Source organism: Netta rufina (assembly GCF_964035555.1).
Source record: "Netta rufina genome assembly, chromosome: 17".
NCBI lineage: Eukaryota > Metazoa > Chordata > Aves > Anseriformes > Anatidae > Netta > Netta rufina.
In genome coordinates, this window is record NC_140141.1 from 2,919,685 (window position 1) to 3,063,863 (window position 144,179).

At 39.8% G+C, this 144,179-nt stretch overlaps 1 protein-coding gene across 4 annotated transcripts; it reads left to right on the top strand.

Moving 5' to 3' along the window:
• Positions 1 to 57,048: 57,048 nt before the first annotated feature.
• SFSWAP (splicing factor SWAP) lies at positions 57,049 to 105,493 on the top strand. 4 transcript variants are annotated; one of them, XM_084297412.1, is made up of 19 exons: positions 57,049 to 57,435; positions 59,843 to 60,012; positions 60,565 to 60,702; positions 61,533 to 61,618; positions 65,592 to 65,817; positions 66,276 to 66,391; positions 67,069 to 67,204; positions 72,556 to 72,793; positions 73,168 to 73,299; positions 73,633 to 73,726; positions 75,947 to 76,124; positions 78,183 to 78,416; positions 79,910 to 80,100; positions 91,237 to 91,502; positions 97,785 to 97,940; positions 99,266 to 99,391; positions 103,210 to 103,380; positions 104,163 to 104,235; positions 105,076 to 105,493. In XM_084297412.1, the coding sequence occupies exons 1-19, from the start codon at positions 57,173 to 57,175 to the stop codon at positions 105,139 to 105,141; spliced, it is 3,060 nt and encodes a 1,019-aa protein (XP_084153538.1). In that variant the 5' UTR covers positions 57,049 to 57,172; the 3' UTR covers positions 105,142 to 105,493. The 4 variants fall into 4 exon arrangements, with proteins under 4 accessions (XP_084153538.1, XP_084153535.1, XP_084153536.1 ...); XM_084297410.1 differs by lacking the exon at positions 97,785 to 97,940 and adding an exon at positions 59,327 to 59,463 and having other exon boundaries at positions 57,394 to 57,435; positions 59,843 to 59,965; XM_084297409.1 differs by lacking the exon at positions 97,785 to 97,940.
• The last annotated feature ends 38,686 nt before the right edge of the window (positions 105,494 to 144,179 follow it).

A 144,179-nucleotide genomic window follows, 5' to 3' on the forward strand; every position in this document is an offset into this window, starting at 1 on the left:
CACGGTTTATAAGCAGAGCAGATGTAACAAGACTCCCCTTTAAGGCAGCCCACCTACTGACTAATGTGAGTTATATCTTACATATTCACTGTTACTACTTCTAAATGTACATTGACAAGGTCTCTCCATCCTGCCAGAAGAAAAGTCACCGGCCACGTCCTCCATCACAGTGGAAATGTGATAACTGCTGCCTCATCACACATGCAATGGCTAGTCCTGTCCCCAAACAGCACAGCTGCAGTCTGACAAGTGGATCTGGACAAGCAAAAGGCATTTGGATTATTGATTTGTATTAACAATGTCACTGATAAATTATCCATCACAATTGCACACTATGGAAACTGAAAGAGACGGTTGAAGTGTGGTTACCAAATCAGATATTTCCAGTATGCTTGGATTGAATTATCCCATGCAACTTCCAATACCTTTGTCTCAGCACAAGTTGTGGTTCTGAAAAGTGTTTATTCTTCCACAGAAGAATGTTAAAAGATATTTTTCCATCTTCTTGTTAGAAATGTGGGACTGATCCTCATGAAATCCAGTTTCTGTTCTAAAGATATGAGAAATCTGTCACGAGCCTTTCTCCCAGCATGTGCTGTAAGCTTTGGGTTATTCTCTCTGCCTCAGACTTGTAGATAACCCCTTCCAACTAATCAGGACCACAATGACCCCTTCCACTTCCAATTTGCTACATAACTTTACATGTTTTTAACTTTTTCAGCTCAGCTTGTTTCACTGTTTCATCTTCAACACTTGTGAAAGATGAAGGTAAAATCAAAGCGAGGTGGAGGAAGGGAACCCTGGTGTCACTGTTCAGGAGTTCAGCCCTGCCAGATACCAACCACTCAGGAGCTGCTCCGCATCTTGAGGAGACACAGCTCCATGTTCTTTGACTTTGCCCATACATTGTTATTTTTAGACTTGTTACAGCCTGTCTGCTGTACTGTCACAATGATGCAGTCTCTGAAGGCTCTCTCATCTCTTCCTACCTTAACACAATAGCACTATCAAGAAAAGAATCATTTTTAATCATCCTTTGATTCTAAGCTGTCTTTACCATTGCTAACAATGTTTCTTATTTCTCTGACTAGAGCAAAAGGAAAGTGTATATATATTCACATATTAACAACCACAAAGACAACTGTTTGCACAGCCAATCATTCCTGTTCCTTATTCTTCATTGACAAGAATTTTAACTTGGTAATCTCCAGTTTTATCAAAATACTAAATTACAACTGCAATGACCTCATTGATTTTCAAGGTGTTTGTTTGTTTGTTTTTCCCCTGAAGAGTTGCTTTGCTTTCAATAAACCACAAAAATTCATGTATTTCAGAACCAAATCTAACGATTGATATCTTCCTTGCAATTGGAGCTCTGTAGTTTACTCTATGCCATTTGAATAGTGATTAACATAATAATTAGATTTTTCATAAAGCCTTGATTATCCCAAAGGAACTGCAGATATTCAACTGAATATAAACTATTCAATTCTCTCTTAAACAAAGGGCAGAGCTTGCAAATAGCTGTATTTGGCCAGCTGATTTGATTGGACAAATTAAAAAGCTTATAGTTATACAACTTTTTTTTAAAACTTCCCTTCCTCAGACAAGTTCCTGTGTACATAAGACTCATTTTTCCCACTTTGTCATTTGATCTATTAAAAGATTTTACCTCTGCTTAGCACTTTTTTTTCCTTCCTGTATTCTTAAACAAACAAGATGTCTAATACCATCTCCAAATAAAAGCCTAAACTGAAAACTAGACTCCAGAGTCTTCAAAGTGGATTTGCTACGTATTTATTCCACGTGATCACTCTGTCTTTAGAAAGACTTCTAAAAAATGCATGATGATGTAAGGAATTGTAGAGAAACTATTAACAACATAAAGCCAGATCGCAGAGGAGCAACGTGACTGCTAGTGTGCACAGCTCTTGAAAGGGAGAGGTTTACTCAGTTCTATGAGGAGTTCCGGAAATCCAGGATTTCAGAGAGATTACAGAAATCCTCCCCAGACAGATTTTAGGGGATAAGGGCAGACAGCCTCCCCAGAGCCTCATCATTTGCAGTGATGTAATCCTCACAGAGGATTTGGAACTGTACTCATCTTCATTGTTTGATAGACAGGGTGAAAGTTAAACACCTAAAACAAAAACATTGGGGGAAAAAAGGTCTTGTGCACATATTGAAATTGCAGCTTTAAAGACATGACAAGTGAGAAGGCTGCCATGTTGATCTAACTAATCATAAACAACTATTCAATAGCCACTATAACGATGTAGACATCTGCTGTTAATTTATGTTTCAAGAGTCAAAGAAACAAAAATGATATCCCTGGAATAAAATACACAGGAAATCCTTGTATTGCAAGTAGAAAAACAACCTAAGCTCATGTGTTATGGAGAAAATTAATTAGAAGAACAGCTCTATTTGGGAATGGGAAGTTTAGTGTTTTATTGCTATATTTTTGCAATACTTTAAGTGGCAAATTTTAGCCATCGCTGCTGATACTGCAACCAATCAGTATTGTTCATGACACAGTATGGACTGGAAAATAAAACATAATTCTAATGAAATTGATGGTGTCCCAGTGAGGCCAAGAGCAAAGCCCTCCAAGGTGTACTTTCATTTCTTATCCTAACATGGAAAACTGGAGAAAAAAAGAGAAAAAAAAAAGAGTACACTGAAGAAGCTGAAGAAGCATGGCTGATACAGGTGGAAACACAGGAAAGAGATTAAGTCAAAAAAAAAAAAACTAACTATGATTCATCATACAGCAAACCATGTCAAATATAAAGCTCTTTGGAATAGATGCAGAGGAAACTACACCAGTGAAAGAAATGCAAGAGCATAAAAAGACAGTAAATCAGATGCAAAGCTCAGCTGCACAGCAGCAGAAAATATTGAAAGAATTTAGGACTATTTAGTGGTTTTCCAATCGCATAACTCCCCCCTCTCTCTAGCCTGCTGTAAGCACTCAGTTTTATTATCATCGTTACCATTATTTGTTATCACAAATGTGCTGAAAGATTGTAAGCACTTCAGGAAAGAAAAAAATATCAGGGACCTGAAGGAATTGATTCATGTGCAATAAAGTAACATTGATAGAAAGAAAGTTTTTAATGATTGAAAGCAAACACCAGAGAACAAATCATTTACTATGAAGCACAAAGCAATATGAACAGGTTAATGTATGGAAAGTCTACAGTGAACCTCCACCACCTTCATTGTGTCTATTCCTCTTAAGAGTTTGTATAAACTATTATTTGGAATACCTGAAAGGCAGACTAGGGGGCTGGCATGGTGTACTGCAGGATGCAACCAGAGCAGAAACATGCGACATTTAAAAAAATTTAAAAGAGGATTTTAATTTTTTCCATGTTTCTTTCTTACATTCCTCTTTTCTTAGTTTTCCTCTAATGTGGTATTAACTCTATTTCTTTTTCTATTGAGATTTAATAAAATGCTAGTTTAAGACCCCATCTAATTATCAACTCCTACATCTCTTAATCTGTGCAACCATAGAAAGTTTTTTGCCTAACAGTGTGTATAAAATGATGACTGGTTGCTGTTTGATTCATTGATTTCTGCTTCTGCTGGAGCTTTAAGTTAAATGCTTACAAAAAAAATAAATGTGTCTGAAGTTACACCAACAGCAGTTTGGTATTCCTATACCCTAACAAATTAGAGAAGAGCTGCAGAAAGATATTTTGAAGAACAGTTTCCAGCTCTGTTCCTTTTCATTTCTTATAAAGTTGGCTTAATCTCTTACTCAAAAATTAATGTCTTTGGACTATAAATTAACAATTAATAAAATAATTTATTTATTTATTTTAATGGCTAGAATATACTGGCTTCTTTCCAGCAGCAGGTTTATTTTCATTTATTTGAAGGTCTCTTCCATGTGTTTTTCATACTAACCATAGAACTGTCCTCCAGTACATTACTTTTGGTAAATTCATTTGAGCTCCTTATTTGACCGGAGTTTTGATGATGGCACATCTCTGTGTAGTTAGACATGCTTTCATGCCAGAAGACCCAAGAGTAATTTCTTAGGTTCCCTTCAGCTTTCTCTTGCAGCTCTAGTCCGGGGTAGTCCATGCTCTATATTGCACTCCCACTGACAGCAGCAAGGAGATGCAATAAATGCCACATTGCCTAAATCAGAGGTGGCTGAGCTACTGGCTTGGGCTGACCATTAAATACATCGGGAGAGCAGAGACAGTGCAATAAGCAATCCATTCCATTAACAAAACACCAAGCCATGGGAGCATTAAGGGGAGACCCCCAAAAGTCAGGCAGGAAGGCATGAGATGCTTCCCTGCCTCAGCCACTCCCTGTCAGCAAATTGCAGCAAGCAAGCAGAGGGGGCTGCACTACAGGCTCAGGCTGCTCCAGCCAGTAGCCATAAGCCAAACGTGTGACCAGAGGCTGCCACACATCCCCTGGGAACACAGTGCCACTTGCCCTTACCAAGTGGGTGGCCAAGCACTGAGCTTCACTGTCCCCTTGATGCTGCAAGACGGGGCTGCTGGCACACCTCACTCAGTGCTCTGCACCACATTTTGTGGCAGTTTGACCCTGAACACAGAGCAAAAGAGCCATTGGCAGCTCTCCTGGAGAGAGAAAGAAAACAAACAAACAAAAAAAAAGATACCACCTCCTTGGAGGTGAATGTGGCATTTTCTATTGTCTGCAGCTATAGGCTATTTGGAAGGTGTACAAAGCACTGACTGGTGTTTTTGTACTGGTTCCTCTTCACTGCTTTGCAAAATCAGACAGATGGTATTTAAATTGATTTTTTAAAAACATAAATAGAAGAGACTCACTCAGTTTCTGGTTGCTGTTCAGTGTTTATGTTTTAAAGAGATTAGGATTTTAGGTTTGATGTAGCTTTCACTTGAAACTGAATCTTATTTCTATATATGATTAAGCTACTTAATAACTTTTCCACAGAACCCAGACCTCTCTGCTTAGTTCTAAAACACTCTCAACTCCGTTACAAAAATTAGCTCAATCTCCTGCCCTGCCATCTATTGTCCTCACACTTTCATTAAAATTGAATTTGGTTTTAAAGCCAAAAAGAATTTGGTTTGTCTCTCATCTTGTTAATACAAAAAAAAAATTAAAAAATAAATAAATAAATAAATAAAAGGCCTTGTGATAACTTGGGAATCCCTGCCCAAAAAACTAGCTTCAATGAGCTGGAAAAGCTGATGCTGTAGTAATTTCTAGCAGCCAAGTCTTGCCAGCTCCCACTTCAGAGCCATCGGCTGTGACGAAGCATGTGATTTCGGTTAATTCTCTGTTATGCCTGGGACTTGTGACTAGCAATAGCTGTCATTCAAACATTACAGATAAGGAGCAGGGATTTTCCTGAAGAAGCTTCAGGACATGTTTGTCTCTCCTGCCTTTTGCTTGTTGTTTTGTGGTGTACCCTCCATCCATGAATCCTTGAGGAAGAATTAGCAGAGGAAAAAGAGAATGCACGAAGACAGGAGAGAACAGCTGGACTACAGCGTGCTTTCAGAGCACAGAGGATAAATGAGAAACCTTCTTCCCTACAGGCTCCAGTAGGAAACAACACACACTAGTGGAGCCTGAAGTAGCTGGATTACAGGTAAGACTTCATGGGCTAAACAATACTTGTAACAAGCACATATCTTTAAGAAGAGGCAGAAACAAGCTACCCTTTTATCCCTTCTTCAGGAACTAGACTGAGAGCCACAAGAGAGCTTTCTTCACTGTGAAACTAAATGGGATGCTATGTGGAGTAAATCATTAATGTAATGCAAAGAAAAAAACTATTCTACAATTAACTCAAATTAAAAGCCCAGTGGTATCTCCTGAAGAAAAATACAAAAATAATAATCATAATAATAAAAATAAAATTATATATCCTTGCCTTTTGATGCTTGCTTTTAAATACAGTCATGACATCTTTCTACTTCATATAGAAGTAATTAAGCATTTGTTTTCCTGATGAGCCTAGAGCTACTCAACTTCCTGTCATTCTTCTATTGACACAAGTTGGTTGTTGGTTTTTTTTTTTTGAAAGATCAGAAACAGCTAAGTGCAGCAAAATATTCCAGAGAAATTAAAATGGCTACAATGATGTTTGTTTAGGGGCCACAGTCAAAGTAAATCAAATATCCGATGTGCACAGTTGCCTGAGTCAGACTGAGGACAGAATTGAGAAGTTCTCATGCTTATGCAGTTGTCCAAAACCCCCTTGTCTCTCCTTGAGGTGTTTTGTTATTTTGACATGATATTCACTGCAAAAATAGAACAAGAGCTGGTGATCCATATTACAGTTGTGATCATAATCTTTCTGATAAATTGACATATGCCTTATAGTTCTCAGCCAGCTGTGTTCCCACTTGCATACTTGGAGTCCTCAAAACTGACCACTACAGTCTAGATTCTGTATGGGCTGGTACTCAGGGGATAGGATGAATTTTGCTCTCCTGTTTAGCCTCCCATGGTTTACCAGGTATTGCAGTCATCAGCGATTCCCCCATCCACAGCAGGGGCTTGAAGGGAGAACAGAAGTGGCAACCCTCACTTGCCAGTCGAGGAAAAGAACATTCCCAGCACTGAATTGCACAGACAAGCCCCTTCATTTCTGGCTGAAGGAAGCTTCCTTTTTCTTCTCCTTCATCTGCATCTCTACATTCAAGAACCTGGATGATGGAGGCCTGAAAATATGTCCACAGATGGACCTTGCAACTGCATTTGAAAGAGCTTGAGAAGATTAATGTGAGAGATTGCATAACAATAAATAAATAAATAAAAGCAAACATGTCAGAGAAGATTCATTGAACTGATCTTTGCTTTATTTTCAAGGAATTATTCACATTGTCCTTGTCAAACTCATGGTATAGTTTACTTTTCGTAAGTAATGGTTCTACTAATACTATAATTTGTATCACAGCAGTTCAAGCCCTCACTCCCATTAAACTGAATAAAAATGGTCCCAGCCCCTAACATCCCACTGTCAAAACATTTATTTCTATCACCAAGCCCTTAGGAGCCTTGTTAGCTCTTTATCATAGGAAGCACTGTCATAGAAAAGCAATCTTTCCAAGTTTGCTACTAGCTCCTTCCTCTCCTCCAGTGCTACTATTTTTAAGCTATTATTTTGCAAAAAGAACTTACAGTTTGATAAATTTTTGGAAGCTATTCAAAAACGGTCATGAGCCTGTGCAGGCACATTTCTCACCTAACACTCTTCTGAGAAAGGTCTTCTTTTCATCTTTTTATTGTTTGGAGGAGCCAGAATGAGCAGTAATCTCAGTCCTTGTCACTAGCATCTTATGCTTACAGAAACCTAATATCAACCATCCCATACCTTCCTGTGGAGGAATGGTTAAGCGAAATAAGACACGTGGATGTTGGGCAGTTAAGAGGCAATGGGCTAGTGAAGTACCGTACTCAACTCACATGAGTCTGGCACATACACAGCTGGCTGAGAGCCAATCAGGCTCAAGGACACGATGCCCTTGAGCGATGGGGACAGTCCCTAAGGCGGGATGGTGGCTAAAAGAAGGAGGAACTACCTGAAAAGAGCGGGAAATGTTAGCCAATCCTGAGCTTAGTTTTTGCAATATGTATGAGTTGATTATGTTCGAACTAGATAAAAGGCGACTGAGCTATCCATTAAAGTTGAAGTTCATTGTTCACTCATATTGAGCGTCTGTGTCTTCCTTCAGTCGACAACAAATTGGCGCCCGAACAGGGACCAGTCTGAACAGGATTTGGACACTGCTGGCAGTGATCCTGGGCCACGTGTTCGACGGAATAAGGGAGGAACTGGTCCTGCAACGCAGCCCAGGAGGTGGAAGGGACAAGAATCCCCGCACCCGCGTCGGGAAGGTGAAAGGGACGTGGAGTCCCCGCACCCGGGAGAGGATCCCGCCGGTCACGCGTCGCCGAGGTCTGAAAGATGAAAGGGACAGGAGTCCCCGCACCCGCAGCTCAGAAGGTGGAAGGGAGTCCCCGCACTCGGGATGAGCCTATAAAGGGTCCCGCCGGAAAAGCGCCGCCGAGGTCTTTGGAAAGGCTGTAACTGTATATATAAAGGTATGAAAGACAAGCGGCGTATAATTTGCTCAGATGCTTTTTAGAAAAGCGGAGTATTTTAGATATAGATTGTAGAAAAAGATTTGCCAGGGTTATTAGCATATGCAGTAGTGCAGGGTTGTTTTACAAATCCTGATACAGTTTTTTGAACAAAGAGTGGCATAAATTTGGAGATAAATTGTTTGGTGATGTTATTAATGATATTAAGTCTGCTAAAAAAATTATTGAAGCCTTGGAGAACAGTCACTAGCGCTTTAGCTACACATCAAGCTGAGCAGAGAGTCGCTGTTGCCGCTACAGAGCGACTGGGATTGCCGGGAAGTGCTGGAGCTGGGCATTGCCCACTGCCGCCTTCAGAGAGAATGATAACGCTGCCTTGGGGCTACGGGGCAATGGGAGCCTCCCCACCCTCCTCAGTCACCGCCACGAGCAGCGCTGCACTTGGAGCTCACCGTGTGGCGAGTCGGCACAGAGCAGAGGGACGGACATCAGGACCCTGCAGCCTGTCTGACGTAACCATGGAAGCAGTGGCGGCTGTGCTGCTTCTCTCTGGCATGTTTTTGATCTGTGGAGACCGTGCATGGCAAGGAGTACCAGCCAATGCTTTTGGAGGACCGTGTTACCTAGGGCGACTCACACTTTTCACTCCAGATTTACACTCGTGGCAGAACTCGACAAGGAGCAGAAGAATTAAACGAGAACTAAAAACTTTGGGTTCTGACTGTAATGATGATGTAGAATTGTGGGGTCCAGCAGAAAGATTCTTTGCTTCTTTGGTGCCTGGTGTGGGAACTGCACACGCTTTGACTAACATTAATAAGCTTGCTTGTTGGTCTGTTAAACAATCAAATGTAACAACACAAGTTCTTTCTGAAATGTCACAAGATACGGAGAGTCTAAGACATGCTGTATTGCAAAATAGGGCCGCTATTGATTTCTTATTGCTGGCTCAGGGACATGGGTGTGAAGATGTAGAAGGAATGTGTTGCTTTTATCTTTCTGACCATGGTTAGTCAATTCACGACCAGTTGAAATGGTTAAGGGATCATACACAAAAAATTGTAGTACAAGATAGTTGGTTTGAAGGTTGGCTTAAATCTGTTTTTGGGAACATGGGTGGATGGGTTTTGTTAGTTAAAGAGGGACTTCGCTTTCTACTTATAATTATATTGATTATAGTTGCTGCACGTATAATCTTTAACTGCCTAACTAAGAAACTAGAGCAACTCACAGAGAAGGTATTTGTAGCGCAAAATAAAAACGGGGGAATTGTGGAGGAATGGTTAAGCGAAATAGGACACGTGGATGTTGGGCAGTTAAGAGGCAATGGGCTAGTGAAGTACCGTACTCAACTCACATGAGTCTGGCACATACACAGCTGGCTGAGAGCCAATCAGGCTCAAGGACACGATGCCCTTGAGCGATGGGGACAGTCCCTAAGGCGGGATGGTGGCTAAAAGAAGGAGGAACTACCTGAAAAGAGCGGGAAATGTTAGCCAATCCTGAGCTTAGTTTTTGCAATATGTATGAGTTGATTATGTTCGAACTAGATAAAAGGCGACTGAGCTATCCATTAAAGTTGAAGTTCATTGTTCACTCATATTGAGCGTCTGTGTCTTCCTTCCGTCGACAACACCTTCCAATGCCCACAAGGAAGCCATCAAGACAACAGAGCCAGGTTCTTCACAGTGTTCCATGACAGGAGGACAAGAAATAATAGATATAAGTCGAAACAAGCCAGGTTTAAACAGAATATAAAAAAAAGGTTTTCCATGATCAAGACAGTCAGGCAGTTGAACAAGTTGCTCAGAGAGAAAGTGTGATCTCCATCTTTCAAGGTTTTTCAAGATGCTATAAAACCTTGAGTAACCAGGTCTGACCTCATAGCAGACCCTGCTCAGAGCAAGATTTTGGAATAGAGACTACCTGAAGTCTCTCCTATCATGAATTATCCTGTGATCCTACTGCTTATTCACCACACACCTTTTTAACTGGAGTTTTTGCCAAACTTTCTTACCTCCAGACACATGAGATCCTAAATACGTTTTCAGCATTTTGATTAAAGGTTCCAAGACCTTTTCAAATAGTTACTGAAATAACATTTCAAAACAAATAGAAATAACTTATTGTATAATGATTTGGAATGCAGGTGTTTTTGTTTTCTGTTATCATTCTTAGATGGAAAAAAATGGCCCTCAACGGCTAATGTTTTCCTGAATTAAATTATGGTACTTTGGGAGTTAAATATATCTACTCACAGCTATTTGATACATAAATGGACTAAATTATAGGCAGAATTTTTAAAATAGAGAGGATCACTTACTGCCAAATGAAATTTAGGAGCATAAAGTGAAGCAAAACAGAAAATCAAGAGCAATAATAGTCCAGGCTTTTTTCATGTACAGCTAGAAGAAGCACTACCCATCACTAGGCAACACTTTCAATAATTTGCTTCAAGGAGAGTGAGGAAGACAGCCAGGGAGAGTCATATTATGCAAAATGTTTTTTTCAGCAAGGTTGGTTGCCATCTGTTTGTTCAGCACGTTCCAGTCTGGCTCAAGATACATGGTGTAAAAGCATTCTCTAAGGCAGGATTTGTATATAACATACAAACATCTCCTCCCATGGGACTACATGATCAGACGTCTCCTCCCGAGCTACATGATCAGACATTTTCCTAACCAACATTAAAAGATCAGAGAAAAAAATCCACTCTGGAAGCAAGCAAAAGTTGCAGTGTGAACGCATAGCTCAGAAAAATTATACTATCATTAATTTAAAAAGAAATAGTTTCCCATAAACTAAAGTTAGAGCTAACCTCTCAATAAAACAGAGCACCTTTTATCAGAAAAATTACAGCACAAAATACACAAAATCAGTAGAGTGCTAATTCTATGCATTAACCAGAGTTTCTTATAAACATACTTTAACACTATCCCCTTTCCATTCCCACAATGAGAAATTATACCTAATTATACCTAACTCCAGTCATAATGTCTAATTACTGGTTTATTCAGTCTGAGTGGTTTATAACACGATGAGAAATTACTGAGATGAAATTAGATCAAGGGGTAACATAAATGTTATTTGCATTCCAAACTGCCTTCGTAGGCAGAGGTGGAGCTGGAGGGGTTGGGGAAGGGAAACAGCAGCATGACGGCACAGCTACATTTCCACAAGCATCCAGAATCTCTTCCCTTCAGTCTCCTTCTTCCTCCACACCCACGTATGTGTGTGCTGCGTATCTCTGAGAAACATGCCAGACCAAAGTGGTAAGAGTGTTTACCAGGGTTTCATAATGTGCCAAAAGATGGATGCAATTATCCTCATTGCCTTTGGAAGATCACAAGATGAGACCTGAAGTAAAAGTCTGCAACTCCATTAAACCAAGCCAGTCCTGCAGTTTTCAAGGGCCTCTGTAGTGTAACCATAATAAAAATTTGCTCTTTGAAATGTGTGTACAACAGATGGATAATAAGTTTTACCTCATTATCTCACAGCAAAATGATGTGGGATCTTTATTTATTTATTTTTCCTATAAAAATAGGAAAGGAACAATTAGCAGTCCTATAAACTTAAATTGTTTCTCAGTCTATATGGTACCTGATGTCAGGATAACATTGGAATAGTACGGAAATATCAGAATATGTCAGAATATTGGTGGAGAAGAGGACTCTAATAGGGCACTGAAGTAAGAAGTCTCAGGAGCCTTGATATAAAATAGGGTGGCAACGAGGGAAAATGTTCCTAAGAAAGCTCTCTCCCATCAATACTTTTTCACACTCTCTCATCTGCGGTCATAAAGAATGAGTGACAAATTTTCCTTTTTACACTTACCAAAGTAAAAACAAAAAGCATCTTGAAGTAACTTCAATGCAAATTTATTATTTTTCTGTCTTAGTTGAAAGGATAACACAAACATAGCTAGGTTGTTCATTATTTCTGAGTGGGATGCAGTATTCATCCCACATCTTCATGTCACTGAGAAGATTTCAGCAAAATTCTGTGATTTTTTTTTTTTTTTAAAGCCAGGTAAGTGAAAAAGTGGTTTACCTTAGCTCAGAAAGACAACACTCAGTCTTTCACAAATACATCTATCTCCTTCAGCAACAGGATGTTTAATGCAAACGCTCGTTAGATCAGATTGCACTTACATACAAAGACTGACTCGAGGACCAACTCCATTCTAATCAAGACTGATAACATCTTCAGGACAATTGCTTATACAAGCAGTATCTCTTTTGCTCATGATTTAAAACTGGGGAGACATTAGACTACAGTTTAAGAACATTTTGATCATTGCATTCTTTAAGAGAGTTTACAACACCCTCTTCCTTTGTGTCTGTCGTTTCAGAGATGCAGAAGTATAAACAATTTTTCAGTGACTGGTTCGAAGCAGGGGAGTTGAACTTCATGCATCACAGCATCAAATTAACAGATGCAGGTCATGAATTATACAGATAGTTTGTCATTCACTTCCTGTAGACTGTACAGCTAATTAAGAGCTGTACTTTTCATACAAATTCTGTAATCACCCTGACATATGCTAACCAAGCATCCCATCTCTGGCTAGTATTATGCTCCATTATAGAGTGAAAGTTAATTGTGGTCTGTGGTTCTGACATTACTCTGAACCATAAAAACTAATAGGTGATATTCCTTGTTCTTGGTGACCCTCTTCTGCGACCTCCTGTTTACCTTTGTTAAAAACATACAGCCTCCTTCACTGGAAAGAATGAGCCCATCTGAAAGACTGTCCCACCTTATCATCTCATGAAAAAGAATCCCTCTGCTTATTAAAAAAAAAAAAAAAAAAAAAAAGCGGGGAAATAACAGAAACAAATCTGAGGCTTTGGACCTTCCTTCATGTCTGAGCATCTTACAGGTATGCAGACAGGAGGGGCACGGAGCAGTTACAAACACAGACAGAACTTCTTTACAGAGTGACCCATTGCACCGTACCAGCATCAATCATTGATTATCGCTAACCCTCTCTTGCACAAACACAGCCACCCTCTTAAGACCGAAACACTGAAGTACCCATAGAACATCGGAGAAGCAGCATTTAGGGCTGGACTACTTCTTGCAGAACACATGCCTCATCAGTAACACACATCAGGACAACTTTTGCTTTAATTTTTCAGAACTGATTACATTAGCTACTGAAGAATGAGAAATTTACATTCCCTCTTCTACAGTCATTACCTCTCTGTTAAAAAGATCATTATTACTATATCAAAACCAAATTTAACTTTGTTCTATGCATGAATGACGCACTTCAGGATCCCATCTGCGAAACATCACATGGGACTAGATTTCATATTAATTCATGAGCTATAAGCACAGATACCCACCTTATGATATAATCAATTACAATACAGTAATTGAGGAAAAAAATGTGTGTGTGTGTGTGTGTGTGTGTTCATCGTTTCTGGGATCTCTACATACTAGTATTATATGAATGTTAAAAGAGCACAAAACCAAGTTACCCAACAAGATTTTACTGGGCTGCTGCTGAATGTAGGACAAAAAAAAAAAAAAAAAAGGCAGAAACAACATCTAAAACTGGGTATTATTTTTTGCCCAGTTGTCTTTAGCATAAAACCATTGAATTGATTCTCTGTAATTGTACCCGTTCCTCCTACTGAACTGTGACCACCCACATAGAAGAGGGGTAGATATAAAGAACTCACACTCTCATGACCTCTACTTATCCAAATAAATGAGTCAGCCTGGAAAAAAAAATTATAGACAAAAACTGGAACTGGTTTTTGCTAGCACATACTGTACATTTTTCATATCTACAACTCAGAAAAAGAAACCAAGGCATCTAAGCACATAAATTACACCAGTTACATCTTAATCTCCCTTTTTAAAACTTACTTCAAAGTCAGTTATATCTCAGTATCTTCTTTTCCCCCTTTAGCATGAATCAGTCACTTTAATAGAACACAGAAGAAGAAAAAGAGAAAAAGGCAAGGTGAGGAGACGGAGATGTATGTATCTCATTTGACCTTCTTGACAAAGACAAGGCAGAATCCATTAAGCATTTATATAAAATATTCCTTATTCTTTTTACAGTTCTTTCCCATCTCTCTCACTTTTGTGAGAAAGAAGATTTGCTGCTCTCTCATAAATCATTATCTCTCCTTGACATGCTATGACCTATGCTCCACTGTGACTTTCAATAACGATTTCCATTCTACTGGAACAGAGACTTGGGGACAGAGGGAAGGAAGCACACATTTTTGCCACATAATCTCCAAAGCAACATCAATTGATTCTAATGATTTTAAATTTTCATGATTCTTCACCGTTTTCTGGCTTTCCTTTGGTGTGGCCACCAAATCCTCCTTCTCTTTGAAGTATTATGACTATGAGCTTGATTTCTTACACAAAGGTATAAAAACCAGATCCACAAATATTTTGCTAAACACTGCACACACCACTGTATTGGTATCAGAGTGTATTAGAGATATCACCTTGGCACATCATTACTACTGAATTTACATAAAAACATTCTACCACAAATGTAAATATCTCTTGTATGTAGGAAAGATGGGATGAATATCAAAAGATCTCCATATTCTGGCATTTCTGGTTGTTTACTGTCACTTCTGCCTGCACGATTTTCCCACAGATGCATGGAAAGATGCCAAAGAAGGTGTCAGGTGTCAAAGGAAGATGAAGGCTGTTACATACCTAGCATTATTTACAAGCTGAAAGACAGACATTAAATAATTGTCATATGACAGAGCAATTAGGATTTTCAAAGAAGCCTAAGGGAACTGATGTCCACCATCCACTGAACTTCAAATGAAACTGGACTTATCTTTTTTCATTTTTTTTAATTGGTTGAAGAAAAAAGGTGAAGTCTTCAATAAATGGTTTAAGCACAAAAAGAAACAAATATGTTTCTGTAGTCATTGACTAGCACTGAGTGCTATGGTTAAGCAAAAAAATGTAAGCATTTTTTATTTATTTATATTAGAGGGACTGGTTCAAACAGAACAGCCAAAAGGTTCTGCATTATTTAGGATCTACCAATATTTAATAAGAGAATTTCTTAAATACAAAATTTCCAAATTTGGGGAGCTGACTGTAGTCTTTTTTCTCCTTTATATATCATGAAGGATACTAACAGTCTCAGCTGTATGTGCATAATTTATCTTAGACAAGTCCTTGTACAATATAGAAGCAACAACAACTCTGATTAATGCCTCTGTCACCCCATGCATTGATTGGTATTCCTCTAGTTGTTGGCGTCCCTAGGAAAACTCTTCAGAAGATGCAATTAGTTCCAAGTGCTATGTCCCATGTAGCAATTACAGCTACAGGGCATACATACCTCACTTTTCTGTATTTGAAGAGAGCTCTGCCTATCACAGTTACACAGCTAATCGAATAGGCAAATCCTAACCACTCAGCAGCCAGTGTGAAAATCCACATCTAAGCAAAGATGCCAGTTTGTGGCAATGTACATGTATGACACAGCCCCTTGGTAAAATGAAGGTATTGCTTCTGTTTTCAGATCATACACACAAGAGCTTTAGGACAAGCAGCCAACTTTTATTGTGTTCGTAAAACTTTCCATTGTGTGATTTCAAGTAATGTTTAAAACTCCAGTCCTTACTGTAATGCAAGCAACAGCCCATGATGAATACTAGTAGTGAAAGAAAGCACCTTGGGTGTGCATTTATGAGACTGACAATCAACTTTACATGCTGCATTGCCATACAGTCAGAGCTAGCCCTCCTGCCCAAAAGGTGTCAGTGCTGATTTGTGTTCTGCCAAGTCATTTAGAGACATTAGCTAAAGGCCCATCCCCATGCTAGGGAGAGTCTTATTCTGTGACCTTAAACAAATCACCTGCTCTCACTCCTCTGTGCCCTAGTTCTCAAGTGTAACATGGAGATAAAGCTCATTCCAGTTCACAGAAACACCATGCAAGTTTATCTTTCCAAAATTCGGTGAAAGCTTCCAACACATTGCTAGGTTTCTTTAGAAATGCAGTCTCATAGCTGTTGCTGTTTAGGAATGGGTGAGGTTTCTTTTGGCTGTTTTCTTGCTCATAAGGAGGAAAAAAAAGTCTTGGTGAATTATAAACACTGCTATTCACCTCAGTTACTACCTTGTCTCTCTTCTGTTGACCACTCCTCATTACTCAACTTCCATCAGCAAACAATCACCTATCGCTGCTCCTTGGCACTGTGACAAGCCACCTATCCCTTCAATTCATTTTTACAGGCTGTCAGTTTTGATTCCTTGCCTCAAAATGTCATCTTTATCTTTGGTGTTATGCCATTCTTACTTCACAGGGAACTTAAACACACCATTCTGGAAAGCATGCTTCATTGCGAAATAAACAGCCTTTATTTTATGTCAGTCTTACTCTCACAGGAGCGCTGATTAATCCAGACTCCAACTTAAGAAGTCTTAGTGGTGAGTATCAGCCAGTTTATCAACAGAACCAGCTCACAAGGCACATAGCATGATGCACCTAGGGCTGAAAAAAAATTGGCACACAACACATATTGTCCCAGAGCCCATAGCCTTCATGTTTACACATGGCTGTGCAAACTGCTGTTGTAGTTGGTTTGCCATACTTCCAGGAGCCTGACTTTTGATGAAGCAGAAGTTTAATCAAAACACTGGTCATAACACATCCCAGGTCTCTGAAGGATAATTTTTTTCCATGTATTTCTTTTGTGCACTTAAGAAGCACAGATAGACAGAGAATCACCAGAGAGGAAAAAACAGCTGTTGTACCTACAGCCTAATGTGAAGAGGGATCACCAGTTTGGGGGACCTACATGGGCTTCTAATCGGCAACAGAAATGGCCATCTGTTTTAGAAACAAAAGTGGCAAAGTGTTTGAGGCACTTATGAGACAGCAGCAACGTGGTCATGATTCATGTGCCTGGTATAGGACAAGCAAGTTGGCTGATGACCTGACCTTTCTTCACAAAGAGCTTACAGACACTGCCGCTTCATTTGAAATAATGCCCTGGAAAGACAGAAGTGATGGCATCTTTAACTAGATACTGTTTCTTATCTAGGAGCTGCACCTTTTACTCTTACAAAGATTACAAAAACAAAGGAGATGCTCTTTCAGTAATGAGAACAGAAGGCTCTTAAGGTGTCTACACCCCCTCTTTCCCCCATTAATAAAAGCTTTAGTTAATAACTTAACCTATTGTTTCAAGGGCAAAACAGTAGTCATTTTCAGATGTGTAGACAATGATGAATTTTGGAAAACCCCAAACTTTTTTTCAGCCTTCACAATATTCTGCTTTTTAGATTAACTTCATATCATTTCTATTCTCTTTTTTTAAGATAAAAGCTTTTGCTAGAAAACAGCAGAGCACAGTGACTTCCAGGGTGTCTGTTCAGTTCTAGATACCAGCTTAGCAACAGCACAGAAAGACAATTTTTAGAGATTAGATGGCCTATGCCTTTAAAGTATCTGCATTTGAGCACCAAAGAGTCTGCAGTCATGCTTGAAGATCTTGTCTAAAGTACCTAATTTCCTACTGTTTTGTCTCTTTATGTTGCCATTTACTTCTCTGGGGATTGCACTGTGCATGACATGATGTTAAAATATCCATGGCTTGAAACACTCCGACATCTTGGTGCATGCATTCATTCAAAACAGAATAGAGACATTTGCACACGGACTTGAACAAAGGAAGAACTAAAGCAACAGCCAAGGCCTGTTTCAGCACAATCCAAATAAACAGTCCCCATGAGACAGATGCATTCCTTGTAATGGAAGAGAGCAGCTATACTGAATCTTTAGAATAGTTTTTTTCTCATCTTAGATTCGTACCACCTATCATCTCATCTGAAAGGTTTCAACCAGTATGCTCTGTCTGATCTCTGTAGAAAACAGTTACAGGTTTTTACAAGCATATGTTGTCATGCATTTTCTGCTTCACAATCCATCCAGGCCTCAGCCACAGATGAGTTATTTGATTTGCAAGACCGAAATTCTGCATTTGCAACATACCCTCATTGCATGTCAACTGCACCCAATGAGGGCAGGAGCACAAGAACTCCTTTCTGTGTCAGACCTGTACATTATTTATCATTCCTTTCATGGCAAGCTGATCTCCAAAACTCAGGTTTAAAAAGTTGATGATGCTTACTAGCCCCAGGGAGATCTAAGCTCTCATGGAAGACTAGACACATTTGGTAGCACTCCAGATACACTGAGGAATTGTAGAGTAAGTTTTCAGGATGACGTGCCATTTGTCAAAGTCAGTAAGGGGAACGCTTCTTTCACTGCATTTTGGAGTTGTCTCATGATTTGAGCAAACTGCTGACATAAAAGAAGCTGGGTAGGATATTGAGTTATTCATTCCCAAAAGCCATGATCTGTGTAGTTAAAACAACATATACAGAGCAGCTCTGTATCTGTGGCATGCAGTTTCTCAGATATTTCTCCTCAATGCAGTGTACAATCACTTCCAACAAAGACATGCAAATGAATTGCACACAGCTTCTCCTTCCTGTGTGTTGGGTATAAAGAAGACTGGTGGTGATCCTGGCACTCTTGCAAAGAGTTTTCCAAAATTTCACCGGAACAATTACAGTTTTGGAACTGCTTTATGGACAGGTAGATATTTCACAGGCTGACTAAACTAATTCCATTTTTCTTTCTACTGTTGATCACCTGGATTGAGAGGGTTTTGCCTGATGTAGGTCAGGCTGTTTTTTAAAGGCAGGGCTCTTGGTGTGATAGGATAACTGTATCCTGCTAGGTGTTCAGTAGAAAAGGCCACTGTACTGGGTCTGGCTGGGATGTTAACTTTCCCTGCAGCAGCCCATACAGTGCTGTGCTCTGCACTTGTAGCTAGAACAGCAGTGTTATCACACCAGTGTTGTGTCTGCTGCTGAGCAGTGCTGGCATAGCATCAGAACTCTCTCTAACCTTCCTGGGGGGTGGGCAAAAAAGTGAGAAAGAAACATCACCAGAGCAGCTGACCTAACCCAACCAAAGAGATATTCCACACCATATGATGTCACACTCAGCAGTAAAAGATGGAAAAAAGAAGAAGAGGGGCGGGGTGGGCTCTCATTACGAAAACGTCGGTCCTCCTGAACACCAGTTACATGCATTGAGGCCCTGCTGCAAGGATGTGGTCAAGCATCGCTCATTAGTGGGAATTAGAGTAATTTCTTTCCTCTGCACTTCCACATAATGTAGAGCTTAGGGATATGGCTTAGTGGAGAACTTGCTAGTGTTAGGTTAGACGTTGGACTCGATCTTGAGGTCTCTTCTAATCTAGACAATTCTGTGAATCTGTTTAGTTAATAATAATCTTTCCTTAATAATTTGTTTTTCCTTTAATTATTCTTATCTCAACCCATGAGTTGTTCTTTCCTTCACTTCTTCCCCTCCTCATCTAAGGAAGGGGAGTGAGAGAGTGGTTGTGGTGTTTAGCTGCCTAGCATGGTAAAACCACCACAGTCACTTCCTGGAAGACTAAAACATAGAAAATCACTGAAAAAAAAATCACTGTATATTACACAGAGAATCACTGAAAAAATTCAAATCACAGTATGTGTTAACTTCATGCAGAAGAGGAATTAATATGGAGGCTAAAAAAGAGAGAAATGGAAATGTTAACTAAAATTGAATAATTTCTGCTGACCTTCTGCGTTACCCAGATCATGTCCCCATATTTGCTGTGCAGACAGGTAATTCTGTAAGGGAGGAAGAAATTAGCTGGTATACAGACATGCATGCAAAGACACTTGAAAGCATTAAAGTTTAGGAAAAAAAAGCATTGAGGGCACTGAGGCATCAGGAAATGCTAGAACTAGTGTTATTTATACAACCTCAGCTAAACCACCTTGTAAGAATGCATTATGTCAGTGTCTTTAGTTAAATGAACACACACTGTTCCTCCCCCTGTAGGCTCCGGCCTCATTCAGTGCACAGAACTGGCAGCTTCCAGTTTGATGGACATGTAATCTTTTGTTTTATTGCCTAGCATTTGACCCTTCTTCCTGCACCACAGGTAAATTCTAGTTTGCAAACAAAATTCCTTTTCCTTGTCAGCTTTTCAGGAGCATTTCTTACAGGATTTTTGTGAAGTTAAATCTACTGTATTGACAGGAGGTAAGAGGTTGGGCTATTCCCATTGCACAGAAGAGGAATGCCAGCAGAGAGGCAATCCTAAATTCAGCAAAATATAAGTTGCTTAAGATAGATACTTTCAGTATATGTATTATTCATACTCCACTTAACCATGCACAAAGACTAAGGCATTACATTGAAGTTTCTGCAATTTATTCGAAGTTTACTTCGAATGACTTCCCATTAAATGTTTCAAAACTGCAAGGTTTTGATGGAAAGCTGTGTCTGGTTTCCCTCAGGAAATGAAACGTATACAGCTGTGCCATCTGCCTCTCCATGTGCTGTTAATGCTCCTTCCACCTCATTTCTGAGCCCATTGGCTGGTTTCAGACAAAATTGGCAGAGAAAAAGGTCTCTAAGTGAATGCCTCTAAGCCTAATAAAAACTGGCAGCTAAGTAAGGAGCAAGACCTAAATTACAGCCTCTGCTGAGAGAAAGGAGGCGAAACCTCTCATGCTCCCATTCTGAGAGGCAGCAACAGAACCTGGCCAGCACAGGCAGCTTTGAACCAGCCGCTTGTGAGAGGGCACCGAGCACACACAGCTAAAATCCACGTTCTCCTTTGAGAAGCTGTGTTCTCATCTGGTGAGATGAAGCCGGAAAGCAGAAGAGTAAAATCAGCTCAAAGACACGCAGCAGTGAGCACATGCCTGCAATGATCGCTTACCACAGGGCTGTGCTGTGCTGCCAGCCCAACACCTCCCTCTTCTATTGCTGCCAGAAGAGGCACTTGGAAGCAGAACAGTCCTTGCTGTCTGAAGTGCCAGCATGCTTTCCAAAGGATGCTCTGGTGCTCAGATGACAGGACACTAGCACAAAGATCTTTCCAAGAATAAAATGGACTCATCCCAGCCTTTTCCAAAAGCTAACCAAATATACCATAGCTCAGAGGAGGCAAAAGAAACTGCTGTTGGGAAATCAGCTTCCAAGCACAGCAAAGCTTTCAAATAAACAGAAAGCAGTGCCATTTCTATTAGAATTTCTATTTCCAAATTTCCTGGGTTCAGCCCTTGCGTGAGGAACTGGCACTCACCCATATCCCCTTCCCTCCAGTCTGCCTTGACCTCGAGGCAGTCAGCACTACAACACACCCTTGCCCTCTGTATGACAGCCAGAAAATCCCCCACACCTGCCAGCCCCTTCTTGGGGACCCTGCCTGCAGGGAACTGCAGCTGTGGCCTCTGTGCTGCTCCTTTCATCAGCACTAAACTAGTGAGACTGTAGGGGAATAACAAGGTGACACAAATGGTGCTGTGCTTTTCCCTGCGTAGGGACTACAGGGAACTTTTACCAAGGCTGCTCTAGTGTTTACAAAGCAGGCAGTGAAAGATGTACCATTTTCCTCAGTCTAGAGGTATTTAAGTCATACTAAATAGACTTATAAAGAAAATATAACTGTAATCACAGTAAGATTTGGCTGCTTTTACCATAAAAATTATGCTTAGATATGGTGATGCAAGTGCTTTAGGCACAGAAAATTAAGGAAAGATGCATCCAAAAAATAAATGTTAATGGCACCATGGCAGTAAATTCACACACTCATGTATAGGTAGCCTCACAAATCTCTAGCTACTGTACAGAAAGTGGAACCTACAGAACAGCCAAGGAGGTGCCAGCCACAAACAGTGCCATGCTGACTGCTGCTGCTGAGCTGCAATGAGGGCAGGTCTCTACTTGACAATCCCCACCTAGAACCTGCAAATTAAACAAGATCCAAGGCTGGTGTGCCTTACAGCTCTGCCTGTCTCCAACACCATAGGACTGGGATTAAGAGGATCAAGTCCACTGCTTGCTTCAGCTGTTTCTTCCACACAGACTGATTACTGTGAGTGAATGCACCCCACAAGTAGAGGCATTTTGTAGAGCCAGTATTCCCATTTGCTGAAGTTGATGAAAGTCATGCTATTGATGATAGAAATGCAAGTGCAAGCACAACAAAGGAAAACTTGGGCAAGTGAAGGCATAAGAAAAAAGTCAGAATGCCTTGGTTTATGAAAAGCGAAGATACTTCAGAAGAATGGGTTTTCCTTTCCAACAATTTCCTCAGGTGACAGACGCTTTCAGCTGTACAGCTCTGCAAAATGCCTGTCGGTGAATTCATCTGAAAGGTCCAAGTCAAGAGAGGGCTGTCTGTCAGATAAATCTAGTAAAAAAAAAAAAAAAGCGGAAACCTGCTTTGAACAGTAGAGCAGAGATACCAGCCAGGCCATTCATCTCTCAGGACAGGTCTCCAAACAAAGAAATACCACCAGTCCCAAGAGGTTATAGCTGCAGGTATTATCATGATCTCCTCTACTCTACGCCTTCTTGTGATTGGAGTTAGAAGCAAAACAAAAAGCACTTAAAATGGGGTTCACAGATAACAGAAACCCACTGTAACTGCCTCTCCTAGAGAAGCTTTCTAATTACCAAGTTGTTCATGACGGATGCCAGAGCAGCTGGCTCTGTTCTGGAGCAATAGGAAGAAGTTAACTAAGATTCAGTTCCACATGACAGTCAACTGGAAGGCACAAGACAGTGTTTTATAGGATAAACACACTTTGCAAATGGAGTGGGAAGGAGAAACAACACAAACCAAAAAAGTCAAATGCAGATGAGAACCTGAGTTCCCTATACTCAGCAATCCAGTTTGGTTCACAAAAACTCTGGCACAAACCCTGTAATGCAGATCATGTGGCCCATCAGGAAAAGGTCCAGTAATAAGTAATCTCACCCCATCTTACAACGATAGTGTAGGCTAGAAAGTCACACTGAAAAAAATCCATGCTTCTAGATTTCCATTTGATTTCCTTCACAAATTCAGTTTAAATGTGGCAAAATGCCTTCTGACCTGTAAGCTATGTGACAGTCAAACTCAGACAATAGCCTGGCTTGAACAGCAGTTTTGTTGCCTAATGTTGGTGGGATTCTTGAAATAAATAAATAAATGAAATCCATCACACTACTTTTACCCCAACAGTTAGTGAGAAATTCAAGGAGATCACAGAGCAGAATTTACTTAGTGAACAGTCTGCTGCCGTTAGACACACGGAGCAGGTAACCCACAGCGACTCCCCCATCGTAAGGAGAACATTGTAAGGCAGGCAGTGAGAAAAAGATGCAGTTATAGATGGTTTATTTGAAGTCATCTTTCAAGTGAAACTGTATTCTATATTCTAACTCTATGCTTACTTTTTGTGTTGAAGAGATGAGAGAAATCTCATTTTACAAGAACAGATTTTGATGGCAGCTTCTGAAACAACTGAGAGGTGGACACCAAGATCTGCTGGAATACATACTTTCTTCTGCAGTGAGCACCAGTACACATTTTGACTTGAATAACTGAAGTATGCCTCAGTAGCAGATACCCATTTGGACTCTAATCTGAAATATCATTACTATAACACTTCTAAATATACCGGTACACATGTTATCCTATGTTCTGTTGCATTATATCTCACCATAGCAGTTGAGATAAATACAATAGAGAATGGCTATTTTATTGAAGTACTGAGATCATGAAATATGTTTTTATATATATAATATATATATGTTCTTGATTCATAGATCTGATGATCCTTAATAGAAACTGAAGTTAGCTGATTATCCAGTAATCTGAGAACATGATCCTCTCAGTTTTATTTTCCATGTTTTTCAGCTTCCTAACTCTTTTCTCTTTCCTTCCTTTCTGCTACTACCTATTTCATTAGAAGGCAAAGATTGTGGTCAGGTCCTCGAAGAACTTAGTGCTCAAACAATGGAAATCTTGTCAATCATCTTAGAAAAACATATACACACCAAAAAGTGCCCCTGCAGAAATAGCCATTATTGAAGATGACAGAAAGCTGGGTATTTTAAGGCGTTAATTTAATTGCTAGTACCCATTTTAATTATCAAGAGCTCTATTTCTACCATAATGAGCAATAACACAGAATAACAATGTTAAAAATTTGCAGATTTTTTTCCCCAAACACACACTTCGTTGAAACCACTGAAGATATCTCACTTTAACAGCTACAGACTTGGCCCAGGAACATGACAACAAATTATAGCATGGCACTAAACCCAATGTCCCATCGTTAATTCCCCTGCTTCTAGCCTCTGCCATGACAGTAAGTTCTCTGGGATAGGAACAGCCTCTGCAATTGCCTTTCATGACACAGTTTTGATCTGAAGTATATATACTTTTATTATAGGGCCAAATACATAACAATAATACATCTGCAACTTCTCTGAAGAAGTTTTCCCATACTGACATTAGGCTTGACACACTGGTGCAGGATTCAAAAAGAAAGAAAAGTACAAGAAATTGTGGAGAGAATGAAAGCAACCTAATCAGTTGTTATTAAACAGTGCTTTAGTGCACACACACAGTATGCAAGCACCAGCAACAAGCACTTCAAAATGAACTACAGCAGAGAGAAGCTGAATTTTTATGTAATGGTGTTCTTACTGCTTTATACATCAAAGTCCATTCATGTTAAATTTTAGGTTTCATGCAGACATGAAACAGACTAATCTTCACCATTTTCTAGCTCTTTTCTGAAATTGTAAGCATGGATTCAGACAGTCTGCGTAGGCACTGGGGATATCCCATCCAAGAGTCCAGCAGGGTCAGTTCCTCAGGGCTGTGGCTGCAAGGACACTGCTTGTACTGGACCCAAACCCGGCTAGTGTGACACAGATCATTACAGGGTCATCCCTTTGGGTTCTAGCAATTATCAAATCTCTGGAGGGCTTCCTCTACATGCCTGCTCCTCTTCCCATCCTCAAACTTTTAGCCTGCTCTTTATGGACATTACTAGTTCACATTCACTCAATAGACCGGTATGGCAACTATGGAGGACTAAGTAAGGGGAAACAGGGTTGTTTTCATTAAGATGGGCAGATGGGGAAAGCTCCAAGGAGGAGCTGATGCGCTCCACCACAGACCTATAGGTCCTATATGCATCAGCATCTAATACACCTGCTAGATATAGCCAGACTACTCTCCAGTCTCATGTCTAGACCTGGAAAAACATTCAACAAAAATGGTCTGTCCATGTAAGCAAGGTGGTGCATCAAAAAATAAAGGCTGGACATACTGGATTTTACTTTACAGAAAAAGCTCTCCACTGATTAAAGCAGCTTGCACCTGTGATAAAGGGGAATATATTTATTTTCTCCTACCCACAGTGATTAAAAATTACTTTCCACCACTTAAAACATACAAGATAGATCAAGATAAACTGCATGGACCAACAAATGCAACTCTTCCTGCCCCCGTGACAAGGAGCTCTCCTTAGAAACATTTCTATCTCTCCACAGGAAAGTGTCTCCATTGTGCACAAGGAAAAACATCTGCTTCTGACAGCACATAAACAGCGATATCTGTATCTCTGATGACTGAAGACCAATAAGAGCAGACCAGATTCTGTTTAGAACTTTAATTATGCCAGGAAAAAAAATGTCTGTGCAAGCTGTTTTGGCATGCATGTCCAGAGCCCAGCCGGACTGTGACTAGGCAGACAATAGTTCACACCAGGTTTGTATTGAAGTGCTGTTTTTCTGTTTTGCAGCGCTCCCTGCATACAAATTGTTCCACACAAAGTCAAAGAAAACAAGATTTAGGAGTATGCCCCAAAAGCAGAATTTTGCTTTGATTGCAAGGAAAAAGTGTAGTGAATGACCACCACACTCTCCCTTGCTATCATTATTGACCAGCACAATACGAAGTGGACACTCTGGTCAACCATATTTGACCATCATTTTCTTTTTTAGGTTATACCACGTCTGTTTAGGGATCTTGGATAAACAAGACCTGGCTTTAAAATGCAATATATTGCTTCTTTATCAACATCACACTTTTTTCCTTACCTCCACCCAGGTCTAGTTAGGGTGTGCTCTTTAGTTCTGTTTTTGGAACTCTATTTCAAGGGCTTTTACAAGTCTTCTGAAAATGCTGAGGACAAGGATATGGGCTGCACAGGCCAGATTGGCAAACTGCAAAGAGTTGATGTCACTGTCCTCTGGTCCCTCAAATGATGGAAATAGTCCCAAACTGGAAAAACTTCATTCAAGTCAATATTAAAAACATTCAGACTGCTGCAATGCAACTGTAATGCAAACTGAAATGCCATGTACCTTCTTTCATGCCAGCTTTCTTCTGTAGCCAGCATAATGGGCAAGGATTTGGCCCTTTGTAGTACAGGAAGAAAGCACTAATTACTTTAAAAGTAATTATATATATACATTTATATATGTGTGTGTGTGTATCCTTTATGTTACATAACCCACATTAGTGCTGTCCTCCAGAACTACCGGGAACTAAACATAATTGAATGAAAGCTGCAACACTGGGCTAAGAAACTTTCCTGAAATAATTAATACTACCGGTCAATGATATTGACTTATACATTCAGTATTCCAGGCAGAGCTGGCCACTGTAGGTTATTATCATCGGGAGTCAATGTATTCAACTGCTATGCAAAAACAAGGGAAAAAGTCAAATAAAATTTGTAACATTTGCAGCTGAAAAAAAAAAAAAAAGAGATACTGAATGCAGTGTGCACTGCATAAGGAAAAGTTGCACTGAAAAATGAATGGAGAAAGAGAATCAGACATAAAGGATTGCTCAGCATATGGCCAGAAGTATAATGCAACACTAACTCTTTGAGTACATTGTTATTTGCAGTCCTTTTGTTTTGCCTCTCCAGTATTATTAAAAATCCAAAGGTAGAACTTCATCTCTATATGATTGTAGATGCATATAAAAAACACACACATGCATATATAAAACAACTTTAGAAGAATTATTACTTGTCTCAGAAGACTACAAAGTATGAACTGATACAATTTCCTATCTGTATGTAAAGTCATCAGGGTAATGATATTGTCAGTTAAGGATAAAACAACAATTTGCATTATTATCCACTATAACATAAATTGTTATTTTTACCAGTAAATATACGGCTGGCTTTAGCCTCAGTGGCAGGATGAATGTTAAAGCAGAGATGATGAATAATTCATAGATCTTATATAATACAACTGCTCATTCTGGGATTCGTGTTTGAAGAACGACTTCTCCTGGTTAGATGTTTTGTTGCTGGCTCAGAATCTATCTGGCATGACCTGCCTGCAATGAGATAATGATCTGAAAGGGTTGGTTTTTGTGTTTTAGTGTTTGTTTGGTTTTTAAACCATTAAAATTTCATTGAGTTTCATTACACAAGCATATCTACAGAAGACTGAAATAAGCAAATACACAAATTCAGCAAGCGTGTTCCATCCACTAAGTGGATTGCAGAGTTAACATCTGTGAAAAGTAAACCAAAAGCTAGTTCACATCATGTCCTATGCAGAATGTAGCATAGTGGGGAGAACACTGCACTTGGCATTAGGAAATCCGGGTCCCTTCCCAGCTCTGGCAACTGCTGGGGACACAACAGAAGCATAGGGGGGTGTTTTCCCTTGATGCCCTTTCATGTCTTTCCCATGCAAGGAGTGAAGGCTGTACCCATCAGGGGACAAGGACTGAGTCTTGGTGGTCTTACAGATAGATCATATGCTTGATTCAGACTTTTTCTCCAAAAGCAGCTAAAACAAAGGTACCTGGTGTATTGGGGGGAGAGTCATGCAGATAAAGAGTGGGGCTCTTCACCTACATCACTAAAACATGATGATAATATTATTCACGAATATAACAGAGCAGGAATCCCAACAGCTTTGGGAAATTTAGCATACCTGCTTCTACATTTTTGCAAGTGTCAGGGGAGCTTGTTTGAAGATTTCATTTTAAAACAAATCTTGCAAGAACATATTTTTCTCTACTACACACTGCTTCCCCCACCCCACTCTTTAAAACAGTCCTTTCCCACATGTTCTAAGGAACTCTGTTAATTAGAAAGGTCAAAGAAAAGAACGCAGGAAGAGCTTAACAGGATTGTAAAATGCTGCTCTGGATGTTCTTGTAACTAAATACTTGCTCAGACAACATTGTGCATTACAAAAGATAACCAAATTAAACTCACCTCCTCCTCAAAGGAAATTTGAAGGAGAGTTGGTTCATGGGTCTCAGCAGAGATGAAACAAAGATGAAACAAATGTAACTGATAGGGCTGAAGGGATGCATACTTCTTGACGCAGGCTATTCCATACTGAGCTGTTATATTTATTTATTTTTTAAGCCATCCTTCCCTACCACCCAATAATAAACCATATATTGATCTAGAGGTCTAAACAACATAATTCCAACAACCTTATTTATGTATGGGCTATAAGGCCAATATATCAATGGGATGCATGGACAGAAAGAATACTATATGGCAATCTGTACATTCTCCATGCAGGCAAAAGTGCAGTTCAGAGTCCTTGCTCTAGTTTAATACAGGCTCTCTCAGGAACATCTAGCCCAATTTTTTCACATCTTCAAAACAGCTTATTTCCAATCTTTGTTCCACAACGCATGGTTTAGGGGCCACTGTTCCAATGATTATGTTCCTCATTTGAGGGGATTACTCTTAACTGGAAGAGAAGGGATTTCTCTAAACTTCTTGAAGACCATGAAAATATACGTAATTCCTTAGAATTCTTTCATTTCTCCAACTCAAAAGAATTAGGAGGAAACACAGCAAAGAACTAATTTACACATACCTCATACCTTTGGGAACTGACTTGTAACAGTGATTGACTTCAATAAATTCCTTGTAGATGTTGGATCCCAAGTACTTGATAAAAGCCAACCTGACAACAGGAAGGCTAGCATACAGCTCCTAAAAAGTGAGAATTGTTCTGCTAAATTTAAAACTCCTTTGTCACTCAGATTTTAAAAAAAAGCTCAGTTCCTCCAAGATCCACACCAGTCTGGTCTCAGAAGCTTCCAGCCTGTTCGTGTTACCTCTATTTCATTTCTCCAGCAATGCTCTATGCTTTATATTGCCCAGACCAGGTAAGCTATAGGTATGCTAGGTAAGCCCAGGTACGCTACATGTTTCACTGCAGTCTGATCAGCGCTTTGTGAGGTTGGAGCTCTAGTAATTCAGTTCAAAATAGGAACCAACCTAGAAATATTTGGGTAGATAAGTTATCCTATTTAGTGAAAGTCCGTTAGCTATGAATGCAGTGTTGCCTCCAGTTATGCAAAAGACTGCAGCACACATTCAGTCCAAGGAACCCTTCACTCTGTAAGATTCACAATTTGAATACAAGTGAGATGCCTTACAGTGTGCACTCCACATGCAATCAGGCAGCTGCCCTGCTGCTGTTGCTCTAGAGACAAGGGAGGAAGGGAAGATTACAGATAGATATGGTTATGAGATGAAGAGCATACTGTTCAGGTTCAGCAATACCGAAGCATGCATAGTGCTGTCATTTTTGTACAATGATCCTTTCAATTCAACTACAATGACAAAATGATAATTGCCTGGATACAAGTGTGTCCATTAAAAAGAGGTATATAAACTGACAACCACAGAGGGGAAAGAAAAAGAACACTCCCCTCTAAAAATCAGAGACTATTTCTCTAAACCATACAGCTTACTACTGAGGGTAAGAAATCACTCAGACCTCTCCACTAAGCAGATTTAAACAATGCCCCTGGATAGATAGGAGACTCCTACAGTACTCCTGAAGCACTTTCTAGAACTGATCATTCATGATAGCCAGCACATTTACTAGATGCCCAAGTCTGGTTATTCTGTATGTTGTGCTAATGATACTATTCCCCATTGAACAGGATACTTGGGATGCTCATTAAGAATTTAAATTTACTTTTACCAATAGTAGATCCATCAAGGCAAGTACTCCATAAAGAGGTTTATACAGATGTATGCAGTAGCTCATACAGTGGCATTTAAAATCATAGAACATCCAGAGAGCATTGTCCAAACCCTTCTTGTACTCCGGCAGGCTCAGTGCCATGACCACATCCCTGGGGAGCCTGTCCCAGTGCCCAACCACCCTCTTGGTGGTTTATCATGATACACAACCTCCTTCTAGCATGATCTTTAACTTCTAATTGAGAGATTTACCTGCTACTTATTTATACACTTCTTCCATATATAAGCAGCTGTGCTAGCTGCTATAAGGCACTTTTATAGCACTGTTTATAGCAGCTAAGTAGCTGTCAGGCTTCTCTTGAAAAGTGACAGCAGTTTGGTAGCAAAGTCATCACCTCTATATTCTTAAAGTGCAGAAAGTGCTTTGAGAATCTCTAAGAAGAAAGACTAGCATAGACCACTGTGAGAGCAAAAATCCATGAATGATTAACTCACTCAACCAGTGACACAGAAGGGTGATATTTATGTCTGTCCTACCCCATTTGCAAGCTTTGTAGGTATCAACACAGTCCCAGCACAACACAAGCTCTCTGGCTGCAGAGCCATACTGTAACAACTGAAGTTTGTCCACATGTGATTGCATGAATTTAGTTACAATCACTTCAGCAAAGAAGTGGTTAAACCAAGGTGAATTATCTGTAGATAAAGCTAAAGGTCTTACCAGACAGGAGCACCCTCACCTTGGTTACCATGAAGGTGATTTATTCTGCCAGAAATAATGCAGCGTGGTGCCAACTCCTCAGCCTTGCTGGATAAACCAGCTTTGGAGCTGGTAGTGGTACACCTCTACTGCTTTTGAATTAATTCAACCAGGGTTACTTGGGCACAGCATGTTTGCTTCCCCTGTTTTTGAGATCCAAGCTATACAGCATTATACCACACCAGCCTGCCTACAGTTACTTTAGTAATATCTGTCAACACTGCATTGCAGCACACAAGTTTGTCCTTAGCTGTGCTTATACCAGCAAGCCAGCGTGGCCCTCAAGCCTACACCTTTCTACCAGCTACATCCCAAAAGCCTCAAAGCTCCCCAGCTACTTGCAGGTTGACCCTTCTCAGAAGCATTATTGAATATTAGAATGTCAAGCCAAGCCCAGTTACAGTGATCTCCAGCTTCTGTACTTTCTGGAATGTTTTTACATGCCCATTAATTTTTATTTTTTAAAGAAACATTACCCTAGTGTAGGTCATAAAGGCTTAGTCATCAAAACCAAACCATAGTGATTATAGCACAAATGCTGCTCCAAATCTGAAAGCATTAATCACTCCTGCAAATAGAGGACTATTTACTAACACTTTTATCTGAGCTCAAACAAAACACTTGTAAAATAGCCTTTTGTTTGCACATCATACTAAAGGGCAAAATATTACTACAGACCTGCAATTTGTCATCTAGAAACATACAGTGAGGGGACAGACGTTCCTGATTCTGTGGCTCTTATTACAAAAGGCACTCCACGACATCAATCAACTCACCTGCTCTTGACTTTTTGAACAGTGGCTTTTAAAGTTTCTCTTGTAGTAGGAAGCAGAAGGTAAGTTAACACAGTTGCAACATACCAACATGAGCACTTTGCTGTTTAGCAAAAACAGGCTAGCAAGGAGGAGTATAAATTGACAGCAGACAAAAGGATAAATCCAACTGACCTCTTTCATATATACAAGATTCAAGAAAAACAGGCTTTGGAAAAAAAAAAAAAAAAAAAAAAAAGGATTCCAGCTATAGGAATTATAGTATTCTTTTGTTGATCTTGCCTTGCTTTTGCTGTTCACTTATTCACCAATTCCAACTATATTTCCTAGGATGTTATTCAAGTGGGGTTGTTTTTTGGTGTCAGAGAAATTTGTTTCTGGTGTACTCAAATATGACATCCTTCCTCTCATTTTTGAATATCACCCTGTACTTTGCACAAGGGCAAGCTACAAAGTCAAAAGGGTAACAAGAGGGGAAGACTTCAAAGAAAGAAAGCTACAGCAGTTAATGTTGCAAACTGATGTGATGTTTGATGCCACTTTTTTAGGTCTTTTTCATTTGAATGCTGTATCCAGATGCAAACAGCTCAGCCAACAAATTCTCAGGCACATAATACAGGTGCTTAAAAGTAGAGTGTGTCTTCCATTGATTCTGGAGGATCTGTGCAGTTTAAGTGCCTTAATGATATTTCAGTTTTGTTTATATTTGCATTAATGTGTCACTCTATGTGCCTGTTCAATAATTTTCCCCTCTGCAACTAGTAATAGGCTTGGTGCAAATCTGTTCCAGCTAAATCAAGTTACTATAATGCACGGAAGTTAATAGTTTTAAAATACAATTCATTTCTGTCTATATGTTAAGATTTTGCTGCCAGGTTTTAACATACTTTTTTCCTGAATGCTGCCAAGCAGAACAACTTGTATTGACCCACAATATTCATCCTCCATATGATATCACCGACAGCTTCATTACATCGGATGCTATTTTTTTTTTCTTCCTGATGTGGTCACACTTAATGAGATTAAATATACTTTGTATTTTCAAGCTATTTACTTGGAAGGAACTGTGATTGGATTGTCATCACACCAAGGTTATCTAACCTAATATACAGTAGAAAGAAAAAATCACTTCTGAAAGAGATTATCATCTGATGTTGAGAAAGTATATTACTCAAGTAATTTCTGACATATTAAAGAGGTATTTTATTTGTAATCCTATGCCATTTGAGTCTTCCTTATGTGCTTTGCGTATTTATAGCCCATGCACTTTGGACAATTTCCTCTTTGGAATCAGAATTCAGGTCCCTCTTAAGTCAAGGGGATTTTTGCCATCAGCTTTAATGAAATCAGGATTTGATTTGTACTATACATAATTCAGATAGCTTCAGATTGCTCTGAAATACTGGAACGAATTATCACCAACTTCTGCCCCTATAGAAGAATTGCTAATTCAATAATCAGGCTAGAGGTGGTACAGTAGCAACAGAGAAAGACTACAGTTATGAAAGAGGGTTACAGTAATAGTGCACCACATAAATACAGTATCATCCATGTTATGGTGTTAATCTGCATGAGTTTCTTGAATAATCTATCTCCTCTAATTTAAGTCATTTAATATGTAACCCACAGGCACAGAATAATATTTTGCTGCAGATAAGCATGCTGCTGCTACGATCAGCATATTTTCAGGCTATTCATACATAAGAAATGTCAAGTTATATGAATGTATAATGTATACAAAGAAACAGATTACACTATCTCAAAGGCATTTCTTTAACAGACGTTCTGCAACTCAACTGATACTTCAAATAACAAAATATTTTCTTGATCCACTGCATAAAAATTATGCTAATTTCTACTAGCCCTCTAGTTTTATAGGGCTTATAACAGAGTTCAACACAATCATAATTTGGCTGACTGGGTGACTGGAAAAGAGGCACAAATAAAGGGTCATGACAAACAAAATCCATGGCTAGTAAGGAATACAATACGCATTAACAGCCACTTCCCAGAGGACTCCCACAAGCTGGGAGAATCTCATACTCATTTCAAGGAGGTTGGTGCCTGGTTGATGCAGACACGAACAGACTCCCAGTTAATTGTTTCGCATTACTCGAACATTTCAATGGTTAAGATTTGCTAACTATTCTCCTTCAACTCATCCTCTTACAGGCATGGAACACTGACCAAACAAGCCTTTATCAGGCATCTCTAACAAATATCATGCAAACCTAATAGACGCTGTTGGCCTAAGCAGCAAAGCACACTGCAAACCACATGCAGCAATTTTCAAGAAATTTCCATTTACAGCACTTTTGTAAATGGGGGCTGGACTTGGTCCTCTGAAAACTTAATTGTGTCACTGTGAAAATTTCTTTACACAAGTGTAGAATGAAAGTAGGACTCAGAATTTTTAAGGAGATTCTATTCTGGCTAGCATTAACATATTTTTTACTATCCAGCTGCCAGTAGTTCTAAATAATCATCTGCTTCCAGCCTTCTAGCTCAAATTTTGTGTTTCATTCTCTGGTATTCACTGAAAAAGAAGAGGTTATAAACAATGTAAAACTCAGGCTTGGAAGGGCTTCCTTTTTAGGGATCCAGAAGAAAGGACAGATACCACATCATTAATGAAGACAGCCATAACAATTGTGGGAAATACTTAAAAGTCATCAGAGTACACTTGTGTATCAAGGACCTACAAGCACTTTCATGGAGCTAAGGCTCCTCCTCTGCTTTACACAGCCCAGGTAGGTCAGCGCTGATACTAATTTGGCCAAACAACCTTGCATAATACAAGCAGTGCTTATTAACTTTGATTGCTTAACTTATCTAGTAATCTGCACAATCAGTGATATCCAGGTAGCATAGATGCTCCTCTAAAAAAATATATACAGTTCAGAAGCCAGCTACCTATGCCAAAGAGTCAATAGTATATAAATAACAATATCAATAAACTAAAGGCTTGAACAGAACCACTTATCTAAAAGCCAACTCTCTGAATCGACCATAGATAGCACCCCAACAGTATGACAAGCAGAAGACCAATGGAAAGTCTTTGACTGGCAGCAGTCCTTACATTGCTGTGAACAGGTGTAGCTGATCCTCTCTTTTAACAATCATTAACATTCACAGCAAGTCTGTGGATGACTTCTCACCTTCTCTACAAAACCTGGCCATCCCTCCTAACTACTTCCTCAGTTACTCAAATGATTAGAACCTTTCTCTGCCAAAATCAGAGAAATGGCATATTCCTCAGCCTCCTCTCAGTTTATGAAGTCTAATTGCTAATTACATCCACAAGGGCTAGGGAATGGAAGAAAGGGAAATAATGCATATCAGTGACAAAATATATATGTATATGTATTCTATTAGATGCACTGTATTTTTTTTTTATATATACTTGCACTGCATAATAATAGCTGCATAATAAGGAGTGGTCCTAGCACACTGTTATTGGAAAACAAAAGACAAATGTAATGTAAGTTCTTTAGGGAGTTTGAACTGATCAATGCTAAAATTGTCCCAGCAGTCTCTCCCTTTTCTCCCTGTGTTTCCCAGCTTCCCTGATAGTTCTCTTCTTGGGTCTTCTCAGGTCTCTAGGACAGAGCTTGCTTACTTTGGCCTCTGTTCCTCCACAAGCAATTAAAGTAATATAATTATGGAAAATCAATGGCATATTTTCTATTCTGTTCTAGTTAGTGGATCAGAAACAGGATTCCGAACTGTTACTGGGGGCAGGGAAATCTCATAAAGCACACATGAACTCGTTGTTTAGGTATTAACTGAAAGCATAGGAGAGAGGGGAAAAGGATGCCATCAATGGGCTGAAAGTCCCAGATAGTTTGGTTAACATTCCCAATAAGCAAAGCTACAGATGCACTGCAAAACAATCTCTGCTGAAACCGTGCAAAGCCACAAGTATTCCTTGAGAGATCCTATAAAGCTAGTCTCATCCAGCTGCTTATGTACCTGCAGAAGCCACCATACTGTGCTGCAAGATTGCGAGTAGCAAAGTGATGGCCCAACCAAGTGGGGTCATTAGACTTCTGACCCCCAGTACTAATTATATCATCCTTTGCATTGAGATATGCAAGTACCTATGTAGTTTTTCAATAGCACAGATTAACGGAGGTGGATACCTGCATCTATGCACACAGCAAAAGAGATTATGTATTATTCAGCCCCTAAAAGGAGCCTTATAAAGGCAGTCCTCCAGACCACTGAGTGAGATGGACATATTATTTTCAGTAAATTCACAATAATGTCAAGCATGTATGATGTTCATATGTGTGTATTGCATGATGAAGGAGAGCAAAGTGAGTAGATTAGTTTTCAGATTTACTTGCTTATGACAGTACCCCAAAACTGGACAATTTAAAGAGAAAAGTAGGCTTTCCTACTTTTGTATGAAAGCGTGCAAGGTTCATACGTGTTATTAGAAGCAGCTTTACCTTACTTAATATTCTTCTGCCCTTCAAAGATCAAGCAGAAATCTCTCATAGACCCTGGTATGCCTGCTCTTCCACTGGTGCATTAAAAACAATATACACAGCTGAACTGAAGGCTTTTCATTTCTTTCCCTAATTACCAAGCACAGCAGCTGCCTGGTAGGAGAATAATGAGCTTTTTTTTATTTTTTTTTTTAACTAATTTGAGTAAAATTTCAGACTTCTTTGGTCATATTGGGATTTTTTTTATTTTTTTTCTTAAGATATTACTATTTGCTGTTGTTGAGATTTTATTATTATTATTATTGTTTTAGTTAAGGACCCTCTATTTAAGTATAATTAAATACATCTGTCCTGCATTCACTAGTTACTGCTGACATGCCCAAGAACAGGCCTCCTGTCCTGCACCTTGGTGCTGTTAGGCTGGAAGTTGTACAGCATCTACTGCTTTTGACCTGAAGGATCAGACCAGAATGACTGCACAACACTTTTGTGTATAATTCAGTTTTGACCAGGATCCAAGTTTTATTACTCAGCTTCAGCTCAGTTGTGTTAAAAATTTGTGCAGGTTTTCTTCAGCAAATTAGGTGTTTGACAGATTCTTAAATGTGGTAGTAAGCATGTAGCTCAGTTTTTTTCCCTGCTTACTATGAAAGAAAACAGCAATGTTTCATGAGCTCCAGACCCCAATTAACTGTAATGTACATATTTTATAATAAAGTTTAGAAAAAGATCAAACAATTCCTGAGGCAAAACCTTTATATGGACTCCAGTCAGGGACAGCTAATTTTAAGGAGTCAAAAAAGCTGTGCCTCTGCTCAAATCACTGGACTAGGATTGAAAATCTGGAGCAAGTTGTCAGTTTTGCTACACTCCTTGTGCATTGTTGAGCATCTTCTGAACAAGAAAGACAACAAAATATCTTTTCTTCTGGCTAGACCCTACCCCATTTCTGCATGGAGCTGACCTGTTTTAGTTCGCACATCACTAATACTGATTAGTTTGAAGTTACCCACAATAATATATTTGTATTTTTGTATTTTCAGGGTACAATCAGATTTCACTGTACAAATTATCTGCACATCTTTTTACAAGAGCTTAATCCTCACAAGTTGTTCTGGATTGATGAAACAAACTTGAAAAGAAACAATATGCATCAGCTATTGTGAAATTAGGTTTGTATAACAGACTACAACACATTCATAGAGAGCCTCAAACCATACACTATTCCTATATGAAGAGCAAAACAGCATACGGCCAAAGATGCATCCAGCCATGCAGCAAGACCACTACTATCTATCACTGAAATAGATGAGAAAAGTTGCCAGCAAGTGCTGCCAACTGCTGTTCTAATAAACAATATTTCTCTCAACAGAAAGGCAGAACCATGCACTGATTTATAGTAAATGTGCCATTCTTTCCCTGTGCTATCAGAACCGAAGACAATAACAAGTAGCTCAGAGCACAAGAATACATTTTTATAAAAACAAACCAACGGGTGTTGGCGTGGCAGCTTATCTCCTATATGTGAGCACAGAAACATTTGAATTGCCCCAGTGGACACCCTAAGATCCTTTATTACATTTATGCTGCTGATTTCTTGAGTACTGCTTTGAGAATGAGGATCCATAAATTGTCAGTGAGCAGTGTTCAGTGATATATTTGACACAGTCAGGCCTGTGGATAGAAAGTCAAATCGAAGGCTGTGAGGAGGCAGCAGAGGTTATGCCCTGCTGCAGAGGTGAGTCGTACATTCAGCTCGACCATGTGACCAGCAAGTTAAGAGCCAAGCAGACGCCCTGGTTAAGATTAATCTGTAAAAACCCTTTATGTGTTTTCCAAATGCCTGCTATTCAATTACCACTACTCATAAATGGAAAAGGAGTCTCCAGAACAGTGTGTTCCCTCTTCATCATTAGCAGCTGATGGGGAAACATCCTGTTTAGCAGAGTGCATTAGCTTACATGAGTGTGAAGCTGTAATGTTCCCATTTCCCATTGTGTTCAAGATGTTTTCACAGTAGGCTATTAGCCCAGAAGCTGTACTAATGCTCTTACTTCATGGTGTAGCATGTAGCTTGCTCGGTCTCCCCAGAATGTTCTTCACTTAGTTGTTTCCACAAACACAATATCCTCCTGGGGCCCACCACAATTTTTCATTCCATTTTACTCAAGGCTAGCATGAATCATGCAATTCCAAAATATTGGAAGTCAGGCAGGTGGGGCAGAAGGCCGGCCTGGCTGACCAGTGAAAAAAGAAAGTGTACGGCTGCTGGAAGGAGGGTCAGGCGGCAAGGAAGGAATACAGGGATGCTGTTCATGTTTGTAGGGAGAAAATTCGTGGGGCCAAAGCCCAACTAGAGTTGAAGCTGGCCATGTCTGTGGGAGTCAATAAAAACATTTTTTTTAGATATGTTAACAGAAAAAGGAGAACCAAAGAAAACATAGGTCCACTACTTGACAGGGAAGGTCTCCTCACAATGACATAGGCAAAGCAGAGACGTTTAATGCATTCTTCACCTCTGTCTTCATTGGTGATGATGGGCTTCAGGACCCCGGGTGCCCTGAGCTGGACGACCATGATGGTGGGAATGATCAACTCCCAACTGACCCTGAACGTGTGCGGAATTTGCTGCTCCACCTGGATCCATACAAGTCCATGGGTCCGGATGGGATTCATCCCAGGGTGCTTAAAGAGCTGGCTGATGTCATCGCGGGACCTCTCTCAAGTATTCTTCAACGATCTTGGGAATCTGGAGAGGTCCCAGTAGACTGGAAGCTGGCAAATGTTGTGCCAAGTTTCAAGAACGGTAAGAAAGAAGACCCTAGCAATTACAGGCCTGTCAGTCTCACGTCAGTGCCTGGTAAAATTATGGAGAAGATCCTTGAAGCACACCTGGGGGACAATGCAGTCATTGGTCCCAGCCAACATGGGTTCATGAGGGGTAGGTGCTGCCTAACAAATTTGATTTCCTTTTATGATAAGATCACCCACCTAGTCGATCAAGGGAAAACAGGTGATGTGATCTTTTTGGACTTCAGCAAAGCTTTCAACATGTTTTCCCATAGGATCCTACTGGACAAAATGTCCAGCATACAACTTAACAAAAACATCATCCAATGGGTGAGCAATTGGCTGACGAGCAGGGCCCAAAGGGTTGTGGTAAATGGGGCCACATCTGTCTGGTGGATGGTCACTAGTGGGGTCCCTCAAGGCTTCATTTTAGGGCCAGTCCTCTTCAATGTTTTTATAAATGATTTGGATGTAGGACTAGAAGGTGTTCTGAGCAAATTTGCCGACGACACCAAACTTGGAGGAGTTGTGGACCTTGCAGAGAGACCTGGACAGATTGGAGAGCTGGGTGATCACCAGCCGCATGAAGTTTAACAAAAGCAAGTACTGAGTCCTGCACCTGGGACGGGGCAACCCTGGCTATACGTACAGACTGGGCGATGAGACACTGGAGAGCAGCCCTCCAGAGAGGGATCTGGGGGTTGTGGTTGACAGCAAGTTGAATATGAGCCAGCAGTGTGCCCTGGCAGCCAGGAGGGCCAACTGTATCCTGGGGTGCATCAGGCACGGCATTGCTAGTCAGTCGAGGGAAGTGATTGTCCCACTCTACTCTGCGCTGTTCCGGCCTCACTTTGAGCACTGTGTGCAGTTCTGGGCACCACAGTACAAGAAGGACATTACACTGTTGGAGAGTGTCCAGAGGAGGGCGACAAAGATGGTGAAGGGACTAGAGGGGAAGACATATGAGGAGTGGCTGAGGTCACTGGGCCTGTTCAGAAGAAGAGGCTGAGGGGGGACCTCATCGCAGTCTACAACTTCCTCGCGAAGGGGAGTGGAGAGGCAGGTGACCTATTCTCTGTAAACACCAGTGATAGGGCTCACGGGAACGGTGTTAAGCTGAGGCAGGGGACGTTTAGGCTTGACATCAGGAGGGGGTTCTTCACCGAGAGGGTGGCTGCACACCGGAACAGGCTCCCCAGTGAAGTAGTCACTGTACCAAGCCTGTCTGAATTTAAGAAGAGATTGGACTGTGCACTTAGTCACATGCTCTAAACTTTTGGGTAGACCTGTGTGGTGCCAGGAGTTGTACTTGATGATCCTTATGGGTCCCTTCCAACTCGGGATATTCTATGATTCCATGATTCTATGAAACACAAACACCACAGCTCCTCAGCTCTGCTCCAAGCCCCTTGGAGGCAGGTACATTCCACCCTCAGGCAGCCTCCCAGAAGGTCAAATCAAATGGCTTTCTGGAAAAGTATCGCTCTTCAACCTAGAGCAATTATTTACATTTGACTAAAGTTAACTCATATTCTGCTAGAGTTAATCTTCCAAAAATATATTTAATATTACTTCAAAGATGTCTGAGGTCAGAGAACTATGGATTTATTGTAGTATTTGCAATCTATGTCTGATCTTTTTAACTGTCATATGTCTGGCTTCCGTTTCCATCTTCTGATTCTTACAAAAACATTACATAGGACTTAACACATTTTTTCCCATGAAAACACTACTTCATTGTAATTGAAACATCTGTGAATCTCTTGAATAACTACATACACTAAAAATTGAAAAGCTCATCCCACTTCCAGTTAAACTTGCAGTCTTGGCCATACACATTTCCAAGCCATCCTCCTACCTCAAACTGGGATTTTACAAATACTTTTTTGTTTTGTTTTGTTTTGTTTTAATTTCCCCAAACAAGGTTTCAGCTGGTGCTAGGAAGCACTGCAACCTTCCAACAGTTACTCTTGTGACTGGAGATAAAAGGGTACTAACTGGGGAGAGTTTGATTGACGAGATGCTGCTTAGAGCTGATAGTTATCTTCACAGATCGTGAATCTAAAATTTTAATTAACCATGCTTGCAGGAAAAGAAAATAGGGATGGTACCACTTTGCAGCAATTACTGCTCAGGCAGACAATGGCGAAATTTCAAGGAAACCTTCAATTCTTTTCGCACGCTTAAAGCCGCCCAGAGACAAAGACAGAGTGCTTTCAAAATAACCACTGATTAGTCCTCCCTCTTCCATTGACAAGCATCAGGGGTGAGTAAAAGCACAATTAATGTATTTTGAGTGGAAAGATTTTGTCCTACAAATTCCCACATAGGGAAGGGGGCTGAGCACTGCAGAGCCCTCGGCAGACCTGGCCATGCTCTTACCAGCCTGCCAGAGGCCAGGTGCCCACTGCAAGTAGCAGCAGCCAGTGGTGGGACAAGCAAACCCTTGTGGTTCTCAGAGCTCGGCAGAGCAATGAACACTGCTTTCAAAGCTCACTGACACTGAAACGGAGGCTTTTAGAAACATAGGCGAGAATAATTTTCACATATTGCAGTTAAAAGAGAGTATTGCTCAACAGCAGAATCTTTTTATAACACGTTGTCAAAAGAGAGGTTCTGCCTTTTTAATTAAGGTTTTTATATTGCTCAAACACAAGCATTTAATTACAGAGCAACTCCAAAATAGCATGTTAAGAAGAAACTTAGACAAAATTCAGTTTTATTCATCTGAAATCAAAAGAGGTCACAACTGGTTAATAAGCTACTTCTTGTTCCTTGTTGGGAATTGTAAGCAATTTGCTCAAGAGTAAACTTCTACTTGGTGTTTGAAGACTTTTAAGCAGAAAATTAACTGTACAATATGCATACATTGAAGCATAATCATGAAAATATTTCCTGTACAAATGTTAATTTATTCAAAATTGCAGTTGATTCTGTCCTTCTATTTACTTCTAATGGAAAACACATCAAAGAACAAAGTAACTAATTACAGAAACTCATGTTTGTTTGAGACCAACTCAAACAGCTAACAGAACTGCGCAGAGAAAAAACACAAGATCCTTTAATTAAAGATTAAAATTCTGTAAAGTAAATTCTTTTATTGTATTTTCTGTGCATTTCTTTGGTGTTGTTTGTTTGCTTTTGTGTTTTGTTGGTGTTAGTGGGATTTTTTTATTTTTTTTTAAGCTATGTCCTGATCAATGCTGTCCATAATCTCAGAGTTGATTGCTAGAAAGGTTTTAAAAACAGCTGCATGCTCCAGGGACTGGAAAGTTGCAGCAAACTGGTGCATTTCCTGCCTCCTTAGGAATTAAAGGTCAGCCAACAGGCCAGGCAGACTAATCTGCCCAACATAGCTGGTTTCTCCATATCTAAAAACAGCTGGTGATTTCAGAATGAAAAGCTTTAGGACATCTCTGGATATCTAGGGTTTGGAGACGGGAATATAAAGAACCTACATTGCCCAGAAATCAAGCAGGCTGCTCAGAACTCCACCAAAATTGAAAAACACTGGCAAGCTGTTACATGCTTAACCTTGTGGCACTGAAGAAAATGTTTAATAGCTTTCCTTATTCTGCAGGAAAAGATGCAATCACATTCTAGAATAGTGAATAGGTGTTGCTTAAGAGTTTTATTATTTTAAATGGTTAAAAAGAAATCCAAGTGGTGGTAACTGCCTCCCTGATGCAAAGAAAACATTCTGCTAGCAGTATTTTCTTTATACTGAGTACTACAACATTACCCCTTGTTACACACAAACTGTTTTTCTTATAAAAGTTGAATAACTTGCACCTCAGAAACAAATAAGAACAAGAGGGAGGAAGTAAAACCCTAATCTTTAATTTCATTTAGGGCTTTTGCCTTTATTCTGACATTATTTGAGAAAAACTATTCCTGTATTGAAGCTGACAAAATACTTTTCAGACCTTGGTTCTTGGCAAAGGCAACTGAGGGGCTTGGACAATCAGGTGTAACATGGAAAGTTATCAGAAAAGAACAATAGGTTGAGTATTATCTTTAATGATAGTATTTAGTAAAGAAATTTGCCTTTGTGCTGTTAAGTTGAAAGAAAAATGGCATGTCTTTTCAATGGCCTTTTTGACCAAGGCTAAAATGAAAAAAATACTGACTTCTGTAAATAATCCTCTGTAAATAATAAAGTACTAGTAAATTACAGCAGCATTTCTTTAACATCATGGTTAAAGAAAAAAATCATTGTTAACAGTTGGCATCTACTGTACATGGCTTCCCCTTTCTCCTGAAATCCAGCTAAATTCTCCTCCTGCCACCCAGGGGATTAAAGCCATCACACTACAAAGCAGGGATTACCAAACACGCAGGAACAAACGACCATTCTTAGGATTTCTGTGCTATACACAGAACCCTTACTGAAGCAGAGTATTTGTTTCAAGTGGGAAATGCAGATAATCAACATGAAACTATAAGCTGGATTTTTTTTTTTTAACACTGATTACTAGGTAGTTTCCCAGTGAACTTTAAAAAGGACAAGATGTCACTGTGTAAAATATTGAGAGGTATCTCAAAGATTCAACCTTAAAGGTTAGTTTTCAAATTCCATAAACTTTTTCATCTTCACAAATATCTACCTTTTGCTATTCTGTACTTAAGAAAGACGAGTGAAAATCCCACTATCCAGTGTGCAATGTATGTGTCAATTCTGCTTTGCTGCTGACAAGCCATTTGCATAAATAAAGTCTCAGGAAGATTTCAGCCTGCTGTCCAAAAGACCCAGAACTTCCCTGGCACAGAGCATGTGAAAAATAGCACAGGAGAACTAAATTGTACCTTTGAACTCATAGGAAACTATGATCAAGGATAATCCCTTTTCAGTAATCTTAGAAGACAGATTTTTCCTTCTGCCTTCACTGCATAGAACATGAAAGCATCAGTGGCTGATCTCCTCATTAGCCTGCATTGCTAGCCCTTTTGTGTCCAGTATCAAATTATTCTGTAATAGCTCTGAATGTGCAATATATTCCAATAACATGACTTCACTGAGCTAGTCAGTCCTTCGGACATCACTGAGCACTGCTGCTCTTTTCTTACCATCAGCTGGAAGGAATATATTTTTGGACTGTATTTTCCCTTTAGCCTGGAACTGGCCATTGGCATACAGCAGAGGCTCCCAGGATATACAGGCAGTTGCACGCTTCTCGAAGGCTTCTGACAGCAAGAATGACATAAATACTGCAAAACATTTTGCCATTTTCAACACCACTGACAAATTCTAAGCTGTGCTTCTTCCAACATGTAGAGGTAGAAAAATAGTTTTATATATATATGTGTATGTTAAAAAATTGCCACAAAATGCCACTGTCCCTATCAGTTTTAACTTCCAAACCACTTTTCTCAGGAAAAAAATAAAGTCAGGCTGAAAATTTATGCATGAGTGGAAAATACCATGGCCAACACTTCAAGCATGATAGTGTTACAGTTTTGGGAAGCCGAAAATTATTTTCAGGATACATTTTCAGGCAGCCTTGGAAAAAAAGCTTCAAGGCCAATTTAACACTCTTTTTCTTTGTTTGTTTTTTGATGTTTTGGCTGGCCAGATCTGAAGTTATTTATACTCATATTTCACTCAGCCTTCTCTCAGCAATACCTCAATAACATCAGAGATGATTGCCTAAGGAGGGAACCAGGTAAAAATGCCAGAATAATTGCACAGAAAATAATTAAGCTCCATGCTGCAGTCTCATGCTAGGAAGTCACACTTCGCTGGCTAAGTACACAGAATCATTTGGGAATTTTATTTTTATTTATTGTGAGCTTCATTATATCCGAGCAAGATACACTCTCAGGATAGGAAGTGGGTCGTACTGGATTTATTGTAGAACAATACATAGACCATCAAAAGAAAGATGTATTGCAGAATTTTTAAGACTTTTTTGTTGTTAATATACTGTTTATAAAGAAAAACTAAGATCAGATGCAATGTGGAATTGAAGTTGGAGGGATGAAAAGATTATCATTTCCTTGTCTTGTGAGTTGACCAGGTCTCAGAGGAAGAATGAACTTACCAGACTTCAATAAAGCAGCTAGAGCAGATTACCACACAGGAGAAAGGCCCAGAGTGGAGGCATTTGTGGCGTTACTCTTCTGACAGTCTGAATTTTAAGACTCATTATAGAAAAAGGTCATCCTTTGGTATAACTGAATGTATTTTTTGCTCAGCATAAACCTTTGAAAAGGCTTGATAAAAACAAGAAAAGTGAATGTTGGGGAAATAGCGTCAGGAACCAGTTGTGGGGAGAAAGGAAAATGCTTCTTCAGAAGCCTGCCAAGACAGAAGCATCCTAGGAGAAAGTCAGCTTTAAATAATCCTGCACGAAGTGCACGTTTGGGAAACGGTTGTGTAGTCAGATCCTGTCTAGCGACAAAACTGCCTGCAGTGGTTTCTTAGATAACGTATTTCTGCAGACAGCTATCCATGTGGGAACACGGGAACACAATGGTATTTGCTTCTTGCAACTGTTAGCCCTCTTCAACTATATTGCAGTTACCATGTCCACGTAAAACAACAAGAAAAAAAAAAAAAAAAAAAAAAAGTGCTCCAAGTAGGTATCTTTGATGTGGTTAGAAGTCTGAGTTTCTTACATGTTTGTTTTTTTTTTTTTTTTTTCCAAACACCCAGCCCTGGCACTAATTAGGCAGGAACAAATGAGCCATTTTTATTTTTCCCCCCAAAGATGAATGATCAGCCAAAATCCTTCACTGTGAGTTTCTCCAAGTTTTTGAATCAGAGAGAAGTGGGAATTTTCTCTTAAGCATTAGTGCTTCTGTAAATCTTTGCAGGGCAGATTGCAAACCAGCTCATTCTACTGAAGGTCAAAAAGTGTGGCACAGAACTGGCAAAACACAAACATCTCTAAATTGTGTTAATTACATGTAATGTAATTTCAGATTCCTTGGGGGAAAAAGAAAAAAAAAAAAAAGTTGAAAAATGTCCATTCTGTGAAATGTAGGTTTTGAAATCCTGTTTTAGTTGTATGTTTCATTGCAACAGATTTCCCCTTTCCCCTTAAAAAACAGAGTGAAATGGCAAATACAACACACCAGACTGGCAACCACCCAAGGCTTACTGCCTTTTCTGAGGAGGATTTCATTCCCTGCTCAGAGCCGGACAAAGCTAAGCCTTGGTCTCCAATGTTTCTACTGTCCACTGTATCTACAGATTTTTCTGCTCTAAAATTGTTCATGTCCCATTTTCTATTTGTCCTTTATGCACTCTGTTGCTTATGTTCAAAACTACTGATAGAAGAACAAAGTCACAGACTGCTTTGTGAGCATAGCTGTGAAGTCCAGCACTGCAAACAGACTATTCCATTGCTCAAACACATTCCAAAACCATATTGACCTTTTGCAGATACCATTAGGTGCATAATTAATTAACAGAATATGATCCAGAAACAAATCTTATAAAGACAGCAGGTTGTGAGGAGGCACCAACATAATAAGCAACCAAAAAAGCAAGAAGTGTCTGTGCCCTGCTGCAGTATAAAGATGATCCCATTCTGTCCCTGTTAAATCATGGAACTTTTTGAGCACAGTAAATTTGGGTTCCTTCAGATTTTCTGAGAAGATGCTCGGTCTGGCAGCAGCTTTCTGTTAAGGTATTTTTTCCATTGTGGCTTCACTGGTGTCTGAGCTCAACGCAGATTGTCCCTTTTGCAGAGTTTCAGGATTTTTCTAATCCTGATGTCCTGTTTACACAAATATAGTTATGCTTGAGACATTTATTCTGCTGTCAAAGTTCTCCCACAAAGGCATTAAAAGCTTTTTAGTCAGCCTCTGTGTTTTAAAAGAAAATATTTTCTAAATATTCAGCTTAATGTCTGTATCCTGGGTAAAGTTTGCATCTGGGCCTGGTTTGCACCTCAGACTCTCGGTTCAGTGATCGCGGCTGACTGATGTTCATTCAGCTTCACAGCCCAAACTCAGTCCATTCCCCTGTCTCCACATTGGCACAGAAGTTCAGTGATTAATGTTCATAAGTCAAACGCAGCCAATTATTAATACGCTGTAATCCTTGTAATCACTTCCTTTAGTGTTCCTTGTCAAGGCCCTTTAAATCTGTGCTCAGGTCAAGAGACAAGAGCAGAAATTCAAGGAAGTAAGTGCTCTTCATTCTCCTCTTGCTAGCAAAACAGTCACACCCTCACGTACACATAGGTTACACACACATATATGCCATTTAGCGTTAAGAGCTTTCCATTGATCCAAGTCTTGGCAGAAGTGTAGAGAAATGATTCACGTGGCTGTATTTTTGTCCTTGCTCAGTGAAATACTAGTCTGCTGGCAACTGTTAGCTCTCAAGAAATGCAACAGGGAAAGAGTAACAAACTGCTCTAAAAAGATAGGGGGGTAAAAATCAGGACCCTTCAGCAGCAGATGCTAGCTTCCTGCATGGCACATCTGTTATTTAAGAAGGCTTAATAATAAAGAATAATGTAACCTCAGCCAAAATGCTGGAGAACAAGTGGAACAGTCTGTCTGCAGGCTCAAGGCTTAAGCCAAATCCTCATGCTGGATATTCTGTGTCTTTCAGATTTTTTTTTTATCTTTTGTAATTTTCTCAAGATAGTTCCCTTTGCAGAAACTGAATTTATGGAGTCTGCATAAAGCTTCCAGAAATCAACTTACCTTCAAAACACCCTGGAAAATAAGAGGTTTGCTGTGAAATACTACCTCAGAGCCTCAGGGGGAGTTTCATTGCTCCAGACTTTAGGGATCACTCTGTGTGGATGATATTTTTTGATGTGCTTTTATCAATAGGACAAAGAGATAAAGTGCTTTTACAATATAGTCTGTTACATGCATAATTAACGTTCTTATTTCAGTGTGCATGTTACTGTTGTCCATCCTGAGCTCCTGTACCAAAATACTGCTGCTTTGGCCACAAATTAGATCTCTAAGACATTAATTTTATTTCCCAAGACATATCAAACACCTACTTTATGTTATTGCTTTATTTTCCTTTGAAACATGAACCAGCTGTCTGATCCAATATTTCAAACTCTTAAGTTCTTAACCAGAAGCCACCAAGGTATTGAATGTAAATTACTTCTACTGGAAGGAATCAGGAATGACTGACTGCTGAGCAGCATTTATTTCCTTTCTATGTTAACAACATTTAGGTGTGCTCTCCTTCACTCTGACAACTACTTAACATGATATGGCCAGGCTTATGCAGATCAGAACAGAAGCAATACAGCACTAATTATCAAGTCCTTCTGCCTTAGGTCTATAGCAGCAGAAGCCCTTGGGCTTACTGAAGAAGTTAGCAGAGAGTGACCTTTAACACACCTTTTGCTTGTAGTTTTTCTCTAGTCCATCAGATTATTCAAGAAACAGAATGACAGAGTAATTGAGTAATTCTGAGATAAGACTGAATGTCTTCAGTATGAGGACATTTGCATTCAAACTGTGAATGAATAAAGATTTAGGATTGCAAACACAAAAAAGCCATGAAGAAAACTTTACTGAAAGTGTCACGCTACAACTGGATCAGCACAGGTGCACAGATGCGCCTGGGCATCCATACTGACACACAGATCATTCTGGCTGCACAGAGGCAGGTATTAGGCTGGGATCTTCCTCATTTAAGTTTTCGTATAGTACAAAGCATACCAAAATAAGAAAAATATCTTGAGGCTTGGATTGCTTATGTGGTGAGACTTGAGCTTACCATGCTGATCAACATTGTCTTTTTATGGTGTGTGCACTCCTTATACGCTAAAACTGCATACAGTATGGAGATGCAAATACATCTTGTCTGTCTGTAGTAAGATAACACATCGCAAATGTGCTCACAGCAGGTTTTATTAACTTATCCAGCACGATTAAGCATGTTTTTGTTTTCCCTGTACAAGCAAGACATATTAACTTGAATGTCTTCAGCAGTTCAGACTTCCAAGCCAGGAAAACCATAACAACTGCATAAAGCAGAGGGGCATCTTTGTGAAGCATCAAAAGAGTCTGGAACAGTTTGCTTCCAGAGTCAGTAGCTCAGTTTTTTCCCCTCAGAGCATTAATGCCCTGAGCCTTGCTCATAGAATTATGTATTATGAAGAGCTGCAGTCAAAAATGGGAGAAAGAAGCTGTGGAAAACAACATCAATAGAGGAAGACAGCAGGACAGGCACCACTTTGAACTAGTATGTGCTGAGAGGTTTCTGAGCAGAAAATGTTGATTAGGTGATGAAAGAGACATTCTATATTAGAATTTATTTTTCTAAAATTTATAAACCTTTTTCAGATTGAAGTATTTGAAATAAATCATTGGATCCAAATGCATACCTCTAAGTACTGGTATTTTTTTCCATCTTCATCAACCTTCAGAAATGGATCTTATCTCCATCAAACGTAGCAGAGGATAAAGCATTTAAGCACACTTCAAAGTCCAGTGGCTCTGAGCTTTTCTTTTTTTATTATTTTGTACTTGAGTCTCAGATTTTGCCACCATGGAAACACTAACAATTTATACCCAGCAGATACAATGTCAAGGTGTGACAGCTACATTGGCCTCCCATGTTCGTCACTTGATCCCAGCCTATGTGTGAATGGGAAAGGCAAAAGTTGTGTACAAGGGATGATGGCAAATTGCACTAAAAGAAAAAAGAAAAAAAAAATGAAGAAAGTGGCAAATTACATATGGTTTCACACCGACTGATTTGCAGCCACAGTGTGTAGCACTCTGAAAGCACCAGCTGTTCAGCATGAAACATTTGACACTGCTGAGACATTTGGAAGCCAAACATTTAATGCTGAAAGAGAAATCTAAGGGTTTTTCATCCAAGAAAATTTGAAGCATTAGAGGGAAGAAGTATCTGAATTTGATTACGCAAACTGGCAATACTAATATGAAGGCCCTTCAGCCTTCCTATTTGATAATTCTGCAAATCATACAGCCGTACAGAAGACAGTGCTGCTGGAGGTCTACTTTGCACAATAGGCAACTTCAAGATGCAGGAAGCAACAGCATGCAGCATGTTGTCCAACTGTGCCATCTGGCACTAGCTAATGTGTCTATCAGTGACTGCTTTTACACTCCCACCTAAGAAACTTTTCATCATGTTATACTGAATGGTAAGTCCTTCAGAAAATATTTAAATATTAGGTTCAAATAAAATGAAAACCTTCAAAAAAGTGTCCACAGAACAGACAATCAACGACCATTAAAGAAGCAAATAAACAAGACAAACTGCTGCTGCCTTATCCTTTTCCTCTAGGAATGAATAGCAGGCCTAAATCTTTAGTAATTATTTCCACATAGGAATTCAGCACTGATTTTTCTAAAGCACGCAAAGGGCCAGGAGTGCTTCAGCATCATTTGAGAGAGAAGCTTCAATAAGCAGTGGCAGCTTAGAAACAACATTTACTTCATTTGCAAAAGGAAGAATTTCAAGAACCATAAAGTTTTCAAGTAGTTAGCTTCTATGTTTATTTTATAATACAAAATGACAGCCATTTATAATCTGTATTCCCTTGTTGTTATTAGTAATAAATATGGCCTCACAATCCATTAAAGCTAATGAATATGTCTTGGGTTCTTTAACCATGCAATTATAAATAAATAATATCAGTTTTAACACAGGGTTACACAAGGCAGACTGATCTTTTGATATCTATATATTCCCAATGATACAAAGTTTAAAAATAATAAAGGAAGTAAATGTTCTCTGATTATGTATGAAGTGGGGTTCTCTTCAAGTAGCAGATCAATGATTGTCAAGGTTTAGTTAGGAATGCTATCACACCATGACTAATGTTACTGCTCATAGGAAAAATAAGTTTATTTTCCATATGCAAAAACCTATTCAGCTATGACCTTCTGCAAAAGAAGAGAGAATTCCTCTTAATGGCTAAGAGGAGATTAAATACAATTGGACAGACTGTAACACAGAGTTGGCTGCTTTGTTGCACAAAGAATGTGGTGTAAAACCTCCTTGCAGTAAGAAAGATAAGCTATCAAATTTGAAGGTTGCTCTTAAACGCATCAGTTCTATCTAAAAAGTAGCAGTCCATTTTCATTAATTTATCTGCAAGACGTTATATTACTTAAAAACAAACAAATAAAATAAACCAGAACATAAGTTACTATCCAGTGATATTATGCTTTGCAAACAAAACCACAACACATTCCTTATGGAACTTACGTCATGGGCTTCCACAGTAACAACAAAAGCAAATTTATGATGAAAGCTGAATGTAAGGAATTTGGTTAATTGTAAGCTGAATACATTTCAAAACTATTTAATTTGCTCTACATTTTGTGTACAGTAACAGAAACTGCTTGTTACACATTTTAACTGAAATGTGTCATACATAATCATTTTTCTGGGGAAAAGCTGTAAGAAAACAAAGCTACTGCTGCTATATGAGAGAATTCAGGAGCAAATCTAACATTGATTGTTAGCAGTACTCATAAACTTTAATTTACTCTTTCCAAGCACATAGTAATAAAATGCTTTATATAATACAACTGCAAAGATATTTTTGAATAAAGAAAAGAGAAAGCAAATGGAAGGAAAAAGAGGACAAGCTTATTTAATTTTATTGTATTTTGCAATCAGCTGCACATTAAGCTGTACTGCATCAAAGCAACAGGAACTGAAATTTCTTCAACCAAACGATGGCACCTACAAGCTGATCTATATCATTTAGTCTCTTGAGGACTGTCTGATAGAACCTGCTGGGCCTTTTCAAGGCAAATATCATGGGGGAAAAAATACAATCTTTTTCTGAATAATCCCCTCCCTCCTTTTTATTTTCATTTGTTTAATGCTTTCTGTTTATATTTAAGTGCATCTTTGCTTCTTAAACACACCCTCAAGAAAGGAGACCAAAAGTAAGTAACCAAATTAGTCATAGAAATTGGCAGGCTGTGAAATACACACACACTCACAGAGGAAACAACCTACCAGAGGAAACATCGCGTATCTGTGTAACTTGTTAGAGTAAGAAAGGTGGTCAATAGACAAAAGCACTGTGTTAAAAAGAAGAGAGCTTTTTACCTCATGTTTTTAGACAGATAGGTAAATATAATCTTCATTCAAGAAGTAACTCTCTGGAAATAAAGCAAGCAACTAAGCTATGAATTACAGTAAGCTTGTAATTAAAAAGAGCTGGAAATCCTCAACCACTACTCTGTTACTCTGCACCTAGTCATTAATGCAGCCAGTTACATACTGCAGACATTAACATACCCATAAATTGTTTACCTACCTACTGTTTTATAGCAATTCTGTGTTTAAAAGGTGATTCCAATTCAATTGGACTGGAATTACCGTATGTTTTATATGTAGATGCTACAGTAATGGCAGAAGTAACAATAAAATCTGCTCAAAAAGTCATGATAATTTAGAGAATATCTTCTTTAAGAGAATAATTATGTATAATTTTAGTGTTCAAGTAAACCACTCTGGTTCTGTGCAAACATCCCTAAAGAACATGGCAGCTCTTCTGTTACAAGATATCACTGAGGCAGAATAAAGTCTGATGGCCATGCAGGTTCATGCCAAGTTCCTTAATAAACAAATGATGACCCAGAAAAACCTTAGATCTTGGCTCCAACCTAAGCACAGCATTTTCTACAAAAATAACAGGCCCACTTTGAACGTCAGTGTCAATAGTAATATCATGATAACGCAAGCTTTCAATTTTTACTACAAAGAACAGTGTGCTGTGTTCATCAATAAATCCTGTATGGACTCATATAGAGTCTCATCTCCCTATAACCAATAGGAAAGAATGTAACATCTTAGAATTTATATGACTACCCACTCCTAAGTTACAACTACTTAATTACTGAAATTTTGCACTCTTCTTTGCAGAACCGTTTACCCCTCCCTTTGCTAATATCTTCAGTAGGGATTCCAGCAGCTGAGATTTCTTTTCTCCTCTACAACTGGGATAATATTTGATGCGTTCTTCGGGTATGCTTGAAAATCCCTTTATATTGCTGAAGGACAAAATGTGAGGAAAATGGTATTTTTCTTTCAAATCAGCCCAACATGCTTTTCTTTGAAACCTACTTCAGAACTGAGAAATAATGTGTTTTCTACACTTTTAGCTGAAGGTAAGCCACAAAGCAATACTAGATGACTACAGTTCTATTAAAATAGAGAAGACGAAAAAAAAAGTTTGTTTTTACTTGCTTTATTCTTGCTTTCCTATCTGCAATGGAATGAAAATATAAACAGCAAGAGGGAGAGAGATTCATTTTGTTATTTTTTTCCTGTTAAAGTTAACTACTCTTCCTCCCAGCCAGTTCAGCTAGGACTAATTGAGTGTCGAAATATGAAATAATATGGACATTCTACCATATAAAAACATTAAAAGAGAAGCCTAGAGTCATTTCAGAGTATATTTTCTTATTAGCTGATATTAAAGCTGGATGTGTCTTTAAATGTAATTAAAAAAAAATATAATATGACTGGCACCAAGTTTCCTTCCTGATACATTAGAACAAAAATTAAAATGGAATAGTTTACTGATACATATTGGGGGGAAAAAAAAAGAAAAAAAAAATAAAGATATTTTTATTATTATTATTATAATGCAAATTCATAAGGTACTACTATGTGCTTCCTTAAATACATGAAGGATCCCTGTGTGCAGTCTGCTCATGTTCCTACTACCTTTCCTTGAGTATTTAATAATTTGAAAATAACTGTTGTGCAGTAGTCCCATTCTTGCAGAAGCCTCTCTGAATCTCTCTTCTGTTTACAGGCTAATTACATGTGAACAAACAGCCACAAATATCACATGCTACAATAAGCAGTGAGATGCTGCTCAAGGCCTCAGGTTTCACTTTGTCCCTCTTCTCAGAAATAAGCATGCAGCTCCCCTTTTCCATTTCTTTACATTAATTTCAAATCACCAAACCAGCACCAATTAGTTTTAAAGTCTTACAGTTAGCATACCCCCTCCTGTTCTTAATAATTCAGGGGGAAAAAATATCAACACCTGGTGCTTTATTGTTCCTGGGTGTTCTGATTGCCTCTTGGTTCTTCTACAAATGGCTCAGGTGGCTGGAAAATTGCTGTTTGTTCGCCTTTATCCATTTCACCGTTAAAGAGCTCATTAAAATACTCCCTCCATCTTTCTCTAATTGCATTCTTTGTAACTAAGATTTCCATTTTTGTCCTTTATCTGACTCACGTACAGTTCACACCCTTGTCTCAAATGCTGATATCCTGGTAAAATATTCTTTAGTTATCTCATCTCATTACACTTAACTGCACAAAGCCATTTTTGTGGCACGTTGCTGAATCATTTGTACTACCAGAAGATTTATGGAAGTCACAAAATCCTCACCAAATATTAGTATTTAATTGCGTTTTTACACTGCCCTCAAAATCAATTTGTTTGTTTGTTTGTCTTCCTTAATCTTTTTATTGTTTTCTCCTGCACTTTTCTTTACTCCAGGCGTTTCCTAAATGGTACAAAATTGTGGAATGATGATCAGGCCTGTTCCCCCGTCTCCTTGGTATTCAGGTCTGTATTCCATGTTTCTCAAAGGTGAGTGTTATACTAAGGACTACTCTCTACATTAAAACATCTCAGCCATTACTTTTGCGTGACAGCAAGATATATCCAAAGCAGCTACCTTTAGCAGATTTCTTCACCGATGGCTCTGAAGCAATCAGTTACTAATAACTTCCACATGAAATATGCTCCAGGGTTACAGATTTGTTAACTTCAAGAACTTCATTTTTTAACCATCTTTTATAGCACAAGGAATTCCAGATATATGTGTACGTGCATCATAATTACTTAAAAGTATCATTATATAAAGTTTACTGAGATTTTGCAGTTCACTTTCACATATATTGTGGTAACCCCATGGATAACGTCTCAGTTTTATGACTAAAACTGGAAGAACTGCTCAAGGAAAAGTTTTACATTTCTTCACCGAATTTATGAAGTAGCAGGTATTTCTAGATGCAGATACAAGCTATCCATTTCTTTTCCAGTGTTTGTGCATTGCTTTTCTCACACTATTTTACATATTTCATTCCCTTGGGTGCGGTGACATTGGTAAATTGTTTGTACTGGAAAAGCCCAGCAGCTCTGTCGGTGTTTATTGGTGTCCAAAATTCCTCATAACAAAAGCTATGGTTTAAGTCCCGTTTTGAATTGCAAAACATGATGCATTTAATTACAAAACATATCGTAAATTAGGCAAAGCAACTTGATCCTTCATATTAAGTTCCTGAGGAGCTTAGTTGTTACTCCTTTTTTTGCTTGTTTGTTTTGTAATTTGTGTTGTTGTTATTGTTACTGTTTTTGTTTGTTTGGTTGGGTTTTGTTTGTTTTTCACAGAATCAGAGTGGTTGAGGCTGGAAGGGACCTCCAGAGATCATTTAGTCCAACCCTGATGCTCAAGCAGGGTCACCTTGGCCACTGTTATAAATGAAGTCTCAACTCAATCTGAATTTTGTGATATTTATAAAACAAATATTTCTAAAAGGTATAAAAGCTATAAAAGGTATAAAAGGCAAGTAAACAGTGCTGGGTGTGCAGGGAGTCTATGCTCCACCAACACGCACACACAAACATCAAACATTCTAAATATACAGAACATTGCTTTACATACTAAACCCGAGTATGCCTATACATACGTACAATCTGGAAAGGTAACAAATAATCCTTTAAGTTCCATGACTTAACAGTCTCCATTTTCCATTCCTTTTCTTGATTACTAACAAGTCTCCATTTTCCATTCCTTTTGAACAATGTGTCTCGCTTTAAGTTGTCAAGCAACTCGGTCTTCAGGCCTTATGTATCCTGTTCTTCCCGGATCGAAGAAAAGCATATCCATCTCCTTTTCAAGGCCAATAGGCCTGGGTCAAAAGGCACGTTCAGGTCATCAGGGGGCGTAACAGCAAAATCCTTCGATGGCTGTGGCAGCAGAGGGGCCGATGGCTTAGCAGTCGGATCAGTAAAGGAGCCCGCAGCTCCCTCACTATCTGACAAGCCACATGTTTGTAATTGTGGCTCCACACGGCTCTTTAAGGCCTCAGAGATTGCTCGCCAGGTGCCGAGCGATCCCACTGCAATCTTGTCGGTTTTAGTTGCAGAGTCCCACACCTTGACCTCAGTTTGGTCCCATATTTTAGGCTCATAAACTGTCCGATTGTTAAGGAGGAGAATAAGCTGTAAGGTTACCAGGACAGTCTTTGTTCCTAAGGACGTATGATTCCCCATAATGCGCAGCTGCTTACCAGAGAGGGACAGTTGTGTGCACAGGTCTGCTTCTCTCAGCTCGAGCTTCTCTCCAGCTCCAGTGCGCCCATTTCCAGCGACTTTCAGTACGAGCTTCTCTGAGCGGTTTGCTGAGTTTGGTGAACCTATCTTCATGAGGCAAAGTGCCTGCTCCCGTCGCCGTCGTGGTCTCCATTCTGCCAGCCTGTTCCTCTTCACTTCTTTTTCCTGCTTCTTTATTGATGATGTAACTTCATCGTGTTGCCTTTTTCTTTTTCTTCTTTTATCTTGAGGGCAGTTTCCCCTCTTATACCCTTCTCTCCACAGCAGTTCTTTTCAAAACAACTTTTCATTGGTCAAGCAACTTTGAATATAACGACAGCAAACACCCAGAAACATCCACGCTTTAACGACTGGAGAACAAGAAACCAGCTGGAGAACAAGAAACCGGAGACTGCATGGAGTCTCCTGAACCACCCTTTTTTGTTCCCTCTAAACTCTTTTATATTCCTGATGGCCTCGTCGTTAAGAGTCTGATGTTATCTCAACCGTGGGGCTTTCCAACCCCCATGGCCACATTCCCAAATCTCTCCCTTCTTTATTAATATCAACCATTTTCTTGACACGAATTACCACTCCATATATAACAGCCACGTTACACAGGTTTTCACCAAAAACAGGAAAATAATATCACACTGAGGGAAACATCATTAGAAAATTTGACCCAGACTATATATATGTTTTAGCAAATATTGTGTTTTATCAACTACAAGAGAAATCTTCCTCAGCCACCAGCCCCTCCCCCACGGCTCCCAGACCCCTTTTCCCTTGAGCCACCCCTCCCCCGGGGTTCCGCACTTTCGTCACACCCCCGCGTCACTGCGGCCACCACGCCACCGGCCGCTGTCGCCTCAGAGCGTTCCGCCCGCCCCACCCCGCCGCCGCCGATAGCACGGAGCTTCACCGCGCCTCGGGGGCTGCGGGTTCCCCGTCCCGAAAGCTGAGGCGAATCTGCCGAGCTCCGGCAGCCGGGCCGCCCTCTGCTCGGCCAGCGGAAGAGGAAGCGTCGCCATTTTGTTTCGGGTGATGGCGACCGTGGTGCTGTGGAGCTGGAGAGTTTAGCGCGGGCCCGGCCTCCTGGGGGACTCGCTTCTCGGACAGTCGCTGTTGCTGCGAGTTTCCTCCTCCCCGCTGCGTCCCCCGGTGATGTACGGAGGGGTCGGGGGCTCTCGCCGGAGCGCAGAAGAGGCAGGCCCGCCGCCCCTCATGTTGTTGTCAGGCGGGGCAGCGGTCCCCGGGCCCCCCGGAGGAGGTGGAGGAGGAGGAGGTGGAGGTGGGAATAGCCGTGTGGAGCTGCTGGTGTTCGGCTATGCCTGCAAGCTGTTTCGAGATGATGAGAAGGCTCAGTACCAGGAGCAGGGGCGACACCTTATTCCTTGGATGGGAGACCCCAAGATCATGATCGATAGGTCGGTGTACCACAACCCCCAGACTCTGCTGCGAGATCTCCTGTTATAGCCTCTTTCTGTTCCTCCCCTTGTGCTGTGGGCAAGCGAGGGCGGGGGATGAGCAATGGAGGGCTCGCTCTGGCCGATCGATGTGTGGGAATCTTCGCTGGCAGGCTTGGAGGGCTGCTCCTCCTGCTAGGGTGCTTTGAGCGCTGCTGTTGTAAGGCTGACATCCCCCAGGCAACGGGAACTTGGGGTTCCCCTCTCTGGCAGCGTGGGGAGGTCCTAAGACACAAGTGCATTGTGTCTTCCTCTTCCACTTGCTAGGATAGGGTTTGTGGAGTGGAGAACGTGAAGGTTTTGCACCTTTTCAGTGCAAACCCCTACTATTGTCTATCCTCACATGGAAACCAAGGAAGCCTTATTGCACTGGAATGCTGATAGGTAGCTTTCTGCATTCTCTAAGCAGCCAGAGCGTAGGGCATGGAGCAAAAAGGCATTTACCCATTTATCCTTAGCGAAAGTGGGGCTTCCATACTTATCCTGTGTAATCTGACTGCAAGTTGTTGACGTGATACCCCAAGAGCAATTCATGGTCTAAATACATTTTCCTCGTGCCATGCGTTAATCTACGTTAGTGGCAGAGTGGGTCTCATTAGGGGTGTTTGCTCTTCACATTTTATGGCAGAGGTGGCTTTTTAGGTTGTTTTGCAGTACATACAGGTTCATGGCCAGAAAGTATAACAGAATTTAGTGGTTTGGTTTTTCTTCTGGTCTCTTAAGAAGTCTCACTGGTTCAGGATGGGATTTAGAAATAATTTATTCAGAATGAATCTTTTGAATATACATCTGGAGAAAGAAAATCAGAAGTCAGGTTGGGTATATGTCAGTGGAGCAATGAAAGTACTATTTAAGAGGAGTTCTGGCTGATCCTGAAAAATTCAGTGGAAAGATGGAAGAGTTTTGGGTTGAAAAGGATCACATGACATACTATACATATTTGTTCCCCCAATTTCATCATTGGTGTGATGCTAAGCATGATTTTTCTTGTTCCGATTCAACAACAACAAAAAAAAAAAGCTTGAAAAAAAAATCCGTAAGAATGCAGGGAAAGGAGATGTTCTTGCACTATTTTGGATTCTTACAGTTTAATTAGTTAAGTTGCAATAAATACAAAAACATGGGTAAAAAAAATAAGTTATTTTATATTTTACTTACATGAGAAGTGTTATAATGCACACTTATAAGGGCAGCTCACTTGTATGGCGTATTTCATTAGGAGGTAGAGGCCATTTTAGTGGTTCTGTACAGCAGTAACCCAGTTTATTGTAATTACAGAAATTGTTGGGAGCAAAAATGAAGTATGTGCATGTACATCCATACATACAATACTAAAAAGTTCAAATAACATACATTTGTAAGTTAAGGAAGCTTGCATTTACTAATCCTATAAACTCCTTCGGAAGCTTAGATTCTTTTTATCTCCAGCAGCAGTCTTCATTTTCACCATTTTGAGAAAAGCACATTGCTATGAGAAGACATGGGTTGAAGTTTGCCTGTGGACAGAGCTTGATTAACCAGACCTACGTGTTTCATTAACTTTGCTATTAGAATATTTACTTTCTTTGTTTTTGGTCTAGCAAGTTGGCACAAGTCAAGAGTTGTGTGTGGGAAGACACCTCAGCGGAGTGGAGTTTACTGTCACTTTTCAATCAGTTTCTTTTACTGATGCATAAACATTATCCTGATGCAACGCTTTTCTTGCAAATAAAATTTTCTGCTTAGTAGAAAGGAAGTGTACGTCATTGATCTTAGCCGTTTTTACGGTGAACCTCCTTGAATTGCATGTATATGTTACTGTTCCTATGTATGTGTGTCTCTCTATCACATAACCCAGAACTTATTTCCTCAGCCAAATGGCTAGGGGCCGAGCCTAGCCATGATTTTACCTCCAATGGACGCAAGTTTCTATGGTGAAGATATCTCCTGAGAGTTCGGGACTAGCAGAAAGAAGCGAGGAAATTTCGACCGTTTGGTTCTTACGGATAGGTATTTATGTATTCGGGTTTGTGTGAATGTAAGCTATTTGACTTTCCAGAAAAACATATTTTGCAAGTGACATTGATTGGTTGGTTGAACCACGTACGGTAAGAGCTGTTAAGGAAATGGATCCCACTTAAACTATTAAAGGATACCTTTGCCTTTAATTGTAATAATTTATTAGTTTCTTTGAGAGGAATCTAGCCTATTAAACAAATTTTCAATAGTTGGTGACAAATGATTAGCAAAATTAAACGTAACTTCTAAAAGGAAATATGCTTTAACGTATAAGTATTTTTTTTTTTCATTTTTAATGGGTAAGTATTTAAGTAGTCGCATAAACTCAAGCCCTAAGTTTTTTTCATTGACCAGCTTTTTCATCTTGCAGGTATGATGGGCGTGGTCACCTGCATGACCTTTCTGAATATGATGCTGAATATTCCACGTGGAACAGAGATTATCAGTTGTCTGAAGAGGAAGCTAGAATAGAAGCCCTCTGTGATGAAGAGAGGTATTTAGCCTTGCATACGGACTTGCTTGAGGAGGAGGCGAGGCAAGGTATTGCTCAAGGAAACTTCCTGAGTTAGCACGTTTAAATAAATAATTTTGAAATTAATTAAATTTGCTCCTACTTATTTTATACTCTCTTTTTTTTCTGATGTTATCTTGACAGTATCCAGTGGATTCGAAAAGCGGGAGTCTTTGCGTATGTGAGAGGACCACAGGATAGTTTAAATATAGATCCACACAGAAACTGCCCTGATTCTGAGGGCAGACTGGGATTTCAGACACCCACCCCACCCCCCAAAAAAAACCAACAGAATAAACACACCCTGCTTCTTTTTCAGTGTTGTATGACTGAAAGTCAGTGTTCTTCTGTGAATAATCATGTTAGAATGTCTTAACCCTCAGCCTTTATCTCTTTAGGGAGACGTAAATGGTCAGCATATTTACATGCTGTCTTTTTCTATTCAGTTTTAAATGAAAGTTAAAACAGGTGAAAACGTCTCTTCTAAAAACTTAAGTAAGAATCATTATTTTTTTCTTTTTTTTTAAAAGCATTAGCTTTAATATATCTTGTATTAATTGATAATTGTATTTTTGTTCAAGAGGAGGAATATAAAAGACTGAGTGAAGCTTTGGCAGAAGATGGTACCTATAATGCAGTGGGATTCCGTTATGGCAGTGATTATTATGACCCTTCAGAACCCACTGAGGAGGAAGAACATCAGCCCACAAAACAAAGAGGTAAGGAGTTAAAAACGGTGAGGGTTAATTAAGAGGAAGCACCTCTGTCTCCCATGTAGTTCAAGATTGAAAATCTTTGACGTTTTTACACGCATTTTAATGCAAAAGTACTTCAGGTTAAATAGAGGTTACATTTTTATGGAAGTTTGTTACTAAGTTTTTGTGAAAACTTTCTCTTGACATGTTAAAATATTTTCCTGATAAACCATAGTCAATACTGCAGTAATCAGGATCAGAAGTTTAATTCTGCTGTCCTGCAGGTTCTTAATCATAAAAATTCTTGTATTTCATCACATGACAATATTTTACCACTATGTTTCTTGGTCAAGAAGGAAAAGATCACTAGAAACAAACAAACAAAACAATAATTAACCGTAGTAGAATTTTTAGATTTAGATTTCGCCACCTTAGTAATTACAAACAAGATCGTTCTCAGTGTAGTATGCTTCTCTTTGTGATCTTAAATGCACAGTTCAGGTTCTCATGCTCCCATCTTTAATTATGATAACTGTATTTTTAATGGGAAGTCTTACGGAAGCTTTCAAGTGTTATTGAACTATGTCTTAGTTATGTTAGGATTGTTAAATTAATTATTAAACTACATATTATTTAAATACACTTACTACTACTTATTTAACTACTAGGGTTATTAAACAACCTATTGCTGGGTTACTGTGATATGAGATATGCTTAACTTACCTAGGTGTAAAGATAAATACTTTTAGATAAGCTTTTTTTTTTTTTTTTTTTTTTTTAATAATTTTTTGTTAACATTTGAATAGTTAGTCGTGTTTTGTGCTCTGGTGTTTTAACCTTGCCATTTATTGTAGAAGCAGCACAGACAGAAAACGTAGAAGAAAATGAAGAACCTTTTGTTGCCCCTCCAGGATTGAATGTACCTTCTGATGTGGAACTGGTATGTGTGTACATTTTATGCAGCCTACATTTCTGTCAATTTTCAAGACATTTATAGTGTTGTGCTGATTTTTCTCCATTAACTTCAGTTTGGTAGACTTTAACTTATTCTCAAATAGCAGCTTAATTCCAAATGTACAGCCTTGAATTTTTGAGTTCTTTTAACTCTGTTTAATCTTCCTATTCACACTGAAATTACTACTGTGTTTATGCTAAGTGCATTTAGTATCACTTGTGATATTTTAGAGAATGTGAAGAAAATAAAAAGTGGAAACGACTGTTAAACCAGAAGAACGCTTCTGTTGACTTTTTGAGATTTGTTTTAATTTGGCCGAATCTGAACTGGGTAGGAAGTGACCAATGTAAAGAAGTAACTAATGGAAAGGCTACATTTAAGGCTAGCCTATTCCAGGAGGAAAGTAATAATTTATTTCTAGAAAATTCTGAAATAACTTGAAAGTATTAGCATTATAGAAGCTCTTTCCTTCATGTGATCTTACCAGAGTGTGCTACATTGTAAGCTGTAAGCTTAACGACAACTTGCATGTTTTCCCTAAAGGGAGTTGAACAGTGTCTTCCTTCAAGATCCTTGACTGAAGTGAAGTGTAATGTTGGTGTTTCAGTACAGTTGTAAACATGATGAATTTAAATTTATTTCAAGTTTCAGAAGAGATGCTGAGAAGTGCAGTAATAATCTTTCTTCTACACCGTGTTTGTGGAAATGTTAATTTACCTTTGGGCTGCCTTCTCAACTTGATAATCTTAGCTAGTAAAGATTCAAAGCAATTTGTTAGAGTGACTATTCATTCACACAGTATTTGTGTAAGACTGTTCTTCTACTTCATTAGCCATTAATTGAAAATTTTTATCCTGTTCTGTTTTTTTAACGTATCTATTGTGTTCACTTACTTTTCTATACAGTCATACAATATGTTTCAGTAGTAAAGTGCTTACAAACCCACTACTGAATTCAGATATTTACATTGTTGCCTTTATATTGACAGTTATACTTTATTCTTAGAATAGGAACGTCAATTTCACAGTCAGAAACTGCTTATTTACAATTGTATGTTGTTTGCAAAAAGTGAAAGAAATTTCACTGTTTTAGAAAGCTGTTTTGCTGAGTTTTGTTCTGAAATTTAAGATGCATTTTTACATGTAGTTGCAGAATGCAGTGTGGGGCTTACTGAAGTGATTTCTAATTATAAGTCAGCTATTGAACTCCAATAGCTTCAAACAAACAAAAAAGTGAATGGGGATATTTTTAGTTTGGGTTTTAAAACAAACAAACAAAGCCAGAAATGTCTAGACAGCAGCTCTGAAAGGAACATATATTTAACCCTGGATTGGAAATTGTGAAAATGTTTTTTGTAAGCCGTGATGTTGTTGTTGTTCCAACCTAGTGATTCAGATTTCCTGTCGAAAGTGCATATTCTGTTGGTTTTGTGGTTTGTTTTTTTGTTTTTTTAAAGGCAAACAAAACCCTCTGTAAATTACTTTGCCATTTTGTTGATCCCCAGGTGATTGGAAGACATGTACAGGTACATTACTGTCCTGGTTTCGGTTAGGACAGAGTTATATTTTGTAGAAATGACAGTGGTGTTCTAGGCTTCTCCCGAGGCTGTTGCTAATCAACATTTAAGCTAAAGGACATATGATGTGTAATTATGGCAAGGAGTTAATGGTCAAGGAGTGGGGTGGTACTTACAAGCTTTGTGAATTGTTTTGTGGAAGAAACTGTAGTGCTTGGAAGTTGGATAAGATCTGAGAATTGACTTGCTAACTTGGAGACTTTGTTCACTATCTGCAAGGTGCAGGTCAATAAAAGTATCAAATAGCTCCTGCAATAAAGAGCAATCCAGTGTGCAAATGTTAAATGAAGACTAGTTAGGCAGCACTACTGTAAAATTAAAAAATAAATACATTAAAAATCCAGAGGCTATAGTGAGCTGTTGCATGTTGAGTGTATGAAAACTGCAATTGCAGCAGTGATGTCATTGTCAAATTTAAAATACAAGAGTTGTATTAAGCACACAGGATGTCTTCTACTGCTTGAACTGTTCATGGTCTGGGTTAATGGGCAAAGATGATTGTTTTTAACCACTGCATTTTAAGAACTCTGGATGCCACAGACGTGTGCAATAAGAGGATATTATCAGCTAAATTTATGAGGAGAGATTGAAAATTGCTTTATTTTCTCTAGATGAATACATTTGAGAGGCAATGTAAGACTTTGTAAATTATTTTTCAGGCTCACTGAAGAATGGAAGATAGTTGTTTAACTTGCAGTAAGGAAAGCTTGCTCAGGAAAAAAAATTAATTACAATAATAATTGAAGTTTAGAACAGAATATCTGACTAGATTATAGCACTTACATAATGTCAGCTCTGGACTGTTTTCAAAGGGTTTTTCCCCTGTTCTCATGAAAGAGTACCACCAATTTTAACAAACAGTCCTTATCAGTTTTATTTTGTCTATTTATTAAATGTAGTAGCAAACTAGAATATCTATGACATCTAGGATATCTATGACATCCACATCTCTACTTGATGGAGATTTAATGGTTTCCTACTTTGTAAAGTTTCAAAGTTTTGCAGATCACTGGTGCTGCTAGTCTTCCAGAGCTTATAAAGTGGTGTCAGTTTCAGATTCAATGCCAGATCACAGTTTTGGGTACAATCTTCCTCGAGATTCCTTTCTGATTTGTAGCTTTGTTCATGAGTCTCCAGGTCTTGAAATGTAATTTATATTCCTGCACAAGAATCACAGAAATAGATAAATTTGATATATGACTAAATTATGAAACTGGCAGTGAACATAATAATGTCAGTTTATTGAGAACCTAATTATCTCTAATTAAAACAATCTTTATTAGTGTTCTAGAGGGACAAGTAAAACTTGAAACAACTAATTATTTTTCCAGATTGAACATGTTGTTCTAATGAAGAATCCAACTGGCTGAAAATAATTTCTAAAAATACACTGTTTGATCAAATTCAGTCTTTTTTCCCTAAATAGAGCAACACTGTATTATCTGCTTCTGATCTTCTGAGCAGATTTTCTGAGGTCTGCAGCATGCATCTGCATTTGGACCGGTAAAAATCCAAAGCTGAAATTAATCAGTATTGTGACATTTCCTTTTTTATAGGTACACACAGTAAGTGTTCCTACAATTTATTTAGCACAAGACAAAACAGACCTATCTGGGTATGAAAATAAAGAGTCAGTGGTGAAGTTTATTCATTCTTCAATTAAATTCTTGTTCTTCTCACTTCTTGGTTTTGACATGGCAGTGCTCCTTACATGAGATTTCAGGAGTAGAAATACACAGATGCTGGTTACCTTCATTCTTTTTCTTTTATTGTTAAAGTGTTTAATGACTGGGAATGTGACAGTATGTATAATTAAAATTCCTATGTTGGTCTTCAGATGCAACATGACCCTTCCAAGAAACCTAGTAAGAAGCTTTTGTAGTTAGGGAACATTATTTGCACGTTTATTAACAAGTCCGTGCATGGTGACTCCTCAGAGCACCTCAAAATGTTGTAAGGCAGATCCACTTCATGTTGGCACTGCTGTGTCAACAAAAACATCTGTCTCCTGTCTTGTGCCTGCAGAAGTGTCTCTGTGGCTATGTGGCTATGGAATGTGCCTGACTTAAAAGAATGTTTTTGCTGCATCAAGTTCAACTGGAATTTGTTCCCCAGTTCAGTTTGGTGTGATAGGTGGAGAGTATCTTGCAAGAGGAAATGAATAAGAAGCTGGGGAAAATTGGGACTGTTTTTTGTTTGTTTGTTTGTTTTTACTTCAAAGGTGATACACTTTCACTAGGTGAAAGTGATTATGACACCATGTTGCTGAGAAAGCTGAGAAGCTGGGCAGGGAACTGTGCTCTTTCTAATTACCTCTGGAGTTCTGACAAACTCTACAAACTGCTTATGAAAATACAAACTTATGTTATTTTACTCCCACAGCCACCAACAGCAAAAATGCATGCAATTATAGAACGAACTGCAAACTTTGTCTGCAAGCAGGGAGCACAGTTTGAGATTATGCTAAAAGCCAAGCAAGCACGCAACTCCCAGTTTGACTTCTTGCGATTTGATCACTACCTCAATCCCTACTACAAATTCATTCAGAAAGCTATGAAAGAGGGACGATACGCAGCTCCTTCTGAAAATAAAGCAGATGAGAAAAAACGTAAGTAAATGCTTGTCGAATGGATGGCTTTGGGATGTGAATCAGTGAAACATCCAATGGTCTTTTTTTGTAAAATAGCTGCATTCTTTTGGTGCATTGTGATGGTAGTACTGTTATCCTGCATCTGAGATTGATGGGATGATTTAAGATTTTCCTTAAATTGAAAAAGTTTTTTAAAAGAAAGTATTCTGTTGGGGAGCTTTCTGATACAAAATCTGCTATGATATTGGAGCTTTATAATGCTCGTGTATCTCTAGTCCAATAAAAAGTTGGTTTGTGCACTTAAGTTTTAGTTTTATTGATGGCTAACAGTGTCATCTTTTTATATTTTAGCGAATAAGCAGACTTATGAAAAGTATAGTTTCTTAGAAGAACGCATACTTGTTCTGTACCCTTATCCTCTCCAAATACCAATCCACAGAAAACCCAAATTAAATTCAGATATTGCTTTTACTCAGACTCGAAAGTGAAATCTGAGGAAGAGGATGATGATGACGACGATGATGATGGAAACTATCTGCATCCAAGTCTCTTTGCGTCTAAAAAATGCAGTAGACTTGAAGAGCTCATGAAGGTATTTCAGCCTATTAAAATGACTTTTAAATGTCTGATTACAGGGCACAGAATTGTAATATGCAGGTGTTAGGATCTTCTGTTAGCATTTTTTTTTTCTGTCTGTCTTGGAAATGTAAATATATTTTGCTAAAAGCTGAAATGGAATATTTTCTTCTCAGATTTTAGATAAAATCTTGACATGACATGATAGGTTCAGTGAATAATATTTCAGCAGAATTAGTACAACTCATTAAGTGTAGATTTTGCTGGATATGTTCTAGATATTTTTTGAGTTTGATCCAGTGATGGAACAGTGGGAATAACAGATGTTTGTGCACTTACGAAGCTTTCAGAGAAATGGCAGCAATGTTTTCTGATATTTAGACAAGTCAAGTCAGGTTCTGTGTCTTATTTCAGCCTTGGTGGTGAACAACAGAGTAATACCTGCTTTTTTGTTCATGTCATGGATTTATGGTCACATCAAATTGAAGTGTATTTTGTCTTTTCTTTTTCTTCCACAAATTTTTGAAAAAGAATCAAGTTGATCCTGATACAGGAGCTACAGAAACAGTAATTTCAGTGTTTGGAGTATATTACTGATACCTAGTTAACTTAATTCAGATTAAGCTGATGATGCCATGTGTTAAATATACACTTCAAATTTTAATGTACTCTCCACTGTCAAAATTTTTTCAGCCTTTGAAGGTAGTAGACCCAGATCATCCACTTGCAGCACTGGTCCGCAAAGCACAATCAGATAATAACTCATCGACACCACAGTCAACGGATGGGGCAGCTGTTCAGACATCACAAGTAGAATATTCTTCTGATTGTAAGTGCATTGTAATTAGGCAACTGGTGGTGTGTCTTGATGAATTAATTTTGTGTGTAGACTGGGGGACAGAAAAATATGTTAACTTCATATTTCATCATTTGTAACTGGTATTTATTCTTTTTCAATTGCATCAATCTTTGAAGGTGTGGTGTTCCACTGGGTATATATCAAGTTGCTAGAAGTGTAGAGAAAAAAAAAAAACAGAAATGGGGTGGGGGAGCAAGGCAGCAAAGTCTCCAGTCTGTGAGTATGGAGAGCACAGTATTCTTAATGTTTTTTGATAGCTTCCATCAGTTTCTATTAATGAAGCCTAACTAATACATTCAGAGTTGAATATAAAACTGTCCTATAAAGTAGTTCATCAAAAAAACTTGCTACTTTGAGTGAAAAAGCAGATGGTGAATCTGCTTTGAACAGTTTTGCTGGCCTGTCTAATACTAAGAAAAATGTGCAAAGCTTAAAAAAATAATAATAATAACTTTTAATGAAGGATCCACATGAGGTGATAAATTCAGGTGTTGGTATAGCGTTCTAGTCTGAAATAGGAAGTAGTTTTACAGGACATAAATGTTTAAGTATTTTATTATACACTTCATATCATTTTTCATTATTTTGTTATTCTGTGCACTGGCTCAATGTTATATGTAGAAAATAAAAATCAGGAAAATGCAAGATCCAAAATTTAAAAATTTATATGTAAATTATATTTTCTATTACAGTATCAGAGAAAGAGTACTGTCTTTTAAGTTCAAAAGCTACAGAGGACATTCTTTAATACAGGAGTAGATGTTCTAATTCTCTTTAAAAGAACAACAAAAGCAATGATAGCGTTTAAATTGTAAGTGACCCATGTGGAAAGTTGTGTGCTCAACTGATTTTCCCATGCCTGATAGTGAAATGCGAAGGCTTTCCTCACCTCCAAATTATTATTAAATCTTTAATACTAGACATTTCTTTTGGGCCATTTCAGATTAAATTTAAATATCGTCCTGTCTGTAACCTCTTTTAAGAATCTCTTCTGCTATGAAATATTTTAGCAATGTTATCTTAAGTTCTCTGGTTATGTCTGGTTTCTATTATCTTTGAAGCTGCTTAATGCAGGCTGCATGCAAAGCTCTTGCAAGTTTAGTAAATTTTTATACCCAAAAAGGTGAGGACAAACTTAATTGGATTTATGTGCCTCTAATTCTTTCATAGTCCTTTATTGTGAAAGTCGTTGATTCCTTAAACGTAGAAATATAACTTATCCTTTCATTTATAGGACTTATCATCTGACACTATTGAGCTGTAAGAAAAGGTATATTGTAGCCTTCACTGCAGAAACATTTTATGTCAATATCAATTTGTAGGTAATGAGTGGTCCAATTTCAAGGTGGTGGTGATAGAGTTCATTCTATTAATAATATTATTGCAAATAATGGTGACAATAATTAGCAAAGTTGATTATGAAGCATTATAAATTCAGAACTCTCCAAATGATTGGAGATGTCCAACTGTAATATATGTAGTGGAATATATGTGGAAGTGTTTTTATTTAAAACTGTACCTAAAGAGAATATTAATAAAAACTGAAATAAGATGTCTGCAGAGAAATGAAAAATTACTGGTTATTTCAAGAAAGACTGAAATCAGAATAAGTGTCTCTATGGATAAATGCCCTTCAGTTTTCTGATTACTTTCATGTCAGGCTTGAATCTGAATTAATGTGTTGCAGACTTGGAGATTATCATTTAATAGCAATACAAGTTAAGCCTACAGCTCTGCTCTCTCTGCCTTTAAAACTTAATAGATCTTTATTCTGCTCTCCTTACAGATAAGTTATTCTTTGAAGAAAGTAAATACTGCCACACAGAATTGTTTAGGAAACTTTTAAGAGGACCATAATTTAATGCATTGATTAAACTTTCCCTCCAGAAATGTAAATTCTTACTCTAAATCCTTTGAAATATTTTACCTGAATACTTTCTGTTTACACACCTTTCTGTTGAAATTATTTAGATTTACAGGAAGTGAGTGCCCTTGCGTGAAGTGTTAAGCTAAGTAAAGCATTATAAAATACTTGCTTAAAGAAAGCAAAAAAGCCACAAGCCTTTGCTCTCTCAAGAAACAAACATTTAGAATCTGACAAACCTTTAGCTTGGAAATCTTACTCAAATCAGTTGTTCATTGTATTGGTATTATATTGCTAAACTCATCTGCTTCTTGAGGCTTCTGTAAGCGTGTCTCCATATTAAATATATATCCAGCAGATACAAATTGCGTGTATTTTTCAATGTTGTGCAACTTTTATGCTAACATTCAATGAGTGTTGATTTTGCTAGAAGAGCCCTATTTTGAGACCTGCAACCCATTTTTCCCTATCCTAAAATCATCTTGGAAATAAAAATTCCCTTCCATTTTAAATTATTTGTAAGATATTTCAATGCAAAGTAATGCTTGTAAATGTACACAAAGAAAACTGATGTTTAATTTTACACTTCTGTGGAAAGAATAAATTTTTTACCTCTGTTTAGAAAGAAAAAGATTTTGTGGTAATATATTCTGATATAATGTGGAGCGGTAAGGCTAATCTGGTTATCTATGACTTGCAGTCGCATAGTAGTGCTGTATTTTTTAAGTACTTAGAATTCTCAACTAACGCAGTTTAAGTAAGAGATTTTTGTATCCATTTTTAAGATACCTACAAAATTAGCAGAGTTTTAAGTGGCAGTTTTTACTAACAGTATGTTGTGTAAATATATTTTTTTTTTTGACCACAAAATGGGTTATCCATCATAAGATGAGAAGGTGATTAGGTTGTCTCTACTAGAAAGCACTGTTAGAGTGAGATGGGATTAGACTAAGAAGCAGCACTGGAAGATACAAAAATGAGCAGGTAATGACGAGGCACTTCAGTAACTTACATGTATTTATGTATGTCCGTAATGGAGAGTCCATAAAGAAGGCACTGGATAAAACTACAAAGTATCAAAGTTGCATATATATTTAGCATAGTACTTTGAAATACAAAATTGTGGTACTTGCTGCAGTGGGATGTTATTGAAGCAGAAAGCTTTAATCCTAAAGCAATTTATATACAAAGGAATGAAATACATTACTGCGCTAGGTAAAATAGCAAAGGATGTTAATCTCCGTGTGCGTTTGCGTTAAAAAATTGCTTGTTTTTTTCTGTTTTTGCCGCTTGTGCTTAGCTGTGTATACTGAGATTTTCCAAACAACTATCTCCACTAGCATGAGTTAGATGTGCTAATCTTTCCTGCACAGTTCTACATGTCTATTACATTCTGCTGGTATTAATTAGACATAACCAGAACTTCCCAACCTTCCTTTGATAATTACTATCTGCAGAGTGGTATGCTGAGTGTATTGGAAATACTTCAATATATTAAACCAATAATGGTGGGAGCAGCATAGAAAAATGTGGATGTACTTTCATAATTTGTGTATTAGCATTTTTGTACTAGAATTGAGTTGAGGCCATGTTCCAGAAAAAGGAATCCTTGTTACTTACTATTTGTAGTTTATAAATCTCAGTTTCATTGTAGTGTAGCTGTTCCCTGTTATTGGCTATGATTTTTCCCCAGATGATACAGCCTTGTATGTGATCTTAAATTGCAGAGCTGGTACGGTGGACTTAAGCATTGGCTAGTAATAGTGAACTGTTACATTCTGGAGCTGAAAAGATGCTTAGCTTAATGGCCAAATATTTGCCTTTTTGCTCATCTTTTGATATGCCTCAGACATAAATTCACTAAACAACACTAAATCACCAATGTGAAAATGTGAAAACTTTTCATCCTGCCTACTTACTGTATGAGTTAATACAAAGTAATGGACTAAATGTGATTTGGTCTCATTTAGCTGGAAGTAGATCTCTTGACTGGGGGTTAAAGAATAAATATATATACAAACCTGAGGCAAACAAAAGTAATTCACTTCTCTTCATGATGAAGTCTGTATTGTTACTTTGGTTCTGTGCCACTTTTGTGAAAGGATCCCCCATCAGCCTCATTTACTTGATCAAAAGATATAAGGCAAACTTCAGTGACTCCAAGCTTGAAATGTGAAGTCTTACCAATCAAATGCAGAAAAAGAACTCACTGGCAATCATAGATAGAGACTACCCTCTAAGATCATTTTACAGAATCACAGAATCACAGAATTTCTAGGTTGGAAGAGACCTCAAGATCATCGAGTCCAACCTCTAACCTAACGCTAGCAGTCCCCAATAAACCATATCCCTAAGCTCTACATCGAAACATCTTTTGAAGACTTCCAGGGATGGTGACTTTAGAAAGCAAATTATTTTCTGTTCATAGTAAATAGTAGTGGCACATTCAGCTGTGCTGTAAATGAGGAGTTTGTATGCAGGTAATGAGTGAAATAAGGCATTGACCATTGTGTATTGTTCTGGGTTTTTCTTTTCTTTCCATTTGCAGTTGGTATATGCAAAATGTTTTTGAGCTTGACTGTAGCATACATGTACAATGTAGCACAATAGTAAAATGGCAGCTACTGTGAAGGCAGTCTAATGTGAGATTTTCTATTATGAAGAATCACCTGTAAGCTTTAAAGTTTCTAGATTTTGTGAATGTCTATGTAGTTTCAGCATTAATGGACTATATTGCCTAATTTCTACTTCCCTGCATATACAGTTTATTTAAGCGGATATACAGTCAGCATAACTTTGATTCCAAAGCTTGTAATGCAAATGTATTTACCAGATATAAGGAAAAACTACTCAGATACTCAAAACAGCTTTTTACCAGCTTTATATACAGGCAATTGGGAAAGGTTGTTAATAAAGTGGAACTTAGAAATAACTTAATATAGAAAATTACAATAACTGTTGAAAAAACATTTTTCTCTTAAAGTAGTGCTGTCGTTTAATTAAACCACTAGCAATAATAGGAGTTTAATTTCTCAGTGTTAGTTTTGAATATATGTGCACTTTGTTCTTAATGCATACACAATTTTATCTAAGCTACAATGCCAGAGGTTAATTTAGTTTAGGAAGAACGATTTCATATTAGGTTGTTTTTTGTAGGCATTCTCTGGTGATTCACCTTTTTTTTTTTTTTTTTTTATTTCTACCTATTTGTCTTCCATCTGACCCTCAGTATATTCTGATTCTGTCTTTTCATCATATTTATTTCATATTCACTCTGAGTGTATTAATGTGAACATTTTTTTTACACAATAAATGAAATACTATTTCTTAGTGCGTTGTTGGGAATCTAGATAATAGATGGTTTTGTTCTGATTGCATAGCAGCTTTTTATTATTATTGTATGTCTTTCTTCTAACTAGAACTTTATTCTTTAATATGTTTTTGTTTTTCTTTATAGCAACCGTGGCAGCCATGTATTATAGTTACTATATGCTACCTGATGGAACCTACTGCCTCGCACCTCCACCTCCAGGAATAGATGTCGCCACCTACTACAATGCATTGCCTGCAGGGGTGACTGTATCGAGCACTACAGGGGTAGCATCAGTACCTCCACCCCCTGGTACTACACCTCCACCTCCTCCAGACACAACTGAAAGCAGCAGTGGGTTGACCTCTACCACAACATCTACAAGGTACCACATACAGTTCTATAGTTGTGTTTGTTTGGTGGAGGGGACTCGTCCTTGCACTGCAATATGAAGTATTTAGTAACAGCTGTATTATTGGTGATGCCTCGGTAACATTCAGCAGTGTTTATACAGCTTTGATTACCTGGCTTCACTTTGGTCTTTGATATTATATGTGGTTAGTGTTATTCAGCTACTATGATGTTTTTTTCTATGTGGAAAATCAGCAGTTGCTTTAATTGCATAATGAGCCTAGAGAGCAAGCCTCTATTTCATGGGGGGGGGGGGGGGGGGAGGAGGGAAGAGGGGGAGAGTAAAACAGAAGTCTGAAAGATATTTATATTCTATTTATAAAAATGATGCACTTTTGATGTTTTCAGCACAATTGCTCCAGTGGTTGCCATTATACCTCCACCCCCAGATATCCAACCTGTTATTGACAAGCTAGCTGAATATGTTGCTAGGAATGGGATAAAATTTGAAACTAGTGTTCGTGCCAAGAATGATCTAAGGTAAGAAAACATTATTCTGTTTTCTATTTTAAAATATATCAGTAGAGCATGCAGATCTCAAGGAGGGACTTATGTCTTTTTTTTTTTTTTTTTTTTTTTTTTGGAATTCAAGGACCTACTTAAAAGTAATGCTAAAGTATTATTGTCCAAATGTTGAAAACAACCAAACAAGCAAAAACTTCCTTCAAAACCATGCTCTCAATATACATATCCTCTGGAAGTTTAGGCATACATTATATAACTCTTCCAAACATAAAATAGCGTTCCATCTGCAAGAGAGAGTTAAAACAACAATAGATTGTTGGTATATGCTGTGTTCATTTGTTTTAACAGATTTGAGTTCCTGCAACCGTGGCACCAGTATAATGCTTATTATGAATTTAAAAAACAGTTCTTCCTTCAAAAAGAAAGCAGTGACAACTCTCAGGTACATGTCTGTTTATATGTACGTGTGTTAAAAATACAGCGTAAGTGGGAAAAGGACTTGTTTATGTAGTGTATTATCATGAGACTTTAAAAATTGAAATCTCTGAATTATAGAGAACTTGGTCAGCAAAGGATGCGAGTGCTTTTTTTGTTTGTTTTTAATTTTGTATAGCATTTAATTTGGGATACATGGGGTGGTATGATATTTACTTCTTGCTTTTTAGTATAAGCAGCCATTCACTGTGGTTGTAGTCTACAATGGCAAACTGAATCTTTTGCATTTCTATACAAGGCAGTATATGCCTCGTGGAGGTCTGCAGCCTTGTAAAATTAGGATTAGTGGTGGTTTTTTTTCTGTCATGAAGATGAGGTATAACATTTAACAGCCACATGCTTTATGGTTCTTCGTAGACTAGTAGCTAAACTACATTGCTGGCATGCTTTTTTCTGAGTGAGGTTTTCTAACAGAGGAACCCTCGCATGACTGACTGAAATAATACTGAACCTGCAAAATCTCATGTCAGTTTCTTACTTCCTTCGCTTCTTCTAGTCATGTTATTAAAAGATAATACCCAGATTTGGCATCCTTGTTTTTAACCATTCTCATGTTAGCTGATAGCATTAGATTGTCTGTTCTCTTACGGAAAAGAAAATTGCAAATATGATCAGAAATACTTCATCTGATGTTAACTTTTCATGGGAAAGAGCTATTTTCTTTTTAGGCCCTATGTCATTTGTCATCTCAAGGCTTAGATTGGAGTGCTCAACAATTAATTACTTAAACTGAAGAAGGTAGGCCTGTGGGTAAACTCCTCAAAATAACTTTCTGGAAAATGAAGAAATTCAGTAATAGTTGATGTTTGAAACGTTTTTGTCTCTTGTTTTATTTTAATCGTGAAAAATGTTTGGAAAACACTGTTTTTAAAGATACTCCATAAAATTTTATCTTAGTCAACTGATAAATTGTCCTGTACCACAATGATAACTGTTATTCTAGAATTTCTTATTTCCAATCTAGTGGGTTGAATTCATAAAAGTTACATAATTAATCAAGACTCATTAACGTTTATTTTCAGGGGAAATTGTGCGCTAACCAAAATGTAATGATAAAAGATTCCTTTTAGGTGTTCAAATGATTCTAGTAGCTAAGAAGCAAGCAGAAACTGGTTTAAGTCCCCTGAGGTCTTGTGTAGCAATGAATATTGTGTTACTGCATGGTTTTGTAGATATTGCTGTTCTCTTTAATTTTTTTAGAATAATGATTTCAGTATTATTTTTATGCTTTAATAATGTAAGTATAGGCAACTAGTGCAATTGATTATTCTCCTTTTGGCCATTAAAGTTAATAGAAAATCGTGCTGTTGGCTTCAGTAAATACATGAAATCCGTTTCCTCTCAAAGGATTTTCAGAAATTAGTTCTGTTGGTCAGGGAGTGGCTGCAGGGAGCAATGAAAGGATCGCTTCAATACATGATATTTCACCATTAAATATACTTAACAGCTGCCAGTGGGAAGCGACCAAACTATTTGCTGAGAGAGGCTCATTTAAATGTTAAATTTTTTAATGTGATCTCCAGACTTGCCATGTAGATATTGTAGGATATTAAAAATATTTATCTTAATATTCTTACAGTATGAGTTTAGAAGTTGTCTTGAATGATTCAGTCATGTAACAGTAGAAACAATAATTCTTAACTCTATTGAAAATCTTAAAACACCTGTACTGTATCAGTTTAATGTCACAAAAACTTATCGATAGGCCCAGTGTTCTTCAGCAAAACGTTGGAACGAGTTAGACATTACCAAAAAACAACTTAAGCTTTTGTTCTGTAAATCAACTTTAGTGGATTTTGTCCTCGACTCTAGAGATCAAGAATTAAAAGAAAATACTTTGGAAAGAAAGTATATGCTTTTAGGGTCCAGTTTTAAAAAATGCCATTATTAAAACAGTTGTTTGCAAAAGTGTACCAGCTGAAAAACATTTTCTTCCCTTTAAAATAACACATCTTACTGCAGATCTCTAGTCTGTGAAGCCTGTGGGTGTATGTGAAGCAGTGTATTATTTACAAGGAGCAAACTTTGGTCATGACTGCTTATTGATGTACAATTAGCTGTTCATAAAACGATGTTTGAAATAGTTGGCATAATTGCAGCTCCCTAAGCACAGCGTTAACTCTCATAAACTGCCCAATTGGTAAAATTAAATATTTCTTTTGAAAAGGGAGTATCTTCATCTGAAGATGTTCCAGCAGATACTGCCACTGATACGGCAAGTGAGACTCAATTTGCAGATGAGCACACACCTGAAGATGCATCTGAGCCAAGTGCTAAGGGAGTTCCAGGAACTAAAAAGGATGTTCCTCCTTCTAAAACTGTCAGTGATGGTAAATTGGTGAAAGGTACGTTGGCATGAGTTGTTGGCCATAAAAATATTTGTTAACGTATAGTGAAGGAAAAAAGGGGATGCGGGAGGGGAGTAGGGAAAAGAATTTAAGCGTTATTTTCACTAAAACCTTAAAAAAAGGTAAGCAATTTGCTTGCTTTCATATTTTTCTTTTATCAGACTATGAGGTATTCACTGTCTGACAGAATAAATTGTTTCGTTTTAGTTTAGTGCAAAGTTGAAGGCTTTCATCAATGATGCCAGCAGAATTTTATTTTTGTCATTTAAAACTTGACAGTTACAAGCTCTGTAAGAAAGAAGGTACTCCTGAATAAAAGCAGTAGTCTTGTTTGAAACCATATATGTGAAGGAAGTACACTACACTTATTTCTTGGTTAATCAGTCTTCCCATGGTGCATGTTAGTCATACTGGGGGAAAAAAAAAAAAGCCTTTTCACATGCAGGTGAAATGTTTTTCCTCTTGCAGTTATAGTAGCAGAGGGACAAAGTGGAAGGATCTCTTAAAAGCCAAATTTAGCTAACACTGTTAATATCCTGAGTAAATATAAAAAACAGATTTTTTATATTTAAGAACTGATTTCCTGGCCTGCCAGAAAAAGAAATCGTAAAATGTCATCTTTTCAGTATAAAATAGAAACTTAAAAGATAGAAGTAGAATTAAAAGCCATTAGGAAACAAAGCAGAAGACAAACTTAACCAGTGTTCCCGCTGACAAGTACTACCTTCTGCCTTCTTCAGAGGCTTACTTAATTGCTGATGAGTTTACCTCTGGTCCCTGTGATCTTATTCCTGTAAATTTATTTTCACTTTCTGGTATGGTACAAATCCCACTTTCTTGTAATGTAAATGCAGTAGCTGGCTCTAAGACAAACATAATATCCGAACCTTTCTTCTGCCTCTGAAGGATTAAAATCCCATTTTAGGATTTGTTTAGTTATATGAAAAAGTTGAAAAATTCCCATTATGATTTCTCATCTTGTAATTTTGGGGTTCTTACTTATGAGCCTGTTTTCTTCCCTTAGAATTAGAAGATGCAAAGCTTATATTTTCTAAACACTGACATGTAAATTAATTGTTGTATTTAATTTTCTGTTACTAGAACCTTAGAGGATATTTATATATGCATGCAACAGGCATTCCTATTTGTGAAAGACAGGTATTGCAGCAGTGAATTACTTTTTAGGGAACAGTATTGAAATTTTGCATTTATTTCTCCTATAGTGAAATGTTGTTAACTCCCCAAAGTAATTAATTTTCATATAGATGGATGTTAGTCTTTAAGTGCTGTTCTGTGAGCCAGACAAATGCTATTGTTGCGCAAACCATCAGATTTAGTGTGAAGAGAGCATAAGGGGCTGTATCATGCTGTAGTGTGTCAGCAGCCTTAGCAGGAGTGTTCAGTGGGAAAAAACTGGGAAAACTGATTCAACAAGAAAGCAAGCAACCATAGGCAGGAAATACTGAATTCTTTTCTAGGAATGTCCATATCTCTTTGGCCTAAGATAACAGATTTACAGAAAAATATGGAATGCAAGTGATCCTTTAAAGAGATGTATTTTAAGTTCTAGTTGTATTATAGATCTTATTGCAGTGTCTGATATAATAAAATATGAAAAAATACTTTAAACTATTTTTCTGCTTCTTATAGCATTACGAAGTATTTTATCCTAGACTGGAATGTTTCTGGTTTCAAGACCAATTCTCACAGATTTTGAGGGTGGAAAACCCTTAACTGATTTTAAATAAATGAAAAACATTTTAACAACTGTATTGTATGGCTGGGTCTAAAAAATGGTTTATATCTGAAATGTTTTAATTTGAGGCTGAACATTTCAGGGAAATAGTTTCCAAAATATGTTCAAATAAGAAAAAAATGATTATGTTGTATTGTCCTCCAAAATAATTACCACAGTGTAAGGATGATACAGATCTCTTTCTTGGTTTTGGTTTCTCCCATGGTGTAGGCTTCAGGAGTTACGGATAAACACAAGAAATTCAACATGCTTCCCACTGTTGTTTAATGATGTGTAAAATCTTACCCATTCTTTCACAGCATCATTTGCTCCAATAAGCTTTGCAATCAAGGCCAAGGAAAATGACCTTCTTCCTTTGGAGAAAAACCGTGTTAAATTAGATGATGACAGTGATGAGGAGGAGGAAGAGGGCAAGGAAGGCCAGGAGAATGCTAATAATGCTTCAAACCATACTCCAGCTGTTACCACTCCTTCTACTCCTGCTGAAGAGAAAAAACCTCAGCTTACTCAGGAGGAGTTGGAAGCTAAACAAGGTATCCCATGTTATATTGAAAACAAAATGAAAGATTGAGTCCTTTGTAAAGTACCGTGTAATTATTTTCAGTCTTCACCATGTTACATTTACAGGAATTAGATTATTATTTTTCCTTTTCCCACAGTTTCTTACTTATTGAGAAGTACAAAATATTCATTGGTTGCTCAGTTGAAACTGATACTATAACACAATGGCATTGAATAGTTTGCCATGGTACATGATCTTTCTGATTTTTTTTTTTCTTTACAAACTTGGGGTAAAACATGAAACTTCTAGTTTCCAGTTTGTATTTATACAACCCAGAAAAAGACATGTCAATTGCTCATTTTCTTCACAGAACAATGAAATGCTTCAAGTTATTTTTCAGTAACATAGCATGCCCATATACTCTTAATATCACCTTGCTGATGTTTTGTTCCTGTTATAATGCAGTGCCACTAAGGCTTTGTACGGGTTTCCCTGTTACTGTGCATATGTAAGGGCAGAAGGGTATGCAGTGTGAATTCAAATGAAGTGATCTTCTAAAGAGATCAGATTTCCCACCTTCATCCCCCAGGCGGTTTCACAGTAGAGACTGTTTAATATAAAGTAGAGATGCTGTCAGTGTTTGCCAGCTTAAAAACTTAATATTGCTTTTATAACTGTGAGTATGCCACAGAAATTTAATTTTTCATTGTCAAACAGTACTTTTTTTATTTCTAAGCAACAGTTCCTTTCTACACTTGCGTAGCACTGAGTACACTCTAGTGATATATATGTAGAGCAAGTCTGAAATACTGTATATGATAATAAAAATGAAGCATAAGAGATGGTTGGGAAAAGCTGGGTTGGGTGCAATTAACCCAAAAATCATCTATGTGTTCAGTACACAGAGCTGGAAATGTAAGATGAAGCACGTTAAAAAAAAAAAAAGTGTTCTGTGCATAGCTAAAGTGGCTTGTTTTCTTTCTTTAATCACATAACAATAATTGTTGGTTACAACAACTGCAAAACCATTTGTCAAGCTATCTGGAGCAAACTCCTTTGTAAACTTTTTTAGATATATGTAAAGTGGGCTGGAAGAAGTGAGAAAATGAACCAGCCTGTGAGAAAAGCAAAATGAAGAGTGCATCGCTTTAAGGAGTATGAAGGAAAAAGCCTCAGAATTTGTACTGCTACTATTTTAGGCAGCTTCTGTAAATGCTAAGGAAAACACTAGTATGCTGCACTTCCAGGATCAGATTTTTATGGCGGTTTCTTTAAGCTTAACAATTTTTACTTTATTAATGCTTTTAATTGATCAAATAACATTACTTATAAATTATAATGGGTAGAATTTGATCATTTCAAGTGATATGTCCTTACTATCTGTCTGAATAGATGTACTAGAAAGGTTTGTGTATAGCTGGGGGGACCGTTTGGTTCTGTTATTTTTTGGTTGTGTGTTTCTTTCAAGGAAACTTACGTTATGCAAGTGTGATTCATTCTAAACTTGATTTTTATTTTCCTTAGCAAAGCAGAAACTTGAAGATAGACTAGCAGCTGCGGCGAGGGAGAAGCTTGCACAGGCCTCCAAGGAATCAAAAGAAAAGCAGCTACAAGCAGAACGCAAAAGGAAAGCTGCACTGTTCTTGCAGACTCTGAAAAATCCTCTGGCAGAGGCAGAAACTGAGAAGGTTGAAGAGAATTCCTTCAGTGTTGAGGTATGCAGGAAATACATTTCTCTTTACTGTAAAGCTAGCAGAAAAATTACCTGTGGGGTATGAATCTGGGAGTATTTTATCAAGTTGACAGAAGAGATGGAATATTTTACAAATGGACAGAAATTTGAATTTTAAACACATGTTAATCTTTTTTCAGTTACACGTGCCTCTTAATTTCAATTAAAAAACTGGTAGAGAAATAAGGTGTGTAATTCAAAGGTCAGATTGCCAGTTACAGAAAGCAAAATAAACTTGCAAGTTTAACTCTGCGCTAGTAGGTCTGTGAAGTAGAATGCTCCTCTTTCAAATTTCTTTAGGAATCTGTTTTAATATTTGCTTGTTTCAAGTTTATTTTGGTGTGAGTAGATATATTCAAAATTTTGAAACAGTATGCAGGCAACTGAGCTTACATTCAGATTTACTTTGAACCTGTCCTGCTGTTTATTTTTTTTAATTTAGCTGGTATAAAACTGAGATAAATAGGTAGTGAAATGATCCATACAACTTAAAGTTTCTAGCTGGAGCATTCTTAATCAAGAAAATAAATACATAGGTGGGAAAAATAATGTGTGCATGCATGCTACTTACAGAGCAGGTAGTAAAGAATCAAAACAAGAAACTCAAAGTGAAAGAATTGAGGGGACTAATTATTCTGCTGTCTGTCTTCCAGAGTATATGCTTGTGCTATTCTTATGATAAAGCGGCCCAATGCCTTGGGTTTGTTTAGTAGAATCTGTTTTGGATGGCTGAAGCGAATGTCTATCTAGAGCAAAGCAATTTGGAGTGTCACTATTCCTGCACTTCTTTCAAAGAAGAGATTTTGATAGTTGTGTTACAAATTTGTGCACTTTGCTGCTCTCTAGAATCCTAGTGTATGTGGCACAGGCAGACTGCTTTCCATCTTTCTTTTGTCTTTGCAATGCTCCTGACAATTTGTCCCTGTATCCCCTGTCTGGACAGTCAATTGTAATAGATCAAACTAAGGTAATGTCAGTTTGAGAGCTTTCAGAAGCTCTGTTTTCAGTGGGTGATCATGGTATTCTTAGGCCAATCTAAAAGTAACCTGAGGGTTGATAAAAGACTTTGTGCCTAGCTGTAAAAAGCTAATAGAGTTGCTAGTAAGTTACTTTGCCATTTAACTGTTTGGGCTGTAGTTTCCAAAGGAAATTAAAATCTGTTTTCTAGTGGTCATGTGCTGGTTTACTAGAATTTATCACAAAGAAGAAAAAAAGAGGTTTTATCACGCAGAAATAACTATTAATCAGTTATCTGCAATTATCTTATGCAGCAAATCGAACTATTACCAGGCGGTATGTGGATCAATTAAAATACCTTTTGGGTATAGCTTCTAGAAATCGGTTTTGTAAGACCTAGAATTTTTGAGTAGGCAAGCTTAAAGGGGCAATCTTGGGTCAAAAGATGTTTAAGTTAAGTTGCAGAAATACTTCAGTTTTATTTTAATTTCCACAAGTTTTCTAGTACTTCATTATGTAAAAAATAATAGGTTGGTATAAACATGTTTGAAGCAACTATGTAAGTGTAATAAAGACATAATTGCACTTACTCTGTCTGTGTCTGCCATAGGTGGTAACCTTTAGCTAATAACTTAAAAGTTGGTACAATAATGTTCATTATTGTATAGTGCTTCTCACAACAGAGGCATACAGATGAGTTTGCTAACTTGCTTCATTTTTGCTTTGGTCATAACTTAGTAAGCAGTTTGTATGTGGATTTTATTTTTGATTTTTAGTCCTGCTGCTGGTTAATTACTATTTTGTGTTTGGTGTAGAATTTGTGAGCCTTTGTAAATGCCCATAGGTAGTAAGTAATATGTGCATTGGTTCAAAATGCTTATATTCATGCAATTAAAAAAATATAAAAAATAAAAAAGTAAGCAATGTCTCTACGAAAAAAGAGAATCTCAAAAGTACAAGCTACAGAAAAATGTAGATTATAAATTCATTTTCCCTAGTAATGAAGACAAAACTGTAATGAAAGTCTCATCTTTCTCTATGGTAATTTCTGGTTTTTATACTTTAGTCGTGTTCAACAGGCTCTGAGAATAGTGAAATATGTTTTGTCCTCTTAACTCCAGTAGCCTGTTTACTTCAACAGTGTATTCATAATTTTTATTTGCATCTTCAAGATCACTATGAAGAGATCGAGAGGGATTGATGTTTCTGGAATTAATCGTTTCCAGCTTGTTGTTGAAAGCTGGAAGAGATAGGAGCCATACAAAAACTGCATTCTTTGTCTCCCTTCTTCAGCTGAAGACATTTGTTTCCTAGAAATGCTTTTCTGCAAATTTTAGTGAAGAAATATAAAACCAAACTCTAAAAACTTGTATTGATCAAAGCCACTGATCTGCTTTTTTCCCTATTAATAAATGGAAAACTCTGTTCAAAACAGCTTAGAAATAATGCATTTCACATAAACCTTTTCTGATTTCAATAAAATAACTACAATTTTAAAAGCCTAAGTGAGGGATTTGCATTTATTCTATAGGAAAATCCTTCTCGTATTGATTTGTTTGTACATCACAGCTCTGTCCCGAAGCTTTTTTCTCCATCTGCAGGTTTTGGCAGCAGAGCTGTGTTCTCTGTCCAAGTGACACTTTCCCATGTGCATTGTATATTTTCCATTTAAGTTCCTAATTGCTTAACTTCAGAGTGAAGAAGAGGCTAGATTGTCAACCTCTTTTTCTTTCAGTCTGGGTATTGTTTTATCATAACACATCCCAATCCAGCATGATCTCATGCATGCTTCATAAAAGATTGTCTGTGTTTTCAGCAATTGTATGGATGCCTCCAACAAGTCCAGACAATCTCTTTTCTTAATGGAAGAAAACCCATCAAAACCTGTTTCAAGAGGGTCACCTTGGACTTAGGTCTTCACTGCAGTAGTTGTAAACAGCTGTGGGGAAAAAAGTAGGAGTGAGATTTGGTGTAGGCTATGTAGTTTCCTGATACCCAGCCTAAATAGGACCTGAAATTTATACAGCTTAGGAGTATTTTTATGGGATCCTACAGAAGCCAGAAAAAAACTGTGTGTGTTGCAGTCAGACCTACCATGCACATTGCAAACACAAATATAGTTGGGAAGTAGAGTCTGTTTCCTGTGTTTGGAACTGTGTCACTCCTAGAAAAACCAGCAAGGAGTTCTTGGTTGCACTGATCAAGCAAAACCTCATCTTGGGTACCAATTGAATATTTCACAACCACTGAAATGGTTGTGACAGACTGCAACAAGAACGAATGACGTGGCTTTCCATTGTTTCCTTTGCCACAGAAAGAATTCCGTATCAACATAGTAGCTCATGAATTGAGTATGAACACAAGCTGAGATCCTGTTTAGGATTCTCATTACTGATGCTAATGTGTTTTTCCTATGACTGGTGCGTGTGCGTTATGTTTTTCCAGTTATATGTTGAATGAATGCAGAGAGACATGCCACTGCAAAATTCCTGAGACTTTGTCTGCTCTTCTCCTCAAAGGGATTTGTCAAGGACATAGGCATTTCTAAGCTGAGATTCTGTTGTTATTTTCTTTAAGAGAGTGCCTGAAATAACCAACAACTTCAATAACAGTTGTCTCTTTTCAGAAGAGCAGATTAGTGTCCCCACTTGCATCTGAAATTACTCAAGGTCTAAGTTGAACTTACTAAAAAGCAAGTCAACTTTTCAACAAAAGCCTCACCCAAATTCTACTTCTCAGTAAACTTACTTGCTAAAAATGTCTGGTTTTCTTCTGCAGAAGTACTGTTTCAGAGAAGACATCTCTGTTTCTCACACAAAGTCCTGTGTATCTAAGAATTTTAAAGCAACCACTTTCTCTGCTTCTTACCAATAGAAGTAATTGGACAACAATTTGTTTATAAAAGGGTTTATTTAGAATTTCAAGTACGTATTTAAATGTTAGTGATGTGACCTGCCTTTTTGAAATAATATTGACATTCTATATTGGGAATGTTAGTACTGTATTAATGGGCGGTCTTCTGCTGTCTACACTCAAAATCCAGTAATCTGCATCATGGTGTTTAGATTGATTTATAAACAGATACATAGTGCAGATCTTGTTTGTGGTTTGTTTTTTTTTTTTTTTAAAAGCTTTTTCAGTCATGTTTCAGAAACAAAAACATGCATTTAAAAACACTGATAGCAAAAGTATTCTACAATAACAAAAAGTAACTGTAATCAAGAAAACATATGTGTAATCAATAGAAAGAAAGATGTAAAATTAGTTTTGCAGTTTGGTCAATGGAAGCAAAAGTGGAAATTTCACAAAATGAAGAAAAAAGTATTTAGTTTTACCAAAAATGTCACAACATATTTTATCTCCCTTTTGGGGATATGACCATCCAATGCTGAGTCCAGGAAACAAAGATTGATATGCAGTGGTCATAGACTTAGTGTAGTGGAATGATTTTTGTAGCTTAAAATGTATCTCAGAAATGGAGTAATGACTGAAAAGTATAATAAGGCATGAAAATTGGTTGAGAATTTCCATGGGAGATGCATAATTCCCATGAGCTTGTCCTTGCCAAATAACTGTATAAAAACTAGTCATGCTATTTGTCTGTTTATACACAGCATACATCAGTGCTGAAAACCTGCTTATCACACGGTATAGAAATGCATTAAATGAGCAAAGCTTTGTTTGACCTCTGTCAGATTTTCAAGATGCCTAGTATTTCTTAAAAGAATTGCTGTTACTGAGTATATGTTTTAAGTTGGAACAAAATTGATTCCACTAACTGCATGTAAAGGGCACTCGACACCATAGAGTACGTAGTACTTTTAAGCTCTTTGACTTCAGCTGGATCATAAAAATAGTCAGATCTACTTTTTCCCTAGCTGAATTCATTATTTTATATGGTTTTCTGTTTTTCCTTAAAGTGAAATCAAGCAAGAGGAACAAAAGGCTGAAAAATGAGCTTGAGCAATGAAGCAGCACAGCTTTTCAGAAATGACTCCTCACCATTCTTGGATGCATTACAACAGTAATGCAGTTATGAATAATCCTTCATCAGAGCAGCATTTAGAAAACATGGAACTCTAGCTCAGTTCCTGAAGCTAATCGGCTTGCAGTAACTAGTAGCTGGTGAAGTCTGTGCTTTTTCAAGAGATGGGTTAACAGTAACTTGGTAGCATCTCTCATTTTGTATGATTTTATGTTTATATATGATTCAGGTGGATGCTATTTTAACAAGAAAAGCATACCATTTAACACACATGAGGGGCAGTATTTCAGTTAAGAGAAAGTACAGTCAGTTGGCCACAAACGTAAGGTTCTGTGGCCTGCAATAGGGAGCAACCTTTTAATTTTGAGGACTGTAGGACTCTTCCAGATATGTAGCTGTTGGCATCAGTTGAATTCTGAATACAAACATCACCTTTGGTAGTAGTAGGCTGTGGTATGGCAGGCCTGTAGCACATTTTGCAACTTTTTAGGGGTTTAAAATGTTGTTTGTCTACAAAAATGCTAATTCAAAACTTTGGATTATTCCCAATCCTGTCTGCTTAAGCAGTGTTGTTCTTAGGTGCCTCTGGGAGCAAAAAAGGAAGCAGCATCTCTGAAGCAGGGGTTCTCCATCTGTTTTGCAGCCAAACAAAACCTGGCAAGGTTCGGTGTCTTGCCAAATTAAGCAAATCTTAAGATTTGCTTAATCTTTTTGTTAACAGTGGCTGATAACTGTAGCAAGTTGTAGAAGTCTTGCAGAGGTACAATCTAAGCTGCCAAATCAATACTTCCAGCAAAGTTTTGGTAACAGTGATTTACATAGGTAAAGTCTTATCCCTGCTATCCCTGCCAAAAGAAGGCCTTCAGAGCTTCATTTTTTGTCAAAGCAAATGGTCTTAAGTGACTGTTGAAGCAACTGAAGAGATAAAGCATCTCAGAATCTACTGGAGCAGGTAATACCTGACAAAAATAGGAAAGGGGGACAATGCTGGTGCATGGTTAGGCTACGCTTTATATAGTCCCTGTAGCACACAGTGTATTTGACTTCTTCGTAGCAGTTACTTGATGTACAGATGGGTGTTCTGCATGTGTAGTACAGTATAATTTTTGTATACAAGGCATGATTTACCTAATAGCATGCCTGATAGGTTTCTAATACATATTATTCTGCTCATCTCTCATATTTTATCTTGTCAGAAATGTTTTATGGGTGATAAGTACTTTGATCTACTTGTAAAAGACAGTTAGCTGTACCCAAACTGTTACCTGTATACACCTTAACATCCAATTGAAACAAGGAGACAAATTCACCATTATAATGCTGCAAAACCAGGCAAGCACGTAACTTGAAAGTAACTGTTTTAATGGCTTGTCCCTAATGTCATCTGTCATTGTGCCTCTGAATATAAAGATTCTATAGCACAAAGCACATCTTAACTTGTTTGGTCTCTTTCATCTTTTCTCTTTTGAAGACCTGTTTTTCATTTGTTTCTTTACATGGCTTGTCCTTACTTCTGTCCTGTTCGTAACAGTATTCATTTTTTGTGGAGAGTAGTATGTTTATGGCTGAAACAGAAGTTTGTAGTACAGGCTTAAAAGTAAGGTGCAATTCAATTTTTGCCAAGTGTAACAGCGTTATCAACAACTGTAGATTGTGTACATCTTTCACACTTTCTGCTGTAGTTGATTTTGCTGCATTAGCAATAGATGGTGTGTATTGCTGTATGCCTGTTTAGAGGAGTAATCACATATAACAATTTTATGTTTGCATCTTTTAAAAAATATTAATTTGTAAGCAAAATGTAACTGTAATGAATACCATATGCTTAGTATTTAGAGGAAATAAAAACCTTTCAAGTGTTTCAGGGTCATCCATTTCTGGGGGAAAAAAAGCAAAGTAGAATATATGCATCATTATCTTCTGTTTAGTATGGAACGATTTGGGGGAGGGGGTTGTTAGCTTGTTTGTTTCAAAACTTCCATTATCTTGCTTTTTCAAAAGGTCATACAAAAAACATAAAACCAAGTGCCACATACTAATGTGGCATTTGGGGCATAAGTGGTGGCTATCTTGCTGGCATTTGAAACTTCTTTTATTGCAAGAACCCTAATATAAAAATTACACGAGAGTTGTAATTCCTTATACTGTAATTACTTCAACGAATATTTAATGGAGGAAAAGTTGAATACCAGAAACTGCCATCTAAAGAATGTAGGTATGTGGGGGAGTTAAGAATATTCTGTGCCTTGATTTTTGTTCTTCAAAGTACTCAGGGTATAAAGGCATACTGCTCCATGCAGCAAACACATTCACAACCACAAATTTCTTTGCAGTTGGCCTTTCAAAATCGAAGATGCAAAATTCTGTGTTTTTTTTTGTTTTGTTTCTTTTTTGTTTTGTTTTGTTTGTTTGTTTGTTTTTAAATAAGTTCTTATGGTCACTGTAGTGTTACTAGTTGTAGCAGCAACTAAACTGTTGAAACAGTTTATCTTTCAGTACTATTTTGTTCTAGAAGAACAAGTGTTTTTATCAATTACATTTAAGCACTTTAGGGTAATTTAGGGTTGGACTAAGTCTTTTAAAAGTTTTAACTGCTCACTCTGATGCACAGAGTGATGGTACGTTTTTATTACTAGGAGACAGTTGCTTACTAGTTCCGTGTCAAGGAGTATTTCAGCACAATCTTTGTGGAACCTGCAGAAAAAAAAGGTGCAGGGGTAGAGAAAAGTTTGAAGCGATTTAGATTTTATGAAATTCAATTTTTAATGAAATAAAGTAATTGTTGATTAACTTTTCAGAGTTCTAATTCTTAACTCTTTCCAACTTTGATCTAACACAGGATTGAAATTAATGCAAAAATCAGCTTTCAGAATAGAAAAAACATTAACTAATTGTGAAAGCATTAGTTATATTATAAATAATGTTCTTTCACAGTTAAGTTCACTTGTACCAGGAACAATGCCAGTGTTTTGTTCTGTTTTAATAAACACTTCCTGGTTTACTTCTAATCCTTGTTTTGAACCTTGATTAAATAATGTAACCCATGAAAAACTAATGTGTGTCCCGATCTTGTGAATACTGCAAACAAGCAAATGTCTGGTAATGAACTGAAGTACTTGTTCTCATATAGTTTTACATCCTTCCTGATAGAAAGCTCTTTCCTAACCCATGTCTATTAAATGAGAGTTTTTCAATAATCTTTTTTTTCTGAAGAAGTACCTTTGAAACATTTCTCATAGCAGGTGTTTACTGTAGGAAGCGTTCTTTTACCAGGATTTCCTTCAGCCGTCCACAGAAAATACAGAAGAAGAGCTCTAATTGTCTGACACTAATTTTTGTTAGGGGCTGAAAGAGTGTTCTGTTAACCTAAACGAACAAAGAAGTGAGGTTCAATGAATGCTGTCTGAAAGTTTGCAATCTAATTTCCTAGGAGAGTTCTCAAAAGCCTTACATCTCTCTTCCCTTGAGATGCATAATAAAATTAATCAGGTATCCAGCTTGTTGCTATGCTTTCTGAAACAGCGTTCTGCTGACCTGCAGGTTTCCAAAGTCTGGTCAGTTTAAAAAAAAAAAAAAAAAAAGTTTCTGCCTTTTGGAAATCCTTAATAATCTCCCAATGTCCACACTTGCTTTGTTTTTTATTTATTGATTTACTTCGCTCTTGCCTCTACTACCTTAGTTTGCCTGGGTCAGTTTTCCCTAGTAAAACCCCAAGTCACTGACAGCTTCTTTTATTTGCCCAACACAAGACAGTTTTGGTTTATTTTGTTTTGTTTTCAAATTCAGCTGCATTATTTAACTTTTCTGCGTGTCCTGGCAACTTGCTGGCATAACATGCTTTCACAGAGCTCTGCCTTCAGCTCTGAGGATGTTTCAAGCCATTTTGCTGGTGGCTTTTTCCTTGAAAGTAGAGTTGCCACTTCAGGAATCGGCTTGTTTGTGACAGCTTCTCTGAGCACCAGGTCCCAGCCGTGCGTTGTGTCAGTTTGGCTGGGTAGGTGGCTTCCCTCTCTGCGCTAGCTCTTGTCTCGCACTCAGGACCTACGTATTCACTTGGGGGTTGGTGAAGTTACTTCTGTATGATCTCTGCCAGAGCTTTCCAAACATGCTTCATTAGTAAGCTGGAGCTGTTGTGTCTGAATCTCCATCCAGCCAGGTTGCAGTACGCTTCGCAGAGGGATGTGGACAGCTCTGTCACTTGTACTGAAAGCCTCCTGAAAGTCAAGGAGAGATCACAGTTTTGGCAGCCAGTGCTTGTGGTGGGTATGGAGGGATGCTTAGCAGTGCAGGGTTCCTCATTCTGATTGCTGAGAGAATCCCTGTGTGTGCACTAAAAGTACCTGTGTCAATCAGTTATTAGCTTCCTTTTTGGCTAGCGGTATGAGAGCTTGTGTTTTGTGCAGCCAAATGAACTTGAGCACTGAAAAATGTTGTTTTCTCTTCCCTCTCTTGTTTTCCTCTTAATTCTGCTTTGCCTACAGCTATTTTGTTTCAAGCTATTAGAGTTATCTACTTCAAGGCAAACTGGTCTATTACATATTCAGTAGAGTTCAAAGAGACTAAGGTACTGTATAAAGACATGAATAACACTGTCAAGGAACAAAAGTAGGCTGCAGTAGTCTCTTAGGAAACCCTTGAGTTTGGAGACAAGGTGTCTGAAATTGCATGTGGATTGTCAAGTTAGGGAAATTGGAAATAGGCCACAAGTAAACTAGTCACTCAAATGATAATGGTATAAAATGTTTATAATCCTTGAAGCAAACTACTTCAGTACTGCTTTATTGCTATTTTTGTAAATATTGTGATAACAGTTATCAGTTAAAGCTCGGAAAAGAAACATTGCTGTAATGTGAAGCAAAGCCGAATTTGAGTGTTCACATGTAGTTCAATTATTGCCTTGACCTATTCACAGTAGAAGAAGGGCAGAGAGAGAGGAGAAGATCACCTGCTTCTAATTTGGTTATTTGGAATTTTAGTGTATTGGTTTCTATTCTGATCACGGTAAGCATCCTTTTATCAAATGGTGAAAGTGTCAGACCAGGTAGAGCAGAAATTATGATAGGGAAACTGATTTCTCCAGTTGCCTTGAAATGGCAGCTGGGGGAATGACAGACTTTGAAATGAGGAGCATATCTACAGTGCCTGACTTGAATTGTTCTAAGCAAGGTGTTCAGCAGAATTCTCTCAGGTTCAAGCTGATAATTTGAAAATTTCTCAGAGTGTGGTATGTTTTGCATAATTCACTTAATTGTAGTCAGAATTACTCGCTGAACATGAGTTGAGCAAGGGCCTGCTCTATCATTAGGATTAATAACTTTTGTCATTTTTCCAGCCCTTTACATGCAAAAGATTTACTCCATAAAGTACAGAAATAATTTGTATCAGCGTTACTTCATTTCACTGTTTTACTTGAAATTCTAATCTAAATAGCACAGTTCAGGGAAGAAAGTGACTTGAAAACTTAATCTTGAATATCAGTAAGTTCTGATTGTATTTTTCTTGTTTATACTTTTTTAAACAAAAGTATAAATAAATGAGAAGTTATCTGGTAGTACACTTTTTTTTTTTTTTACAACGCATTTTTTCTAAAAACTAAAGATTATACATACTCAGGAGTATGCCTAGTTAAGCTGAGAGTCTTAACACGTGTATCCCAACTTGCATATATACCTTTGGGGGACTGTATAGGCCTCTATTGAATAATACTAGATATGTGTTTTTGAAGATGTGAGCCTGACTTACGTGTGCTTTACATAATATTAATGCAGCACTGTGAGGATTTAAAGCAGTCGTGGGAGGTTAGATTGTTATTGATTTAACAACTATTTTCTTAAGACGGATGTATTTCTCACACTTTATTGAGTCAAAAATATAAGATGATTGTTAGTTATTATCTTCCTTGCTGTTGTACTTGTTATCCAGCATTTCGACAATATATACATATATAGATATATATAGGCAAGATTAGTGAGTGGGATATCTTAAGTTTCTTTGCCAGAACTGTGTATTTACATGGCATTCATAAGAGTAGATGTAACCTCCTGTTTAGTATAAAAAGCTATAAAGATCTAGAGTTGCTTATGTGTTGTCTCCACACATAGGACTTTCTCAAGTTAAAAATTTTTATGCAGTTTTCAAAACTGAAAGCTGATGTTCTTTGTTTACCTTTGATTTCAGAGTGTCAGTAGTATACCATGTCCTGTGACTGCAGTCAGAACTTTACCTACCTTAGAAGTTAAACAAGCGGAAAGGCCTTCAAGCAAAAGCAAAGATCCTCCAAGGGATGAAGAAAAAGAAAAAAAAAGAAAAAAGCACAAGAAAAGATCTCGGACAAGATCTCGATCACCTTTCAAGTATCATTCTTCATCTAAGTCCAGATCTAGATCACATTCAAAAGCAAAGCACTCACTTCCCACTGCTTATAGAACTGTCAGGCATTCAAGGTGGGTTTGGAAACCAACCATATTCTCTAGAGTTCTGTGTGAGCTAACACTGAAAATGTTTTTGCACTTCTTTAATTATATAAGCATCTTCTTACCCATTACAAGGGATATAGTCACCCTGAAGACAGTGAATAAATATCAAATATGGAAAAATCTCTGAAAACATTTTTGATGAAGTAGTCATTAATTTCTAAATACATAGTGCAGAATTTACACCAGCAAATTTAACTTTGGTCTGTGAAATACCTGGTGATACTATGTAGGAGTGTGATTATAACAAGAAGAGGAGTCTGTGGCTATTGCTGTGGTATAGTAACAACATTAAAATATGAAATAGAGAACTAGCTGGTTGAACAGCAAAGTTCAGAAGGAAAGCAAGCAGTTGGGTAACATGTGAAAGATGTGATGGATGAATGGCAGGAGAGAGATGACAGGAATCAAAGAAGGTTGAAAGCAGAGTTGTTGTGGAACAGAGACCATAGAAGAATGTGGCCCACTGCAGTTGGGCTAAATGTGACCATTAATGAGATTAAATGCATTATGCTAATTATCTAGCTATATATATTGTGTTATATTAATACTGTTAATTACATCTAAGACATTTGGGTCCAGGAATCTTTAAAGATTGCTGTCTGTAAACTTCTATTGTATCTTAATTCCCTTGCACAGAGCAGTTGCTGTGATGAGTCAGAAGGGCATGTTCCTGGGGTTGTAGTCTCTGGATCATGCTACGGAATATCCAAACAGTATTTCAGTAACTTGTAGTTCAAATGAATTATGCATATCAATACTACCATAGCTGTATATATATATCTGATGCACACAGAATTATGTATTACTTCTGTGGACATGCCAATGATTTAAATGCTTCTTGCATAGAAACAGCTTGTTCAGCTATTTCTTGTTTTTTTTCTAGCCATTGATGGTGATGTGACAGAACTTCTCTGCATATATTTAACAAAGTGTCTAACTATGCTAATATATATGTTAACACTTCAAAACTTGATATTTTATACTAGTTTTCCTAGGTTAAATATGATACTTCACTGAAGACATCTCTGCTACTCAGAGATGAAAGAAATGAAATGAACATAATTTCATTTGGGATTAAATGATCAGTCTGACACACTGGTTATTTGACTGCTTTTGACAAACAGGTGGTCATGATGTTTCATATGTTATTAGAGGCATTCCAAAATATTCTGGTACCATTCCTTTTTTGTACATACCGGTGTATAAAGGGAATGATGCTGAATGAAGCTTTCGTTGTTTAGTGAAGTGAATACAAGTCTTCTCAGAGTGGAAGATACCTTGGGGAAAAGTCTTGTCAGGTGAATCACTGATCTTTTCTGCTCCCTGCCAAGCTGTATCTTCACTTGGAACTCCATTGTCTCTTCATCCAAGCTATGTCACATATGTTCTTCTACTGTTTTATTGATAAATGGTGAAAACAAGAAGAATCATCAATGTAGTGATTAAAAATATAGTAATCTTTTCTGGTACCTTGAAATAGAATCGTCTGAGAAGATCTTTATCAGTACTTGAGTCTGCTACTCTGTAGGTTAAGGATAATCCTGCACCTTGCATGAGCTTGCATCTGGCACTAATCAGATGAATGACAACCAAGTCAGATATATCCTGAGATGTCTTCAGTGACTTCATGGTGATCTGAAGATATCTCCTCCTTTATCAAGGCTTGAATACTTTCACCAACTGATTTACTTTTGGTTCTGCTAGTGGAAAGACCGAACTACAGTGTTCTGAAGTCTAACGTGCATATCATGGACAGTCTTATTTTTTTTAGTAGTTTTTTTTTTTTTTGATTGTCCAGAATTCAGTTGGTGGACATACTGTGAAAAAGTCACCAAAAATAGTTAATCCGATGGAGCTAATCTTTGTGTGCCCTGTAGAATGTGCTTCCTGGCACAAATCAATTAGTAGATGCATACTAGCCCAAACATAATGGATCAACATGACACCTAATTAAATCTGGATGGATTTTTCCTAGATCAGCTATTTGAATTGTACACCTTAGAGGTCCAGTAAGGTTGATGCTGGCTGGCTGAATTTTAAAATTGTTTCAGAACTGCACCACATCTTGCATTGAGAACATTTTGCACATCTTAAAATTTGACTAATGTTAAAGCTGAACTCATTCATCCTGTTTTCTGATCTGAGAATACCAGTTCAAACAAAGGTTTCTGGAGGGTCCCCCATTCAGGAAACCATTGTTTATGGGAACTTAAGGCAGTATCATCAGTGTTTAGCTGTTGCACTTTCACTTTGAGGTTTCTGCAGGTCATATGAGAAACTTCTTGACAGGAGACCTGTTATATGTCTAAATTTACCTTACTATCTGCAGAGTTCTCAGTGTGACTAAATCTGAACTTGAGGTCTTGCTTGAGGTCTTCCTGTAATTAATAGTAATTAATACCTTCTTCCTGCTTATTATACTAAATATAGTGACTGTTGGTTTACTTCAGTGGAAGAGTATTTTATCACTTACAATTTTTCTTATATACTAGTAAGGAGTAGACAGGTGGGAGTATGGTAAAAAAAAAAAAAAAAAAAAAAAAGAAATGGAAAAAATATATATAGTCAGTCAGGACATCAAGTCTTATGCAGGATGGATTGAATGAATCCTCAGCTGGAAGACAAATTCCAGAGTTGCAAATAAGATCATAAAGATATCTTTGAGACTGGAAATGGAGTACTGTGTCCAGCTTCGACCTTGACACTTCAGAAGGATGTTGACCAGCTAGAGGAAGATTGGATTGAGTCAGCAAAAATTTTCATAAATTTAAAAAAAAAAAAAAAAAAGTTGATGTGGGGAGGAGATTTAGAGTTACGTCTTTGGAAAAAACTGGAAAATTAAATGAGTCATCACATATGCCAAAAAGGTGGGCATAGAACATTCTTCTTCAGTCCCTGGGGTTAGGATGAGAAGTAATGGATTTAAATTGATGGAAGAGAGACTAGAAAGCTTTTTATAGTTTCCCAGTGGTTAATACAGCTTGTGAAAGTGCCGTCATGGGAAATTTCTGCATTAAGAATGATGATTTAGAGAGTATTGAATAGTCTGATTTCTTGAAGTCTTTTCTAGCTCTGTATTTCTAATTAGGTCCTTGAAAAATTATCCCTATGGTCTCACATTGTAGAAGAAATAATGGCAATAGTTAGCCAGGCTTTACTGAAAGTGTTTGATAATCCTCAAAGTACTCAGTGTGTTTATGAAATCAACGCTCTTGCCCCTGAAACTGGAAAGGTTGTAAAACAATTAAGTAATCAAGAATGGGAGGCAGATTAATAACCCATTCAGATACTGATGTGTTTTGTCTCTCAAATGTTAAGGTAACAAATGTTAAGGTAAAAATAATGTCTTGTCTTCGTACTTTCCCCAAAAGAAGCAAATGTTGGTGCCTAGCTAGAAGAGATATGACTTTTCTTGATTTTCAACACTAAATATATAATTTCCATTTGTTGCCTTGCCTTGTTCAAAACATGGCACCTTTCACATCTCTTATCTTTAGTTTTCCTAGTGCTTGATGCAAAATGTGTAACTTTTCTGGATTCCTAAAACACTGGATGTTACAGTTTACTGCTGAATAAGTAGTTATGTAAAGAGTCGTAACCACCTGGGATAAAGCTGTGAACTATTTGCAGAGGTTACTGCGTTCATCTTTTATTAATTGGGTGGTGCCTAAGAGGATAGTCTTCATTGTCTGGTTATTGATGCTAAATTATATGGGAACATTCCTATTTTGAGTAACTTCACTTTATTTGAATGTCTCAATCTAATGTAGTACGTTGGAGATTTTGGTGCTGTATTCCACCCAGCTCTAGATGTCTATGCTAACCTGCAGAACTCAATATAGAGCAATTATTGGTGCAGCAGACTAGATTTAAAAAAAAAAGGCTGGAATTTTCTTTGTGTAGTACTTACTGGATCACATTAATCAAAAAATTTGGAATAACAAAGGAGTTCTTTCTTGTAGTAAACATTCATAACTTTCCTAGAGAGTAGTTTGTCAGGCCTGAGGGGTCTGTACAGTAAAAAAAAAAAAAAAAAAATGTGTTTTAGCTTTGAAGCTATTTAAACTGTTATATTTAAATTACCTGTGACAACCAAAAGAGAGATGCATATTCCATAATTTCTCATTAGACTACATGTATATTGCATTTGGATAATAATGAATAGTGAACTACCTCTAAGTTGTAATAATGACCACTCACCGTGTGCCTTGTATTTGGGAGCAGTCGTAAAAGTTTTAGGTTTTGTGAGATTTCCATGTAGACACTCGATGAGCTTCTCTTTAATGCTTTGAGTAGTTACTGTTTAATCATATAAGTTGTTTCAAAAAATAAGATTACAACAAACTATATACTGATTTTGGTTTCTAATAAATTGATAGAGAATGAGATGTAGGAAGTGAAGTTAAAGATAACTTTACAGTAACTGTCTTTGCTGTCTTTGTTCAAGTGATGTTCAGCATTCTTGTCAAACTTTGGTTTTTCTTTGGTTTTCAATCAAAATGAGTTTTGGAAATCATGGAAATAATAATTGCAATACACTTCTATACTGTTTTATATCACTTGTTTATCATTTGGTTTTGCATTGTTAGAGGCGTAGACACTGCTTCATTTAAAAATAGGCCTTGGTAAGGTGCAATTTTGTACAGCAGTACTAATGTTGAAAAAATCTGTTCAAATAACAGCAAATTAATTCGAAGCATGTTTTGGATATTTATTATTCTGGGTAGCACAACCAAGCCTGTTTAACAGAAACAAGTTTCAAGAAAGCAGTTTTACAAGGAACCCAGATACAGTGTTTTTATGGAGCCATGTGCTACACTACGAGGAATTTCTCTGTGTAAATGAATGCTATTTTCTGAACCAAAATTTGCCTGTCAAAGTTAGTCCCACAAAGCTCCTGGCCTAGTATGGTTTTAATTCTAGACCGACATGACAGGTTAAAGTTAAATTAAAGTCACAGAAACGTTAAACAATGTGCAAAAACACTGTGAGGTATTTTAGCATGGCTTGCTTTGGAGGTGTTAGTCCCAAAGAGATAATGACTTACTACACATCAGTAATTAAGGTATCAGTAATTAAGGTCAAAGGTGAGGCACATCTGTTAAATCTGTCTTGGCAAACAGCCTTTAGTATCTTTTGGTCATCTCTAGTAAGTGATTCGTGGTGTCTTTCTTTTAATCAGCTTCAAAGCACCATAAAAAGTTAGATGTGAATTGCATCTAATAGTGGTGCTCTTTAAAGAAGTGAAGTTGTCAGTCCCTGGAGCTGTAGGTATGCTGTTCTAGCTGGGAAGTTTGATTTTTGAAGCTGATGGACAGTAAGTGTCAGAAATGACCGCGTTCATCTGCATCTCTATTTTCTACCAGATCTTTTTTGCACATGATCTAAGCTAATGATGTCTTTGCATGAGTGAGTGTGGTTTGTGTGTGTGTGTATGAGAGGGGATGGAGAGGCACTCGTTAGGTGTTGAATGATACGATTCAATGACGTTTGGATGTTCATTTTGAACTAAAGTAGAGATGGAAAGTCTAAACTTCTGTTGGTTATTGATCCTTTTCCTTTATACTGCATAGTAACAGAATAGAGCTAAGCCACATACTAAATTACCCAGTTAATGAGTAACAAACAATAGGTAGTGGCATGCTTCATTAGTGGGTCACTTTTTGATAAGTTTGAGAACTCTTCAGACTGCTTGTGTGAGAGAGAAACTGACTTTTTGCCTCAACTGCAGAAATTTGAGAGATTTGGAAGTAACTGCTCTTTGTTTGTTCCAAATCAATTTTCTTATTGCTGAGGCAGTGTCTTTTCACTTACTTTTAATTCCTGTATTGTAATGAGACATGCCAAGCTTTGTAATCCTTTGAACTTTTGGGACCCTTCTAATCACAAGTTCTGTTGACTTTAATGGAATAGAGTGTCTTAAAATAATAGTGTAATGAAAGTAATAATTGTTGTATCACAGTAAAACTGTTAAGCTGTTTGTAATTGTTTTAAACTAATGGCCAAGTTCTTAACGTTTGGTGGTTGGAAGAATGTTGTAGAACCAAAAAACATCATATCTGGTTCATAAAAATGAAGCTAATGCTTTTTTCTTTCTGATTGTTTGGACTTTTTTTAGGCTGGTCCATATAGGCATGTTTCACTAAGGTTCAGCTTATGGTTAAGGGACTGAGCCTTTTCAGGATTCTAGTTAATACCAAAACTAGCACATTTTATTCTGAATGTGAAGTGTGTGCCTCCGTATCACAGACTCACAGCATCCACAGGGACACTGAGCATGGGACCGAGTCTGAGCAACTCATCCATGGCAGCAGCAACAGAGCGGGAAAGTTATCAGGCAGCTTCGACAACGAAAAGATATGACTGCTGGCGCTCTTTTGAGGGAAATCCTGGTAAAATGTCAAGGTGTCTGACTGACCCCAAATTTTATGATCTGTTGTTTTTTTTTTCCTTTTTCAATCCTTCTGAAAGGCCTGGTAAAGATCAGATTTCTAAGTGACAAAGCAGTTAATTTGCAACCCTTAACTGCCATTGTGATTATTTTTTTTCCATTTTCAGTTGATCGGTTCTGTTGTAGGTATAAGAGAAATGGCTCAGGAGTGTGTGTGTATATACTAAATATATTGTGCAAGTCTGCAGAAGATCAGTGATATCACAAATGGCTTCTCTTTTAGTCACTGCAAAAGAACGAAAGAAAATAAATGTTTGGTATACCTGGAGTGACAATACCTATAGCAAATAAATAAGAAAGGCTTGAATATAAACAAAAATCAAATGATTAGAGCTATACACTGTAGTGGGAATAAAATTAACTGTTGCTACCATGAATTTGGGGTAGATTTGGGGCTAAGGTATTTTTCTTTCTTTTTTCAAGCTGGGTCCCTGTCTTGTCCCCTTCTCAATCTCCTCCCTGTCTCCCTTCCATTGAAGACTTTCCTCATTCAAATTATTTGGTTATTAAAAAATACTCAGGTTTTATTTGCACATCTACTTAATTGCAAATCACACAGAAAAAGAGTTAGGCTGTTAAGTTGATTTCTGATCTTAACTGGGTATGCTTTTTTTTCATCTTGGTCTTTCTCTTTCTCTCTCTCTAGGAAAAATATTTCAAGTGAAAGTGCTAGTGCCAAACAATGCCGGTCGTGGGTTGTTGGTCACTTGCACAGGTGAAAATATTAGCTGTGTTAGGATTATTCTGCAGCATCAGGGACAAATTTTCCTGGACTTGTCAAAGTTGGAGATGAACTGAAAACAAAAACTTGCATTTATCTCTGTGATGCAGCAGTTGTAAAAACATTCCATTAATTTGAGAAGACAAGGTCAGGCCTGACAATTCCAGGCTTCAAGCCAAATTGGACTTCTGTGTACCATTGTTACTAAGCTCTGTTGCCACAAAAGGTGACTGCACTGAAGTGGAACATTCATGCCTACTAATACAGACATTGATGTCAGCACACAATACTGAAAAAAAATTGCTTTTTTCCCCCCCCACTATTGGGAGTGAAAAGCAATGGATAACTACACCCTAAATGTGTTGGATGGGTAAGAAATTCATAAGCAACTGACAAGTCTTGGAGACTAAATACCTCATAATGATATAAAGTAGAAATGAATGGTGTTACATTTGTTTTTGGTGAAAGCACAATTCCACTGAAACGAAAATAATTATACAAATAATTATACAAAATAAGTAATAAAAAGCAAATTTTGGGGTGTTTTTTCCTGCTTAGGTCACGATCAAGGTCACCTAGGAGGAGGGCTCACACACCAGAAAGGCGGAGAGAGGAAAGGAGTGTTCCAACAGCTTATCGCATCAGTAATAGTCCCGGAAACAGTAGGAAACGTGCACGATCCAAGTAAGTATACCCAGTCTAAGAGAAGGTAATCTTCTGGTATCAGAAGACTTTAAACGTTGCCTGAAGTGTTGTATGCTCCCTGGATAAAACATAAAGCTTTGGGTTTCTTTTCATCACGGGCTTTATTTCATTAGACACATACATCTATGGAGGAAAAGAAAAACTAGAAGCACTGATTATGGTTCTTTGCACATTTTTGTATATGTTTGAACACTAAATGCTGAACCAAATCAGTGAATGTTAATACAGTACTGTCTCATAGCTGTTAAAGTTCAGATTTTATTTGGACTCCGAAGTCTTTGGTTGTTTTTTCATGCTCCACTTGTCCAATTGACATGGCCTCCATAGACGACATGTACTGGTATTAAGTTATTCATACCAGTATCTGAAAGTTGCTTGACCACTCACCGTATATGTGCAAATAAAGGGAAAATCCAGTTTAACAAAAAGTCTGCTTTATATCCAACAGTTATTTTACTACCTGAGTGGAATGTGAAATCCAAAATTAGTGGTGCTTTTTTTGAGACCACCTTGCATATAGTCTACCTGAACCTCCTATCATCAAGATGGCATAACAACCATTATTTCATCTCGCCGGCGCAGAATAAAAAAAATCTGCAAAATGTGTGCCCAAAAGGCTTGAAATGTTATGTCTCTAATTTTAACATGGGAGGAAGCGAAAATTTTCATGCTAATTTTGTCATGTACAGTTGAAGCGTACGCAAAATGCAACAGCTTAAGAGTTACTAAACTGAACATACAGACTCTTTCTCTGTGTTAGTGAAGATAGTCTTTAACCTGTTTTTCCATATCTTCTGTAGAGTAGGAAACAAGGAGGTCACTTTCACATTCATGATTTTTAAAATATTGGCATTGTTTCTTAGGATAACTTTCCATCTCTTAACAGCTTCTAACTAATTGATGTATGGTATGTATAAACGAGAACTTCATCAGTATACGTCAGCCGATTCAGTTTTTCATACTCAAAGTTGAGTTAAAAATAGAGGTTTCTGTGGAATTCAGCATGCAAATTGGCTAAGCAGAAAAGATCCAATATATAAAAGTTTAGAATATTTTTCTTCCTATAAATACTTGCAAGAATTGTTTCACAGCCCTGTGATGTTCTTTCACGCAGCGTTGGTGTGCCTGCTGCTTGACCATTTGACATTTTAAGCTATAAATCATGTTGAAAATTATGCTATTCAAAGTGCTAAATTATGATGGGAGTTTTGAAATAAATGAGACTTCTCTTTAAACAATACTGTTTATATAGGTAGAGCTTGTAAACCTTTGTTAGGCCTCAGACAAGAAAACAGAACACTACACAACAATATATGGCAGTAAAAGCAAAAAAGTAGACTGAAGAAAGAATATTGTAGGTGAACATAGTTGAGGACATCTTGCAGTTCTGACTGCAGAAGGCCTAGCTAGGACTGACGTGTTAAACGTCAAGTAAAAATGTAGATAGATGCCGTTTTTTCTGATCTTCATTTATGGAATAGGTTCTTTGCAGTGGGTGTAATGGAAGCAAGGTTTGGGTTCATGATCTTTTAAAAGCCAATTAGTTCACTTGGGCTTTCTGTGAGGAAGTAATGTATATTTTGCCTGACAGCCAAATGCAGATTTGAATCTTACCTGGCAGCCGTCAGCTGAGTGCTTTTTGTTAACCACAGCTAAACAAAGAATAGGCAGGCTTTGGAATCCTGTATCGTCAGAGGACTGCAAAGGACCCTAGACATAATAAATACTGCAGTGTTTTAAACTGCTTAGGGCATTAATCTGTTATCTGTGGTGATGCTAGCATTGCTTGTAAATTTGTAGGTACATTTCCAAAAGAAAATATGTAAGAACTAGGAAGCTATGCTTTGTCTCCTCTGTGAATTTATGGGCTTACTGCTTAACAAAATGATGTTTATTTCAGAATAAATGTAACAATTGTTTTTTCTGCTTATCCTGTACCTTGGATGTCGTGATAGTCACTTGAATAAGTATAATATAAATCATTTTAATCTGTAATCACCTTAATCATTTTAATCTAATTCATCTGCAGTGAATTGCTTTCCACGGAGAATATTCATGGGTCTTTATGCTAGCTTTTGTGCCTAGAAAAAAATACTGTAAAAACAAGCCTTGTTTTAGCATGTGGACCCTTCTAAAACTAGAAAATTGATAAACAATTTCATTCAGCATTTATGGTGTTTGTTCATTATAATCTGAGATTAAAAACACTGAAAAAACCTACTCTAAAATATTCTAGCACTATGAGTGTTTGCTGTGATTTTGAAGAGTTAAATATGAAACATATTCACTGCCTGATTATGTTATGTTTTAAGAAATTGAGCAATTACAGTACATACACAGCTAGTCAAGGAATAACCAACTTTGTAGAGGATTTTTATTTTTAAAATTTTGGGAATATTAGAGACCAATAGAGCTGTGTTTTTGCGTGTGTTTGTTTTTTTTTTGTTTTTTTTTTCCCCTGCCATTTAATGACTATTTATGCAAGAAAAGAGTAAGGTGCATTTTGTAATTTAAGTCTTGAATGCTGACTTTTATATAAAAAAAATCAGATACTCATGATAAATTCTAAGTGTTGTAATTATAGAATATTTATGTGTGTATTTATTATAGCATATTTGCCTTTAAAGTAGAAAATTTCACAAGAAAATGAAAATAGAGGCATCAACAATGTAGCATTTAAAAGATGAATCTAAGATTTACAATGCTTTAAGGTGTGTTGGAAGCCTCAGAAACTTACTTTTCTGTTTAGATTTCTGGCAGAGCATTTCTAATTCTTTTTTGAACCGACCTTTTTAACCTTGTGAGCTTCTAAAAATGGAAGGTGTGCTAGCACCCCCTGCAGAGAAGGATAGAGACAAGTGCCTGCAGTGAGGTATTGCCTAAAAGCTAAATTAGTAATTCTGATTACAGTAATATAACTGGTATGTAAATCTTAGACATAAATCCATAAACAAGTGTAAATGCTTTGATAGTTTCATCTGTAGTATATTAGTAGTTGAATTCTCTTTGAACTAACATTTCATATAAGGCAACCTCTGTTTTCCCCCTTCTGTCTGTAGTAAATACATCAGGTACCCTTAGTCATTTGTTCCATTCTCTTAGAAGCGAATGTTCGTATATAAAATTTCCAAGTCGGGAATAGTTAGCACTTCAAACATCTTGCTACGTGAAGGTTTGCTTGCATAGTATACAGTTGCTTGTTTAGGGTTTTGAGCCTGCAGTATGTTGAGTTATGAAGTGGAATGCTGTAGTAATTGTGTTTTTAAAAAGCAAGCAAGCAAACTGTGGATTTGCCTTGTAGATTTTTTTTCAAAGTTATAGTTACATGGTTTGCCCCTTTATGGGCTAAAAAAAAAATATAGGGATATATAAATTATTCTATTTCTTATTATATGTTAGGTGTAGGATGTTGTTTGAGAACGAACTTCCCTCTGGTGAGGCTGTTCTGCAGATCTTCAATTAAAGACTTTTCACTGTCATCCGTTATCACATACTGCTGCCTAATTCCTCTGTACCTGAGAGATAGTATTCCAAGTGAGAGCCTCAGATACTAGTAGTTTTCCTATTGTAATTTATTAAAAGGAGCTTCTGAGATGGTGTTTTGCACAACCAGAGAAGTGCAGTATTGGGGTAAGAAATGCAATATTGGGGTAAGACTTGAACGTTTACTCAGTGCACGTGGAAAAGTATCCTGTGGAAAAGTGCTATGTAATCTTTTAGAAGCGTGAAAAGTACCTTTCACTGAGCTAGTCTAATACTACTGTAACTATCCTTCAATAAAATATTTCTTCTCACAGAAGTCCCCATGAAAAGAAGAAGAAGAGGCGATCTAGATCACGTACCAAGTCCAAAGCTAGGTCTCCTTCACCAGCCGTGTCACCAGGCAAACCATCCACACACAAAAATTCTGTGCATTCAGCTAGTGTCTCTCCTGTGGAGAGCAGGGAATCCAGCCAGGAACGCTCCAGGTAATACACTTTCTCAGTAGTGTAATATTGCAGTGCTGATGTTTTCTTCACTGTGAATGTGTCTTTTGACCTAATTGGTATAGTGAGGAGCTCTGTATGTACGTATATTAAAAGTAGAAGATGCTGAGAGGATGACACTTTGTACATCAGTCTAACGATTGGATCTCCACTGCCTGATGGAGTTTTTATGTAATCCAGTGAAATTTTAGGATTGGATTTCAAAACATGGAAAATATGTTAACGCTACCTTTGCGAAATTTACATTTAAGACAGGAAAGCACTGTACAAATTTAAATTGTCAAAGAAGTTTTCATGTTATGTATGAGATTAAGTGTGATCCTGTGAGTGTAGAAACCTGAAGGTTCTGCTCCTTGTTCAAGTATACCTTGACATACTCCTACAGTAAAACTTACGTGTAAAATTCTGCAGTGAGATTCTAAGTTAGAAAATGATAACTTTCACTAAACGGGATAACTCTGACGTAGAATTTTAACAGGGTGGTTTGAATTTCAATATCTTTGTGAGATTCACAGTTAAATTATTTCCACAGAATACAGTGCAGTCCTGTTGAAAATCCCTAGCCTGCTGTTGAGATTTATTTTTGTCAGTTATGCAGGAGTAAGTCTTCTGACCGTGACTTACCCTGACTTCTGTTTGAATGAGAGAACTGTTTATTAGTGTATGAGAGAATTGTAAAATAAGGCCCAAAACTCTTATGGTGAGTGAAATTCATTTTGAAAACGTAAGCTATAAACTTTAACACTGATTTTTTACTTTTTTAGGGGAGTTTCTCAGGAAAAAGATGGCCAAATCTCTTCAGCAATCGTGTCTTCAGTGCAGAGTAAAATCACTCAGGTATAAATAAACAAATTCAAATTAGCAGCCTAATGGAGTGCGTCCATCATATCGTAATCTCCATTTAATACCTTGTACAATTCTGAGCTTTGCATATGATAGACATGTTCATTGTCATTCTTAATTTGTTTGCTTATGAGAAAAACAATTTTTTTGCTTCCCTAGTAGCTTGATCTTTAGAGGGTTGACTAAACTTGAAAGTAGCTAAGTTCACTTTGATGCAGTATATCCACTGTTAAGATATGAAAGTCAACGTTATGCTAGAACAATAGAACAGGAGGTATTACTGAGAGCCCATCTTACTATGTTGTGCTCTTGACAAGTTTCAGGGAAGAAAGGACAGAGGAACAGCTGTTGACAGCTGTTTTCCTCTACTATCGACAGTAGAGGAAAAATACGTCCTCTTGCAAACTAAAGTACGTGTTTGCTTTGCATCGAGCAACATCCACAACTTAGTCTTACCCTTGTTGCTGTTTTTGTCTGTGAATTTTCATTATGATTTTGTTGATATGTTCAAGTCTGCTGTGACTCATAGCATAACTATTTACAAATAGCCATATCAGGTACGTACATTGATACAGCGTACAGTAATTAAATGTATACACTCTCCTTAATGTGGTTTTAAGATACCCATCCTCTGTCAAAATAATTCCATTTCTTTTTTAAAAGCTACTGCCTGGTATCACAGTCCCAAGGCTAAATATCTGATGGTCTTGAATCTAAGTATTTTATGTGACTGGAGCATAAACCAGCCCTTCCATGCAGATTTTTTTCAATCACATGCTTTAGCTCTGTTCAAGGCTTAGGCAAGTCTAATAATTTTTCTCTTATCTTCTACAGGATCTTATGGCCAAAGTGAGAGCAATGCTTGCAGCTTCCAAAAACATACAAACTAGTGCCTCCTGAGACATGTTGAACTGACCATCAAGAAATTATGTGAAAAATAACAATATAAAAACTGCCTCATCTCAAATGTACAGCTGAGCTTAGCTCACTTGGTTCACAACTCTCTTGTCTAATATTACCAGAACTTGAGGAGCTAAAACCTATCTTTCTGTACAGAACTGTCTCCTTGAAATTTCATTGAATTTTTTCAGCCAGAATATCTTTGGAAAGTTTTTGGTTTTTGTAAATTGATTTTTTGACTAACTCTTCAGTAACATTTTATGATCAGCAGTCTATATGTGTATATTTGTAAATACCATGTTTCTGTGATAAAAGTATTACACAATAATAAAGAACGAAACATCTTTCATTAGCTACAGAGTTTTTGTGGAGTCCTTAATTGTTTGCAGTTGACTTCTGTTAGAAGTTCATTTTCTTTTCCTTTAAACTTTCTGCTTCTTAAAATAACAACTGCCTAGCTACCTGAGGCTGAGAGAGATTTTTCATCTCCTTCAGGCACAGAATGATCTAAGAATGCTTGTTTGCCTTGATGTTGGTAGTGGACAGTTTCTGGACAGGGAACATAATTTTCTGTTCATCATTCAGAAGGGACTGTGAGCCTCCATTTGAGTTGCTGACCTTTTGAAGTCAATAATGAAGCCTCAATGTCCTAACATGCTTCTATCTAGTTAGCTACAGAGTGTATGTTTTTGTTGTCATACCAGAAATCCAGCATTCTTTTAATTTAACAGCTTTCATGATGTTGAGGAAGATGCTTACTAACTTTTATGACACATACTAGTCAACACTGTCCAGATCTTTTCTTCTGAACTCAGTATAATTGTAGGCTTGTTTATTATGCATTCCTTGCAGTACAGTGAGGCTATCAATTTTTAATTGAAATATTTATTTAAATGAGTGCAAAAAGGCAATCACTAAAGAGAAGATATAATTAAAAATCCCCAGTTGCTCTTTCAGCTAGGGCTGAGTTTTTGTGACCTTTAGCTACATTCATTTACGTCTTCCAAAAGTGGTTGCTGTGTGTCCAGTTTAAATGGGTTAATGCTAAGGAAGAAAATCTTGAACAATGTTTAGAGTAATAGATACTACTCTAAAATTATAATAGACAAAGGAAAGGATATTCTGTGCAGTGAATATATCTAGATAATAGCTCAATTGCACTATTGGGAAACAGCTTTTTTTTTTTTTTTTATCATATTTTAGGCAGATGAGAAGTTGATTTCTTACCAGATGTAAGACAAAAACGTCTTCATACACAGTCTTTGATTGAGAAGCTTTACTTTTTCAGATGACCAGGGACCAAATGGGCTTTCCATTTGCTTTTAATGGTGATAAGGGATGTTGAGGAGAACAGTACGAGAAACAAGGTAGCTAATTGCACCTTAGATACTTACTGGTATGATTGGGGTTTCCTTCAATTGACGATCAAATTCAAACCCAAAGTAACAGAATGGTCCAAATGGGAGCTGATATGCCACTTGCTAGTGCTTTTCTCTTGGAATGAAAGAACAATATTTAAACTATTAGGAACACTAATAAGTTATGTTTCTTTTCAATTTTTGGTCAGTAACAATTAGCAGAGTTTACAGTCCTACAATTTAAAATGCTGTGTCTGGTGCAGAGAAGTTTGATGGTGCGTGTAAGTTGTGATGAAACAGAGCCAGCTAGCCAGTAATATATAACCGTGCTATTCCCTCTTTACCTGTTTTAAAAGTTACCTGCAGTGTTTTAACAAGCATAAAAGTATTTTAACCAGCATAAATGAAATAAGGTTTTCTCTGTATGTTGATGAAACAATACTAGTAGAGACAGAGGGGAAAAAAAGGACGTAAAGTAGATTTCATAGGCAGCTGTAGTAGATGCTGCAAATTTAACACTGCATAAACTTTATTTTTCCTTCCTAAACACAGTTAAGTCTCGCCATAGTTCAGTATTTGGCAGCAGGGATGGCAGTTGTTTGTCAAGTGATAGGAAAAAAGCCTAAAAAGCCTTGATAAAATAGACTGGGCAGCTTGTTTTGCTGCTGCTTTGCGGATCTATTCTTTTTAAGAGGGTTGTTGCTTTAATGACTTAAAATATTTTCCCTCACTGTGAGAAATTTTTTTTTTTAATTTTCTCTTTTGTGCTGTGGAGTTAGATGGGGTGTTTAGCTCCAGGGGGAAAAAAAAAAAAATAAAAGATTAAACTGCATTTTTCTACAATCTGTATTATTTACTGAGCCTTGTTATTATTTAGCATGCTCTCATGGGTAGTTTTTGTTTTGTTTTGTTTTGTTTTGTGTGTGTGTGGTTTTTTGTTTGTTTTGTTTTGTTTTTCCCCTCCAGGATTTAGAAAGTAGTGTTGTGTGCTTTCTGGTTTTGTTTTTCCTCTTTCCAACCAGAATGGCATTTTCACTTTTTGCCCATTGGAAGTTTTCAGTGCTTGTAAGCAGCTATCTTCCAATCCCTATTATCAGTTTCTTTCAGAGCACATTTCTCAGTAGAGACAGTTTGAAGAATGGCTTCTACTTCATCAGCTTTGCTGCTGCCCATCTGAGTATAATCTTTGTAATTTAAGGGGTTGATACCTAATAACTATTACTAAAGATGCTCTAATTTGAATGAGTTAGATGTGTAAACAGCTTCCTAATTGGCTGTTCAGGCAGCTGGTGATTAACCTGTTAATTAAAAAATGAAAAAGTCAGTCGTTTGAGGATCTCAGTATATGCCTTCTTATTTTTCCCTACAGTTAGAGAGACCATAGTTAAACTTTGTAGGGCACCTTCTGTCAAATTGCGTTACTGGTTTGGCGTTGAACTATTTGGTTCTACCAGGAAGTTGACAGCCACTGAGATACACCTGCAGTCTCTTGGCATTAGTCATGATTTCACATCAATTGTCACTTGTGCCTCTTCATATCATAACATTTTGTTTGACACCAGTTATTTCAAAACGTACACTTTCTCACTTATTAAACTTCATGCATTACAGATAACCGAGATCACGCTCTCAAGTTTTTAATGGGACAGCAAATGATAACACTAGAATTCCTGTTTTCCTGGATTTGAGGTAATGTCTGTTATCTTCTGTGAAGAAATTGCGTTGCAAAGTCCTCTTTAACTTAATTTCTACTTACACAAACCAAGCTTACCATATACTTCTCCCATTCCTACCAAGCAACTAATGACATGAAATGAAGTAAAAGACCTGTAGGTTGAGGTTAGTAAAGCACCCACTTCTTTCTAATTTTAATTTTGCCTCATTTTCTGAAAGCATTAAATACATCATTGCACTGGTCCAGCATTCTTAATTTCATTCCCTAAATTAATTTGGCTGTAACTTTATGAAGATGCATTTGAAATTCTCCGAAGTGCAGTTCTTAGAAGTTGAAACCTCAGTGTTTGATTTTTTTTTTCTGTTGTGATTTAACTGTGAGCATGTTGTGAATATTTTGTTTTGGTTTTAGACATATGCTCTCAGCACTGAAAGTGTGGTTGTATTAAGCATTACATATGAAGGGAAAAGCTTTATTGGAGCACTTAGTTGGAAACTAATACCTGCCTGCCTGCTAATTAGGTTTCCGTATGTCTGGTGGACAGCTGGTGTGGTATTGCTTTTGTTATTCTGTTTGTATCATAAAAGGATTCCTGATAATTCCTAATGCAAAGCATGTCTTTGATCTTGCCTTAATTTTTCCTGCTCTGGATTACACTGGATGTGAATGAAGGTGGGGAAATGCCTTAATGGATTTTGTGTAATCTCAAAGCAAATCCCTGATTGTTCATAACAAATCCACTTTTACTTTCCTGTGAACTTGAAACTTCTGTGGTATTAAACACCTTTAATTTGAGTGAAGATGATAATCTCTTGGCAACAACTAATCCTGAACATGTATCATGATAAACGTTACAAAAAGCTCTGCCAGACCATTTAAAAGTGATGGTGAAAATCTGCCATTTCTGGATTACTGCCATGCTGTCCTCGAGCGACATATGACTTGGTGGTCGTTGTTTGTTGTTTTTTTGTTTGTTTGTTTTGTTTTGTTTTTCTGATACAGACAAAATTTCCACACATGTAGATGGATGGTGACAGACTTATTTTTAAGACTGAGCACTGAACTGTCAGTCTCTAAAGAGAAAGTATGATGAGTTCTTGGTGGTAGTTGACAGTGTTATAAATGTTTGGTAAGGTAAGGGAAACCCCAGTATGCAGGACTGGAGAAGGGCAGATTATGATTTCCCCCACACAACACAGAATGCGCAGCAGATGTGATACGTTTCTTCAGTGAAACTGTCACAGTTTGAGAATCCATGCTTTATCTTGTCCAGCTTTTTGTAAAATACATTCTAAGGATGTGTTCTCCCAGAGCGAAGTCCTGTGTATGCTCATATTTCCTCTGTTAAAAAGTGGGTTTGGGGGCTTTTTGTTAAAATGCAATCCAAAAATGTATATCTGTGGCTTTATTTATTAGGACACAGTGGCCTTCGTGATTATAGGACTGTGTGTGAAGTTATTACTTTCAGTTGTATAACAGCTTTTTATTTTCCTACAGAAATGCCAAATCTTAAAGAAAACCTTAACTCTGATCAAGAATCAGGTCAGAGAGTTTGGCTTCATAAAAAAGGAAAAAAGTAATTTGTAGTCTCTACTTCTCCCTTCTGAAGTTCTAATAATTTAATTCATTTTCCAAGGATGATTGGTGAAAAGATGAGTGTTTTTCCACCTCGAGTCAAGTAAGCGTGAAAACGTTTCAGCATTAAGTTATTGAAACAATCAAAAGTGTTGTCCACATGCCTTGAAGTGCCCTACCCTGTGCACAGTGAAAATTGCAAAACACCAGCTACAATGATTAAAAGACTTCTATCAAAATCAAGATGTTGCATTAAAAAAAAAGGTGACATGGGAAGCCTGTGTCACAATGTCATTACAGCCCACATTCAGCAAGCTAGCTGTGTTGGAAGAGAAAGCTATAGCAATCTGTCCTCAAAGAAGCCTTCTTCCAGTGAATATTCAACACAAAGTGAAAAGGTAACTACTGCAGAGGTGCAAAATCACTCGAGGGATACCTCTTATTCCTTTGGATTTTTATGGTAGGAAAGATACGTTGCATGTAAGACTGATGGTATAAAGACAGAGAGAGAACTAAAGGTTCTTTAGATGCCCGAATCTATTATTTTGTTTTATATTCCCAGAACAAAACATTTCATGTATTTGCATAATAAGAAGCCACCAGTTTACTTGATTGAATCACGAGTAGTGAAAGCCTTTGAGTTTGTAAGTTAATGGTTTTCTCAGAATTGCCATTGCAAAGAGAGAATAGATGATCATTATTCTTTTGTGCAGGTCCCTTATCTGTTTGGGTTCACGCTATCCCTGTGAGTTGTGCTGCAATTTATCAGTGGGAAGATATTTCCAGCTCTTTTGCCTTGTCTCTGTCAGGGCCCTGAAGGCAGTAATAGACCTCAAGGGCCCTGACCGGCCTCCCCTGGGCTGTTCACCCACACCCTCGACCCAAGGCTCTGTTTCAGCTCAGCCCTGGGCCTTCAATCCCCAAGAAGCTGTAGGTATGTCTCTCTCCAGGCCTGTCAGAGGCCTGACTGTGCAACCTCTACCCGTTGGCCTGAATGCCAGCCCACAGGCTGCCGTCCTTGCTTGTCCTCAGCCCGGCCTTGTCACCACAAACCCACCTGGCAATCTCTGGGTCGGTCCCAGCAGCCGTGCCTGGGCTGAGGCCGAGCCCTGCCAGCTGCAGTGCCATGCTCAGCTCCTGGCTGCCCTCCTGCAGGGAGCAGTCAGCCCTTGCTGTGCCTTGGCTCTGCTCAAGTCTAACTCCCTGGCTCTTGTCATTGGCCAGAGCTGTGGAGACTCCATCCATGGAGATGGTCAAAACCCAAGCTCACATGGGCTTGAGCACCCGGCTGCAGCTCACCCTGCTCTGAGCCGAGGGCTGTGGTGAGACCATCTCCAGACGTCTCTACCAGCCTCAGCTACTCTGTGATTCTGTGTCTGCTAACATTAAAGGCTGGCTATCTTTATCGGGATCAAAATGACTCTTGCCCTCCAGTCTGCATATTCTAAGTGAAGCTGTCCTGTGTGTCTCTGTAATAGCTTTACCAAGGTGTATTAACTCTAGCGGTGAATGCTCGCTGTCTTGCCACAATTTGAAATTGTCTCAAAGACTGAGAAAGAAGCCAGCATAATAAAGTAGCCTTCATTGAACTTCTTTCCCCTCATAAAAGATGCATTTTAATAAAATAATAATATGCTTTGTAATCTGGGAGATCTAATAGCTGAACATAGGCAGCTTCTTAGAACATGATCCAATTAAAACACTCCCCAAACCCCCACGTCTCCCTGCCAAAAACGTCCTGTGCTTTAAGCCTTTATGCATCACATAACTGTTTGTCTTTGGTTGCATCTTCTGTTCATGCTTCTTGAATGAATGTAAGCTTATCTGTTGTTTTTTAATCAGGAAATGGTCAAAATTGACAGCCTCAAGCTGTCATCATGCACAAAAGCAACATGAGACACGTATCTATTAATCCTGCAAAAGGAGCACATTAAATTCCTGCTGCTTGTAATCTCCTGTTGGAACCAATATTGGCTAATGACTTTAGTGATATCACACTTGGCAAAAATTAAACACATCTTTCATCCCATCCTAAAGCTATTTCTATTTTAAGGTATTATAGATAAGGAGCCAAAGTGGACAAGGAGGGATATTATACATTGAATTTAAGAGAATAGTGTAAAAATGAGTGAGCTATGCTAGCAAATCAGATGGCATTTGTCCAGTGTGTTTTAACTGGCAAAGAGACATTCAGTCAGTTCTGACAACCTGATGATTTTGATGGCACCGTGATAGTTTTTTGAGCACAGGTAGAATAAGAGATGTTGAAAACCTGTTCTCATACTATGGCAGTGAAAATTTGCTGGATATTAAGTCCAACACAACTTTTCCAAAAAAGCAAGTCTCAAATCTTTACAGGCAGACGCAATTCTGTGTTTTCTTCCCTGGATAATGACTACTTTACATGGAGCTTAGGGCAGCAGGCAGCATGCAATCAGCTGCTTGCTTTACAGCAATGATTGAGCTACTGGCATTCAAAATCACTGAACTTTCTTCCCCCTTTTTGACAATCCTTCAAGCCCACTGCAGAAGTTATGATTTAAGGAAGCTAAGAATATGTTTCCCATAGCATCTAAGTCACATAGGCTCCTCTTTTGTAGAGGACAAGTGGGTTGAATGTCATTTTGTAAGTAAGGGTTTGGTTTAATCATCTGTTTCTCGATTTGAAGCAATAGAGAGTTTGCTCTTCTTTGAATAAGTGTGTGACATCTCACACAGAGACAGAAACAGAAAGAGCTATTATGGATGTGCACGGGTGAGAGACCTCTGCTCTGTGGACTGGCTGATCGGATGCAGCAGGAGAGTACTTAGTCTCCTCAAATGCTCACTTTTAAGAGACTTGCTGCATACAACGTGCTCAGGTCTGTGCTATCAGACAAACGCCAGAATGTCACTGAAAGTTAGGTTATTAGTTATTTTGCTAACTTCTTAGTGTTTTCTTTTGACAATGCAGAAGAGTGCAAATGTGGTGGTCTTGTTCAAGCCACAAGCAAACACAAAATATTCAAGTATTCAAAGAAATATTTTCTGCCTTTGTGCTTTAAGAATATGCAGATACAGCAAATGCTACTCTTCACTACCCTTCATGCTAAAATAATGGTTCTGTGGTGGGAAATCTCTTTCCATCAGTGGTCTGACTGCGTGGAAAGAGGGAGTAGATTATATAAGTGTAAACTGTGCACGAATTTGAAAATTGTAATAATAGATTCAAATGTGTGTTACAGATTGCATGTGGAAGCTTGTCGAGGTTCAGCCAAACAGAGCTTAGATCCCAGCTGGCATCATTTAGGAAAACAGACCACAGGTAAAATTGAGCCAAGTATGATGCCCAGTTTTGACTACAGTTCAAGATTGTTCCACCACTGAACTTTTTCCTTTTTTTCCTTTTGTCTTGGGGAAATACGTTCTTGGCTCCTTAAAAGGTTGCTGCCCAAGAATCACCATGCAGTCTGTCAAATTTATTGCTCTCTTTGTGTGTAGGTCTCTGCTTTTTGCAGACCTGGATGAAAGTGGCTAGTCCCCACGTGCTTATAAACACTTGTATTCCTTGCTGCACCTGTTTTCCATTTGGCTAGGGACTCATTTGGTTCAGCTTTATCCTGGGCTTCTTGAAAGCATCTGTCTCGTGCCAAAAGCAATGACACTTCTTAGGAAGGAAGTAGGCAAATGTGATACAATCAGCAGGCCAAACAGGTTGATGACCCTAATTCATGCTTAATTTTTGTGTTTCTAATAATGAATACCCCAAATCTGTTCCAGCCCTGAACTTCACAGCCCATTCAAACCCATTTGTTTCAAGGTCTTCACCATCTTAACATTGGAACTTTCAAGACTAAAGTTTTATGACTTTTAGCCCTTCACTAGTAATGAGTTTTACAACTTAATAAATGTTCCAGCAAAGTAGGTTCTAGCTGCAATTTCTTTCAAGTCACCAAAAAGTCACTGATTTCATTATGGCATTGTCAGTAGTACAAAAGCAGCTTCTCAACAGTCTTCTATAAATGAAGTGTTACGTTAAGAAACAGCTTTCCATTACCTGTTCTTATGCGCTTTTTTTATCCATATCAAATAGTTTGAGTTCAACTGAAATCTCATTCATTCTGTTAGAAAAATCTTTCAATACCATTTCTATTGCCTAGACAGAAATTAGCAGTGGGGAGGCTTTGGAGAACTTCCCTGAAAACGCATGATCTTCGCAGAATGGACTGCCTGCAAAAAGCCTCACAAATCCTCCTGTTGTTCAGACCACACAGGCCTGGACTGCGAATGATCCATCAGTGTATAAAAATGACATGTTGATCACACTTGCTTTTCTCCACCTTTTTAGCACTGTGTTTTAGTGCTCAGTGCATGGCTGAACTCTCCAAAAAGTATTCCAGGTGATCAGTCAGCGTGTCAAATTACGTGGCGTCATGGAGCTAGGGGGCTATTTGCAGCTGTAATTTGAGTCATGTTTGTGGGTTTGTCAGTGTTGGGGGGCTGGGGACAAAAGGACTTGGTGCACTGATGCATCGCATGGCGGCTCACTGGCTGCGTTACTTGGACATGTCGGCTAGTTCGCACAGGCATGAAGCTTACATGACTAATGGATAAAATATCTTGCAGGACCATTTTGAGAAATCTGTCCTGATAACTGAAAGGATCAGAAAACTTTAATGATTTTAAGAGGGCAGGGAGAGGTGAGAGTTAAATCTTAAAAATCTCGTAAGAGTCTGTTCCACAGGTGTGACTGCAGCCACAGCTATCTGAAAACCTGTCCTTATGAAGACAATGAAACACTCATTGTGATGTAAAGATGTTTCTTTCACAAAAATCAGCAGCCTGCAAATGGAGAGGAAGTCAAACCAATGAACAACAAATTGGATGGAATGTTTTTTATTCTGCCAACTCTTTATGTCACAAAACGACAAGGAAAAATGCTGTAAACACTGCCTGTAGTGAAGCACTGAATCACTAAATCTAACTTTTCTTTAATTGGACTGTCTGGAGGATGTGCCTTTTGGAATGCGGTAGGATGCAGTATTTAGAAGTACCCGTGAAAACTGAAGAGAGAGAGAGGGAATATATTAAAGTGGCTAATTTGTCACATAGTGCCAGTGTACCCTTTCCATTCCCCCAATCAACAGAAGTCATAACAGACTAATTCCTCGCTGGAAGATGCTCTTTGTTAGTTGTGTGTCTGAAGCTAGTGGCATGCTGCACTGAGTGGGAAGCAGGGAGCCGGGCTGCTGCTGGCACAGAAAATAATCATCTCATTCCCTCCGAGTAGTGCTGAGTTCTGCCAAAATGTTCACTCTGGCCAAATTGAAGGGAAAACCTCTTTGCTGCCCTGTGGAAACCAGAGGAATTTGCCATTTTTATTTAATATTTTTAAATGTATTGCTCAGAAAACTAGCAGAGTTTCATCAGCAGTAAAAATATGGTGAGAAAGAGAACCTCTAAATTTCAGAGTCTCCCATTCTCTTCGTCAGCCAATGTTCATAGCAAAACTACAGAAGATTTACTAGGGATGCAGCCCCAGATGATGATGTTCATGCTCAAGGCACACCTCAGCACTCAGCCTTGAGGCCAGGGTCAGGGCAGCAACTCGTGCGTGAGTTGGAGATTCCTGTGAGCGACTGCCATCGCTCCTGGTCCTGCCATGGGTCATGCTGTGTGTCCTTCAACATACGTCCTGCAACCACATTGATAAAGAGGACCATTATATGTGTGCACATCAACATGTCGTTGTAGGAGCGCTGCTCCCACTTGGAAGTCTTGTATTATGTTGGGAAGTTACAGGGGTGGACGAATTGTAAGCATGGACATGAAAAAGGGACACAGAGGTGTTCTGTCCCACCTGTGTTGGCTGACTACAAAATTAAGAAAACACCACTCAACTGCTTCTAAGTACCATTGGTCAAAGATACCTGTGGAAAGTGTGTTTAAGAGGTTGCCTTATGGCCTCAGCTTCAATTTATTATATTTATTACAATTTTTGTCTGCACAATTTAGTCTAGCGTTGTAAATGTTATTAGCTGCTGCCTTTAGTTGTCAGAATTTGTACAAACGTGTTGCCATTTGACTAATTAAAGTCGAGCCAAGTGCACAACATCAGGCCTTGGGCTCCTCTGCTAATTGTGCTGAGCTTCCTACCTGTTAATTTATTGGCATAAATATTATCAGAAGGCTTTGATAATTAACAACTATTCATGAATTGTGCTTGTCAGCTCTCACCATCCTTTCAGATTATTTGTTAACGAAATGGGAGGTTGGAGCATTATAGCAGTACACTGACATGCCAAGTGGACATCTGAAAGAAACAAAAATGAAGCTGGAAATTTTATCTGTCTAAAAGTAAGGCAGAACTGGGCTATGGGCACTGGGCTAGGAGCGTGCTCAGATCCCAGCTCTCCAACCATCTCCTTATGGGATCTCATGTAGATCACATCAGTCTTTCTGGGCTCACTTCTACATCAGAAAAATCAAAGCCATTGTGCTCACTTGCTTTACTCAGTGGCACATAACCTTGGCTTAAAGGTGCTGTGTTGTTGTGTCTGCATGGTAGCGCAGACAGTAATCCTACTGCAAGACATCCACACCCCTGTTCTGCGAGTGTGGTGCTCTGCTGCTCTGCACACTCAGATGTTTGGAGAGAAATGCATTTGCATTGTGTGGGGATGGGAGGAAGTTTCCTAGTGCCAGAGATGCTGTACAGGGCTCCTCTAACTTTTTTAACTGCATATTTTTCCCCCTTTGATAGAGCCTAGAACTTTTTTCCCTTTATGGCTGGATGACAGCATTAAAATTGGCTTTGGAGTTAATTATAAATAGGTTAAATTCTTGTGTCTTAGAACCTAATAGCAAATGCACATAATGTGGTATAGCAATTTTCTTTGATTTATGTCTTAAATATTTTCACAGAGGTAAGGTGTACTTTGTACCTGTGCTTACAAAAACAAGCTCAGTGATGGATTATGCAGAAAGTTTTCTTGTCTGGTTTCTCCTACTACATGTGGTTTTTCTTCTTTCCAGCAGCAAGAGAACTGAAGTCTTCCTTGACTGATGGATTCATCCAGGACATCTCAGAGGTAGGCAGGAAAGATAACTATTGACTTAACAGATGATGGTGGTTGACGTGAACCTAAAAGATTAATGCATGGCTAAAAATGACATCTCAGATCCTGAAACATGTAGTTTTCTGGGCTGTAAATAGTCTCTTTTTAATACCAAAAAAATGTAAAGCTGAACCTTGGTAATAATTCTTTCTTCAGCAGCAATCTGTCTGTGCTGGGATATTTTTTATAATGCTAGCCATTGATCTTCTCGAGAGCTGCTGCATTTGAAATAATTATTTCAAAGAAACATTGAGGAAGAAGCAAGATCATCTTCGCACAAGATTTTTTTTCATCACTTAAATACATTCACTGTAGAAATACCTCCCTCAAAAGAGGTGAAGATGGTTCCCAGCATCCAAGGCTGCCTTTTTTTTTTTTTTTTTTCCCTGCTCCGTCTGCCAAAAGTTTTACAGCTGTTACAATTCATTCATTCGATTCAAACTGCGCTCTCTTAAACCAGCAATGAATTTGATGATCAGTGTGCCGGGTTTTTAACATACGATTTTCTCTCCACTTTGAGCTACTCGTTGGCTATTACCATGCACCACAATAGCTTTTCCAGTGCTTTCTCTGGGGAGGCAGAGTGGAAACAGCAGCAGATGGGTTGTGTGGTGGGAGCTCCACCTCCTTGGTAGGAAACCGGTGGGTGCTGGTGGAGATATCAGAAATCTGGCGCTGTGTTTAGTTGTTATTGGTACAGAATCCATGAATTTCTGCTCCTCCTCCAAACTGCAGTGCACCAGCAAGTCAGTGTGTGTAATGATGGTCTTGCAGGCCCCTGAGTTGTGAGGAGCTCAGTTAGCTTCCAGAAAACCAGGCTTGGGAAGTACTAGGCCTAAGACCTGGTGAGTAATACTGGGAGATAGCACTGTGCTTGAGACAGGTGTTGGGCCATGAATTTGAGTGACCCAGCTATCCTCTTGTATCTTGTGTTTTGCTTTTCTGACCAGAGAGCACTAGCACTGGAGCAGTCCTATCACCTTCCTGGCGGCAAAATCCTGCACTTACGAAAATGCCCCAGGGCATCGGAGCAGACTGAGAAAGAGACTGAGAGGAGAGAAGAATATTTAACAGGACAGCTGGGGAACAGGGATGGGAATGCAGGGATGAGGAAGGGGTTGGGAATGAGCAGGAACTGGGAAAAACGAGGAGTCCAAGGAGACAAAAGCACTTGTCGGGGAGAAGCCTATATAAACTTGCACAGATGCAAGAAATAAACAGGGAAATACAGGCATTTATGACCATCTCCATAACACATTACACCATTGTTACAACCTTCAAAAATATACTGCCTACTTCTTATTCTGAAAATTATTGTTTCACAACAAAGCCCCAGCCCTGCAAAAGCTCCTGATACATAATTCATGTACGTGCAGGATTCTGTCTTTTTTTTCCCTTGCAGATCTTCCCAGAATACTCCAGGGAGATCCATTTATCAGGTCCAAAGTAAAGCTTTGTTTTTCCCTCTCCCCCTGGACAAAAAGCTCTCACCAGGTGCCAGCGTTCGGAGCAGCACTACAGCCTGCCTGTGTCCAGGGCCTGGTGCTGCCACACTCCTGGCAGCTTTCGGTGAGTGACAAACTGCAGCTGCCCTCATCTGCACATGTGTGCAATATTAATAACTGTGTTGTTGACCCTCATGTTTTATTTCGGTGTGTCCCAGTAGAACTGAAGTAACACACTTTTCCATGAGAAATTACAGATGGGTGACTTAATGGAGATATCTACCCACTTCTTTGACTACCGTAGACAAATATTTCTATAGCTGCTGCTGAATTCCTGTGCACTAATGAACTGAGAGCAGGTTTCCAGGATGGGATCCCAGTCCTGAAATCTTTGGCAAGCCAGGGCTTCCCGTGGGGCAGCACACCTTGTTGTATGGCAAGGACTGCACAGAGGGAGCAGTCGGTGCAGCCTGAGCCCTCGCATCCCCCAGATGTCCCCTTGCCATGAATCACTGCAGGCACCCTGGGAATATTTGCGTTATGAGGAAAACTGGCAGTGTGCTTTATCTCCCATACAGCTCTGATCCATCTTCCACCCTCTTTCCTCCACTACTGCAGGAGCAGTGTTATATGCAGAGAAATTTTCATTACAGTTATTTTTCCTACGCCTTTTTCATATTTCTGCATTATTTTGTACACAGCGCAGAGGAACAAAGGTTCCTTTAAACAATTACAGTCTTTCCTCTGCTAAATGTAGATTTTTTTTAAGGTTATTATAAAAAATCATAATAATTTTCACTGCTAATGACAGGTTTACTGGCATTCATTAAACTCTTACTGTCAATATAGTTTTTGTTGTTGTTGTTTTTAATGAGTATGTGTGTTATTTCAGAAGCCAGCACTTCTGGGCTCAGCTTACAGCCAGTGGGTGCCGTTCTGTTGCCTTTGCTGGCGTTTCAGCTTCTCAGCAGCAGCCAACTAGATCCAGGTTCTCTGGGTGATGATCTTGTTGCTACAGAACCAGGGCAGACATGGGAAATCTGAATTGGGTTCTGAGGTTCAACCCCAATAGATTCCTTAAGTAACTTACAGCAAAATAGCCTCTTTCCCCAACTCCTGTTTGCAAAGAGGCATGTAGAAAATAGGGCCTCCTGCCCCATGGCCTCAGCTGCAAAGGACCATCATGGGTTGACCCCAGCCAGCAGCGAAGCCCCACCAGCCACTCGCTCACTCACCCACCCCACCAGCAAGACAGAAGAGTAAAAGCAAGAAAAACTCACGGGTTGGGATAAAGACACTGTTCTATGGCCTCCAGTCCATATCTCCATGACGTCTGTTTGCAGATCGGCACCTGATGCCCTTGGCCCTGCCTGTGCAGCCAGGAGCAGATGGGTCAGGACCAGCCTGCAAGTACGTGTTTGCACAGAGCTTGGCTGCAACCACCACTGTGCTGGTGTTTAAAGGTTTGCTAGAAAGCAAGTCTCCATGATCTCAATGGGATTTTCCCTTTCTTTCTGTATGCACAAAGGTATGTTGATTGGTTCTTCGATATTTAAAACCTTATCAGGAGGAATTGCCAACTGGGCAGGATGCTGGCTGCAGAACAATTTGTCATGTTTCCACTTTAAAATCACACATAATTAGCTAAGTGTACCCGAGGAAACCCTAATTTACATAAGGTTACTGAATAATTGTTACATTCTTTTAAAAATCAGTTAGATTGGAGCATTTTCTGTTCTGCCTTTGCTGATGCCCTCTGAAAATGCTGGAGAGCTGGCTATTGCTGAAAACAAGGACCTTGGGGACAGGTAAAACCTGACCTTTATGCTGCCAGGGCATGTCCTCTCGCCTCAACACATGGGCAATTTCTGCACAGGAGGGAAGGGAGTTGGGGAAGCCATATGGAGAGTTTGAGATCATATAATTGACTTCTTTCCCCTCCCCTCCTCCAATGTGCTGAAACACCTGTAAAAGTGTCTCGCCTTTTGCTAAAAATAAGTAAGAGAAGCAGCCTCTAACACCCAATTATCTCAGACTGGGAGAAACCGTTGTGATTAAGGTTTTAAGGCAGCCTTCAAACAGGCATCTGAAAATATGTCCAAACTGCAAACGACAGCAGATGTACAGTGGAAGGGAATGTGGATGGCAGTCATTGACTTGAGAAGTGCACGGGATAATAAAAGAGGTGTTAACAGATGGGAGATAAAAAAACAAGGGATGTGGGAAGAGCAAAGCCTGTGAAGTAGCTGTTGATGGAAGAGAAGTGGAAAACAGTGCTTGAATGGAGATGTTTTGTGGCTGCAGACCATTCCTCCAGCTTTTGAGCAGAAGAATTGGAGTTTGCCTTCTCTTGGGAAGGAAGAGCTGGAAACAAAGTGGCTGAAAAGCTCCCATCCAGGCAAAACTGTATTCCAGATGTTTTTGTCTTTCCCTAGAGCAAAACCCCAACCTTTCTCACAGCCTCAGTGCCACACTGTTGTAGGGCCAGCCCCACCACACCCCACCACCATGACAGGGTCCATCCCATGGGCAGAGCACTGCCTGCCTGTCTCTGCTCTGGGTAATTAAATGTGTACTTGATCAGGGAAAGGCAGACAGTGTCTTAGTGGTAAACGTGTTCATGTGACGGGCTGTGAACCTACCCTGAGTAGAGCAGGGGACCCAAAACCTCCACCTCCTCCCTCCCTGCTATCCCTCCTGCAGCCTGAGCCTCTCCCCTGAGTGCCCCAAGGACGCTCTGCCAAGGCAGGATGGTTTCTTTCTGTCCCAAATGTCTTGGGCAGCCCTTGCTGTACTGCAGCTGAAACATCCTTGCTGCATCCACACTGCCTGCTAGGACCTGAACCCATGTCTGTGCCTTTTCTTAGCTGCTGTACATGTTGTTGAGTTCCGAAGTGTGATGTCTGTAACACCAGACAAAGGGGGCATGCAGGCGGGGGTAACAGCCCTTCCACAAAGTGCCCTGAAATCCTGAGCTCTGTCTGAATCCAGAGCAGCTATTTTATTTTTTTTTTTCCACAGGAATGTCACTGTTGTTTATGCGCTGGTTTATACTGTTGAAAGCTTTCTCCAAATGACTCCCAGGTTCTAGGAAGCTGAACAGACTGAAAGACAAAATCAGTGCTTCTCCTGATGCTTGTCACGACCTGACATACCCAATACATTTGTGGCTGCTGTAGGCAACTAGAACAGCTCGAGTGTCTTTTTATGACACTTGCTTTTCTTGCAAAGGAAATGACATCTGACTCTTCTCTCGGTAACAAAACCCCCTTGAGAGCTGAAGGGATTCACTGAAATTCCCAAACCCTTCTCACTGCGTGCTGAATCACTGGGCAGGTGGGAGCTATGTAGTGGCTGCAGGACATGCAGGGCTGGGAGCTGTTGCTTCCCACTAACACCCATCCCAACATGAATGCTGAGCCCCAGGGCCAGAAGCAGACAAGGGCAGGGAAGGAGCAAAGCCAGCAGCTCATTTTCTGCAGAAAATTTGCTGTCCGAACCACCAGGGTTTCTTTTTGTACCATCAGGCTTCAGACGTGCAGGCAAAGCGATGTTTGCAGAGGATGTTGCTGCTTGTGCCAGCGTTCAGAGTCAAATTAAGGGACTTGACGTTGAGGACACTGAGCAAACGTGCAATCTAACCCAATATGTCAAAGGGAGAGAGAGAGGGGCTTTCGTGCTGGTTAATGGACTGTCCTTCAGAGCCGCCGCGTTTGCCTCGGGGAATGACGCACACACCGGGCAGGATGGGAGTGCTTGAAGGGAATTAGGCTGTATAATTTCAGGTTGCCTTTGAGTCAAAGAAAGTTTTCAGAGATTCATTCCTTATTTATTGACATGTTTGCTTTTGCTGCATAGAAAGAAAAGGAAATTTCCTGTGAGATGAAAATAAAACCACTTTCCATCTTGCCTGTAAAAGGTGCCTCGGGACTTTTATGAAGTCCTTGTTGCAAATTGCCAGCAAAGTTAATTGGAGACTGGACAAAAACCCAGATTTATTTTTTTTCTTTATGTGAATTCTTGCCTTTGCTTTGCCTAAGTGCACTCTGTGTCTGTGATGTTGAATGTGGCCATGTGCAGAATAAAAACACATTGCTTCTGGAAAGTTTTGTGAAGATGTTTCTTTTTTTAAAGGCAACAAAAACCATCCCTGAATTGCTCAAAATACTTCTTACATTATATCTCTTTGCCTTGAGGCTGGCAGTACCTCAGAGGTACAAAGCAGATGAAGCAGCTTTCCTTTCTCTAATAAAGCCACTCTGAGCAATAAGCAAAGAGGAGCTTTTGTTGTGCCCTCATGTGGCTGTGACTGAAAGCCGCTGGTGTTTGGTGCTTCCTTCCTGCTCCTGCGCCTGGCCGTGCCCAGGATCTGTCCCGAGCCAGCTCTGGGAATCCCTGGTGCCTTGCAGAGCCTGCTGTAGCTGCAACTTCTTGCAGGTGTGCGGCGCGATCATTAAACACCTCCGTGGGGAGGCCACCTCTTTCCTTTTGGCTGGCTCTCACAGCAGTGCAAGGAGGGAGCAATGATCCGTGCTGAGAACAAACAGGAGCTAACAGGCTTCAACATGCTTTGCTGCACGGGAGTTACAATGGCATGGCAGCTATTATCATTCATTTAGGGGCATGGAGGCTGTCTCAGTAGAAATAAGCTACAAAGGTGGAATCTGCTCCATTATTTTCAATAAGAGATGTGCTGAGCATAAAGAGGTCGGCATCTTCAGCACGGACAGCAAAAAACAAACAAACAAACAACAACAACAACAACAAAAACAAACAAACAAACAAACAAAAAACCATTGGTTTAACTACTGTGCACTGCCCCACTTTATTTACAGCAGCCTTGAGTGTCCCCATGTACAAGTGTCCCCACATATGACAAGGGTCCCCACCTCCAGCAGGCTGGTGGCCCCGCACAGGGTGAGGAGCAGCAAGGGCTGGGCTGGGGCAGTAAATCAGCATCATTTCTCAGGCTCCTTTCCTGGCTCAGCCCAAGGTTTGTGCAATTTATGGCAGACAGGTTCCACACCAATAAACCAGGGTAATGATAACTGCTGTCTCCTCCTTGCTGCCTGATGATGGTTTTTAGGGTCGGGATCCTCTCTTAGTAGCTATGTTCTGTAGCTACTACTGCACAGGCAAGTCCTAGTTAAACTCTTTTGGGGTTGTTCTTGTGCCAATAAATTCTATCACATGTAGCTTTGCTTTAGACTGGGTAGCACTGTTCTATCCCAGGCACATCCTGAATGACAGCCAAGGTTTCCTGGCTGATGAAGAAAAATATATAGCAGCCAGTTTTATGACTTATTGGGACTCCAACAAAGGATGCAAGGTGGAAAGTCCTTCTCATGGCACATTCAATTTCAGCTTCCATGTGATTGAACTGCATTTTAAAATTAAAAAATAATAATAATAAAAAAAATATATATCCATTTTCCTGATGTGTTGGGAGAGTATAGAGGTGTTTTCCAGCACAAGGGACTCTCTCTCTCATCTGCTGCAAACTTCACCCACCAGGCTGACAGCTCACCGACTCGGAGCTGCAGTTCACCAGCCAAACCCTGCTAATGCGCCCAGCTCCGCCTGAGGCTCTCACTCACCTCCGCAGCACTGATGCAGCTGCAGGTCCCAGATGGCAAAAAATGCATTTGGAGTGAGAGGGGAAACAGCAGGAAAAAGTGGTGGGGCAAGGGCCAGGCTGGGAGGGGACGGTCTGCCTTTCTCTGCTCACCCACAGCATCTGCGTGTCCTCCCTTGCAGCCCCGCTCTTTCACCTCTAGGCTGGGACTTCTGAGCCAGCTTGGCCTGAGCAAATGACTATGCTAGCTGGGGGACTGTTGCTTTGTTTTACCTTGGCATTATTGTTTTGGGGTATAACTTCTGTCTGGCTTTCATCATCTGTGTGCTGATTGCTTATTTTCACCTCCCTTATTTCTGAGGGAGGTGCGAGAGCCCTGTAATCCTTTTCTTTCTGCACATTACTGTAAATCCTCATGAATCTCTATTAAATTTGAGCAAGAACATGAAGATAGTTTGCAGCTGCCTTGTTGATTTTATATTTCCTTGCTGTGAAGCTGAGAATTAAATGGCTAATAAGGCATCTGCTCCAAGCAGGGACTTCAAGACTGTGACAAAACCAGGTTTGGGTTATTGGTTTTTCTTGCCATCGCATAATCACGTTATTAAAACCTTTTGGGATGCCTGGTTAGAGGCACTGACTGTCAAAGTGGATGCAGCTGGCACAGCGCAGGAGCAAGCAGCAGCTAGGGCATCGGAGGCACCTCCACAGCTAAAGGTGGAGAGACTTGGTGGCAAGGAGAAGAGGTCGAGCTTGTCCTGGTCCCCAGCACCCTAGCTGTGTGTGGAGACACTGGCGGGAGCAGGGAAGGCCTGCCCGGGCAGGGGAGCTTGGTGGGCACCTTGGGGAACAGACCATGAACACTCCTGTTTTGACTTTCAGGCAGATAATTGATACTATTTTTTGGATCATTTTAAAAAATAAGATAAAAATATAGTGTCAGACCTGTCATTTTCATGTTAATTTGAACTCCAAGTTAATTCTAATTCAATTAATTAACGCTGCCGCTTGATGGAATGGGTCTCATCTACTGTGACTATGGCTCTCACTGCTGTGATTAGCAATGCCTTAAAGATAAATTAAGTTTTCAGATATTCTGGGCATTGCTTATGTTGTTTCCAGTTAGAATGTGTTGCTCAGCACAAGAGTCACAACGTCATTGCAGCCACTACAGTGATGCACCTAGGAAAAAGCAAATCTTTCTCTTATTAATGAAATTGCATCCATTTTCATTAAAACAGCTGTGTCCCAATTTGTTAGGGCATTTTCATAAAGATTTTTTTTCTTAATGGGAATTTGCTCTAGACCTGTAACACGCATTTTTAAAGAGGAGGTGTTGGTACTAATGCACTGAACTGCCGTTTTAGCCAAAATGAAGCTTGGCTCATCGCTTCCAGAAATGAGGCCACGTTGGCTTTCTGAGTTGCAAAAATGTTGGCAGCAGAGTAATGATCACCCCATGTGAGAAACAGTCTCGTTCTGTTCTGCACTGTTGACAATTTTGTGCAAAAACAGCGTCTGCTGGGGACTCCTGAACTTTGATGTTCCTTGTGGTGTTCAATTATTTTTTCCTAATGTTACGGTTGTGGTCACCAGAGCAGAGGTGCCACTACGGCTCCATACTGCTGCGGAGGGCATTCGAAGCAAAATATTTCATGGTCATTCTACTAATTAAACCTTCGTTAAAATTCACCTTTACCATCTTCAGCCCTAAAGTTTTACAGTACAGTTCTAATTAACTTTTAGGTGAAGACTGGTCCCTAATAAGCAACTGTGTTTGCCAGGCCTTTTTCCACACAAAATCAAACTCAAGCGCATGTATATTTTTTTTCTCCTGCTTCCCACCTCTCAGGCTTACCTGGCTTAACCCCCCCAGGTTTTGTCACCATTTGGAAGGATTAATTAGACCCCTGCTTTGAGATGTAGTTAAATAGTACCCAAAGAATTCTTCAGGAGACTTTGTGCTCTGCCCCATACCTCTAGCACTGTGTGGATGAGGACGCGCACTTTCAAAGAATCATAGCCTGGCTCAGGTTGGAAGGGACCTCAAGGATCATCCAGTTCCAACCCCCCTGCCATAGGCAGGAACACCATCCACTAGATAGGTTGCTCAGGGCCTCATCAAAGTTCCTGATGGATCGGTGCCATTTGGCACTTCCTTTTGTTGTGGTGGTTGTTTCTTCCTGCAGATGAAATTCACTGTTAAAATTGGACACTTTAACACATTTGCCGTGTTAAAAATCATCCCAAGGAGTAATCTTAGTTTTGAATTTCTCCTGTAAGCAGCGGGAGGTAGGGGCTGGTCTCGGTTACACGTGCCCGAGCAGTAGGTCCTGCGGGCGGGACCAGGCCTTCTGCTCTGGGGCTCCCTGCTGTTCCCACTCCCCAGGTAGCTACCAGTGATGCCTTCAGGTGGATTTAAGTGCTGGCAGGCCTTGGGGACATTATACACATGCATTTTGCTCCTATAACACTCTTGGGATGGAAAGAACAGTACATTTGCCCTCTCCCAGCTAGTCAAATAACTGCTACTTCTGCCTGCTGCATGCTGGACCTCTTCCTCGTGCCTTTCTGGTACTTGTCCGGGCTGGAAATAGATGTGCTTCTGAACACCTCTTTACACTTATGTCAGGCTGGGTTGTATTACCTGAGTAATGAAGATATCAAAGCACATTGATTTTCCCCTTCAGGGGCTTTTGTCCCCCAGTTTGTTTTGCATTGATTGGAAGAAAAGCTTTTGGGTTGCTCTGAGTGTGTTGTAAGTTGGGGGTCATTTCCAATAAAACTAGCAAAGACTTTTAAAGCGAAAGGAAAGCTAAAATCATTACTGGTTGTTCTTTACCAGGAATGTTTTGACCAAGCAGTGCATAGCAAAGGACAAGCTGTGAAGGACAAGCTCTTGTTTCTTGTGGAGCCAGAGGAGATTCCCTCATGTTGAAACCCCCTGTGAATGTGGTATCTTTCTGTTTCAGAGCACTTGAGCAGTGTTTTTAGGCAGAGGCAATGTGTTAGAGGAGATGTGTGAGACAGTCTGGGCAGAACTGTGGGCCCCAGACTTCTTAGGCTGGGTTTGTGCTTGTTTTTGACCAGAGCTTTTCTAATCCACTGTGATAAGAGGAGAAAGTTTGTTGTCCCGCTCATAGGAAAGGGAGAGCTACTAAGCTTCTAGGCTCATTTCCAGAACGTAGGAAAATTTAGGATCAGTTCCAGCCCACTTTGGGGAGTGGACTTCAGGTGAGTTTGTCTTGCTAAACACCTTGCCAGGAGGAAGCTGTGGACATCCACACCAGGTGGAGATCTGAATGCAGGGCTGGTCCTCCCTTCATCTTTGTATGTGTCAGCTGTGCTACAAACTGACCTTCAGATGCTGTTTATGCAAATTATCATTTGCATAGCTAATTGCTATTTATTGATACTAACCTGACCAAAATAACCCATTGCTTATTAAAAATAAATTGTCCCCCCAAGACCTTGAACTTTCACGATGTCTTACTCAAAAGAAAATGATGCTACATTCAAAAAGAGTCTGAGTATCTGTTGTCTTAGCTCACTGTTTTCAAAGTGGCTATAAAACATTCTTCCAGTGACCTGACAGCAGTGTGCTCAGCAAACACTGTGTGAGCTGCTTTTGCTGGCTTCCTACTCTGGATCTCCCAGTTTTATACATGTGATCATGTCTCCTTGCTTCTCATGCTGCTGCTAACTCCACAAGACTTTTGGTTCCCTGTCTCTTTGCAGTCTAGATTCTTGGTGCCACGGCCATGTCCCCTGAGACAGAGTTAGGTACTGCACGTCCAAGACAGATAGTCACTTCACTTCCATTTTAAACACCTAATTCTGCCTTCAACAAGATTGGGCTTCACCCCTTCCCCTTTGCTCCCATCGTGTTAGCATTAACCACCTTCCAGGTCCTGTCCCTTTGGGTTTTAACATGCTCAGATTAACAATGACTATGTTCAGTGGGTAGGAAATAATATATATATTCCACTTGACTTTGCTAGTGCTGTTCGGGTCAATGGGAAGAAATTTTTCCAGTGATAAAGGAAAAGGCCATTTAAAAATAAAGCTGTGATAGTCTGTGCTGTTAGCACATGAACTGAAAGGATGAGTTCATTTGAGGAGTATTAACTCCCCTCCTAAAATACTTTGCTATCTGTTTGTAGTCACAGCAGGTACGTGTCTGGTCCCAGCAACTCTCCAAGAGTAGGGTGATGTAGATGGCCAACATGAATAGGAAGAGGCTGATGGCTGGCTGGGCACCAAAGCTCAGAAGAGCCCAATTTCCAGTTTTGCTACTTGAAGCCTGGGCTGCTACCTTGATTTGGGAGACTCTTTCCCCATGATACCACAAAATTGCGTTCTGATCTCCGTGGTGCGCTATTTCAGGACCAAAGTGAAACTATTGTGATAAATATTGCAAATGGGTTGTAAATAGAAAATAATAAATATCTGAGGAAGCCATTTGTGAGTCTCCTGTATGGTAAGTGCGATGTGAAGGGTCCCACAAAGCCAACTGGTGCGATTAAACTTCCCATGCTCTCTGCACTGGCCTCACTGCCGGGGCCCCGATTTATCACAGTCACCTCCCCCAGCTTCACCCTGCTGCTTGCATGGGAGCAGAGATGCTGTGGCACTCAGTGGATGTGCAGAGTAAGCATGGATCTGAGAAAAGAGCTTGGGCAGAAAAGCGTCCTTGAGTGGGCACACAATTAAATGAGGCTTGTCCCTGAAGTACCTGAAAGTCTCATCAAACAGAACCTGTTCACGTAGTATTTGTGATTTACTTTAAAGTCTCTGGATTTAGCTTTTCAGCTTTTGGGGATCAGACCAGCGTGCCCGCTCTGAGGATGGCTCAATGACAGATTACACATTAGCTCATCTCTTGCTGTTTTACAATAGCATGCAATGGGATTTAAATTAGGTTCAGCACTGTAATCATGTTGCATTTCTAACAGCAGTGAGATAATTCGCAGGCATTGGTTACGTAGCCTCCGAGGGAAAGAGATTTCATATGTGTTCAGCAGAAATGTGCCATGTGAGCCACAGCTGTAATTTCATTAACGGGATGCCCCGTGGCTCCTGCTGGGAGCCGGAGTGACGTGCTCACCTTCTGCAGGTCAGCACTGCACCGGGGAGCAGTGTGCTTTCCTGCCTGTGGGACAAGCTGCAGGCACGTGTGGTTCTCAGGTCTCCATCCCCATGCCTGACCCATATCTGAGACCCCTCGGCAAAGGCTGAGCTCTGGGCACAGGCAGGAGTTCACATCATGTGTGGGGCGAAAAGGAAGCGGGCTGGGAATCCCTGCAGTGTTTGCGAAAGCCCCAGCTGTTTGCCAGGGGACATATACAAGTGTTGACATTTAACTCCCTGCCTGTTCTGAGACAGGGAAATGCTTCCCCAGCACGCCGGAGCCGTGCAAGGCTGACATTTCGGAGAGCCCCATGTGCCTCTTGCTCAGGTGGTGGCGTTATCCCTGGCCACGCGCTGGCTGCTCCTGCAAGGACCCCAAACCTGGCATCAGCATCAAGGAAAGCACAGATGGGAGGGAAACGAGAGGATGTGCTCAGAGGGCAGCCATGAGCCTGTGGGTGCTGAGGGTGGCAGGGGGAAGAGCAGGCATTTGTCTCTTTTCTAGCAGAAATGCACCCAAACTGACATGCACCCATCAAGGGCAATTTCCATGGGGGTGTTCAACTGCCCGGTGCCATCCACACTACCACAGTGGAGGCAGGAGCTTTCTTATGACTTTGAGCATTGCCACAGACCACCAAGTCCCATCCTGGTGGAGGCTGTGCACGTCACATGTGAGCCCCATGGCAGCAGTGGGACCCCAGGAGAGGAGGTAGGGACACACAACTGGCAGCAGGACCAGGGTGCCGAACCTTTCTGCACCAGCCTTCCCATTGCTTTTGCAAGTACCTCAAGTTTAAACAAAGTTTCTCTGGGGTTTCTCCTGCAAGTCCATCATTTCCCATCAGCACAGTGCTACTTCAACTCCTTTTATGCACAGGAGGCCCCGAGGCAGTTGGTTTTATTAAGCAGATTTCTCACCATTTCATTTCCCCACATGATTCATTTTCTCCAGCTTGTTTTATGCATCTCAGCTCAAAACACATGATTTAACTCAACATGTCAGTGCTGGGAACTGAAGCAGCAGGTTGCCCCAGACCATGACTGTTCTAGGGGCCGGGGCCACGTCCCTGGGAAGGAGGGATGCAGGGGAGGCTGCCGACACCAGCCAAGCTCTCCCTGATGGCATCTCCTGTTTTCCAGGGTGCAACGCAGTGGTTGAAGGGTTTGCCTCCATACAGCTAACTTTTGCAATCCCCTCCACCACTGGTAGCTCTGCACCTGATGGACAGGATCGCACCCAGGCTGGATGCCCCAGCAGTTGGCCTTTGCAGCTTCCCCCACTTCAGAGATGTTTCTGTCCTCTCCCAGCATGAAAACATTTGGGAAAACATGTTAAAGGAGAGCTATAAAGCTGGACTCAACTCCAGGTGTGTTAATTTCTTCAGAAAAAACACATTGATATACGAGTGAGGGGTACCTCTGAATTTCTCCACCTGCAAAACGCAGCAGCTGCCATGAGTCCCCTCCCCGGCAGCATGCCAAGCTCTGTGCAACGAGGGCATGGCCCAGGAGGGACCCAATTTTAGCACCACATCTGCAAGGTGAGCTGCTGAATGTGCAGCCAGCAAGAACCTTGCTCGTGTTAGGGAAGGAAGCCATACATTTTTGGTAGAAAACTCTGGTTAGTTTAAAGCCTTTATTTATTTTGTTAAAGAACAGCTCAAAGAATGTTAAAAAGCAGAAGGAAAGGATACAGTCCCATTTTGCACCTGTATAAAATCTTCAGCAGTTTTTTAAATGTATCAGTCTGCTGATCCTCTGCAGGTGGGGATCTGTATCCTGCCCCACAGATTTTTCTTAAGCCACACCTGGCTGCTTGCACTGCTAGGGGCACAGAGAGGTAGGGGATGGATATGTGGGGGGGGCGGCTGTGAGCAGTTTTGGGAGAGTGTACTAGTCCTGGCTGCTTGGAGGTCAGGGGAAGTCCCCAAGGTAGCAAGGAATGGGTCACACCATGCTTGGTGCTTTCGTAGCATCCCCACCTTGGCTGGCCAGGCACTGCACTGTGGAGCAGGGGGTGTATGGAGTAAACATGGCTTGGAGAGGGGACAGAGCACACCTGAGGGAAGTGGCACAGGAGGAAAGTAAGCATGTTGTATACCTTCCATGTGTATTAAATGTGAGGGTGTGGGGGGCAAGAGTGAGAAAGAAAAGGGGAAAACAGATGGTGGAGTGGAGAGGAGAGGGAAAGGAGAAGAAAGAGAAATGTTTTTGCAGAGTGGAAAGTCTTGTTTACTGGAATTGTGGAGCCCTGCTGTAAAGAAAACTCTTAGAAAATTACTTGTGTGTGTGTGTGTATATATATATATATATATATATATATAATATGTAATGAAAGAAACTCCTCAACATCCAGCTTTTTCTGGTAAGTGAGAACTTCTAATAACTGGCCTCTTAATGCTACAGGGCTGTTTTGTTGTTTGCTTCTCTCCTGAAAAGTACATGTTGGGTCTTGCTGTGTCTGCTGCCGTCTGGTTCTCCCTGGAACTGGACCCTGCCCGCTGTGCTGGTGAGCCCTGGCCCCGTTTGCACCCTGCAGCCCAGGACAGCCGAGCCCTCTCCCCAGCTGCACTGGTGGCGAGTGCTGCCCTGATCCATCCCAAAGCCTGTGGCCTATCCATGAAGGGGAAAACCTTTCCCTGCCTTCCTCTTTGACCTCCCTGCAATCTCACTGCTGATGGCACGTTCAGCAGCTCTCTCTTTGCTGCCTGAAGGCAATTGCTGCTGAAATTATATATATTTTATTACAACCTTTGAAATATATGGCTCTCTTTAATGGTTAAATCTTCTCAACTGTCCTGTAAGCATCAGAATGAATGAAAAGTATTTTGTTTTTGCAGGATTATTTAAAGGTAGCTGGAGGGGAAACTAGAAATTCTCTTAATTTCTACACTTGTCATGGATGGTGATGATCTCATTTTTGCTAGTTTTTACAATTAGAACACTTTATCTATCAAACTCCCCATTGATACAATGCTGTGCTGCTCCTCCTCTAGAAGCGCTGCCATTCTTGGCACCAAAGGGGTCTCTTCTGCCTTTAAAGCTTTTACAGCAGTCCCTGTGATGCTCTTCTCTTGAAGCAAATATCAGAGCTAAGCAGACATGCAGGACATGGCTAAGTTTGAAAATACTTTTATATATTCTGAAGTAGCTGTCCTTAGGCATGTCTCTGGAGCAGGAGGTATGATGGTGTGATGAATTTCAAATCACAGCCTCCGTGGATCTCTTATTTTCCAAATACTGTAGGGTTTTTGTGTGTGCTTTTTCCCCGAAGGCTAAGGAAATACTATATAAATTTTCTTGGTAGGAAAATCTTGACAGAGGAATGGAGCAGCTTTCCTACATCCAGTACCTGTCTGCAGAGCAGAGGATGTGAAAGATGGATGTCAGGAGCTCGCCTTGTTTAGCCAAGGATGCGTATCCTCCCATAGTACCTAAGATGCTTCTGATCCCACAAGAATATATATAAAGATCAGTGAAATGTCACTGATCTGCATTAATCATATCTGGATTGCTACTTCTTAGGCCCTTTCCCTCTTCCTTTCCTTACACGGAGCCCAGCACCATCTAGCCACTTGGCTAGTGGTGGGCAGCCTGTGTCTCGGTGCTGCACATGCCCTTTTGGAGTCACCTGAGTCCCATGAGCCAGCCGATGTCCCAGAGGGATGCAGCAAAGCCAGCACGTCACTGCTGATGTCTCAATGGCTACAAAGTGCCGCTAATTGGAGGAGCTGGAATGCACACAAACTCCGTGGGCTGAACTCGCATCCTTGTGCAAATTGAATTACAAGCAGGAATAAGTCTAATTGCACCAGACAGCAATTAGGAGGGCTTCACTGTCAGGAGACAGCTGCCTGGTGCTGGGCTGGGGAAGTTGCTTTCCTCCTGTGGGAGGGGACCCGTGTGTGCCCAGAGCTGCTGGGGGGGCTTGGGGGGTGTTTGGGCGCACACCTGGTGAAGCCCCCACAAAGCACACCCACCACAGAGCCCATACCCTGTCCCTGTCTATATTTGGCTAATCACTCACCCAGGGCATGACCAAGCTCAGTCCCAGGTGCAGATGAGGGACAGGTTATTTCTTGGCTCTGGGACCCCAGACCTCTGTTGTAGCCACCTAATTCCTTTCCACAGGCTCATTACTGTGTTAGCCAAACACCATGAGCTCTGTCCTGTGTCTCCCTCAGGGAGCCCCTGAGAAACAAGGTGCTGCCTCCAGCCCTTCTGCAGGTCTGGGTGGCTGGGGCTGTTCGATATGCCTGGTCTCATAAGGGAGGTCTGGGCTAAAGCATCGCCTGTCTTCTGTGCCCTGCACCCAAATTGTCTGTTCCAGGGGACACTATGGGGACATCAATGAGCAGAGCTGGGCAGTTCTGAGCCTCCTGGCACCTGACTTGTGGCCGTTCATATGTGAAGGATTTGGGTCTGAGTTGCCCAGTGTGGAGGCTCTAGAAACCTCTTCCTCCAAATTGGCTGAGGATTTGCAAGAGCCGTACCCCAATCTCCTTGTTCAAGCTTTAATAACATAGGGAATTAGTGGTAAAGTATTGGATGATTTAAAAATAATAAAATATTCCTGTAGTAAAGCTTTTTTTTAAAAAAAAAATATATATATATATATATATATTTATTAAAATATATTATATATTTTATATATTATATATTTATTAAAATATATAATATATTTTATTAAAAATATATATATATATATTTTTTTTTTTTAAAAAAAAAAAGGAGAGTAGTTGATTGTACTTTGATTAAGCTTGGGAGAAGTTGTGTATATAAAATATCCCTTTGGACATTTTGTTACTGTAACCACCATAATAAAAGTTTGGTTTATGTAACAGCTTTCAGTCTATGTAATGTACTTTATTCTGTAATATGGACACAGAGCTGAGCTGTGCTGTGATTGCCAGGAGCTGTGGTAATCCGTTATTCCGAGGACACAAGGGGTAAATAAGAGCTTTTCTGTAAAGCAGGGAGACATTTCAGTAAGGCCTTTAATAGAGCAGTGAGATTTTTGCCATATATACCTGGGCATCATTGCAAACAGGAAGATTTACTGGTTCCTTCAAGCCAGAAGGTTCATGAGCAATTTATTTCCAAAGCGCTGTGCTACTGCATATGTTTGTTCTTGGGAAAGGAAAACCATTTGGGGCATTATTTTTATTTTTTTTTTCTCCTCCCGAATCCGATGCTGTTCTGTGTGCTACAGCTTCAGCTTCTAACACAACGTGACATAACTTGCTGCTTAGGATCCAGGGAGTATGAAGAAGTCATTAAAGTTGAATCCTGAGAAGTAATTAAGTTTCCAAAGTTGCTCCACAATTTACACCACTGTTGATTCCGCACGCCTCTGCCATACAGAGCCATAATCCTCCAGGTCTTAATGGGGCTTTTGTTCTTCATCCTTCACAAATCCAGGGGAGAGGAGAGTCAGGGTCAGATACTGCCCCTGAGTCTGCACCTTGTCTCTCGGACAGTGAAACCTTCCTCTTCTAGCAGTAGCCACTTTTGACCTTGATGGAAACATTGCCATTGGCAAGAATAGCCACAAAGGCAAAAATCCCTGCACGGATCTGAAAAGTGAGTTCTGCCATCAAGAACAGATTTCATAGTAAGGATTTGCCTTTTTTTTTTAACTGGCACTCTCCCTGCAGGGTTCAAGCAGGGAGGGCAGATCAAGTGGGTTGAACTTTCCTTTAGTTGTAGTTTTGCTACGCTCTAGAGGAAGTTGTGGAGAGAAGCCTTTCAAGTCCTGATCTGTCTGCTTTGGGTGCACTGCAGATGTTTTGCTCAAGAGATGCAGGGTTTTCACGTTAGGTCATTCATTAACAGGGAAACTGAGAAGCCCTGGCAGCTGTCCTTTAGGTTGTGCTCAGCTCTGTTAAGGGCCATGCTAGCTTTGACAGCAATGTATTTCCAAAAGATGAGTTTTTGATAGCAAGAAAAAGCTTTACATCTGCAAGACCAACCCCAAAATATCCCTGTTCTGCCAACATCTCAGAACAAGCTCCACAGTTGCCAGCTAGGCTGTGCAAGTAGGCCATGGAAAACTCCTGGGCATGTACTGTGGTAAATGATTTAGCTCTAGACCCAAACAAGTGGCTCAAGCACATCTTAAAGGTTCTTCACTTAATGAAGAAAATGTTTAATTAGAATATTGAAGTTCTTAAATCCCATTATATAGGGGATGCAACTGAGTTTGCTTCTATGTGAATGCAACAATGGACTTGGCTAATAGCTGGCTTTCCTCAGCTCTTGGACCTCAAAAAGGTCTTAAAGACAGCAAGATTCAGGCCAGGTGAGGAGGTGAGCAGAAGAAATAAAAAACAATACGAGATGAGAAAGCCCTCAGGAGACATGAGTATGTTCAGCTGTAAATCTTTTCCTGTAAGGCATCTGGTTGCTGTCTGTTGAGAACTAAGTGATCTGTATCTCTCTAGAAGCAAGGTTCCCAGCGCTGGAAGGTGAAGGACACCAGGATTTAGCCAGAATTCAAGCACAGGACTGCCACCACCTTAAATAACTCGTCCTCCAAGAGGAGCAGCCAAACAGAGAGGAGAAAAGTAAGCTTGATGGGGAGCAGGAAACAGTGCTCCCATCACACTCCATCTGTGCAGGGTGTCAGAGCAGGGAAGGGGAAGGAACTGGCAGAATGTGTACAAAGACCTGGACAAAAATATTTTGAGGGTAATCCAGGAGGAGGAGCAACACAGAAAGCAGACCAAGGACCTGAGGTCAGGACAAGTACCCCTGTTGTACCTCTGCAGCTTGTAAACTAGGGGCACCACAGCACAGTGCACAGCTGAGGCCTGCTAACTGGTCATTGGTGACCTGGTGATAAAAAGTGTGGTGTTGGAGGTCTTACTGACCTCCCCAGCAAACCCCACACAACTGAGCCAGCCTCTGGAAAGGTTGCCTGTTACAATGTCCTCTGCTGAAAGAAGATTTATAGTGAGACTCCATTGGTGAGACGTGTTCTGCCATGACTAAAATGCCTGTCCTCCTCTGCAGCGTGCAGTGTACGTGCACATATAACCAGGTACTGGCTTCTGATGCCTGCGACATAATTTGCTGTCTTCCTGACCGACAGAAAGCATGAATACTCATTAAAGCATTATAAAAACAGGTCAAAGGTTTCAGAATTTTCCTAAGCTGAAGGACAATCTGTTATGTTTAAATAGTGTTAAAATTGGTCTTTCTTTTCCACTTGAAAACTCCATCAAATGCTAGTTTGTGTCTTTGCAATTTTTTTGTTGTTTTTGAGTAAAGTGACTGTGTTCTACTTCTGGTTAATTAACCTGGGGACTTCTCTTCATTGCTTAAAAAGACAGTGCATGAAATGATGCTGATGTTATTAAGAAGCCAGGGCAGCAGGGATGGTAATGCTGGTAGCTAAGAGACTATCACACTTCACATTTGCTTTAATATGGCAGGCCAGTCCTTCCGTCCCCATCACTACAAGATCTTGTCTGAGGCTGTGCTGTATTGAGGGAGTTTGCAGCAAGGCTAAGCTTGGAAAACATGTGCCTGTTTTATAATTCATGGGTGTTAATGTCTTAAATGTTGTTCTGTGAGATGTACATGATGCAGCAGGGAGGCGGAAGTGGCCAGTTGTTCACAATGTGGTGTGTGCTTGCATCTCCTTGGTGGCAGCGTGGCTGTGAGCTGAGAAACCGGGTGTTGTAGCTGCCCTGGTGCGAATGTAGTGCCCAAGGACTCACTCCAGAAGCAGGTTATGATGACCTTATGCCAGACTCCTTACAAACCTGGAAAAGAGAGCTCTCTAGCCAAGGAGAAGACACAAAGCAAGGCAGGACCGCAGGCTAGAGACACAAAAGGAAACTGTGAGTAACACTGCTCGACTTCTTAGAGCATGGTTGTATTGCAAAAGTGTCCCAGGAGGGTTCTTGACCTTATAGGTGTATTTGTAGCCAAAGGGAGGTGGCACAGCTGCCCTGGGTTTGCTTAGAAGGCAAAATCCCAATATGGAAGGGGCAGTGTTGAAATGTGCAGGTGTGGTTGTTTGAGAGCCTCGCAGGGGAGGGGAGGCTGGTGTCTGGGCCAGCGGGAGGAGGGAGCTGATTTCTTGGTGCTAAATGAGCGATAAAAGACAGAGCAGGGTTATCTGTGAAAGCCTTTGAAATAAAGACAAGTAGTTTGTTTGATCAGATACACGGAATTCAGCAGAGAGATGCTTGAGAGAGGCATGAAGAGATGGTCAAAGTGATAGGCTTGGGAAAAGGCCTCTGTAACAGCACTTGATGCAGGTACCTGCAGGAGCATGACTGGCAGGAGGAGATAAAAAGGCTTTTCAGCAGGGGAGATGCCAGCCGGAGGGAGCTTCGGCTGCCTGGAAAGCCAGGGGAGGCTGCACTTTTCGGGTGTTATGCAGGGAAAATCTGCAAGATTTAGACCTAGACTGGGTCTAAGCTGTGCTGCTCGCAGCCTCAGGTGGGATGAGGCCCGAGGGGAGATGGTTGGTGCCACTTTGGCCTGTTGAGCTGGAGCAGGCAGGTGTCCCTGAGATGCTCTGTGCCAGCCTCTGATTATATGGAGAATAACCCATGTCAGGCCAAAAGCACTGCAAGCATCTTTTGCAGCATCCCTTGCTTCTCAGCCCTAGCCTGGAGGAAAATACTGGCTTCCTCGCTCACCCAGCTTTGGCTTTCCCCTTTTCATATCAGTTATTGAAGAAATAGGTTGTTTGTTTTCAAATGGAGAATAAGGAAGCGAGAAAAAAAAATGCTGTGTATTCTCAAGCCATCTATAAATGCCCTATTCTGTTTAATTTTTATTCACAGAAAAGAAAGATTTCCAGAATTCCCATGAGTAATACTCGACATGTATGCAACCGTATGCCTACTACTTGTCTCAGGAAAACAATTGATTTTGTTCTTGTTGTTGTTGGTCACCCATCACTCCTAAAAGTAAGCAAGCAAATAAGTAGCTTTGGGGTGAAATTAATTACATGCAAGTAAATTAGATGCCCGTAACTGATTTTCCCACAGCTACCAAAGCTTGTAGGCGAACAGCAGGATAATATCACAGATGGCTCCACTCCCTTCATGGTATCCTTGGGCTCAGCAAGGGACCCATGCCACGGGGCTGTCCCCAGGGAGCTCTACATGCACCGGTGTTGTGGTGCAGCTGCTGAAGCATTATGAGTTCTGTCTCCCTGGTTCTTAGGGCAGAAAATGATTATTTCTCATCTTGCCAAAACAGGAGCATCTGCAGTGATGTAACAGCGCAGAAGAAGTTGTAGGGTATCTACTGATAAGAAATGTTGCATATTTAATCCAAAGCATATTTTCAGTATAGCTGTGTAATTGGGAAATTAAATCGTCTGAATGTTGTCATACATGCTAATTATACTGAATGCACCAAGAGGAAAATCTTCATCTTGCATGTAGCCTACATAGTTAGAAGATAATGACATTTTAAATTCATACTCACTGTCCTGGAGCACAAAGGTGAAAATATTTTAAGTACATGTATTCTGACTGGAATGCATGTGGAAAGAAAACAAATTGAGTACAATTGTTTGCAGTTTTTTCCAAACACTTACAATACCAGCCAGATCAGGCAAATGCTAACTTGCAAATTCACTTTCCTGGCATTTCTTATTTTGCATAAAAGTTTTGCACTAAGAAAGACCACTTTATAGGTATCACAGTAAACAGCTATCTGCTGTGCCTGTCAATTTGCCTGTTCTTACTTACAGATGATTGCAGTTATCTGTATTTTGTTGTTGTGCAAAGCAAATATTTTGGCTAAAATGTGTTGAAATGCTGCTTTAACTGAGTCATTCACTTGCACCAAATGAAGCATAAAGAATGCATTTTGGAAGCTACACTTAACAGAATTAAAATCATCACACTGTTCCTTCCTTAAATAAATCCTATTCAGCAGCTCACCTGTGCAATGAATGGCATCTACCCCCATATTGTACTTGCAGCACAGGCATGGAGTCAAACCTATGCCATCAAGTTTGCTTTTTATTGACTGAAAAGTAAAGAGAGAGAATATTCAGAGTGCAGTTTGTTCTGACTAGCATCCCCATATTTCCTAACTCTTTCTGTAGTTGCAAGGAGTTGGTGGCATCCATACAATCTGCCTCATTTTGTTCCTAGCTTCCACCTTCCTGAGATGAAACATACTTTTGGTACATTCATTGGGTTAGCATGACATCCGTGCTATTATTGATGTGCTTAGAGCTAAGCATGCATTCTCCAGCAGCCTGACGGCTGGGGTTTTAGATCTTCTCTGGTAGTTCTTTGGGTCATGGTGCTCGAGAAATGTGTTGTTGGAGGCAAAAATTTAATGCAACAATGAAATTAAACTATTAAAGAATTTCTCCCAGTTGTTTGTACATAACATGGTTGTAGAATTTATTATTGGTATCATAATTTGTGAGATAGTTTTTGATTAACATGCAGAAGTCTGCCATCTTGTCATTTATAAGTGCTTGCTAAATATGCTTACAAATTTGCTGGGAATTGATTAGAATAGCTGTAGGGAGTAGACAAAACATCTACTTGTATGGTGTATATAATTTTTTACATTGCAAGTCCTCCCCAACAGGTATTGGTACCAAGGAATAGATAGGACTTTGGGGTTTTTGTGTGTACTTTTTTGTTTGTTTGTTTGTTTGTTTTGTTTTTGTGTTTTGGTTTTTTTTGAACGTTGCTCAGGGCCATCTGAGCATCTTCTCCATCAAAAGGTGCCCCTCCCAGGCAGGGTGGAGCTCATTCCTGGTGTGCTGCAGGCTGGTGGCTGTGCAGAGGTGTTAGGCCAGGCTTTGCATGATGCTCCTTAGCAGGAGGATGGAGCCACTGGCACCTGGGTCGAGTCTGCTGCAGGAAAACCCACAGAACTCTGCAGTTACAGCCTGTGACTGAGTGTAGAGCAGAAAAGTGAGAAATGCTTGTGGGAAAAGTATTCTCTTGCAACAGTCAGGTTTGAGTATATTTGAGATTGGGTAGAAATTGGTGTGTGCTTGCATTCGGTGCCACAGGAAAGAAACAAAAAGGATTAAACTCCATTCGCCATGGAGCAGAGCCCTCTGCTCGCCCTGTTGTCAGTCTGCTTCAAACACCCGCTCTGATGGAAGCTGCAAATTTGTTGTCCCTGATGTGCTGCTATGAGGGAGGGTGGCTGAGGAGGTGAAGATAAAATGGTTGCATGCGCCCTGAAGCCTTGACCCCTTGAAGAGAAGAGCAAAGCTCCACCAGACAGAGCAGGCTCAGCCTTTATCTTTGGTCCTGCAGCTCCCAGGCTGCCCACAACGATCCTTCATCCTTCATTGCTCTGCTCTGCAAAATGGGAGCAAAGGTTGGGGTGGAGTGTGGAGCATCTTCCAGAAGAAGTTTGTGCCTGTTGCTGGGGTCAGTGAACCTGCACCAGCCCTGCTGCCCATGTCCTCCTGAGGATATCTGTGATCTGCCTGCAGCCGTGTCAGCTGCCAAGAGAAATGACCTCTTGCAAGATGAGATTCGGGAGCTACTTAGCAGGAAATTATCCTTGTGACGTTGCTAAGCAATGCCAGGCTGTTGTGACTGCCCGAGATGATGCTCCCAAGCTGGAAAAGCCGGGAGAGGTTGAGAGGTGGCGGGTGGCCCTGCTCGGAGCAGTGCATTCTGGAGGCCAGCAGGTAACAGTTGGCATCCTGGGGCTGGCACGGCAGCTGTTGGAAGCGAGAAACATCTGCCCCGAGAGCAGCGGCAGCTGCAGAAGGGAAAGGACAAAGCGAGGACAGCAGGAGGTGCACCAAGGGGAGTGAGACCCTGCAGGGGGAGTACAGGGAGGAGAGGGGAGGGAGGAGAAATCACCCCCAGGGATGAGGCTTCTGCAACGGGGCAGCCCTGGGTGCCTTTGGGAATTGAAAGGAAGTGGGGAGCAGGGGCTGCCAGCCCATCCCCGGGCGCTTTGGAAACCTACAGAGCCCAGCGCTAGGGCTTGCTGTGCTGGTGAAGTTAAACTTTGCTTCAGCGAGCTTCAGCAAAGCTCTCGAGGTAACAGCTCTCGAGCTACCTTAGTAGCTGTAGTCAGTGAGGCTCCAAGCCCTGTAATCCTGTTCCCACCCCCAGATCTTCTCGCACTGGAGCAGTAATTTCAGCCCAGCTCATAGTGGCACTGGGGATTGTGGTCTTCCTCTCAGTTCTTGTTAACCAATTTCCTTTGGACAAAAATCCCCTCTTTGCTCTAGCCCTGCCTGATATTAAATATCTCCAGAAGTAGGTACACGTCGGTGCTGAATTAATCTATTTGTGCAGAAGGTATCATATCAATGTTCGTTACAATTCTGCCCCAGCAGCATCTAGAAGAAGCCCTTTTTCATCTCTACGTTTTTTCTTTTTCCCTTCCATTCCCTTCCCTTCCCCTTTTCCACCTTTTTTCCCCTTTTCCCTTACATTTGCAGTCTCTTTTTTAAAACAACTTCAGAGGTACTTTCCAAAGCTGTTGAGTATATAAATGTGCTAATAGGACGTGGGGAGTGCGGACACTGCTCATGAGCACGTTTTTCACCCTCAGCCTGGGGACGCTGGGGGTGTCTGGGTGCCCCCCACCACTGGGGTGCCCCCCTAGGTGGGGACGTCCGGGGCTGCACAGCCCCCCGCGGCACACCCGCACTGGGAACCGGCCAGAACCGAGCAGAAACGGTGATGTTTGAAAGCGGAGAGGTGGCGCAAGGTGCCCTTAGGGGCCGAGAGCCTTCCTGCGAGCAACCGAGCAGGGCTGAACCGAGCCGCAGCGCGCCGCGCTCAGGCTGCGCGGTGCTCGGCGCTGCACAGCACCCCGCTGCCAGCGCTCCGCACAGCCCCCTCCCCGCCGGAGCGCGGCACCGCCTCCCTCATTAGCATCCTTCCTCCTCCTCCTCCTCCTCCTCCTCCTCTTGCCGGCGGCCGGGCGCAGAGGGGTGCATGGCAGCAGCAGCCCAGCCGCGCTCCGCTCCGCTCCCCGCGCAACTCGCGCGCCGGGCGGGGGGGGCGATGTGAGCGCGCCCCCGGAGCCGCGCCCCCGGCTGGGAGGGGAGCGGAGCGGAGCCCCCCGCGCCCGGCGGCGGCCGCAGCGCGGATGTTGCGCGGAGCCCCGCGGCCCGGCGGAGCCCAGCGCGGGGCCGGGCCCTGCCCGGGGGGGCGGCGGCGGCGGGAGGTGCGGGGCGCGGGGGGATGCTGAGCCCCGCCGGCCGGCCCCGCGCCCCCCGCCGGGGGATGCTCCTCGTCGTCGCCCTCTGGCTGGCGTGGCAGGAGGCGCCCGCGGCGCCCACCCCCGCGGCGGACGACATCAGCCGGGGAGTTGTGAGTACCGCGGACCCCGCTCCTCTCGCCCCCTCCCACCTCTCGACCTCCCTCTTTTTCCCCTCTCCTCTTTCCCGACCGGCTCCGGCGGCTGGAGATGCTCCGGTGCCCTCCAGCTGGCACCCCCCGGCACCCCCCGCACGCCTCCCCCCTTAGCACCCGGTGTCCCCCTCCGGCCAGCACCCCCCAGAGGTTGCGTCCCCCAGGCACCCACGGAATCCGGTGTCCCCCCGCCTTGTGCCCGCTGTGTCGTGCCCCCCCCTTGTGCCCTGTGCATCCCCTTGCAGCCATAACCCCCCGCGCCCCAAGTTTCCCCCAGCCCTGTGCCCACGGGGCAATGGCCCCAGCAGCGCTTCCACCCGGATGGCAATTTTTCTGGCACTAGGAAAGGGCTGCCCCCTCCCAAAGACTCTCCGCCCGTGGTGGTGGCACAGGGATTGGCAGCAGGTGAGGTGAAGTGGCACGTTTGGAGGCAATGCCAGCCCTGGGCCAGGGTCCGGCTCAGGGCTGAGGTAGGGGATGCTCTGTGTTGGGGGGGGACAGAGGGATGTGGTGCTTCACCCACCTGGGCGTGCTCGTGGTTCCCCTTCTCTGCACGCAGGTGCCTACTCCGCTTGCAGGGAGAGGGCAGGTTTCTAGCAGGCAGCAAGTTTCAGCTCGTGTCCCTCACACATCACGGTGCCAGCAGGTCCATGTGGCTTCATGGGGAGAGCCTGAGGCTTTTCTCTTGGAGGAAGAAAAGTTTCCTGCAGCTGAAGCCAGCCACAGCGAGAGGAGACCTCGGCGCAGGGAGGAGAATCCCCATGACCCCAGCACACCCAGCTGTCGGGAAGCCGGCTGCCGCTGGGCATGGGCAAGCAGTTCTGGGGCTGGACCCGCCTCTTTGGAGAAATTCCCTGAAATTCAGCAAATTTCAAACATCTGCCTGCGTGCCACTGTGAAGGAGGGAGGGAGGCTTTTGCGGCACGGCAGGGTTACCTAACGAGGGAGGCTCGCACAGAGCAGTGCGCCAGGACGCTGCCGCTGCCACCGCCAAGCGTTGCTCCCACTCCCAGGCTGCTTCCCCAGCCCCTGCCTGGGCTCTGGGGAGGACAAAGGATGTCCTTCCCCCTCAGTTCCTGGCGGAATAGGAAATGTGGGGAAAATGAGGCACATCTGCATTATTACAGTGCATTTGCTTCCCTCTGTAACCAAATGTTAAAGCTGGGATTAATATTTAATGCAAACAGCACATAAATTGGTGTATTCTGCCCCAATCAATTTGACTCAAACTTCATCTTTGACCTGCTTTTACCCTTGCTACCCTCTGTGCTGCACGCAGCTTTAACAGGTTAAGTGTTAACACTCGAGGGGACTTATTAGTTACTGCTGACAACCCTCGGGCATCAAGGTACTTTTTGTCCTGGGCCAAATCTGAGCAGTTCAAACCCGTGCCAGAGAACTGGGCAGAGCTGGGGCTGTCTCGGGAAGGAAGGGTGCCAGGGACGGTGAGAGCTATGCGGAGGTGAATGTGGGTGAAGGGAGGTACCGAGGGCTGTGAGACCCAGCCCTGTTTTGGCTGGGCAGTAGGGACTGGATGATGCTCGATGCGCATCTCGGTGATTTCTCCCCTCCCATGGGTGTGCTTGCTGGGGCAAATCCATCTCTCTGGCTTGTGGTGGCATGGGAGGGAGTAGGACTGGACTGACTGTAAAGCAGGTCTGTGCTCGTGAGCAGCAGGGAGCAGAAAATGCCAGGTGTTTTCGGAGGTGTTTGTCAGGAAAATACCAATGTGGGGGAAGTGAGCACTTTCAGAGTAATTATTTGACATCCACCTTATGAAGCAACTAAGAAATTAAAGATCTGTGATGCATTTCATCCAAATATTTGAAAACTAGGA

Bases quoted from the DNA above. Each gene is read 5' to 3' on its own strand.
- SFSWAP (XM_084297412.1), top strand. From the start codon at position 57,173: ATGTACGGAGGGGTCGGGGGCTCTCGCCGGAGCGCAGAAGAGGCAGGC. The intron at 60,013-60,564 runs GTATTGCTCAAG...TTTTTGTTCAAG, and splicing joins TGAGGAGGAGGCGAGGCAAG to AGGAGGAATATAAAAGACTG. The intron at 104,236-105,075 runs GTATAAATAAAC...TATCTTCTACAG, and splicing joins TGCAGAGTAAAATCACTCAG to GATCTTATGGCCAAAGTGAG.